A 144,179-nucleotide genomic window follows, 5' to 3' on the forward strand; every position below is an offset into this window, starting at 1 on the left:
CAGCTGTTTTTTTTATGAGCATAGAGACACCATAGAAATTGTACAATGTGCGGAAGAAATTAATTTAGCTAATTTAAAATGAATGTGGGTATCAAAGCCGCAGGTGCTTGCTCAGGCCCATTTTCAGATGCAATTATTAGATTGGATCAGGAGGGTTTGTGAGTAATCATTTGTGAAAAATCAGTTTTCATTGGATTGTGTTGGCACTCACTGTCTCAGTGGGCTAAAGCAGCAGATATTTAAATGTTGACTTGTGTTTTTGAGTAGGACAGAGTCACACTTCATTGGTGACAGAACCCCTGCAGCATGTTTTTTCTGACTCTAATGAGGTTGTCTTATGCAAGAAAATGTCAAACCACCTCTCAAGGTTTTAAAGTAATAGAAATGTTGGCCTTCAGTCAAAGGATCAGTTATTTCATATAATATTAAAACAACTGCTAACGCACACTCTGAGTCTTTGAATCAGATATTTAGAAATAAAATACCACAAATTGTTGGTGGTTATACTGTGAAAACAGGTTTTTTGAAGCCTGGAGAAGAGGATTTTCTGCTCACTACAAGCACTGCCATAACCATAACAAAAACATTTTGTTAACCAAAGTTTTTATCTATCTTAACCAAATAGCCTCAGTTGCAAACCTATTAATCAGTTCCCAAAGTTTTAATCCCTGAGTGGGATGTGAAAGACTTGTTTCAGAATTTGGGGAGGACTACTGCATTGTGAAAATACTTTATAAAGACTTCAGAGTCTCCAGAAGGAGCTGTCTAAAGGCTGATGAATTCAAGCGACATCACCTAAGGCAATGTTGGTTGTGGAAAGAGAAAAGAAAAGAGCTCAAAAGACCTTTGCAGCCTGCTCCTTATCTCTGCTTTAAGCTAGTTTTAAGGCTTAGCCGCTACTAGCAGACCACATGCATGCCGTCAGTGGTCTATTGTAATGTTGGTAATGCAGGTGGCAGTTTTTGACAAAAAAAATACGATGTTTCTGGTTCAGAAACTGTCCATGCTGAGGGCCAATGTGTTATACGAATGCAATGCAAAATTACACTTACACTTAGTAAACTCTTTAGATTTCAGTCTTGGTTATTGCAACTCATTTGCTTGCTGGTTTACAGTGTACTTAATAATACAGATATTTTCAACTAAAGAGCAACGTGTGTCCTAGCCAAAAAACTTAATTACAGGCAAATAAGTAACTGGATATACTGATAAAACTACTAGTGTATTTAACTACTAGTATAACTCAGAGGTTGTAAGAAGGGGGACACATGTTGACTTTAATCATAAGAACAATTACTTCAATATACAGTCATTCTGATGAAAACTGTTGACACTATGGCACTGTTTCTGGAAAGAGATGCTGTTTAATTTTCAAAATGTCATTGTTTTAATATTGTATGACAAAACAAAATGATATCCACTTCCATTATATTGGTGACATTTCCGTGACGGATATCTCAATTTGAATTTAACTATCCAAGTATCAGACACCACTAAGGAGAAGGAAAACATTTGTATTTTATACTACTGAATGTATTTATGTATTTGAAGTTATTTATGTAAAATAAATGGGTGCCAAAACCTAATAATCCCCATATAATGTATACAAACCTATACCCAAATACACTTCCTATGGCAGATATTTCCATTGTATTACATTTTTGTATCTTATTTAGTATTGCAGTGCCAGTTATTCCATTTGCTTTGGCCTCAGTTATTGTTGTTTGCAGCTTTATCAAGAACTGGCCAACCAAACATCTTCACACTTTACACTGCTCTCCTGTCCTCAGATTTACTCCCCCTAAACCAATCAGATTAACGGTTGTCAAATCTTAGACAAATATTCCTTCCATAATTAGATGGTACACTAACGGTACACAACATTCATTTCTGACAGTATATTCAGTCTATCTGTTGCCTTATCTTTTATTTCATAAATAATTAACTTTGTTCCGGGCTGCATCACTGTATGTATACATTTATTAGCTCCTGTTGTGTGTGTTTTTCAGATATCCTTGTTCTTTTGCATCTTGCAGTGAGTCAGACTACCTGGGCCTCAGGGAAGTGAAATGGACATTCAGTGACACCATGGAAAACATTGTGTTTTGTATGATGATGAGCCTCCAGCTCCATTGGTCATTCAATGACACACCTTGAAGGCAATGTAGAATTTGTTGACTTCACTTTAATTATTTGTTCTTTACTGTGTAGTGCCAGATGAGTTGATTTGCATAGATGATGCTTGTTTGACATATTACATTCATTCTCCTTTAAATTCAGTATCATGCTGGACCACACGCCATGAACAGATGGCCATGTTGGCCGGTTAGATATTGTTGGAAAAATGTGAGAGTTGTGTATTTATTTAAGTGGTGTGATATTTTGTGCAAATAAAGAGTAATGGCTGTGAGCCGACTGTCATGTTTATTTTTCGTGCTGGGGAAACTCACAGTGGCATGGACAGCTGCTACAAAGGTAGGCTTATGCTTCAATGGTGGCAAAAAGTTGACAACAAATAATAATCAAAGACTATTCAAAACATTTCCCCCACAGACAGCAGCAGCTGGGCACTAATTAAGAGGGCTAATGGGGCTTTTAACTACACTGCTCATTACAGGGCTAATCTCCTATTGCATATTAAAATTGCATTGTAGTTGTAAAACCTTTCTGTGCAAAGATAGGCCAACTGTCGGAGACACACGAGACAATACATCTCTTCGCAATCACGCTCAATATACCTCATCTTTAAACCCAAATTACAGGGAATTTGGCCTTCAAGTTTTTGATCTGACATCCCTAAACCAGACAGCTTGAATGGCTCTGACAAGCTAAATGTAGGAAAAACATAACTACCAGTGACAATCCAATCTGCCTTTTATTACAGTGTCATCGGGACAGAAGTGATTATGCGTGGAAGTAATATGACATCTTCAAAAAGGCTTTAAGACTTTGAAGAACGGGATGTATTCATGCATGAATAGAACAAATGAACTTGAAATACTACAATCAAATCCAAGCATTTGCTTGTGACAAAGCCAGAAGTAAAAGGGGGAGGTTCATTTGTGTTTCGCATTATTGGAATAGGAGCTTATCCAGGTTTATGCAAACCGAATGTGTCATTAATAGTCACAGTACTCCTGAGAACTGCAGGAATTGGAAAGCAACGGAAATCTCTCGAGGAACGTTTCCTGAGTCTGCCTGTGCACTGCAAGTTGGATATTTTCATGTGTGTAATCCTGAGTTACTGAGTGTGTCTGTCCCATTGCCGAGGGCACCAGGGACGACAGGTGATGTCTTGGGTTTATAAAGTGCTAGAATATAGTTTGGGTTGCAGGACAGCTGCATATCACAGAGTAGGGGGAAATAAGTCCATCCCTGAACTGAAACACTTTTATTTTGGATAAAGTATCTCCAAAACTAATATTATTCAGCCTCTATTATTCTGTCTGTGCAATCGCACACCATTTTGAAAAGTGAAGTCAATCTGGAAGTGCCTTATTCTTGCATTTTCTCTCATAGCCTGAATAGTGTCCTGTTGTATAGAAAACTAGAAGTAAAATACCGTCCTATTCAATTTCAATTCTTAAATGAAGCATGATGTTGATATCATAAAGGATGGTACCAGCAGGGTACACTTCAAAGAATGGCTACCTTGTGATTGACAAGACGCTACCACATGGTGACCCATTTGGGTGGTCCCTGTGATATCGTCTTAAAATGTTAAACCATTCACCGTGATTTTTCAGAACATTGAGGTAAATTGCACATTTTGGGTCGGCTAGACATGTCTGGTTAAGTGTTGTACTTTGTTATACCCTCTTGTGTTATTTCTGGTTGTAACAAAATATGATGTTAATGGCGAAAAATATAAACTTAAGGCTTAAAACCGAAGACCACAAACCGACTTGGTTTTAAACGTCTTTAGTGTGGGGCTAATTAGCCTTTTTCGCGATGGGTACTGATGTTGGGATTTATATTAATATTTTTTTATTTTCAAAATCACAGGACACAAAGATAAAATACATGTTACTTAATTTATAACAGTTGCAGCAAGACTTTCCCATGTTGTGTTTCACTTTCCTAATCTCCCTCACGCTCTGATAAAAAGCGCCTAGGGCGCCAGATCTGGAGGGGCTCTGCGCTGGGAGAAAAAGAAAAATAATTAAAAAAAAATAATAATAATACATTTTTAATTTGCATTCTGCCTAATGTTCTGCCCTTAATGTAACACATTTACATTAATAATTGAATAAAGTAAACACCCTTTGCACCCCGGGCCGGCAACATTTTGCATTTGCCCTGTACGATGTGCGCTGTAAGTTTTGAAAGTGGGGGATGTTGACTTATCTGGCGCCCGCAGCTCACAGCCAAAGTGCGAGCGAGCCTCCGAGCGAGCAAGAGAGAGAGAGAGAGGGCGTGCATGCATCGGTACCGCGGATTGTTGTTGGATTGAGGCTGATAACTACAGCTCAGTGAGGTAAAGGACTCTGAGTGTTTAGATAGTTCACTTTAATCTAAGTTATCTCAGTGGTTCTCAAACGGTTTGGTCACAATTTATGTAAACAAATATTTCCAAGGCACACCTTTATAATTATTGGGATAAATATAAACAGGTTTGAAATCATTCCAATGCATACTATAGGACAGTAAACCAAAAATATTGTTTGAAACTGGAGATATTAAAAAATATGCATAAATAAATGTTAACTGGTAAAATAAGATATGAATGAACAACAAAAAATAAAAAAAATATTTTTCATTTATTTGTTATTGGCTATGGGTTATTGGTCATGTTCACATACTTATTTGATTATTAAAATGTAAAGCTTTTTCATATGGGTGTTTTAGAGTTGTACCCCCTAGATCTAGTCTCTAGTAATTCTGCTCAAAGTGCACCAGATTGAAGCATTTTACTTTAAAATGTAAAAACAAATCTTTCCGGGGGGGCATACCCCCGGACCCCCCCAGAGGATGTGACGTCCACCCGCCAACTAAAACATGTTCATACAATAATGAATACATTTGAAACCTTCTTTATGTATATAACCAACATGTCAATACGTTTCAGTTTTTGTAGTGTATTGGTCTTTTGTAGAGATTTTTCATTTATTCTTTATATATTCTATTGTCTAGTGTATTGCTTGGAGGGGCGGGGGGGGGGGGGGGCACCAAATCATAATCTCGCCTAGGGCACCAAAATGTCTAGGGCCGGCCCTGATCGAATCACACCACATCAGTCAATCAATAATGTGGTTCTTTTAGGTGGTTGGCCCAGCTGTTACTGAATATATTGCACAGAGTTCATGAAAGCCAACTTATTAATAAAATATCACAAAATAACCAGTTAAATTATTAAAAAAAAGTAAGTAAAATATCAGAAAATCAGCAATATATCCTCAAAAATATATCTGTAAAATAAAAAAATAAAACATCTGACTCAGTTGAAACCATTGTGGAAATACCTACAGTCTTATATAGTATAATAATCAAATCAATAAAATGTATGTTCATACATAAATATGTCACTGCTGACATTAACACTGGTTGGACACTAACTAATCCTCCCTTTCTACCCCAGGCTTTGTTTTTAAGTGAATCTCCCTCTGAAGTTGAATGGTCAGTACTTGCAAGAAAGAAAAGCAGGACTGTGTCTGTGACCTTGACCGTTGACCCAAACACTGTTTCTAGAGACAAAGGACATGATTTACAGATAACCGCCATGGGCCCCTACACACACACACACACATGCACACACTACTGCCCTCTCTGTCTGCTTAGCCATGTGGTCGATATTCACTGGTGCATGTCATTGTGTCTGGGGAAGGGAGACAAAGGTTAATGATGGGGTATAGGGCAAAACCTCCCTCCCCCGGAGTGCAGTTTGTGACCACTTTGACTGAAGAAGCAAACAGGCAACACACTAGAGAGGGATACACATGGACAATCATTTATGTATTTCTGCAGTCTGTAATAAACTGTAGCCTAAAGATAATCATTTCTCATTAGGCAAACACTATCTGGGTTTTTTGACTTCAATGTATTCTGTGCTCTCCGTGTTAACCTCTGGTTACATTGTGGAAGTAAAATTCCAGTTTGGCCGCAATTATTCATTTCTAGATCACAGAGTTAACCAAAAAAAACTCCTCATGACACATATTTGAAGTTCAAAAGTGTGTTTATACATTATTTATACATTAGTTATTTCTTGATGTACCAAATGTACAAGTTATGCATGAGGACGTATCATTATGAACTTAATGTTTATTTCACATTATTGTAATGGATGTAGATTAATTAAAGATTTGGCGTTGAGATTAGTGCCATAAAAGCCTCGATTTCAATACAGTTCTCTCTGCCTTTGGTTTGAAATGTTTCTGTTCCTCCTACCAACTTTCAACTTTACCCAACGTTTTATGGGTGACATCGCTGTTGAGCATTCACACATTTTTCAAGGAAACGTAATGTTGCTTGACATTTTTTTTCAAATGCTGGTACTGGATAGTAGATAGTATAAAGAAACACCTAGGTGTGGGATATCTTTGTTCTGTGTTAACGACTCCAGGGCCACAGTGAAAACAGACTCCTGTTAGGCCCTGGCTCCACGAGGACAAATACGGGTTGAATCCGCATATTTCTCATGCGTATAGCCCTCTAAGCTCGACGACGCCGTAAGGGAAACGTAGAAACAGACCCCGCAAACGACAACGGGTCCAAAGGTGGATAGATCTGGGAACGGAGCGCTCTGGGGGGTCCAACGGGGCCGTGGAGTCGCCTATACGGTCATTCGTTTTCATAGCCCCGCCTCTCCCCACCAGATTCAGATTCAGATTATTTATCTTTATCTCGATATGAACATAAACGCGAGTGAAGTCTAATCTGACAGGACGGAGACACGCAGCTCCTCCGGCTGTGAAGCAGCGGGAGCAAAACACACACTTCAAATCAGATCACCACCCTTAGCTATTTTAATTACCTCTCAAACTACCTAAACTAGTTATAAAAATGTTTATTTTTACTGTCGGGTTTACTTACTGGATCAGCTGCTGCATGAGGAAGCATGAAGATTTCAACTTTAACACACATTGACCGGCGAAAAACTCTGCGCGGTTCCCTCCGCCCCCACCGCGGAGAAAAAACAGAAGTGCAGCCATGACAACCATTCTTCTTCGCTGCTTTTGTGGAGGAAGTTGCTGCTTTTGTGGAGGAAGTTACAGCGCCACGTACAGGTTCGGCATATGTACTGCAGCTTTTCCAGCGTTTGGATGTAAACGGAGCCGTCTCGTGGAGCTTGACACAATCCGGTGTATATTGCGTGGGGACGGAAGGTTTTTTGCGGTTGCATTTGCGTTACTCCGATGCGTTTTGCCGTATTTGTTCTCGTGGAGCCGGGGCCTTAGAAGCCCTGCTGGCTCTAATCCTCCTTAACTGCACCCTGCTTCTCTACCCAAAGAGAAAAAACTATAGCTGCAGAAAATCATTTTTTTTCTCCACAGCCCAACAACAAAGGCCTACATTTTGCTCATGGCTATGCACAAATTACTGATGGAGAGAGTGCAAGATAGAAGGACCGAGAGAGACAACAGTATCAACAGCTGGGTTCATAAAACAGGATGCCATGGGCACACTTGAGGTCGTTGTGATGTTTAAATTCAGACAAATAAACAGTCTCACTTATAACACGTACTTGTTCTGCCTTAATTTAACTCATTTGGTAATTTGCTGATCTTGGCCTAAGACTGGATGTCCCATGGTGAAAATGATAGTGATGGTCTTCTTATCTCTCAAGTGACCAACTGACAGATTTAATCCAATGCCTGAAAGGTTTTTACAAAAGGAAATTAATCTGAGCCTTCCTGACTTTCACTGAATATAACTTGTGTTCCTTAAATCCACCTTTTACACTTTTGGTATGTATCTGTGAATGTGAGGTAAGGTGAACAATACAATTGTGCCTTTAATACATATGTAGGTTTGTTTCTTTTTTTCCGGATGTTGCTGAATTATGTTAGGGCAAACATTGAGACAGGTCCAATGTTTATGAAGGACAACTCTTTTTCAACGTTTTTTTGGTTAGTCAGCAGTCTGCTGTATTAACACAGTGGCATCATTAGAGTGAATGTGTGGCAGTGCTAATATTAGTCTGAACACGGCTTACTCTAAGTGATTTCAAGAGTTATTCAGCCGGGTGTTTGAATTTATGACTGGTGGGACACAAACAGAAATCAGGTGGTCATCATGTTTTTGAAAGACCTGGATTGCATTCAGTGCAGCAGCAGACTGGGTCAATCCAATACTTTCAATATTGAGGGGAGAATGAGCAACCCCTCCAAATTTGGACTGATCATAGTTTTCTATTTGAATCTGATTGGCCCAATGATTCTTCATCATGGCTCTATTGTAGTTTATGGTTACAAATTGAAAGATATCGAGTATCTGATATAAATTGAAGCATTTGTAACTATTTTTGCATTCTATTTTTTGACAATTTTTGGTCCAAAAGTTAGCAGTATTTTGCAGTAAACTGTGTCTTAGTGTACCAGCTCACCTTGGCTTTAATGGTGGGATTAGTTCTGATTTGGTGCAGTGGTGATGTGCTTATACAAACGGAGAAAAATCTGATTCACTTCATACCACAAAAATCGAATGAGTGTTAAAATGACTTGTTAAAAATGTTGGCTTGCACCCTTCGGGAACTGCATTAAAGGCCTCTCACTCTCAAAGTCCCCGGCTGAATTTAATTCCTAGTAATGTCCCTGTTGAATGTGTTAAAAAGCCTGATGATAAGATTTTGTCCTGTGAGTAGAGAAAGCCTTTATAACCTTTATATTATTTGAACGATTTTTGTCGTTAGAGTGAGTTTATCAGACGGGCTCAAAGGCATGATTGTTGGCAGCATAGATTCCAAACAATGTTCAATCACACAGCTGGTCTGTGAGCTGCAAGCTGAATCCTGATCCAGTTATATTAACATATTACCAGTCGGTTAATGTCAGAATAATGCTAGAACAGTATTAATGAAGCATAGGGGAGGTTTGGAGATGGCATTTTACAGTCTTTACAACGCAAACACACAGGCACAAAATCCTTGGTTCCTTCTTTATTTTATTTATTTAAACCTTATGCCTATAAGCATTTAAGAATTGTGTAAATAGGATTTTAATGACAGCCACAAGGCTTTCACTCTTCTTGTAGAGAATAATGGGGACTATATTAATACCCTAAAGGCCGAAAATATATGCAACTTTAAGTAACCAACTCAAATAAATACCTGATTCTAAATCCTGAGGATGCATTTCTGGATCCATTAAATAAAATGTAACGATAAAAATTATGTTTTTAAGTTGATAACAGCATGTTAGGATATTGTTCAGCACCGGCCAATGTTTTTGTTCCAGTGCTTTTCAGTTTGATGTCTGTCTGTAGCCTCCTTCACATACCTTTGGGTGTTTTTCCTACTTCATCTCAGCGGTATACTGCTGGGATCAAACTGTATAAATGATTCAGAATTTCCTATAGCTCTCAACCCAAACCCTGCCTCCAATCCCCACAACACCCCTTGCACAAGAAAAAAGCTTCATAAACACACTTTCTGGCACTCAGGAACACAAACCACCAACAAAATGACTGCATTCACTATTTAGAAGGTATTAAAGGTGCTTGCAGGCCTCAGTAGAAAATGAAACACTATCCTAAAATGGAAGTGGCTTTAAAACAAGCATGTGCAGAACATGTTAAAGTCTAAATCTATGTTGGTTGTTGTTGTTGTTGTTGTTGTTGTTGTTGTTGTTGTTGTTGTTACATATCGATGTCAGATATGTTATAACCAAGGCATACAAACACTCAACAACTTGCATGGCCAAACACCAACAGGGCTGAGGGAGAATCTTGTTTTTCCTTTGGTTTTTTATTCCATTAAGATGCAGCACGAAGTTATGCTGCGTTCACACCGGACGCGATGCGATGTTTGGGAGTGGCGCGATTACATGTAAAGTCAATGCAGAGACGCGGACAGACGCGAATTCGCTCCGACGGCGCGCATGAAGCGGTGGATGCGGTGCGAATCACGCGATTGAGGCGATTGAACGGTGCCGCATTAAATGCGAGAGTTCAATTTTTTCAACTCGAGCGTCAAATTCACGTGACGCGTTCTCGCGGAAGCCAATCAGCGGTGAGGATCTCAGCCTGCCGTCACTGACGTTCAACCACACAACATCAGCCGTTAGCTGTTAGCAGTTAGCACACAGAGCTCACAGCTCCTCATATATGTTCAGAAACTGGACAAAAGTTAAACAAGTACAAACCACAGACTGTCTATGTCATGGCGAAAACAGTCGCTGGTTTATTTATGTCTGTAGGCCGTTGTTATGAGTGTGGAATGAGCATATACAACGTTAGCTTAGCCTGGTCGACCCGATCTTCATTCAGAAAACAAGCATTTTAAAAGGTTTTTCGCCTGCCGTCTTGTCTGCAGACTTGTCAAAGCATTAATTCATGGTTGTTACTAACCGGTATCAGTATGTTGTTACTTCGGCATCATTTAGAAACGTGTATTACAATTTAATCACGGTAAAATATGTTCATTTGTTGTAGTTGTAGCTCCCGAGCCAGCGCGTCTTGTTTGAATGATGCGAGTAAACACAGCTGGCAGCCGCGGTGAAACTCCAGCGTTTAGAGCGATGCAATAGGAGCGATTAGAGCGAAGCGAATAGTCGCATCGCGTCCGGTGTGAACGCAGCATTACTGTATACTATTTATTAGTGATGTTGATACACTGGACTGCATTATAATTAGGTGTTTCTAATATTTTGTTAAACAATTAAAACATTAAATAAACTAATCTAGTACAGTATGAGAGGTTTTCAACACTTGTGTACAACAAATGTGCTGTTTTTTTTTAATTATTAATATCGTATAGTGAACAATTCAATTTGAGTTTTGTGACATTATAACCGCTCCTCTTTTCCCAACGGCAGCTTTTTTATGAACATATTTCCCAGATGCATTACTCACAAAGACATACAACTTTATGTGCCCATTCATTGGCCTTCGAGAAATAATCCATAGATTTGTTTTATACCCCATGACCTTTTTTCCCCCTAAGACCACAATTTGAATGTCTTTGTATAATTATTATGTATGTATTTTACAGTCAATGCTGGCCAACTGGGAGACCATATTTGTTGATAAAAGCCTACACTCTGAGGCTTCTGAGTGCTTTTACGTATTATGAGCATGTCATTTATACATTCAAACTTTTTTTTTAATGTTGATTAGCAATGTTATATTAAGTTACATTACACAAGTTAGCTTGGTAAGGGATTTAATAAAGCCTGAAGCGAATAAGTATATTGTTCAATGTCACCCACTCTGACTGCTGGTTATTGCACAAGAAAAATGGTGATGTGATAGAATGGGGAAAGGACAAAAGGACCACCTCCGCCTTGGTGTGTTTGCCTGTGTGTGTCACTTAGAAAAGAATAAGGGAGCATTAGGAACATATGTTGACGGAACCTTGTGCAGAGAGAAATTAAAAATCAATAGTTCGTTCTATCATCTGTGATATTCTTTCCTTTTCATCACAAGCTGTGGTGACCATTGACCTCTACAGACTGTTCATCATGAGAAGCTAGAAGAGAAAGGAAGAGAACAACTCGTCGACCGTAATTTTGTCTCATGAAATGATGGATGAAACTGGCGATACACTGAGAAATGTAATTGATCTCTATTGAAATCAAACAATAAATATAATTAGCAGTCTTCTTTTCAAGTCCTCTCAAGTTTGAACCAGGGAGATTTAAAGACCTGTTCTTTAAAAATGTCTGATGTCAGTTTCAAGGACGATTATATTAAATAGGCCTCAAATTATATTCTCTAAAGTTATGTAAGATGATTTAAATTGTCTGCTTCAATGAATACATTTCTGTACTCTTTACAGTGATGTTATGGCTTAAAATGTGCTTTTGATACAACCAGCAATCCCGAAGCAATAGGTGTATTTAATAGAACTCATGTTTCTGTCGCCACTGCTGACGGCTAGCTCCGTTTTATTTTTCGCTGCTAGATGTTCACAAGCTTACATTTGCTATGCTCATGTTGCTTGGCCTTTCCGGGTCTCAGTGCTCCCAAGCTACACCAGTACCAGTCTGTCATTGTCATGCTCATACTTGATGGAGTCGCAAACTCAATGCAAGTTTGGTACATTAGAAGGATACAAAGTATGGGTTTACTAATCCATACTCTGCTAATGCTAACACAATCCTCAAAGAAGAACCAGACCAAAACTGTGATGAAAATGTAGGATTGATTGGAAGCAGGAGTTAAAGTAGCTATAATAGGACACATGTAATTGTGGATTGTGTTCCCAATTCCCAACAAGCCCTCCCTGGCTGCAGGCTGATAACAGACAGTTGGGATTGCGGCAAAATTCTCTCTGCAGACCCATTCTCACAGCGTTTATCAACCTTTTTCTTACTCAATATCAAGCCACACTTATTGTTTTTACTTCGGCTGTCAGTTTGTGTGTGCTCAGGATGAGTTTGGCTGTGTTTCGCTATGTATCCTAAACAAGGAAACAACACCTCCACGGAGCTCAGCGCGATTCACAACGTCCCGACCAATCAGAGCACACTGTGCTCACAGGGAGGGTGGGGGCTGGAGCTATTGGAGCTACAACGAGCCGTTAAAGGCAGAGAGTGAAATTCAGTGAATACAAGTAGTTTACAGAGATGCTGTATGCGAAACCAATGTGAGTTTGGAAAAATGCACAGTATAAATCTATTTTAGTATACCTCAACAATGGAATTATGATCAGTGGAAATGGCCATGACACCTCTCCTTTAAATCCATTAATATCAAGGTACTGTATGCAGCATGTAACACTCTAAAATATAAACCTATTCAGCAACATAACTCATGATGTCATTTAGATTATTTTAGAGAAACCTCATTAAAAATGGCATTTCAAATAACACAGATACATGAATGCATATGTATGAAAGAATATATTTTCAAGATGGCTCCACAGGCAACCAAGCTCCTACATTTGGTGGCTAAAGTACACTATTGGTGGCCTAAATTTAAATGCATTACTGTTACATACATAATAGAATGGGATGTTGATGATCATAATCATTTTCTCGCATTTATTTTCAGGCAACATAGCTGCAAGGTGTGCATTTATGCACCGTTTTATACTCTTCCCATGAATTGTGATGTGGTGCTTCCTAAAACTATCAATTCAGTTGAACAGCTAGGGAGGAGAAATCAGCAGAGCTGCCTGTGTGTGAGGAAGTCCGTGGATTGATCAATTTGGACCAATCAGCGGGGGCTTAACGTAACGGCTCCGCGGACGTAACGTAACGGTTCCACGGATTGGTCCATTTCGTTCCGGGTACGGCATGACATCATGCCGTACCCGGAAGAATCAAATGGACAATGACGTATCTCCAACGAGGCGTTTTGGGGAGGTATTTTCTGTGTTAGAGTTTTACTCGCTACAGGGTGTACTTTGAGGGTTTTGACTCTGCACACCGTTTACATGCATAAAAACCTTCATAACACACAAGGGGACGGGTAATAACCGGAAAAGCATGACACCTCTCCTTTAATACAGGATTCGAGGCTCTACTTGTTTTGGAGTATATCTGAAAAGGATGCTACAATTCAGTGAGTGCTCTCTTAGACAATTAGAATAATCTGAGTTTTAATAAAAAGCCTTTGAAATTCTGAAAAGAAACCTTCAAAAACAACCATTTCCCAACCTTCCTGCATTGCTCTTTAAAAGGATAGCTAAATAATTTAGTTTATCCCAGGAGTGCAAGATCTGTCCTAAAAGAAGGACCGGTGAAATATCTACAAATTAAACCAAACTTCATGTCAAATATATATATAAGTATACCTCTGAATTGCTCTAAAGAACACAAGCCTTTGTTATTTATATTAAAAAAATGTGCAGCATGCTATTTGTCATCTGAACTTTGGAAGAAAAAAAGAGCATCCCCCTACAGTTTATTGACAGATGGTAACAGATGGAGGAAATAACACAAGCATGCACAGAAAGCTCTTACAAGATACGAGTAATAGATGAAAAAGGTATGATGAATGGAGCTTTGGTGCTGCCATTGATGTGATCTTCGGTCATCACCCAGAAGACATTCAAGTGCTTACATGATATCGCTTAAAAATATCGGCCTTAGGGATTTAAACCACAGTTGTGATCATAATCTGTAATTCAACAGCGTTTAGAAAAAAGTCTTAAACTGAGTCTTAGGGTGTCCGCAAACTCGCAAAACACTGCATGATTTCAGTTTTAAGTCATAACATTTGCATTGACTGCCTGAAATGCCTCCATTGTAGTGCTTTGTTTACTTTGGTAACATATCAAACTAACTACGTAACACTCACACATCTATTGGCTAGCGCTCCAACACATTGTTTATGATAGGCTAAGGGGCGGGACATCTCTAAGAGATAGACCAATCACAACTGATACAACCAGCTAACCAATCACAGCAGTCTGGGCTCTGGTTTCAGACAGAGGGTGGAAAGAGGTATTGCAGCACAAGCAGTAGGAGAAAAATAAAGACCTTTTTGAACATTAAAGCATGTAAACATGTCACAGTAGAGGCATAAAATACAATAATTAACCGTGAACATAGTATAATAGGGCCCCTTAACATGTTTTCAAGCACGCAATACATTTTTGTTTATCAAATATCCCTATGAACACACGTCAAAGTTCCATACTTATGCCAAGTAATGGCAACTGAGCAATCCACTGAGTATGCTTCAGTAAAGCTACTGAGTGGACATTGAGGGACATTTTTTAGCTGTTTTTGTAAGACTTTTTTAAGTAAAAATGTTAATATAGGGGAAGAGGGCAAGAAAGAGATTTGACATGCAACTTAGGTCCTTAGGCCCGAATCCATTCACTGAAATCAGGGTCATATGTGAAGCGTTGTTTAACTACCAAGGTCGTAGAGTTTTAGTATGCAGAATATTTCAAGTGGATTTGAAATTCAAAAAGTGGGCTTGGGCATGGATGCAACTCTAGGGTATACCATGTTCATTTAATATGCTGTGTGATACACATCTTACAGCATTGTGTTTGATCTGTATCATCTCATGTATTTTGTACAAATCATTTTGGAGTGAGTGGAAGGAGGACATGAGAAATAGAACACATCTTTGGTAAAAGGGCAATTTTTTGTTTCTTTCTATCATCATCAATAATTCAAACAATGCAGTGAGACAATGACACTGCAGAATGTATCAATTTGTATGGCAATATAGTACTGCATATTATATTATGTGTAATAATGTTAAGCGACAGAGAAAGAACTATGATAACATGCTCAATATTTTTTATTTTGATCACTGCATTGGAAAGTAATATCTATATAATTTCAGTTGAATTATATGAAAGACTTAATAAATACTTATATTTGTATCATCTGCTTCTGATGAAGGTCAGTATTTTCACAGCAATAATGTGTGACAATTGACAAAAAATCCATTAAAAAATGTCAATAACTGGATGGCCTACCTGCCTGTCAGCCTTCCATCTGTGCACAAACTTATCTCGTGCCCTCATTGGTCATGTGCGCGTTCGTGTGTGTTGGAGGAGGGGCTCTATAAGGAAGTGGCAGATTTTCTCCGGTTGTGTATTTTCAAATTCTAGCGATCTCGAGCCGGTTTCTCAAATTGACCTACCCCACCTTTAATAACAACTAATTAGTACTGTACATTCTGAATTACAAATGCCAACTTTTAATAGTGTGATTATGATGGGTGCTTGCCTTTGGATAGTTGTTATGTTTTAATTTCTGGATTAAATAGCCTCCCAATAACCTCAGACATGAAAATCCTAAAACTGCAACACAAAGTGTTCAGACTAAAATAAGCATTGAACCAATATCACCATCTAGTGGACATTATCAGACATGGTTAATTTATTTTGTTCTTTTAAGCATAAATTCATAATGTCCCCTTAACAAAAAAACCTGTCTATCTATGTGGTAACTTTTTTTAAATAAACGGCAATAATGATGTCAAAAATAATGATCATAAAAAGAGAAAATCTCAAGCAGGGCGTTAATTCTATATAAAGTTTGTCTGGCACTGGTCCTAAACAGACATATAGGATAATGTTACTTAATTTGAAGGGTTACAAATAAGACTTATCATATTCTTGACATTTTACCCTTATCCATCACTTTTGAAAACAGTATATGCTTTTAACAAAAATACAAAGCATATGAGCCATATTAGAAGTGAATCTGCTTTAGATGGACACCTGTTCCTGCCTTTCTGCTTCATCAGTAGGTAAGTAATTTCAATCTTTAAATAGTGTTTACCTTATGTAGAAAAATAATAATAAAATAGATTAAACCAGTTACGTAAAGGTAAAAACTTCACATTGTGCATGAGTGGTTATATAGAAGGGTCATATGAGATCAGCAGCGGAAGTGATAGTCAGACCCCTGTGAGGAAAATCCCTCACCTGAAAGCCTAATCTTGTTAGTTTGACTCAGTCTTCCTTATGTGTTGACGAAACATAATTGACACAGTGCCAACAAATCAACCCTAGGAAGTATGACTAGAAATAATTTAAGATCTCCTCTTAAAAAGAGTGTATTACAAATTCCAGAAATGTGAAACAATTATATTGTGGAACTATGTCAGCTACATGAAAAGTTACATGTTGACTTAACCGATAACAACCAAAACATAATTTAAATACAATTACATTTTTTATTTTAAAGGCCCATGTAGGAACTGCCATTGCAAACAAGTATAGGCTACATGCTGTGGTGTGATACATTGGGTCACAAAATTGAACTATACGAACAGAGTGGTGTGCATTATAAAAACATATTGTTTTGCAGTCCAAAAGCAATCTTGTTTAAATGTTTTCCCTCGGCAACTTCAACAAATTAGTTGAACAACCCAAGGCTTTTATTAAATCCTCTTAGCGGCACGCTAAGTAAAAACCGTGTCTAAACTTTGCCAGGACAGAGCTGCTTATTTAAGATCTACCCTGAAGGTCTTGTATCTATTTAAGACCACAGGTGGTTTGACAATGCAATTGCTGCATTAATGTGTATAGTATTACAAAAAAAAATACGACCTTTACAATAATTGGAGTGGAAATGTATTAAAAAATTGACCATTTGCATGCATGTCAATGGGATGCTTGAGACTGCTTTTTTTCAAAGAGATTTGAATGAACTCACTTTGTGACATGGGTACATCGGGGTAAAGAAGTCATTCTTACCTAGGTTGAGATGTTCTACTGCCACAGTCTATTTGTGTTAGGGATAGGAAGCATACCAATCTCAGGGCTAAAAGATATACAGATCAAACCTGAGTCAGAGTGTTTAGAAGGACAAACACTGGAAGTATCCACAGTATGATCAATAATTCGCCAAAGAAAACTTTCCACCAATAACTTTATTACGTATGGATGCAAACTTTTGTATCTCTCTATTCAAATTCTTAAATATATTATAAATGTCAAATACATTAGTGTGAAGAGCCAGAAACACATCACATCATGATCAGAGGTGCTTTACAAGTTGATCAAAGACATCATCGGAGTGGCCTTGCTGTTGTGGGATTATCTAACAGTAGAAACCTCTAATGACTTCTCAGGGATTGTATCGAGGATCACACCGTTAATACAGTGTCATGACTACCAGCCAATAAGACATCAGCATGATAGCAATCCTAAACTAATTACAGAGTACAAATGGTAAGTCAAAAACATGTCTTTACTTTCTAATCTTTACTTTCTACCAAACAAAATCACCAAAAACTGCAATAAGTCCAGAACTCTGCCGCCCGTCTGCTCACCTCCACCCGTCGCCGGACCACATCACTCCAGTCCTTTATAACCTCCATTTGCTCTCAGTCAAAGTCAGAATATATTAAAAATACCACTCCCCTCCTTCAACGCCCTCAACTACCTGGCCCCTCCCTATCTCTCTGACCTCCTCCACCGTCACATCCCCACCCGCTGCCTCAGGTCTGGAGATGCAAACACCCTAAAGCCCAAGGCCTTCTCTTCTGCTGCACTCCCCCCCCCCCCCCCCCCCACCCGATTTTTTTGTGTGACCTTCATTGTTAAGTGTGACTTTTGTAAAGTGTCTTTTTGAAAAGCGCCAGATACGGTTTGGTTTGTGCAACTCAGCATCTTAATAACCACATTTGGTGACAGGTTACTGTGTCCTGATAGTTACTGGCACCATATCATAAGGTGTGATGGACCATTAAGTAATATAAACAGGAACTAACAAGTGACCATCAATTATTTTAAAACGAATTGGGCCCCCATGGTTGATTTGGACACACTGACGGAGCCTGAGGGATCTTGTCTACTTAATGTAATCTAATTAAAGAGATTGATATACCAATTCAAAGTAAGCTTGACCTAGAACGCTTTAGCGTCTTAGTATCTTTTAGTCGTACAGACAAACACTATGACTGATTAAAGATGGAAATGGAACTGGAAACCAGCCATTTGGCAAATAGAGTTTCCAGGACAGGCCAGGATACAATTTAGTTGTTACCTGTTTTGTATCAGAGTCATAGTATTAGGACATAGCAGGTCAGTTTGATTAATATTAAACATGACGACATCTATGTCTACAGGGAGAGTCAAGGGGTTCCTAGATTGTTCAGTTCCTCACACAAATGTTCCAAACTGAATTGCAATTTGTATCCATTAGTTGTTAAAGCATTCAACTCAAATTCATATATGTCAACATAAAAGTGGCGCTAGACAAAATATCTGAAGATCATAAAAGACATATCTAAAAATTGCATGTTTTGCCTTTATAGCTGCATTAATGAACGTTTGTTTTTTTCCTTTTTACCAATGGATTCACTTATTATTTGTGATGTCAAAAGTTTTACTCTTATGAAAAACAAAGTGACCAGCTCTGAAAACCAGACATTCAAATTTCAGAAAGTGGAACATCAACTTGCTAAAGAGCCATGTTTTTCCAGTATTCAGTAGGGGAATATATGTTACAAGGATTCAGTTTGTTGCGGTTCCCCCATGTTTCCAGTAAAGGATTAACTATATATGTTAGCATTAATGTTGACCATCCAAGTGTCCCACGTATCGCCTTCCTTTAACATTGCTGATGTGCTTTTTTAATCTGTACCACACTATTGGAACACATACCTTTTCCTTTGCTTGTTGGAATGATGCCTGACCTTCCTACAAGTTTTCTTATACGCACAGGTACCTGCCTACCTATTTAACTCAGAAAGGAAACCCCACCAACATAATACCGTGGTAATCCTAAGGCCGCACTAATCACCTCTCTCATTGGCAAACAGGAGCATTGGGATTCAAGAGGGTTAAAAAAAAAACTCCAGGAGTATGATATACCCACTGCAGACTAGCCCATCGGGGAGTGTACATCCAAAGGTTTCAGGACGATGGTCTGCTGATATACAGGCCCGCCATGGGGCAGATTCAGCAAACAGAGAACTCTAAGGATGTTGATGTCCAAATAATTCAGGACATGTATAAAAAGTTTGTGTTGGAGTGCCCAAGTGGACTACTTTTTCTGCATGAGTTCAAGCGTTTCTTTGGTGTGGCAGCAACAGGAGAAGCGTCCGATTATGCGGAGAGCATGTTTCGAGCTTTCGACATAAATAAGGTGAGACCATAATAGCTGTAAGAGCCTGGCATATTGTTCATCTTTCCCAAAATGGAAATATGTAACCCAATAGTTCTCATTCAACCTACTGTACCTTTCAGGACAACACAATTGATTTCCTTGAGTTTGTGGCAGCACTGAACCTTGTTTTCCGGGGAGAACTGGAGCCTAAACTGCGCTGGTCATTCAAGGTGTACGACCGAGACTGCAATGGCTATGTGGACAGGGATGAACTAAAAGCCATTATCAATGTAAGTCTACTTAAATACAACAGAATGTCTTGTGGGTGTTGGATGCAACCGAAATACTGAGCTCAAAAGAGGGGATTTCCTTACAGAAAGTTCCTCTTCTGAACAGCATTTTGTTTAAAGCCTAAACTTAAAACAGATAATTAAGAGCACATCATTGATTTGAACCGATATGATACTTCCAATATTTATATCTTTGACTTTTCTACTGTTCAGCTCTGTGGACTTTATCATGTCTATCCCTAATAATTCTCCCATTTTAACTACACTGCAAATAAATACAAAAATATCATCACATTAGACCTTTTATTTTGTCATTGTAGGAAATTAACAGGTATCAACAGCATTGTGTCCCACTAAGACTATTATGACTGTGAGCCAGAATGAAAAATACCAGGCCTCTGACAGAGCTCAAAGGAATTCAGTTATTAATCATTTTAGATATATACACCTGGTCTTTTTGTACTATGTCTGATGATAATTCAGTTTAATCAAATCAAAATGTCATATTCATGTTTAGCTTTTACACCTTAGGTAAATTCACTATAATCTAACATTGATTTAGTCTCACCTCTTCTGGAGAAGAAGGAAAACCAGAGAGGGAGGAAGGACAAGATCCGTTTTAATGGAAATAAGTAATATACAATATTTCAATTCAATAGTTGGTGTTTAGCCTCACCATTGTATCTGCAATCTGCTATAGTTACAGGTGGGATAGTACATGTGAAAAATGTTCATTCTAATGGAGAAGCTGATTATCCAGACCATGATGTTTCAGGTCCAAGTGTGAACTGGTATATGTATTTATTATAATAAAATATGTATGCACTGTATTAAAACATTCTATTCATTTTTTCAGTTTAATACAACTTTTGGTTTATTTCTTTCCACCTAGAGCATCTATAAGATAAAGAAAGGCACAAAGAAGGATGAGGACGATTTTAAGCTTACAGTAGACGAGGCCGTGGATCGATTATTACGAGCCGTGGATACCGACAATGATGGTAAGCATTTTATGAAGCATCCCTTATCATGTAACAAGGACTGCTGTTGTGACAAAATAAGGTAGAATAACAATGTGCTTCAGCATAGAGAATAAATCCTTCTTCAACTTTGTTCCTTAGGTCATATTAACATGGAGGAGTTTATTAGAGGTGCACAGCTGGACCCCTGGGTGCTCAACATGCTGCAGTTAGACATGAACCCTGCAGCATGGGTGCTGGAGCAGCGGAGAAAGAGTGCACAGTTCTGAAGTGTCTGAGCACAAACTGTCGGCCTTAACCATGTGGACTAATTCAAAGGACAAAATCCAGACTTTGACCAAAACACATCAAATATCAAACACACATTTTACAACTGAAACATTGGACTCACTTTGGATACATGGTCAGCAAATGCAGTTGAATAATCACAGACTGAAATAAGTTGTTTAGAACTGCCCAACGATAGGAACAAAAGCCCTCGAAAAATGTTGTGGAACTGTAACAGTGTTAACGCACAAAAACACTACTTTATCCTCTCTTGAATCTATTAAAGTGAGTCTAATATAATAGACAGTCCTATATTTTCTTAAAATACAATTAAAACAATTTTATCACATTTTGAAAGGTGCAGATCATATTTACATACAGTATATCACTGCTAACCTTAGTCCAACCTTTTTGTTATAAATTGTTAATAATATTAAAATAGAATAGAAAAAAGCAGTCGTTATAATAATTTTCTTTTTACATATTATGTAAAAAGAAAATTATTATAACGACTGCTTTTTTCTATCGTTGTCCTTTTGTGTTTTCTACAAAATGGTTTAAAATGTTGCTTTGTTTTTAAGCAACTTGTGACATTAATATAATTATTGAGCATTCTGAATGTAAATACAAACTGTAAATTGGATATAAATCCAAAATGATGCACAATTATGATGCAAGTGTAAATATATATTGTTTTACTTGATTACTTTACTGTTGTTAAAGGAGGGTTTTAAAACCTATGAATTCAAGTTTAATAAAAAAAAAGAAAACATAAGTCAGTGTCTTGTCCTGCCTACCTGCTATTCAAATGTTTACAAATATATCTGACACTGATCTGAAATGCACACCTAACTCTTTTTGACAAGCATTTACATATAAAACCCTTAGTACCTGACACTTGGATCCAATAAACCCTTTGATTCACTTATTCTCTACAACATTTACTAATGCTGGTGTTTTGATAAAAACGTTTCAACCTTTGCTTCATTTTAATAAACAACATGTTTTGTTGAAAATACTCACGTTGAAACTAAGGTGGCAACCACCGGTTACATTAGACTTTTCAATATTTTGTACACATCACTGTAGGAAAATTGTAGGTAAAAAAAGTAAAATTGTTGACGGCTGAATTCCAGTTTCCTGAATCCTGTTATGCAGACAAAACCTAACAAACAATTAAACGTTCAAAGGAAAGCAAATTATTAATATACCAATACCTAATCCATAAAGACTTGGCATCTATCAAAAAATAGTCAACTAATAAGCTAACAACAGCTACGAAAAAATTGCCTCAGCAGATTTCTGTGCATACACACACAAGAAAGCACCTGCAGTCACTATAACTGACTTATCATTTTTGTAAGGATAGCGAAAACAGCAGTGACCCTGCGTCACTAAAGGTTCAAGAAGGGATCAGGATAGTGGATTACCACTTTAAACTCGGCTTGTCTTCACAACTTCACCTCTTAGTTGGGGTCAAGGATCACATATGACTCTGTGTTTGACCCCTTAACTGTTGAAAAGACCTGCAACGGCAGACATGAAGTGGACACTGTGCTAATTATTGCAGGATAAGGTCTAAGAGTTTAACAGCATTAAGCATCTTCATATGTGTGGATCTTTTTGACATAAATTAACTACATGTAAAAAGTTTAATTTCATTAAAATGCGCATTTTATTTACTGTATGTAAATCCTTGTGCCATCATTTTGATATAGTATAAAACAATCAGTGTTTATTAAAATACTTGGGCACAATAATTAATAAATAATAAAGATTCTACATTAGGAAACTGCCTGTCTGCCTCAGACAGATTGATTGATTGATGGATGGATAAGAATATCATTTTGTGGCCTTGTGTTTGATGAATGTGTCGTATATGATTAGCCAAACAAAGAAACAGAAGCAGCTGGCAGAAAGGGGCATTTTCCTTGCCATCCTGTATTTTACTCTCTAGGATGTGTCAACCTTCCAAATCACTTCATCCTAGATATCCCAACCATGATGGAGTCCTTTGTTACACTCATCCTCCCTGAAATAGCCATGTCTTAAATTATACATCCCTGACATAATTCTCGAAAAAATCACAAAACTCCTCCAGAATCACAAAATAAATGCACATTTAATGCCTGTCAAACGCTGCTGATAACACAATAGATCCAAATGATAATGGCTCTGTGTATGCATAACATACCATTGTGGATATGTATCTAGTCAAGATTAAGTCCAAGTAGTACAATTATCAAACTAAAGATGACTATTCAACTTATTCACACATTCTACCCACCACGCAAAGGACAGAGTATGGTAGCAGTGACTGTCCATTACTGCTGTGAAGCTGCAACATGTAGGCTGTAAAACCGCTTACAGTGGCACCATCTGGTGGTAGTGTTACAATTGACAATGTGGCTGGAGGAAATGTGACTGAATGGGTATACTGTAGGACTCCATCGTTATTCAGTATAAACAAATATATATAAATATATAAAAGAAAAAGAAAAATACTATATATTGTTCAAAATCACAATATGTGATTGGAAACAGGAAGTTTGGTGGAAAGCATTGCATCATTCATATACTGAATTTTTTTTTGCATTTTTGAATGTTCATTGGAAATGTGCTGAAGGGTTGAATGTTCAAACACTGTACATCACACAAGTTTTTTACAAATGTTTTAAATGTAAAAACAGAATTCTGATTCTGATGTAATGTTTTTACATAAGTTATTATTATTATTATTATTATTATTATTGTTATTATAGGCTCCATATTCAATGTGAATATTGCTATATTTTAATGATATTATAGTGTTCTTAAAATGGTTTTCTTTGTTCACTTTTCTTTATCATTGTTTTATTTGTATGTGTATGTATGCACCAACAACACCCGGGGCTTTTCTCATTTCACTAATTTCCCCTCCTCGACTCGACTCCTCAAATCCTCGGTCCTCCGGTGGTGACCCGGAAATGGATTTCTAATTTCTCTAAATGCACTTCGAGGACCGAGGATCGAGGATCGAGCATCGAGGAGGCTCTCTGGAGGAGCTATAATTGAGGATACACTGATGGGTCCTCCGCGGATCTTCCGCGAATGTATTTCCTGCAACAGTGATGTTTAAAAGAGTCGTGACGCACGGCCGGACTTATCTCAGCCAATAACAGCTCTGCATGCATACCCTGGATATTATTGTATTAACTGCTTTCATCGAGACGCAATGTTTACAGTGAGCACAGCTGTGAGGTCCGTGCAGAAAGCAGAGCAGTGTGTATAATATATATCACTCAGTATAACAGGCCTACATTACTCTCTTTATTTGTAGTGTGGCGCAGTGGATACTAGAGCCTTGGTGTTGGGATCAGGGGGTCACAGGTTCAAACCCCACTGCAGTCAGCATGTCGTTGTGTCCCTGGGCAAGACACTTCACCCCAAATTGCTCCTGTGGGGATTGTCCACAGTATTGAGTATGTACAGATGGAGCGTCTTATTTAGGACAGTTTGAAACGCGAGGGTCGTGGTTGGCTCGTGCACGGTCCGTGATCGGCCCGTGAAAGGTTCGTGATGAAGAGCCGGCCCCCAGTCTGACTTGATACCGCCCCCGTGATAAATACATTTAATTATTGTGAAGCCAGCTGCAATGGATCATTGATCCACCAGGGGGTGCAGTGGGGTTCCACACTGGAGCTCATGTGAAATCAACTTCGATACAGTAAGCTGGATGTACAGTATGTCTGGTACTACTGTATAGCGGATCTTTGTTAAGATCCATATGTCACGGATAGGATCATAGTCTGTGCTAAATAAGACATGTAATCATTTACAAAACATCACCATGTTGTTATTTAACAAAATAATGTTGTTTAGTCGGAAAAAACGAACGAGAGGAAATGCAGCCGGCTCTCCCGATTTTTAATCCTAATTTAATCATCATCTTCACCACGATCATTTATGTTTATGTTCGCCGAATTGACATGAAATCACTGACAAATATGAATATTCTGTATTCAACTTCATTGAAACGATCAGGATCCCTGGGTGTTATTTTTCCCCACAATGACCAAGTCGCTGCAAATTATCCCGCTTATTACATGGCCACATTCTCAACAAAGTAACGACATGACTCCCAATCTTAATTGAAATGCTTTTATGGATTTAGAAAATGTTTTTATTGATTTAAAAAATAGTTGTATTGATTTAAATTGACATGCATCCGCTAAAAGAAATAGTCACTAGACACTTGACACAGTGGCTTTTGGCAAAGCAGAAAAAGAACACTCAAACCGAGAGATGAGTTATTGTTATTACAACTTGACTTCACTATTATTTAACAACTGTTTTTATTGGGTTCTTTTATTTGGGGTTAAGTATAGGTGAATTGCACTAATGTGGGAAGATCGTGATGTCTCCTCCGATCTGCTTTATGATCTTCTTTCTCCCGCTGTGTAGATTGGGGGACCGCCGTCCTCTGTCTTCAATGTTCGACATCGCGTAAAACAGAGGATTTCGACATTCTGTATTCATTGCTTACTTCCTTAAACCTTTTCTCCTCCTTATCTCTTTCATGACTTTTTATTTAATGCTTTATAACAGCTGTAATAGTTCGTTTAGAAATCCTAGAAACACTTTTACGGCAGCTCTCATTTACGGTAACTCCTTCTGACGTCATAGCTACCCACGTATAATATATAAACAAAGTCTTGGCTTTCAGAATATGAAACTTTTATTTCCAAAATCACACGATAAATACATTTGTGAAGCTTGTAAAGGGAAGATGACAGGCACCTCTCACTCGCAATCTGCTCTTCCACAGCGCCGCCCCCCTCCCTCCGGCTGAAATTATGAATGTACAGTAAGGCATATAGTAATCATAGATAACACGGCAGGGTCCGTTACAGTTTGTTTTCATCTGATTTCAAATAAACAAAGTCTTGGCTTTCAGAATATTAAACTTGTTTCGGCAAATTTAGATGATAAATACAACTATGAAGCTTGTAACGGCATAATTACAAGCGGAGAACGGAGTAATTTAACGTTACAGCGGGCATAACAACAGCCGGTGTTTATTTTATTATTATATATAGTCGTTATTCATTTGTTTTAAAGCTCAATAAGGAAGATTTAAACTTTCACACACGTTGACCGGCGAAAAACTCTGCCCGGTTCCCTCGGCCCCCACCCAAGCCCCCAGGAAGTGCGCCGGACTCAGATGAAAATATTCGTGGTGGTCAAACGGCGGTACTACACTTCCTTTTGGTTGCCAGGCCCGGAAACACTTTTTCCCATTGACTGACATGGGGAAAGAGTGGTCTGTAAATCGTTGGATAATTTTTTTTAAACTAAATAAACTACCCAGTATGAACACTTGTATAGCCCTTATTAAAAACATTCGTTCCTCAAGTTGTAAAAATGTGCTAATAACGTTATTCTGTGAGTTATTTCCCTCTGCATTATGAACGCGCATCTAACCCACGGGACCGCGCCGCCCAGCACGTTCATGTTACGTGTTCAGCACTACATGCGTTTATCTTTACCCATGGATGCACAATAAGAACGGACCCATATCGCCTTACTGCCAGCCCACGGAGCTGTAATAATGGATATATCATATATTGCACATATATATATACATATACATATACATATATATATATATTATATATACATATATATATATATATATACATATATATATATATACATATATATACATACAATATATATTTAACTTCAATATGAAGAAAAACATCTTCTGTTGTAACAACAATAACATTATAAATAGTAACATAGCTGAACATGGTATTGCACATTTAGCTTTCAGTGTTACTGACCTGAGATGTTTTTATTACATGAATTAAGGTGACTGAGGCTTTTTAACATAGACTTTTCAGTGTCCCACATACCGTTCACCATCCCCCACCCCCCTACTGTATGTTGATTTTTGACTTTGTTTGCCTACATGTAAATGGATGGCATTTAGTACCTACCCCCCTCTGAGTGAATACCTGTTGACTTCTCATCTTGTCACAAACTTGTGTCAATGGAGAGGCAAGAGGAGGACGCTGACTTGGGAGAAAAAAGCATTGCTTTGGTTTTCTTACTGTTCAATAGCAGTTTGGAATCAAGAAGTGCATGCTGCAGCGTGATACAATCTGATTTTAAATTGGAAACGGCCATCTGCAGTGTGAAAGCATGATATTCCTAACTCAGGGTAGCCGCCTATGGTTTGCATGCTACCTCAGCTCCTGCTGAGGTGTGGTGTCACAGCGCTGTATTTATGCTGATGTGCCATCTCCCAACGCCCCCGTGGAAAATGACCAAGAACTCAGAAAATACAGAATAACCTCGGAATGTTAGGCCTCATTCAGAAATGTACGAATGTTAAAACACAGGCAGTGAGTGGGTTGTAAGGAGCAGAAGATTGGGTCAGTGTTGGCAGAGCATCTCCGCATCCCATTCAAATTCAAATTCTTGACTGAAAGAGCCTACAGTACATGTAAATAGATAGCATTGCCTATGCGCATTTGAAAAGAATTAGTACCCCCCTCTGAGTGACTACGTGTTGAGTTCACATCACCATTCTCCCATATGCTACAAATGGCTGTCTAGCCCCGTTTGTTTTTTTGACCTTTCAGATGTTGTAGATAATTATTATTATTATTATTATTATTATTATTATTATTATTATTATTATTATTATTATTATTATTATTATTATTATTATTATGTCTAATACTACCTACATTTCATTGCAGTTTAGACATTTAATTATCAGGCTTTTGTTTAATACTATATTATGTCATTATTGTATAAAACAACAACAGAAGAATGGCTTGTGCCGCTGTTATGACGGTCAATGATAGTAACGGATAGTCAGCTAAAATGTGGTGGAAAATGTACGGGTACTGGTTAATGTTACGTAACATTACTACATAGGCTATGTACATTAATATGTGGGGTTGTGTTTTAATCACTGCGTTCTCAGCTCTACTGCTTATGTAGCAACTGTATTGTTTTCTCCGTACTCGCTATATAGTTCAGGTTAATCTTTCCACAGCCTGCAACGTAACCCTCTCACGTTTTGGTTCGCAGCTCCAGCCCATGCACCAGCCAGGCAACTTTTTAGTTCGCAATACCCCAGCGGGTAACCACGCAAATTATTTCTGTGTCCGGGCCCGGGCCGAGCAGGCATCATCATATGTCCGAAAAATAGGCAGAGTATCCGGATTACATGGAGCTCAGCTAAATGTTACAATAAATTATAATTTACTTTTAATAAGGTAACTTTATCTTTGTTTACATGCATCCAATCGTGAATGTATACATTTGCCCTTAATAATATCTTGACGTTTGGGAATCAGCAGTCCGTGGAAATTCACAAGGGGGAGGGACTCCCCGGACTGCGGTGACAGTCAGGGCATATTCGCATTTCATTTGCCAGACGTGAGGAGAAGTTCAAGGTAGGACTGGTGTAAAAACTTAAATGACACAGCTAATATGTTATGTTTTTATTCTTGTTTCGAGGCTTCTCAATGTTTTTATATTGGAAGCTTGTTGAAACTGTATGGAATTCAGTGTTTCCCCTAGGTTTACTGCTTTGGGGGGGGGGGGGGGGGGGTGGCATTAGGATATTTTTTTTTTAAATCCTCTGGAGCAGAGAGAGGAGCTGTGGATTATTGTTATTGATTAATGCATCATTGTTTCTTAGGGTCAAAAACACTAAACTCACAACTTAAAATGAAAGCATGTAGTTTATTTAATAAAAGAGCACATGTTCAATGTGAAAAGTGACAGTAGATAGGCTATAGATTAGTTGCAATTTTTTTTTTAAACACCTTGAATTTCAGGCGGGGCGCAGCGCCCCTCCAAGACAATGGTAGGGGAAACACTGGAATTAGAGACACGTTTTAGGCTAAAACGTTAGCAGCTACGGCTAATGCTAGCTTAATTGGGGACACGTGTCAGCATTCATCTAGTCAGTAGGCCTACATTTGAGTTTTTTATTCAAAATAATGTTATTTAAGGCAGTTTTTTCCATACATTTATTGAGCAAGCATTTGTAGATAATATTGATGAGAGTAATTCATCCTGGTAAGTTCCAATTCCATGTGAGTAAAACATTGTAAAAGTAGCATGCTTCACAGACATAGCTGTTAGCCCGTTGCTGCGTAAACAGTGAACTATGCTCTGATTAAGTTGATGAAATATCTCAGATATTTAGCGTGATTGCTGACTGTTACCTATGTTATTGCCGTCTTATAATCACAGCTTTCCATGTCTTACATTTGTCTGCACTTTTCAAGCTGTTAGCTGCTGGAAGCAGCCTGTTAGTTAGTCATCTGTTTCTGCATCTGAGTGTAAAGTACATTTAAACCCATACAATAACCTATACATAACAGCGTTAACACTGTGGTTGAGATTGTGAGGGAAGCATCCAGTGAAAACATGAAGCTGAACAGTTTATTTTGTTTATAGATGCCAAATGCACTGACTTAGCAGCCATTGTTACACATATTGAGCTGTTTCAGTGGCATGGCTTGCGTAGATAATCAAAGGGTCTGTTTTCTCACCAACAGTGAAAATGAACCCTTTGCTGGATATGGCATCAGCAAGACCCCGGAGAGCAAAGATTAAACCTAGAGAAGAGGCTGCACATTTTACATCCTTGTGCAAAGACAAGGATGGATTTGATGTGAAGTTCATAAATTCCTTCAAAGGTGAGTGACAAAAGTATTTGCTTACTATTCTTGTCATTAGCATGACAAATGTGTATTGTTGTTTAACCTCATCACTTCTCCTGACCCATCCTCTGATCTTTGTTAGGTCGAGGAGTGTTCAGCTGCCGACCCTTTCAAAACGGAGACTTCCTAATTGAATATAGAGGGGAAGTCATAACTAAATCTGAACGTGAACACCAGCAACAAGTATACCATTGTGCACTTAAGGTTTTCATGTTTGACTTTCGTATAAATGGACAAGAGTTATGGTAAGTAAATATTGTAATGTTATTTCTAAATGTGTAGTTACCCAGACATACAAACGCTGCTATCTTGATGTTAAGTTGGGCATACAGTGTACATTTTGAGCCTTTTTTTGTCTATATGTATTTTATCTAATGCTAGTTTGCTGTGGTTGTAATACTGTTAGTTTGTAATCAGAATTGTGTCCTTGCCCAATCAGTGTTGATGCTGCCAAAGAGGACAACTCCCTAGGGAGACTTGTCAACGATGACCATGTGAACCCGAACTGCAAAATGAAATTGAACAAAGTGGATGGAAAGCCCCATCTTTGTCTTTTTGCACTCAAAGACATCAGTCCTGGAGAAGAGATAGCTTATGACTACAGTGATTCTGATTGGCCATGGAGATGCAAGGTATTTACGAATGGTGTCTTGTATCAACACTCTGCTATGTAAATCTATCATTTAACACTATGTTCACAACAAACTTAGCTCTGCCATGTCCAATATGTTAGTCACATGGAAAATTGAAATTTCAACAGTTCTATACAAAATGCTATTAATACAAAAGATGATTTTAAATGATGGCCATTGACTTGATGACCTGTTATTGAACTATGAGGTGGATATTGTGTGTTAACTCACAACAACAGGCAAGTAAAGCATTTGTGTACTACTCTGGATGTTTAGTGATTAAACTTGGTCCTTCTTCATCCACAAGATTTCCACTGAGGCAGAGACTCTGTATGAAGAAGCTGCCATGGCATCTGAGTCCCACTATGATGACATTCAACAGGTGAGTTAACCACAACTCAATGTTGGTATTAGTTACATGTTTCTTTCCAGTTATAAACCATGAAGACTGGATGTGAATGCTGAGGTTAGATACACAAGTCCTGTGTATCACTCTACTGGACAGCTTTAGACACTAAGAGGACTGTGTGTCGATGCTGTTTTTCTTCTGTTAAACTGAATGATCATACTCTTTAGATATGAAATACTATAATCAGTGTCTTTCTACCTGATTGTAATAACTCACAACAAGAGCAAGTGAAGCATTTGTGTACTACTCTGGATGTTTAGTGATTAAACTTAGTCCTTCTTCATCCACAAGATTTCCACTGAGGCAGAGACTCTGGCCGTTTCTCAATCGCGAGGATATTGGCTTCCAAGCCAATATTTCAAGGATGCTACGTCATCGAGTGCCGCCGAAGGACTGTTGCATACTTGGAATTCTACCGAGGCCGCGTCCTTGGTTTGGGGGAAATTTCGAGGCTGCACATGGGTAGACTTCGCGTCCTTAAAATCCCCACAATGCTTTGCGCACGGACCAATTTCCCCAAATCTGTGGCGGAAGATGTAAGGCGGGGCCTCTCATATGACGCACACCTGCACACTTGCTAGCCTGTTCCATTCTTTGTTTTCCGAATGCCAGGAAGTATTCTTGACTCGATTCTGAAGCAAGATGCTCGGCTCGGCTGTGCTACCAAGCAAGCATCCTCGCGATTGAGAAACGGCCTCTGTATGAAGATGCTGCCATGGCATCTGAGTCCCACTATGATGACATTCAACAGGTGAGTTAACCACAGCTCAATGTTGGTATTAGTTACATGTTTCTTTCCAGTTACAAACCATGAAGACTGGATGTGAATGCTGAGGTTAGATACACAGGTCCTGTGTATCACTCTACTGGACAGCTTTAGACACTAAGAGGACTGTGTGTCAATGCTGTTTTTCTTCTGTTAAACTGAATGATCATACTCTTTAGATATGAAATACTATAATCAGTGTCTTTCTACCTGATTGTAATAACTCACAACAAGAGCCAGTGAAGCATTTGTGTACTACTCTGGATGTTTAGTGATTAAACTTAGTCCTTCTTCATCCACAAGATTTCCACTGAGGCAGAGACTCTGGGTGTTTCTCAATCGCGAGTAAAGCTGCTTCAGAGCCACTATTTCAAGCATTCTACGTCATCGAGTGCCGCCGAAGTACTTTTCCAATCTCCAGCATACTTGGAAATCTACCGAGCCCGGCGTACTCCGTTTGGAGAAATATCGAGGCTGCACATGAGTAGACTCCGTGGTCTTAAAATCCCCACAATGCTTTGCGCACGGACCAATTTCCCCAAATCTGTGGCGGAAGATGTAAGCGGGGCCTCTCATATGACGCACACCTGCACACTTGCTAGCGTGTTCCACACTTCGTTTTCCGAATGCCAGGAAGTATTCTTGACTCGCTTCTGAAGCAAGATGCTCGGCAGACATGTGCTACCAAGCAAGTGTACTCGCGATTGAGAAACACCCTCTGTATGAACATGCTGCCATGGCATCTGAGTCCCACTATGATGACATTCAACAGGTGAGTTAACCACAACTCAATGTTGGTATTAGTTACATGTTTCTTTCCAGTTATAAACCATGAAGACTGGATGTGAATGCTGAGGTTAGATACACAGGTCCTGTGTATCACTCTACTGGACAGCTTTAGACACTAAGAGGACTGTGTGTCAATGCTGTTTTTCTTCTGTTAAACTGAATGATCATACTCTTTAGATATGAAATACTATAATCAGTGTCTTTCTACCTGATTGTAATAACTCACAACAAGAGCCAGTCAGGATACTCTCTATGGTGCACCTGTAAAAATTGCAGAGTATCCTGGAGTCCATGTTGAACCTCCACATTCTGCGGAGGATGAAGAGCCGCTGTTCTTCTATCAAGCTGCTATCATCTAAATGTCGGTGCTCCTTCAAATGTTTTTGATATCTTAAAATCACTCTCAGCAAAGGCTACATACATTTTGTTAATTTTGGTCCAAAGCGCCTTACAATAAACGACACAACATTGTAAGAACAAGAGCTGAGCTGGAACATTTACTTAAAATAAGCTAATCCACAGTAAGAGCTGCTCAGTAGGTGCACAACTTTAAGTATCACCTTTCTTTTTTGTCAAGGTGCGGGTGTAGACTCCCTGCTTTTGTAATCATGTAATAACATAATAGCTGAAATGAAGATTGAATATTTACACAAATCTCTTGGTTAAGATGGATGTTTTCTTCTTCTTTTCTATCATTGAACACAAATGCAGATGAGAATGACAAGGAGCCTGGCAGGAGAGGGGACATGCATGAGCCACCTGGTAAATGTACACAAAATACTCTGCTACTACCAATGAGTCACTTTCTCAAGCATGGAGGTTAAACCCTGGTTCAGGTTATCGTGAAGCGTTAAACGTTAAAGCCATGAACTGAATTTTTCTGTTAAACTGGAAGATTTGAGTTTATCATGACCAAAAATGATCAGAATATGGTTTCCTGAAACTATATTGTTACATGCGTCTTTTTCCTGTTAAGAAGTCATTTAAAAACATTGTGAGGACGAAATACAAGTCTCAGAAAACTTGATCCTGTTAGTACTATTATTATGTCAAATACTAACTTTAAGCTGCTTAAGTAAAAAAAGAAAACGTAACCCTACATACAGAAGAATCATTCCTGCAAGCTCTGCACAGTTAGACTTACAGATGTTTAAATATGGCAAAGAGCAAGCATTAGCATTTGATCCCTACATGCTATTGTTCAGAACCAGCACAATATCAGAAATTGGAAGAATGAAAGCCGGAAAGACAGTTCGATTCCTTCATCCCAAACCCATTTGTAGTTATAGTTTTAGTAAGTAACATAATACATCTTAAATAAAATACGTGTTAACGTGGTTACCATTGACTGATCTCTTTTTCTGTTTGTAGAGTCTCTTGAAAATGCTGTGGAGAGGAATCCCAGGAGGATGCAAAAACAGAAGTGGTCTCCAAAAGAGGTGGCAGCAGTTTTGAGACACTTTAATGCACACATTGCCAAGGGGAGATTGGCCACGATGATAGAATGCAGACAGTGCAAAGCAGCAGAGCATCCTATTCTGGCTGGTCGCTCTTTGCAAAATATTAGAGACTTCGTCAGGAACCAAGGCACGGCTCAGAAGAAAAAAGCACTGCTACAAAAAAGATGATGAGATTTAATCGAACATGCAGTGAGGACAGTTCACAGTTAAACTTTTCATTATTGTGTTACATGTAGGAGCAATGTTTTATTATAAGGATAATTACGAGATTAAAGCTGTTATGTTAGGAGAATAAAGATGAAATCATTCCGGGGGCTGAGGGGTCGTTGCAGCAGATAGTTATATTGAAGGATTGGAACTTCACGGATCAAACACTCATAAACAAAACGTTGCTAAAACAGAAACTAACTACCGTAATAAGGTAAACAACTATCCACAATCCAATTTCATCAAAACAACTTCACACCCGCCGCCCTCTGAGCTGGACACATCACACAGGTGTCTGTCTGCAGCCGGAGGAGAGAGGAGGGGTCAGCGACCGTCTACAAAGTGCAACGCTGAATAAAGATACTATACTCAATAACTGCTCTGTTATAAAGCTACAAACATCACATTTTAAATCACACAATAATATACTGTTGCTTAAACTACACATGCAAGTTTGCGAAAATAGGTGGTTTTAGTAGTTTATTTGCAGTATTTTCTTCAGCGTTGCACTTTGTAGACGGTCCATGACCCCTCCTCTCTCCTCCGGCTGCAGACAGACACCTGTGTTATGTGTCCAGCTTGGAGGGCGGCCGGTGTGAGGTTGTTTTGATGAAAATTGGATTGTGGATAGTTGTTTACCTTATTACGGTAGTTAGTTTGTGTTTTAGCAAAGTTTTGTTTATGAGTTATTGATCCGTTCCAGTTCCAATCTGTCAATATAACTTCCTTGAAGATCTGCTGCAATGACCCCTCAGCCCCCGGGATAATTTCATCTTTATTCTCCTAACATAGCTACTTTAATCTCGTAATTAAGACTTTATTCTCCTATCTTTTCTTTTTTGTGTGGCCCTAATCCTCTGTCGTACCAAGGTAATGCTGGAAGGAGAGTAATATGTTTAAAATAATAAAGATTTAGTCTTAGCTCAATTTTCATGTGAGAAAATGTTATGTGAAAATAACCATTAAACTTGGCTCATTGTTCACTGTGCAAGGTGCAATATGTCCTTTTGTATCAGCTTTTAAACGGTAATGCTCCAAGTAGATGAGCAGTCTTGTAGAGCAAATAGCATTTTGTATTAGTGATAAACCAGTTCGGTCACTTTGCTATAAAATGGTTATCGGTTCTTTTCATATCGATGATGTAATTGCAATTAGCAGTGCTGCAAATATAAGCATTTACTTGCAAATGGATTTAATTCGTCTCGGAAGACCTGCTTGTAGTATACCCCTCTGGAGAGTATTAGAATGTGGTTCTACATTTGCATGAAAACAACAGATTGCAAACAGGAGGCAAGCAATAACCAAAACACATTAACATACTTTTAAGCTATATATCTATGGTGCACTATATTGTCTATTAAAATATTACATCACAAATCAGGTATTCCTGCTGTTGTGCAAAACATTTTGTCCGTTTATAAAAGGTTTGTTCTTGTAATGCACAATCCAACACGTTTGTGTAAAGTTATGTTCCATTTAATCATGTTTGTCCCTTTAATACACTTCAGTGACATGTTTGTGTGTTGTATAGCTACTGTCCTCACAAATAACCATTGTGTCATGGGCGGGGCTTATGCAGCTCATTATCTGCTGTCCTCTTAATGAAGCATGGTGTCAGGTTGTTGTATTTTGAGTTGTGCTATGTGTATGGGACATTTGAAGTGGGATTTGTGTTGTATGGCTCAAAATAGATTTTTTGATATTCAAAACATCTTTGTAAAGCTAGTGGAAAGGGGTGTCCACCTAATGATGGAAAAAACGTGTTTGGGTCAAAGTGTCCTTTTAGTTCACAAAAACCTGCATGTGTGTGTGTGTGTGTGTGTGTGTGTGTGTGTGTGTGTGTGTGTGTGTGTGTGTGTGTGTGTGTATATATGTCTGCATCTGTAGCCTGTTATTGTCTCATTATACCGCACTGTGAATGAATTAAAAGTAAATATATAAGTCATCATGAACACATCTGTCCATCAGACAGAGTGCTGCTGTGCCTCCTGTCATCCTTAACGGACGTCTCTTTAAAATGACCGCTCAGAGGAGAGGAGTTCTCATTTCTCTAACCGCCTGCTGCTTCCCCTCCTCTCTCCTCGGTTCCCCATCTCGACTCCTCCGCTCGCATCTCCTGTGGGCGGGACTAAGACATGAGGATAGGAGTCGAGGAGGGGAATTAGAGAAATGAGAAAGGGCCCAAGACAAATTCCTCGTATGTGTTAACCTACTTGGCAATAAACCTGTTTCTGATTTGGATGTGTCTCTTTATCTACAAGAGCAAACTGTAACCTCTGGGAAGGAGTAGGAGTTTGAACTTTTCACTTTTCTATCTCTGTGGTGGGAACTAGTTGTTGAACAGGCAGCCTTATATGTTGCCTTATCACACTGCAGAGGAAATCAATCGATCAATAACAAAACTGTGGTAGGCAACCTAACATGTTCTTCACATATTTTGGGCATTTAACAATACAAAGATGTCCTTAAGCAATTTATACATGTATTAGGCGAAATAAAAATATGTGCAAACTAATTATATCTAAAACCTGGCAACCTGCCTGCAAGACTATACTCAGGTCAAAAAAACACTAACACCTGCGGTATGGCGACCGCCCACCTAGCGGCATCTAAACAAACAACAAAACAGTGCCGGAATATAAAAGTTTCTAAAGTTCTACACAGCAATGTTCGAAACAAATTACAAAATATATTTAAGATACTCATCGAAATGAAGCTCATTTTACAAGTGTCAATATTGATCATTTTTACCAACTACTCACCTATAAAACACAGATGAGTACTTCTTCCAGATTGCACCTGAGGAGTGATCGGAAGTTTCCTCCTGAAACAGGCCGGGGCGCAACAGCTCCCATGTCAGAAGTTCCACCTGGGTGTCTCTTCACAAAAATAAAATATACAATTATGGGATTGTCACCTGCTATTAGGATAACATTAAGCCCTGGAAATCATTTGCAAATCATTTGCAAGGCTCAATTTTGATTTGCAGCAAATCAAAGACATGTCCTGTTAAAACAAAAATAATTGTTGGGATCTACCACAATACGCAAAACATAAAAACATACAGAAATAGCTGTTGCTGGCATCTCCAGGTTGAACCAACTGACCAAGCTTGATCTCTAAAGGAAATTAAAAGAGTTTCCTCAGGAAATGTACAATTTGCACATACAGTAATAGAGGAATTCTAAATGAATTAAAACAAAATGAGAGACATTCATATGTTTTCAATGCAGTTTCCATTTTGCAGTGAGGGGTTCAATCAAAGTAATCAAAATATTAGAAACATATAAAGATGAGTCAAAATCAGAGACGTCACATGACCACATAATTCTGCAATTTGCAACAGTTTAAAATTGTTCATAAGTTAAATATTGTACTTGAATCAGTCTTGATGTTGTAATTGTGTTGTTACAGTGGTGTAAAGTAACTGTACATTTACGCAATACTGTACTAAAGTACGATTCTTAGGTATGGAGTATTTCCATTTTATGCGTCTGTGTTCTTGTACTGCACAACAATTCAGAGGTACTTATTATATGTTTACTCCACTACATTAACATTGCACCTTTAGTTACTTTGCTGATATCGAACAATGATAGAAAAAATATGACAAACACTTCAATAAGACTGTAGTTACACCTGGAGTAAGTTTCACAAGCTATAGCCTGCAGTATACAAAAGTCATTCAAACTAGCTTCACCTTTACCAGCTGTGATAATCATATGAATACATCAATAAATATAATCAAGACATATAATATTATGATTCTTAAATGGGCCAATCTGCATAATGAGAACTTTTACTTTTGGTACTTTAAGCATATTTTGGTGCTTATACTTTCCTACTTTTTGAGTGCAGGACTTTTGTAACAGAGAATTCCTACACTCTGGTACTTCCACTTTTACTTAAAGGGGACCTATCATGCAAAATGCACTTTTGTACGTCTTTTATACATGAATATGTGTCCCCGGTGTTCCAGGGAACTCACCAAGTGTCAGAAAACACAACCCTCTCTATTTTCCTCCATACCCAAATCTCTAAAAAAGGGGCTGCAACGGATCTGATACAGACTGATCCAGATTTGAACACTTCTATGACGTCACAGAAGTGGCGCTACGGCTATTGGGCCAACTCTCCACCTATCAGGGGAATGTGGGGTTGGGCCACGGCCGGCCATTGCTGCTCGAAAGCGCTGGAGACGCTGTAGTACATATGCCAGGCCTGTAAGTGGCGCTGTAGTCTGCCACAAAAGCAGCGAAGAAGTCTTCCCGCGCATATGGTAACCATGGTTACCCTTCTGTTTATTCTCCGCTGTGGCTTTTTTTCTCCCTCCCCGAGGCAAGCGTTTGCTCCCGCTGCTTTAATTCAATGCAATCCCTCCCCGTCGAGGCAAGCACTGTAATTCTATCCGGTTAGTCCACCAGCAGATGACAAACACCCACCTCTCCGCCTCTTCCAAGGAACGAGGGGACCGTGCGGCAGAGTTTCAGTTTCAGTTTCTTTCGCCGGTCAAGATGTCCGTTAAAGTTGAAATCTTCCGGACAAAATTAGAAAAGTGCCGGTCAAAGGTCTTCTTTGTTATTTATTGAACTTTAAAGCAAATGAATAACGACTCTATAGGCCTATAATAATATAATAAAACCATAGACTGTATATATAAATAAAACACGGAGGATGGAGATCTTTTTTTCTCCCCCTCTTGACTTGATCAGAGCACGGCTTCCCTCTCCTGCAGGGGGGCGTGGTCTCACAGAATCAGCCCCATAGACAGCAAACAGCACATAGAGCGAAATGAGGCATGGCTAAAATGCATGATCTGTTTGGTATTTTGAAAACAGAAACGTATAAATATACCTTATATAGGTATGGCCCTACAATATATCATTTAAATATAGCATGATAGGTCCACTTTAAATACAAGATCCAAGTACTTCTCCCACCCCTGAATGAATGTGATTCTTTTTTTATACGGCTGTCAGAGAAAACAATATTTGTTTTTCAATTGCACCTTTGGTATCATTAACTGCTGGGGCACTGAGTCACTATGCTGAGTGTAGACCAAAGAACCAAATAGCCTTTACATTGGAAGCACATTGATGTACCTTGCATAAAATGTTATCTTTGCAGCTCCAAGATTGCAAGATGACTATGATTGAAAAACTAGAAGTGAGGTGTTGCATATTTTTGCATTTACAGTGTGAATGTAAGTAAACATAATGAGCTCATACATAATATATATAGGTGCTAATCCACCTAACTGGTATTAAGTGTCTGTGTGTGTTTTTGGTTTCTCATTCACTTAGCAGCACTCCCCTCTCTGTGGGAGCTCCTGCTGCCTTCAGTGCCTCTTCGTAACTCCCAACATTTGGAGAATGCAGTCATGCACGGAATGTGATGTGTTTTTGTGCTTTTAGTCAGAAGCAATGGCAACATATTTATAAAACATACCAAAACAATTACCATAGTGGAGGATATGTATTTACCAAATCTAAATGTTAGCCTAAAATGAAAAAGAAAGAACACCTCAGTGTAAGGTTTTACAATAATACATGTTTGTGATATTATTGGTTTCCAAAACCTTTATTACATTTTATACATATGAAATAATGGTTAGGCTAACACAATGGTCATATTTATTTACTTTCACCTGGGTACCCAACTCAGGCACTTACAAAGACAGCCGGGCCCTCTGAGGGGGGCCTTGTTTCCAGACCAGGAAATGCTACAATAGGAACAATGGTAAACCACTGAAAAAAAACCTAATATAAATAAATGTATCTCTGCAATTTTCATATCATTATTTATTGATGGTTTAAAAGGTGCATGTGTGTACACTCTAAAAACAAATGCTTTGGCTCAACAAAGAAAATCAACGCAACAGTTTGCATCAATGTTTATTGAGTTATGACAACTTCTAATGAAATTGTGTTAAACCAACAAACTTATTTGAGTTAGGGGAGAAGGCTGTTCCTCTACAATCAGAGGTGTTTTTAATTACCACTTACTTAATAATTGGTAGCATAAACACAAGTTTTTAAGTTGATTACTCCAAAGATCAAGTTGTTCCAACTAGTTTTACCACATTATTTAAAAGGAATTTTAAGTTGTATATACTTAATTACCATCATTGTGAACACAAGTTTTTAAGTTGACAACCATTTATAAATTAAGTTGCTCCAAATATATTGTATTCAATAGTTTTCTTTTTAGCTTTTTCATGTTTTTGCCTTTAAAGAAAGAAATTAATTAATTCCACAACAAAAATGTCAGGCAATTCACTTTTTTATTTTGAACTGCAGTTGTCAGGAGAGACTTCATTTAGTTTGAACATTTATTGTCATATGATAAATGCGAAGTCTTTGGCGATAAGACCTCGATCCTGAAATCGTATATCTAAAGGGGGAAATGCAGCATATAGGGAATGCCCCCCCAGGGTCTAGACACTGGTGATGATGCTGAAGATCTGGATTTGATGAGGAGATGGGTTGAAGAGGGGATGTGATGAGGTCTTTGGATTAGCTCTCCTGGCACTGGATATGATGAAAGGAGGTGGATGGGGAGGAGGCGGGCGGCAGCAAGAAAACCTGAAATCACAGCTGACTGCAGGAGAGAGGAGAACCATTTTAAAGTTTGGCTGCAGCACAGTGATTGGCTGCTGGAGAATGAGGTGAAATGTAAGGTTAAAGAGAACGCCTGTGATGAGCTGATTATATGCAGCTGCGGAGTGAATGTACACCCAGTCTTCCTGAAAGAACTTGCGCTGAGCTTCATTTAAATCTTGAGAAAAAAAAGATAAATAACACAAATTGAAATTGCCCCACAAATAATAAATAAACACATTAGCCATATTACCATGGGAAATGCATGGGGACACAGCAAATAAATGCTGCCATCACATCGAAGTTAGAGGCCTTTGCATATTTAAAACCAGTGCCAAATATGTAAAATCTGTAAAGTTTTTGTAAAGCTACAGTAACAAACTTTCAATGGCCACCAATCTGCAGATCACACACATCAATTTTACAAAATATGTAACAAAGATGTTTACACTGCCGACAGTCATTATTTTAAACAGTATGAACACATTTAACGCAGAATGCTTGATCATTCATTTGTTTCCCTCGACCACGATGGTTGCCATCGTATTGTCAGATCCTGAGGTGGACCGGTCACCAGTGGCGGCTGGTGGAAAATATTTTAGGTGGGGCTGTGGAAATGGTGATCAAACAATACTAGGGGGGTCCGGGGGGATGCTCCCCCGGAATTTTTTTTTGAGAAAAGACCCCTTAAATGATGACTTCTGGTGATGTTAGAGGGGGGGGGGGGGGAGGACAATTTGAGGCTTAAAAATATGAGAAGACTGATCAATACCTCCAGAACTTCAGTGTGGTTAGCTGAATCTTCCAAAACTTCCAAACACCTTGTCCTGGACATAGTTCAGCATAAACTGTGCAACAGTACAGTAGGCCCACACAAACTGCAGAACACCAGGGCTTTGGGAGCACTGATTTAATTCCCATTTAACCTGTTAAGGGGCTTTTTTCCCCCATTTTTTTTCTCACGAAACTGTGTCTCAGGGCTTCTTAAAATGTAATAAACTATTCATGTGTCCTACTCAGAGGAAACGCATCTAACTGATGATATGAACCATGTTTACCGAAACAAAAAACAAGTCTCACAAGAAGCGTCTAAATGAGCCCTGAGCGAAAAAATGCTAACGCACTCTAGGTATAAATCAATCGATATATTTATCGGATATGCACAAACAAGCTTACAAACTGAGATTCCACAGATTCTAGAAATATAAGTATCATCACTGAGCGATCAGAACTTGCGACAGGGGAAGCAAATACAGGCATCACACGACGTAGCTTTAGGTAGCAAAACACGGAGATATGCTCACCTTTTGCAGAATAACAATTCTGATCAAAAACGAGAAAAACGCAGCTGAAGGTTAATCCATAAATTAATCCAATGTGTCTGTCACTTTGAAAAATGATTGATGATCCATAATTCCATTTTTATGTAAAAAACTGAGTTTTCATTAGCTGCTAATGGTAGCTTCCAGAGTGTATGACAGCTTCCTGTTTTGTCTCCTTGGATACGAGTCCAAACAACTCACAGACTGCACCGGGCGCTCACGTAGGAGCCCTGTGACCATCAGATTTGACGACGCTGATTGGCTGAAATTATGTTTCGGCGGCATAGTTTAAAGATAGCAACAGTTGGCTTCTGCTGCACTTGCTGCCCTCTCGTCTGGGCGCTGTGCATAGCGCCCAGACGAGAGGGAGTAATGATAAGGCCAGGCAGGAAACATGTCACTTATCAGTAACTTTAGACATCGTAACACAATTTTAAACGAGATTTTATTGTAGATTATACATTTTACTGATACCAATTATATAATATTTACCTTGTTTATTAAAAATAAAAATAAAAAATATATTTTTTAAATATATATTTTTTTATTTTTTTTTATTTTTAATGTGGGAAGAGGGGGGGCGGCGCCCCTAGCGCCCCTATGGGCCGGCCGCCACTGCCGGTCACTGATGATGGTGATATTCATGTCCTTTTGAAGCACATTAAATAATAGGTTATATATATATAAGAGATAATGAATGAGGTAATTGCATACTTTTTAAACTGTCACTCTTAGCGAATTCAGAGCCATTATTACCAGCTGCTAAAGCAACGCTGGTATTGTTTTCACCTATTGAGTCTGCATGTGTGTGTCATCATGGCAATGTGGTCCTGAAGACACACAGGGGTTTTGAGTACTTTGCCTATAGTGTTTAAATGCATGTGGACAGATTTCACATCCGTACAAGTTTTAGTGTACCTTCTCATCTTTTTTGCAGGTTCCATACACTATTTGAACTGGTAAAGTGAAGAGCAGAAGCCACTTTTCAAATTTTACACAATCCTTTTCCCATGCCATTGCTGTCAACACCTATCCATGCTGAAGATATTGCTAAGATATTATTGATTCGGGTGTGGCCAAAAGTGCAATATGCTTCAAAATGTAACTGACAGAGAGCAGTGCTTTTGTCCTGTGCCCATGGATTTTATTTGATTTAAAGATTTTTAATTACTTCGCTAAACTCTTTGAAAAGGTCCTCTTCCTTTTCTCCAAGGTACACGACAAGGCAGCGGATGGCTATAGTTCTCTGCGTACTTCAATTGTATTGTGCTATTTTTGAAAAAGGAAAAAAAGAAATGACCTAAATTAATATATTCTGAATGGGTGACTGTCAACAACTTGCATTTCAATGACAACTCTAAATAACGATCCTACCTCAAGAAGCATGTCCTTGATCTGCTTCACCAATAATTCCTTTGAATAAAAAGTGATATCACAATAGTAACCAAAGTATGTTTACACTCACAGTAGCCTCTACTACTTTGTACCCTCTCACAGAACTATTCACAGTTCAAAGGCTGCTAATTTTGGTCAAACAGCAATTTGCCTATACAGTGCAACTAAAGGCTATACTGTATTTGAATGACAAAAGATGACACTCACCTTGAAAATGTCCTTTGTATAGTATTTCTATTTGTCTAAATTGTCGGAACTTGTCCAGGCATGTTAAGTGGGAGTGGACTTGAAATCCTTAACTCAAGGTGTAGAACAATTAAGTTATCAAGCCAATTGCATTACTTACTACAACTTGAATTTTGTTTTCAGTCAATTAACGCAGAAATCCGAGTTTAAATTACACACAATATTAAGTTGATGTAATTACCAACATTATTACGTCAACACAACTTATAAATTAATGTTTGCAACTTAAAATGTTTATCTAAATCAATTAATTCAAATTTGTATCTTGCAACCATGCATTTAATTAACCTGTAAGCCCGAGAGACCCCGGTACCGGGGCACTGCCGCAACATCTTGCAGGAAACAGTGTCTGAGGGCATGTTCATTTAATAAAACTATGAATGTTTTATATCCATGTAACAGGAAGAAACTCATCTAACTGATATTTTTTTTTTTTTTTTCAAAAGAAAACCCACAATGCTAACACTGAGCCTCTGAATTAGCAACGAGCGAAAAATGCTAACACCTTACTGCACCGAAAATCACTCACAAAACCTTATTATTTATCTTTTCACCACATCCAACACATCGTTTCACATCGTGGGGTGACACAGAATCGATTGAAACCGACATTACCACTGAATTCTACGTATTTGCAACGTTATAAGCAAAAACGGACATCAAAACAGGTGACGCTAGGTAGCTAAAAATGCTAACATTTTTACCTTGGCTCTGTAGTCTCTCCAAAGTGGTCTTCAATGGCATTAAAACGATAAAAACGCTGCTGAAGTTAATCCATAGGTTAATCTAATGTGTCTGTGTCCCTTTGAAATGATTTCTGATAATCCATAAGCATTAAAACTGCTTTTCCGTTTCCAGATGTCAAAGCTAGAGATAGGTTCACTCTGATGGAAAATGACATGCGCAAAGCCCCCACCTTTTCTCTTCACAACGTGTGTGTGGGGGACTCCCCCTTCGATTCTATTGGCTCTATCGGTCAGAAAGAGGAGTCAACCATCCAAATCGAGCAAGGGAAGCCAGAGATATGGAAAATCCATCCAAATGACCCCAGAAGTGGTTTCTTTTTGCTAAATCTCTCTAAAAAGGTCAAATGTCACTTGTTTTGCATCAATCTTGATACAGGGTACTTATTATATTTTGTACTTTGGATTCCTAAAGCTTTTAGTCTACTAACCCATCATCCAAGGGTGGTTTTCACTATAAGTAAAAAATAATTTTTGGACGGACACTATAATTTACAGTTTTTCACTATGTAAAATCTGAATTTTCTTTCAAATAAAAAACATCTATATTGATTCTGACTTTTCTACATCCAACTCACATGTTTATCATTACTTTGAGAAAAAAGATTATTAATTTAACCCTTTTAGAAGGGAAGATATGGTCATTTGTTCTGGGAATGTCATTTTCGAGCCTGAGACCTGAAAAACAGGCTCACGGCTTAACAGGTTAAAGTGGACCTATCATGCTATATTTAAATGATATATTGTAGGGCCATACCTATATAAGGTATATTTATACGTTTCAGTTTTCAAAATACCAAACAGATCATGCATTTTAGCCATGCCTCATTTCGCTCTATTTGCTGTTCTCCAGCACTGTTTTTGCAGGGGGCTGATTCTGTGAGCTGCAGCTGACCACGCCCCCCTGCAGGAGAGGGGAGCCGTGCTCTGATCAAGTCAAGAGGGGGAGAAAAAAAGATCTCCGTCCTCCGTGTTTTATTATATAGAGTCGTTATTCATTTGTTTTAAAGCTCAATAAATAACAAAGAAGACCTTTGACCGGCACTTTTCAAATTTTGTCCGGAAGATTTAAACTTGAACGGACATCTTGACCGGCGAAAGAAACTGAAACTGAAACTCTGCCGCACGGTCCCCTCGTTCCTTGGAAGAGGCGGAGAGGTGGGTTTTTGTCATCTGCTGGTGGACTAACCGGAGATAATTACAGTGCTTGCCTCGACGGGGAGGGATTGCATTGAATTAAAGCAGCAGGAGCAAACGCTTGCCTCGGGGAGGGAGAAAAAAAGCCACAGCGGAGAATAAACAGAAGGGTAACCATGCACGGGAAGTCTTCTTCGCTGCTTTTATGGCAGACTACAGCGCCACTTACAGGCCTGGCATATGTACTACAACGTCTCCAGCGCTTTCGAGCAGCACTGGCCGGCCGTGGCCCAACCCCACATTCCCCTGATAGGTGGAGAGTTGGCCCAATAGCCGTAGCGCCACTGTCCTGACGTCAGGACAGTGTTCAAATCTGGATCAGTTTTTATCAGATCCGTTGCAGCGCCTTTTTTTGAGATTTGGGTATGGAGGAAAATAGAGAGGGTTGTGTTTTCTGACACTTGGTGAGTTCCCTGGAACACCGGGGACACATATTCATGTATAAAAGACGTACAAAAGTGCATTTTGCATGATAGGTCCCCTTTAAGTGGTGTTAAAAGGTCCCCTGAATGCAGTGGCGAGCCGTCAGGGCCCTCTAGGCCCTCTGTGAGGGCCTAAGATATTCTAAAAAATAATATTTAAAAACATTTAAAAAAAAAATATTTTGTTTAAATATATATTTTTTTAATATTATTTTTGTTATATCTTTCATTAGTTTTACCGAAAAAAAACTTGATTTAATTGTATTTAAAATAACATTTCCAAAGAAATAAATCCTTCGAATCTGCCTGTTCAGTCTCTGTTGAATGTGAAGGGTTACATGAAAGAAGCTCGTCTGGCCCTCTCTGCGATTCACAGAGGGCCCGCTATAGTAACTGAACGAGAGAGTAATGTCAAATGACAGTACAATTGACCAATCATATCTTCCCTCTAAATGGGTGGGTTTTATTATCGCGGACTTTATGACAAGTTCCGCCGGCTGTGAAACTTTTCTTGTTTCCATAGCAACAACAACTTCCTGTCAACAGCGTGAACTAGCCTTCAAAATAAAAGCATGTCAAATTACACTTAAGACATACAACTGCAACGAAAGTAACAAACACAATGCAATATCATTTTCAATGTCAAAGAACACAAATTGGGTTCACAGGTGTTGTTTTGTGTGATAGAGGGTCGCTGTCATTGATGCGTTTTGCACCCTGGGCCGTTGTTTTGATATTCCGCTGAAGTATACGCTGTGACGTAATAACTCTTTTTTTTTCTTTTTTTCGAGGGCATTGGTGGGGGTCAGAGGGCCTAGGTATAAAGCTCACGGCTCGCCACTGCCTGAATGACTTTTTAGAGTGTATAGGCCCGGCCCGCATGCACCTCTTTTGTCAAGAAATGTGAAGGTTTAGCAGCTTGGGTTGACTTTTATGATTATCATAAAATAAGATTTCAATAATTCCCAAAATGCATAACAACCAGGGCCGTCCCTGGCCAACTTGAGGCCCCACGCAAAGTTAGATGATGAGGCCCTCTGTTTTGCGAGCGTCGATGGGGGGTGCTACTGGAGGGGGGGGCTACTGGAGCCTGGAAACCGTGCCGCACCACACTAATTGCGCCGCATAAACGCATAGGTGTGCCGCATTTGCGGCTCAGTTAAGGCTCCCTCCGCAAGATGAGGCCCCCTCCGCGAGGTGAGGTCCCACGCAATCTGCGTGATCTTCCTGTAGTGAGGGACGGCCCTGATCAACTATCAAACTAATGCTGTGTAGCTGAGCATTGTTCAAACCCACATAACTTGTTTTTGAAGTTGAGAAATCTATTAGAAAATGCTGATGTTTCCAAAGATGACACAAAGTACTATACTGTAGAAAGCAGATATAGGCCTGAAAACAATGTGTGAGGTCCAAGCGGCAAACTCTGGGGAAGAGCCGGGACGCCAATACGGAAGTGCCACAAACTGCAGTTCATATATTGGCCGATAGGCGATGACTGCAGAAAGGAGCAATTTCCATAGACCCCCATGTTAAAATGCCCAATTTCACAGCAGAAAAAAAACGTTTCTAGCCCTGGCTGCAATACATTTTATTATGTATATAGTTAGATTCCACCTTCATGATTATGAATCTGTGAGTGAATTGTTTTCTAACATGACCCTTTTATTTATATTAGGTCTTAAATGCTGGTCGGGTCCTCGGCTCCACCTGAAAAGATAGGGGGGTTAGCGAGAGCGCCGAAAGTGTTTATGCTGGTTGAGATTAATCAGGGTGCATATAATATGTTGAGCGTGTATATATCATGACGTTAAGTTGCATTAATTGTACAAGTGAACACTGTGTAAAGTTTACATCTATCACTCACCCATGCTGTCTTGTCCGGTGTCCGCTAGTGTGTTCGGCCAAACGGTCCTCGGGGGGAACAAACACTGACAAAGAAGGTTCCGGGACGAACCAAGTGGCGAGATAGGTGCAGGGGTTTCTGTTTTAGTTGGGAATGTATTTATGTTTATTCTGTTCAGTTATAATGTTTGTTTTGGGTTAAATTAACAGATGGATATAAACAACTGGTAATGCTATGAACATGATATTGTGAATATTCTTTATGACAATTATGATGACAATGTACAGAGAGGGGATAGTGCTGGAGACAGACATATTGATGCTGTGAATCATGTGCCCATGATTAATAAATGCCCACACCGGGTTGTATATGGACGTTCTGCCTCTGCCTCCTTACTTGGTCGGGCCGCTCAATGGTCAGCTTCACAGGCCGATTGGTAATACTGGATTTTGACGGAAATGTTACGATCCTGTCCGTCAAAATGACGGGCAGCGAAAAAGTCTAGCGCAGGGGTCACCAACCTTTTTTAGGATGAGGGCTACTTTCAAAAAATAAAACAAGTTGGGGGCTACTTTTACTCCTCTTTTTTTTGTTTTTTGCAGTGTATATATTTGGCACATTTTAACATTATGATATGCTTACCTTTAACCTTTGTGTGCTGTTTGGGTCTGTGGGACCCGTTTTCAGTGTTTACTAAAAGAAAATGTATGCAATCTAATTATTTTAACCTGCTTTATTTGGGGGTGGACCTCTCCTCCTCTAGGGGGGTCCACACCTCCTCTAGGGGGGTCCGGGGGCATGCTCCCCCGGGAAGATTTTTTTTTAAATGTTGAAGTTAAATGCATCAATCTGGTGCACTTTGAGCACAACATGAATTTATGGATACAGCTCTCAACACTCATATGAAAGGGAGCTGTATACTTTTCAATAATACAAACATCTTTAGAATATGATCACAACCAATAACAGATCATTTAAACTTGCAAATCAAGCAAGAACGTGATTGGTCGATATTCATTGTGGGGGTGGGGGGAGGAGGGGTGTTAGATAGATATAGAGTTGTAGTAAGTAGATAGAGTTCGCTATGATTTAGGTTTCGTTTATGCATAGGGTAGATTCTTTTAATTACATTTCCTTTTTTGTTTTGTGTATTTTATACATTTTGAATTTGCTTGGCTAGCTATTTTTAGAACATGCCCGGCGGGCGACTCACGTTGCCCCTGCGGGCGACTAAGTGCCCACGCGCACCGTGTTGGCTACCCCTGGTCTAGTGCAACCTCTGGCCGTCTGTAACTTGTTGTGTATAACAACAAAGACAGTCCCTGGCTACATTCCAGTTGTAAAATGCAATTCAATACAAAAAGAAAGAACAAGGGTACGTTTGTCAATTTCCCGACCCTCCTCTGTCTCCTTATTTTTAATTTTCAGTGGCCTGACTCATGTGACGTTGTAAGCTAGTTCAAATTGTGGCCCACAAACAATGTCATAGGCTACTTGTTGAAAGTTGAGTGAACAACTATGTCTGTAATAGTCTGCTGGTCTTCACACTGTAAACATAGCCTATTCAACTTTGTGTAATTTATACATTTAGGCTTTTTATCGATTGTATTATTATCAACAAACGTGTAATCTATTATATGATGGACCGGAAAATTACTTGCATAGGCACTAAAACATGTCAAACAAAACACAAATGTTCCAAATCCTCCACTAGAATAGTCATTTTTGCGAAGTTCTGCTGAGTTGCTATGTTTCCCACAGTCCTTGAAGGCAGCACCGTATCGCAGCATCGCCGGACCTCAGGTGTCTGCTGGGCGGCTGCACATTCGGAGCCAATGGAGGAATGGTAACAAGGCAGCATGGCGGACCGAGAGAAGCGGAAAGTCAGCACACCCTCTGGCCGCAACAACATCCAGGTGAAGTCCCCGGCCAGCTTCAGGTAAGCGCCCCGGCGGAGGGAGCCCGGGGGGGCTGGAGGCTGTGAGGGATGAGACGGTGGCCGTGCGGCTCTGCGGGCTGATGTGCTGCTGCTGGCGGCTATCAGTCCCTGCAGCTGCCGTTGGCAATGCTCAGTTCTGCGGTTTGAAGTCGCAGTGTGTTGTTGAGCCGCATGTTTAGGGGTTGGGCGTGTCTGCTCCCCGAGGACCGAGACGAGCTGTGTGTTTAGACAACAACCATATATTCGTGTCGCAGACTTTTTGGGGATCTGTTCCAAACAGTAATCCTTGTCATGACTGTATGTTTTTATATTGGTCTTATGCTCTGCTTTGTATTGCTATGTTTTCAGCCCAGTGAAAGTAGTTGTCCTCTACGATGGTATCATTATGAACCTCATTTGTGACAACTTGTTTTGTTTTTGTGATATTCCTATTGTTACTCGTAAAACTAAACATCCGAGCCTTTTTCCTTCATATTTAATAGCAGTTCTCAAACTGAATTAACCTCATCATGTTGCTTTTAGATTAATTAATTGCATATGTTTAAGTATAATAATGTTGTTGTTTATTCTAATGTTTGCTGATGTGTTTGGATTTGGCCTATGCAGTAGGCTACACTGTAAAGTTAAGCAGAAACATTTCAATATGTGTTGTATAGTGACCTATAACCAATCTTGGCAAAACAAACAAGAAAAAACAATTTGGTACTGTTTTATAGCTTCACCTTTTTTTGTAGAATAGAAACAAGAGTGATTCTGGAGATCAAAGTTAGCAGCTGTAAATGTGCTAATGTCACTTTTGAAAATCAACTACTCTGAAGTAATATTTTCACTTAATTATCAAATATTGTGTGATAATACTTTAGCATTCACTTTATTATCTTATTTAAATCTCTTGTGGTTGTTGGCCGGTTGTCCATAATGAAAGCGCTACCTAAATAATGTATATGATGAGGAACTTGTGATGGGCATTTTATTGTACTAATTATTCATGAGTTGCATAACAGCTTGATAGGTTAGTCAATAGTAAAAAACAGTGTTGTAAAGTTACAGTACACATTACCCAGAGTTCATCAGGTAGGTGATCAGAGCTAATTCAAAGGTCAAATGAACAACATGTTGGAGGGCTGAGCACGGGGGGGATTAGCTGCATGCTGTTCACATACTTTCACACTCTGTGCCACACTCACTCACACACACACACACACACACACACACACACACACACACACACACACACACACACACACACACACACACACACACACACACACACACACACACACACACACACACACACAGGCCCATGTTGCCTGAGGAGAAGCTGTGATTCCGCAGTGATATGACTTAGTGGATGGAGGTCTGTGATCAAAACCCCAGTGAGACAGCACCCCCCCCCCCCCCCCTCCTCATCCTCAGGCTCAGTCAGTCCCTGTCTCATTAGCAGAGCTGCAAACAGGCTGATCCACAACCGTCTTCAGAGTCGCTCCTGCAGTTTTTGATATCTCTGACAGAAGAATATATAAATATGTTTTTTGTGTGTCTCAAAGCTACTCAGAAAAAACATCAAACAAAACAAAGCAAAGCAAAAGAAGAAACAATTTTAGTTGCACAATGGTTAATGACACAAATATTCTAAATGTAAGTTAAGTGTTGTATAAGCACGCAAACAAAAAAACACAATGCTAAACATTACAGGAGCTAGGTCTTCTTATATCAGTCATACATGTTTTAGAGAATCAGCTGTTAGTCAAACTCTTAATGTATCTTTTGTATTAGTTGGCAGAACTTATTTTAATGAACAGTTTAACATAACACACATTGCTAGGCAGCAAATTAAAATGTTAATGATAAAGACAACAAGGCAATAGATTACAAAAGTAATTAAACAAGTATTATAAAGGGTGTACATTTTGTGTTTAACAGCTAAAAAGACACTTCAGGAACACATAATGTCCTTGTTTAAATTGATGTAGAAGACCACACAGTGTTGATATTTCTGAGTCAACAAGTCCTCCAACTCATACGACCAAATCAACCCGGTATCACGGCAAGACGTGAACATGTGACGATCTACCATGCTGGGAGACGTGAATATATCACGGTTTCGTCCCTTCAAACGTGACAGTTACACGGTATTGTTATCATGGCCCAACCAGTGAAGAAATACCCGGAAGTGCCTAGCAAATGGTCTACCGCGCCTATTGGTCGGTTTTTATTGTCAAAATTAGATGTTTTTAATTTATTTTTTAATCGTCACACTCGATTTTGCCGATTTTCTTGTTGCCCTAGCTGGTCGACACCTCTTTTAGCAGAAACAAAGGCTACATTAATGTATTAAATCGATGTTAATCCATGTGTGTGGAGGTGAGGATGTGGAATTAACGGACGTGACGTTGTGCGATTGCGTTGCCAGGCAACGCAATTTACAAACTCTTCAACTACAACCCTAATTATATTTTAAAACAGCCTCACGAAATACTTTAATGTAAATTAAAATGTAAATGTGAAGGAATGTGTGTAATGTGGTGATTGACATTATTCACCCACGGATCTATGGGTTGGGGGTATTATTCCGCACGGACATTTTAGTTAACCGGACTCCTGTTGATGTGAAATCCGAAAACATTTAAAAAAAATAAAATAATACTTTATTCCGAGTTTGCTTGCTTTTCTCTTTGGAGGTCATCACATAACGGCATTGTAATACACGGTTTGGCTGCATTAAATATGACACATCTGCCGTAGTTCTGTATTTATAGAGCCCTGATGAGAAGACTTCTGGACAAACAGGAAGCACTGCCGCCAAAACTGAAAACGTGACGTGGATCATAAATATATCCGCAATTAAACAACATCTTACATTTATTTTCACACAATACGTCTCCTTGCAGTATCAATAATAATTCGGCTGACTTTTATATTTGATCCAATTGGTAGATAGGCTGTATTTACACCATAACGGTGCACAGTTGATAGAAAGGCACATCTAGTGGTTAAAGCACGTTATTGAATTTGATTATTTGATTATTTTTCACAAAAATGAAACCATCAATAGCAGAAACAGAATTAACTGTCATTAGTAAACCACCCAAAAAAAAAGATCATAAATGGTTTTGTTTTATAATATATATTTTAAGGATAATAATAGCAATGTAACACTGTCTATGACACTTACTGTATAACACTGATTTGAAAAACATACAGAAAAAACTAATTCACTGCCCTTAATAAAGTATTTAATACATTTCAGGTGTGCTGTTTTGTTTAGATCATTGACATCTGGAGCTCTTTTAATGTCCTTTTTGATTATTGTTACACCAGGTCTTGTCAAAACCTTTATTCCATATTCAATATCCATTACTAAACAAAACAGCAATTCTACTCCACTACAATTCAGAGGTTAACCTGGTATTTTTACTCCACTACATTTATTTTAGTTACTTTGCAGATTCTGATTAATGATGTGAAATATAAACAACCCTTAAATCAGGCTTTAGTTACACCTGAGTAAAATTCAGGGAAAGGTGATTGTCAAGTGCCAACAATCAGGAGAGATATTTGATAGTTGCTGCTTGAGAAGACTAAACATTTATCTGCAGATCCCTATAAAGTATATTCATTACTCGTTATTCTCTACTAATAGTTCATTAAAGACTGTATATAATGGCTATTTTGCATATCCCTTTCAAGATTTCAAGATTTTCTAAGGATCATTGACATATATACACAACTAATTCAATAACGTGCTTTAACCACTAGGCGGTGCACACAGCCATAATAACTTTGTATTATTAGTGTAGGACACTTGTGTATGTATAATATCTGAAGATGTGTAGTTTTATTCATGTTTTCACATAATTGTACAGGATATTGCTATATTATTTCACATGTTTTACTTATAATATCTGATTTGTAAAACATCACAGACAGAAAGGTATATCTGTCATTTAACAGTAAGCTATTGAAATTCTGAATCCATAGATGTGTCTCCCATCACCCAAATCCCCTGACTATTCTCTCAACTCAGTATTTACATTCTTATATTAAAAGAAAACCAGTAATATCTTTAAAAACGACAAGTCCTTTTATATCAGCTGTGCACCGTTATGGTGTATAACGTATTTTTTTTCGGATTTCACATCAACAGTAAGTCCGTTTAACTAAAATGTCCGTGCGGAACAATACCCCCAACCCATAGATCCGTGGGTGAATAATGTCAATCACCACATTACACACACCCCTTCACATTTACATTTTAATTTACATTAAAGTATTTCGTGAGGCCTTCTAAAATGTTTTAAAATATAATTAGGGTTGTAGTTGAAGAGTTTGTAAATTGGGTTGCCTGGCAACGCAATCGCACAACGTCACGTCCGTTAATTCCACATCCTCACCTCCACACACATGGATTAACATCGATTTAATACATTAATGTAGCCTTTGTTTCTGCTAAAAGAGGTGTCGACCAGCTAGGGCAACAAGAAAATCGGCAAAATCAAGTGTGATGATTAAAAAATAAATTAAAAACATCTAATTTTGACAATAAAAACCGACCAATAGGCGCGGTAGACCATTTGCTTGGCACTTCCGGGTATTTCTCCACTGTTTGGGCCATGTTAACAATACCGTGTAACTGTCACGTTTGAAGGGACGAAACCGTGATATATTCACCTCTCCCAGCATGGTAGATCGTCACATGTTCACGTCTTGCCGTGATACCGGGTTGGACCAAATAGGTCGATTGTTCAAGCGCTTATTACGACCTATACTCACGTTTTAAAGTTTTCGACCTCTAGTGCTCCCGTTGAATGCAAACGCTACTCAGGGTCGTATATTCACAAATAACCCTCTCTGGAAAATCCTAAATTGTAGGATAGTTTGGCCATTAAAATGCTTTTTGATTAGATTTCTAGCGAGAAGTGTATATTGTACTCTCAGAATCCACGTCCAGTGGATGTGTAGGATCTATAGTTTGATAAATATTACGAAGATGATTTGAGGTCTCGCCAGGAGAACGTGTCTATGCGGCAGCCTCCATGTAAAGTTAGCGTCAACACTCACGGGGTGAAAACAGTATTTCCGGTCTCGAAGTTTTCATAATAAAACCGTATTCTCCTCAGTGTCAAATGATTTTAAAGCTATATCTGCAGTACTCATCCACTAAAAACATCAGTTTATCCTTGTTAATTACACGACATTAATTGTTTTGAATTGTGTACAATGCTTTTGTGTACAAACATTTCTTTTTTCAGAGGCTAAAACATCGAACTTGAAGCTCGGTGATTGGATGTTTTAGCCGCAATGCACGTTGGGATATGGTGTTTATGGGATAGGAAATCCGAAAACATTTAAAAAAAAAAAATAATACTTTATTCCGAGTGTGCTTGCTTTTCTCTTTGGAAGTCATCACATAACGGCATTGTAATACACGGTTCGGTCTGCATTAAATATTACACATCTGCCGTAGTTCTCTATTTATAGAGCCCTGATTAGAAGACCTTTGGACAAACTGGAAGAAATGCCGCTGAAACTGAATACGTGACGTGGATCATAAATATATCAGCAATTAAACAACATCTTCAATTTCTTTTCACACAATACATCTCCTTGCTGTATCAACACTAATTCGGCTGACTTTTATATTTGATCCAATTGGTAGATTGGCTATATTTACACCATAACGGTGCACATCTGATAGACAGGGACTTGTAGTTTTTAAAGATATTACTGATTGTCTTTGAATATAAGAATGTAAATACTGAGTTGAGAGAATAGTCAGGGGTTTTGGGTGATGGGAGACACATCTATGGAATCAGAATTTCAATAGTTTACCATTAAATGACGGATATACCTTTCTGTTTGTGATGTTTTACAAATCAGATATTAATGTGTATACACATTAATATCTGATATATGACATTATATATATATCATATATAATATATATGATATATATATATATACATTATCAGCTATAATATTTTTATGTGAAATATTATAGCAATATCCTGTACGATTATGTGAAAACATGAATAAAACTACACATCTTCAGATGTTATACATAAGTGTCCTACACTAATAATACAAAGTTGTTATGGCATTGTATGCTGTGTGTTATTTGTAACATCTTCAGAAACTACCTTTCCAACTCCTCATGACTGTTACAGGTCTATACAGGTTCATGGTACAATGCATAAGCTTCAAATCGAGAGACTGAAACTGTATTTTTCTTTACCGTTCTGTTTTAATTTCACAATAAAGTTAATAGTAATATTATGTTTGATATTATTATGTTTAATAACTAGACCACTGTTTTTTTAACCCGCACCGACTAGTGGTTAAAGCACGTTATTGAATTTAGTTGAATAAGTTATATTTGATGAGAACATTTAAATATTAAGAGTAGCCTACATACAAAATAGGGGCAAAGTAGAAGGTCAATGATAGAAATATAGAATAGAAAATATCAAGAAGATACTGTAGTGATCTCTACAATAAAACAGCTAGTGGAGGACGTCCAAAGATATTAATAGGAGGATGTGCAAAACAGACAAACTGGACCCGTTCGAGCCCAGTTTTGGATAGTCTGCCGTGGTTCCATTCCATTTCAAAGAGCTGTTTGACGCTCGGCGTAACCTTGTCGCACTGCCACTCCAACATCCAATCACAGAGCTTAATGCTAATCACGGGGTTTGCAAAGCAAAGCGGATGTTGTAGTCGCAAACGATAGCTGAGGATTCTGGGTAGTGTAGTGTCTTCGGAAACTCTGTAGTGTCTAAACTCAGAAAAAACTATTTGTTTCTCCGAATCGAAGGTTAAAAACACAAAAGCATCGTACACAATTTAAACCAATCAATATTGTGTAATTAACAAGGATAAACTGATGTTTACTTCCGGTTTTATTATGAAAACTTCGAGACCGGAAATACTGTTTTCACCCCGTGAGGGTTGACGCCAACTTTACATGGATGCTGCGTAAAGACGTACACGTTCTCCTGAGGGGACTTCAAATCATCTTCGTAATATCTATCAAACTATAGATCCTACACATCCACTGGACGTACAGTAGATTCTAAAAGTGCAATATACACTTCTCGCTAGAAATCTAATCAAAAAGCATTTTAATGGCCAAACTATTCCACAATTTAGGATTTTCCAGAGAGGTTTATTTGTGAATAAACGACCCTCCGGAGCGTTTGCAATCAACGGGAGCATGTTGTTTCTTACACGACCACTAGAGGTGCTACACTTTAAAACGTGACTATGGGTCGTAATAAGCTGCTGAACAATCGACCTATTTGGTCGTTTTTTGTAGGAGGACAGGCTGTTCTGAGTGTAGTCTGCTAGAGAAACAAGGCCAGATAATCCACAACCCCAGCGTTGGCTCGGTCCCAGAGCAGCCATATGTTGGCATGTTTTCCTCCGTCACCCTCCCTGCCTCCACCCACTGTGGTCCAATCCTCCGTCCCTCCCCAACCTGCTGCCGTCAGTTCAGCTCTGTGCGTGGAGATATTCCGTGACTGAGACACTGTGTGATTCCTCAGCTTTTCAAGCCTGTGACCCAGTTTTGAGGCTCCTACATTTTTCATGCCATGTCGATAGAGAGTTACAAGTTGGCATGTGAGTTTGAGTTCAGCACATTTCAGTATTGTTTTCTATAGTACGTGACGACAAGGTTTTTACAAAAAGGTTGGTAAATGAGACAAATAGATATTTTAATCAGGTTTAAAAGATAACCTAATTGTTTTTAACGTGACGCACTGAGGAGTCCCAAAATAAATAAAAAGAGCAAAAAATAGGGCTGCTCATTTACCATCTTCATATTGAGCCTACATTTGACTTCTTGTTGATCCTTAGGTTGACCAGTGAATAAACACTTCGTTGCTTCAATATCAGTATCAAACTAGTTTTGATGTCACAAAATCGTCCTTCTACATACAGTTTTTAAACATTATATTATTTTTGAGTAGACCAGTCCTTAAATATTAACATTGCTTAGTCATACAGTATATAATAATTTGGTAACTGAACTATTGTTCTCGTAAAAACGTTGATTCCTGATTTCCTGTTACAAAGCAATGTTAGAACATGATGAGCAGCAGCTGGTGTGTTCAGTTAATGATCTTCACACTGACTGTGAGCGACGACAGCAGAGTTCAAAATAGTGTTTTTTTGTGACATTTCTCAGGGTTCACGTCTGTAAAGTACTGCTGTTTGCTGAAAACTGCATTTGAACATCAGTTTTGCGTTCATGCCGGAGATCAAGAAAGACTTTTCAACAGCAGATCTACACTGACATGCATTCCCCACTGATTAAAAACACAATAGTATTTCACACAATGTACAAAATCATGATAGGAAAGCTGTGATGCAGACTACATTCTCAAAAATAGACCTCTCAGCTTAACCAAAGAAGTGGTTAAAAGATGATGCATCTAATTACAATTTAATATGAGATCAGGACTGGGGAAGCAGGATTTAGTGACGCCTGCTGTCTGCTTTCCTGTGCAAGTGGTATTGTAAATGTGTCTGCTAATTTCATTTAATCACAGCTAGACAAATAAAAACGGATTATTTGTATTTCATATCATGTGGTATGTTTTGGTGAACTGTATCTTTAAATTCTCCTGCACTGCATTGATCATCTGTGGCACAAGAGGGCGTAGCAGAGGATTCTTTAACATTAGCAGGGTCTTTAACTGTGTGTGTGCATGTGCGCCTGCTATACAGCCAACCAACAGTGTAAGATTGCATTTCATCTTTTAGTGTATTATGGGGAACATATGTTGGACATATCGTGAAACCAGAGATCCCTATTGAGGCAAAGCTTACTCTTCAAATATGCGGTTCAGTATTGATCCAAATGAAAAACATGGTTTATTATAATTATTCCACTGGTTTGAGAGGAGTGTCCTTACACTGCAGTTGTTTTATACTCAGAAAAAGGATAATCTGAATAAATCTGACTTATTAAGCATATGTTTTAAACCGTGAGAACACTATAATCAACATGAAAGTGCAGCAGTGTCCATGGTCTCTCCCTCTTGCTCACCTTCACTCACTCATTCACATAGCCTCTCTCTTCTCTTTCATCTTTTCACTGCTTCCGACCCGACGTGACTCTTCTGACGAGATGTGCTCGGGCAGATGGATTCACAGGGTGTGGGATGTGTGAGAAAGATTGAGTGATAAGGGGGAGACGGGAGAGGGCAGGCGGTTAAGCAGATTTTGAAGTGTCGGTTTCCCTGATTCACTGCATCCGTGGACTTTGATGTTTTCTGTGGGCAGAAAAGCTAGATTTCAGGGTTTTTCAACAGATTTGACTCGTGTTTTCTTTTAGTTGTATTTTATCCTCAGAGAGAGAGAGAGCATTTTAATTGAGCTGATTTGAAATTCACTGGCAGTACAAGCTGACGGAGTGGACAGATACTGCTCTGGTTGCAGTTCCCCCCCGTGCTCATTATTTACAGCTGCCGCTCGGTTCTGCTGACATGGCACGTTCCACCTGAAGGCACCACCCCTCTGCTTACAGTACCTTCTCTCTATAAAGCGACAGGCCTGTTTTCCTATTTTTCTTGATTTCACAAAAATATTTAATAAAAAAACGGAATTTAGTGAGACATTTTTCATGCATTCTGATCTGCTTTTAAAGCTTGGGATGCCATAACATATTTTGAAATGTAAAATCTCCTAACATTTTGTGTAGGGATAGTGCATACATTTTAAATAATATATGAAATTAGCTTAATATTTAATAATACAAAAAAAAGAGTGAGACAACTTTTTGACATATTTATGAAAAAAAGGATTTACAGTGAATGTGGACACTCAGAGATGGTGTTTGACTGACCGCTTAGAGCCGATGTTGCTAGGAGATGTGCTGGCAATATCTGTGGATCTTTTTTTCAAGCCTTAGAAATAAGCTCCTACACATTGTCTAGCTTGCAAATAGCTCAACATTCAAGCCTACAAGAAAGTGAGGGATTTATTTTGCTAGAAGGCTTTTAATGTGAAACATCTTAGCAACAAATCTAATTAGTGCTGTGGAAATGCACATCCTGCTGAATTGCTTTAAACATCAGGTAAACATGGAAGAAGAATTCAGTTTGCATCAACAGAAAATAAAATGGCTACATATCAGGTAAAAGGAGACTTTATAGTATTACAAATTGTAATAAAAAACATATCACCACATAAATTGATACAAGATTCAGCTGTGCTTTCTTTATACTACCACAGTTTTCCAAGAACTAGATTGTATCTATTATAATATATCTCAAAATATTACATTGTAATTCATATATAATGATTTAATCATGCATGTTGTATCGCCAGATTTTTGCCAATACGCAGCTATGTTATCGGTTTAGTTTTATTCAATAAATCATTTCACAATGCAAAGAAAATCTTTCTCTGACTAATTGATACATGATCTCTTTCTTTCTGTCTCTTGAGACCATCATGCATCATTTGAACAGTATGTCTGCAGCACTCAGTGTGCATTATTTGTGTTTTATAGGATTTTTCCTTTCTTCAGCATGTTTTATCACATCTTTGAAAGCTCCATATAGGCTCTGGCCAGTTTCCAAGGTCGTGCTGTATGGCCATATGGCTGTGTTTGCATCTCAGAGTGTAGAAAAAAAGCCCAATAAATTGGTATTTTAGAACTATACAAGCTCTGATTTAAACTGCAACTGGGGGGTAGAAAATCAGCATCATAGCTTAGTAGCAAATACTTCTCATCTGTTATATTCTTGTAAAATGATGGTGGAGGAATGCATTGAATTCCTTCAGTTTTGGACCAAAATCCACTTGGGCAAAAGGATGTACTGATTCAAATATAAAAAAGTGCTTTTATGAAAATCTGTTGCTCACTTTAAGCAATCTTTAATACCCTTTTTTTTCCTTTTACTCATGAAGCCTTTGGTGGCTAAAATGAGCAAGATGCTTATTTATAAAGGTTCTAACCTGCATACAGGGCACATGCTCTGGCCTGATGGTGGAAGGTTTTAAGGTCAGCAGGGTGGACGGGGTTAATGGACTGTACAGTTCACTGCGTGCGGCATGCACACAATTCGACACTCATTGATGTTGAGATGAAGATGCTCCACCTGCCTAAAGAAGCAAAGACCAGCGCAGCCTAAAGGATGGTTCCAGTATATGACAAGATATTCCTTATTATTGTAGGATTACCCAATGTTCTGTCACTCGTTCAGTTAAGGGTTTGGAACACACATGTTTACAACAGACACAAAGTGTCTGTTGTAAACATCCATCACAGTTTATAAGACTACCTCCTGGTTCAAGTATGAGCCATGGCTTTATGTTGTGAATTCAATTTCCCTGCATATTGAGGGATTAGAACATATTGGATTGGTTTTTAACTCCAAATAAGTGATTTAGATAATCTGGATAGAATGCTTGCTTGTTTACCACCTGTCAGGTTTTGACTCCTTGTGTTTTATACCCTGTCAGGGTTTATCAATGACGCCATGTTGCCAGACCTGAGCCATTTCTCTGTGATACACCAGCATTTTCCTTTAGGAAGATGAGTGGAAAGAAAGAAAGAGAAGAGGAAATTAAGAGTTTTATGATCAATGGGACCTCATGAATAATTTAGCACGCCTGTGTTTTGCAGAGAGACAGTGACGGAGGAGTGTCCTCTTGTGCCGGTGTTTCTCCTATTTGCCGTGGCGTAGGATGTCCTGCTAACAGCAGTTTTTTGAGGTGGCTTTGTAAATCTGATGTCCACAGGACGGAGTAAACACCAGAGAGAGGGAGAGAGAGGAGTGGATTATATAACACTGCTCCTTTGTGGCAGATTCAGCTCGTCTGCTTTAAATAATTCCCCCCTTTCTTCCTTTCTCTCTCCTGTGGATGAGCGGCAGCAGCAGCTCTGAGTCGGACGCCTCTCGCATCGACCCGGAGGAGCTGCACCCCTCCTCCCTCTCCTCCGACTCTCTTCCTGCTCGCTCCTCCCTCACTCCCTTTCTCATCTTCCCTCATTCTTCACTTTCTAACATCCTTGCTCCTTCTCCTCCTCCTCCTCCTCCTCCTCTCCTCTCAGCTGTGGATGCCCTCCTCACTTACAGTATGGACTCGGGAGGGGAAGGAGAAGAGGGTTGGATGGAGGACCAGTGGGAGAAATGGTAGGGTGCCTCTCTCGTTATTCCCTGTTTTATTTTTACCGGCTTGCAGCAACATGGCTGTGTGTGACCTTGTGAGTGTGGTACTGCTAACATGCCTTCTTCTTGGAGTATGTCGTCTCCTTGCATTATGAAGCTCAGGATAGGCATGCCCTTGAAGGATGGTGGGTATTGTGTGCGTCTTTGTAAAGAAAAGATGTGGAGCATGGTGTATGTTGGCCAAAAATAGGACTACAAAAGTGACACAGGGGAAGAAACATCACACTTTCTGCTGGGTTGTGTGTGTTGTGACAGCACTGGCGACGTATATATAGTATTTGAAGTATTTGTTTTTCTGAGTTTGTTTTCATACAGTGCAATTATGAAGATTATGGGGGGTGGGGGGGTGCTTGTCCTGGTCCTGTCCTTGCAGCAGGACAAATCGGATGAATGAGCGACAGCATTCAGCCTTGTTCTTTCTCAGTGGGAGCAGTAAGGGTGTAAATTATTGGGTAGAAATGGGGGGTGGAAAGGGGTATACAGTACATGCGTCCACTGTGGCGACTCAACTGTGAGCTAATGTGTATGGTGTGGGAGGGGATTGATTAAAAACTGCACGGCACAGATGCTAATCCTGTGATGCTGTAATATGGCAACAGACAGGCAAATGCAAAATAAGTTGTGTTACTAACTTTTACAACAAAATATTGCAATACATAAATAAAAGAAAAATATGGCTGAAATAATCTGATTTTGTTATTACCTAGGGGGATGTTGGTGTCTAATTAGCAGCTAATTTGCATTTTTCGCTTCAATTACTTACACAAGAAGCCTTTTTTTCCTGTCTTCACCACAGCACGTATTTTCTTCCATTATGAACTGTCTTTTTTTTTTGCAGTAGGAAGTGTTGCAACTTGTCGGCCCCAGTTTTTTGGGATAAAATCTGTCAATACATATGACCCTTATCTTTACTTGACCTTGCATGCTACATGTGAACACAAAACTGCAGGTCAACATTTGCAAGCAAGCAGTAGATGAATACGGCACTAATGTATCATTGGTGGATTCAAATAAAGACTAATGAGCTGGCCGGGGCCCTCATGGCTAGAGCGTGAGGTCATGCTGTCCTTCATTAACACACGCAGAGAGACAGGCCGGGGAGACAGAAACAAGCCAGTAGGATGCCTGTCACCCCCCACTGTCAGAACAACACAGGAGTTTATCCCAAATCCTCAGCCAAACAAACTGAAACGTCCATCCTGCAGTGTTGTTGCCCTCATACTGTCATTTTACCACACATATATCATGTCTGCGTCACCTTTTTGCAGGGAATTTTTGAAATGTGCACTCACAGAGCCCAATTGATAATCATATCTACTGTTAATTAGAAGTGGGAAAATGATCATACATGCTTACAATCACTAAATAGTACGTGATTAAACAAACCTTTAGGCTTAGGACACATTAGAAGGGAAATTATTGAAAGAGACATTGATGTCTTATGGACAAATGTTTTACATTTTAGGATATATTCAGGTTCTTCTCAGCTGACTTTGATTGCCTGGTACTGAGTGATGATTGGAGAACTAATCTCAAGTTCATCTGCAGTGGCTTTGGCATTGGTCTATGGTGTTTAGTGTTGTATTAGGATGTGGACACACATGCCATCTGCATTGCAATACACTTTGAACTTTTCCTAAAACAACTGTGAAACTACAAGCTGTCATTTACTGAATGTATCGTTTTATCACATGAAAAAATAGAAAATTATAGCTTTTTAGTTTCCACATCGAGACTATGTACTGAAACCAAAAGCTGAGCACAGAGCGTGTTTAATCTCAAGTCCTTTACTCATAAATTGATGGTAAGCACCCAGCTGATGGATGTTATTCCTTACTGGCAACTTAAGCATGAATACCAGTTGTATGGTTATGCTTAGGCTGCTTTAAATACTTTGTTAAGAATCCAAGTCAGCATTGAGGTTTTTTATATTTACCTGAAACCCTTCCAATCGTGTTTATGTGCCCAAACATCCATGCAGAATTGGAATGAAAGTTGCTAACCCTAACCCTAACCCATAATTCCATATATTTTGAATATATATATATTTGTATATTTGTATATATATATATATATATATATATATATAATATCTGTATGTATATTTTCTATTTTGTATTTTGACATGTATATTTTATATTTTATTTTATATTTTATTTTATTTTATTTCTATTCTTGTATATTTTGTTTTATTGTAAAATGCCTTTTATGCTGCTGTAACAAAAACAATTTCCCAATTTGGGATCAATAAAGTACGATCTATCTATCTATCTATCTATAATCAAGTTTCAGCTATCACATGGTTGGCAGAGGGAATTAATAGTATAATAATGTAATCTGAAAAATGTCTGCATCTTTTAAACAAGCTATAACCCTTTACTGTAAGTCTAAGTTAGATGTGCCTGGATTGTAGTGAGGCAACAGTTTCCTTGTGATGATATTGGTGTCAGTCTGGTTTTACTACAGTCCAAAGGACTTGCTGCGTCTCACTTTCAGTGATGATGACATAGTAGATGTGGGACAGGGATCTCTGACCTGGATAGCCCTGCCAGTCTGCTGAGTCAGCCTGCATTGCTCTGTGAGTGAGATAAAGGGAACTACATCGTACAGAAAACAATCCCAAAGGAGACTAACACCATATTTAGGGTTCTGGATGTTCTAAATGATTGCTTAGTAATTGGGATATGCAAAAGAGTGACGAGTGGAAGTCAGTCCCCTTTCATATTCCCAGGCAATATCTTTACTGTCTATCAAAACTCAATGCAAAAATACCCAACATCCATTGTAAAAGTGGAGCGTGAAAGTTTTAAGAGGACACCATTGCAGTGGTCAAGTCTCAACAGAAGTTTAGGATGTCTTCACACTTCGGTAGAGAGCTTTGAAACTTTTGGAGTTGCACAAATGCTTCTTGAGTGATTCATCAAAGTATATTTTGTCCATCCCATTTTGATCTGTGAGGACAGGTTCAATAAAATAAAAAGCTCTCTGTATAGTGCAATACAGTTCAACAGCAACTCAGACTACATCCTCCAAAATGACCATTCAGTTGTATCGACACCGCTCTAAAACTGTGCCAACTAAAACTTAACAATTATAACCTTCATAGAGTTAGATTTTCTGTAGGACTCTAAATTGTTTTAGTTTTAGATATAGGTGTAGCAGAGCAACTGAGTGTATTTATGGAGGATATACTGGTGGGATTTATCATATAATGAGACTGCCCACACAGTTTTGAAACCGTCCACAGCTGCAGTGCTTCTGTCGGCTGGATTCTCTTTAAACTCAATAACATTGTTGTAAGTGGCAGGCAGGTGATGGATCATGTCCTTGTGGCTGCACTTTGGGCTATGCAAGGTAACAACTGTATGAATAAAGGAGAGATCAGCAGAATGAATACATATAAAGTTGAACATGCTTTTTTTGGTCAGGTGTCTTTCTCTATTTCTTTCCTTTTTATGTAAATCAAATAGAAATGAATATAAAACAGGTGTTTTGCTGTGATAGGGACATCAACTTACAAATGAATCATTTTATCTTCATAAATATTTAATTACATTTATTCCACTATTGTGGGAACTAAAAAACAAACTCAAATGTGTTAAAAGGTGAGAGATCAAACGCTCAGAGAATCTATTTTATGCTTTAAGACAAAACTACCAAAGTGTTTCAGGTGGCTCCCTGTGATGTGCCCTTACAGCTTGTTTAATGAGAGTGTGCTCTGCATTGTACACACTACCTACTGGCTGCTCGATTATGGCAAAAATCATAATCTCGATTATTTGGGTCAATAATTGATATCACGATTATTAAAAACGACTATCCATTTACTTTGAAAACATCAATTTATTGAAAGAAAAATATGAGCAGTATGTTTTTAACAGTTGATTACCCTGAGCTTTAAGTATAATTAAACTGAAAAATCAATAGAATCTTTTTTTAAAATAAAATAAATAATCGTTTTATTTCGATTATGTTGTTTTCATAATCGTTGCAAGCCAAAATTGTATTAAAATACGATTAATTGAGCAGCCCTACTACCTACCCTGTAACGCCTGCTCCTTGATGTGTGGTTTTTTCCGGTGTCTGCATCCCTCCTTACCCACAATTCAGTGCAGCAAAGGGGTCACCCTGTCCTGTCCAGGTGGTTTATCTCCCGGCACTTCATTTCCTCCTCCCTCCGTGTCCCCATGACTCTCTCCTTCCTCTCACTGTCCTCTGCCTCTATTTGTACTTTCCTCTGGGTTTGATCTGAAGTCAGGACATCTTCCTCCCACCTCTTGTTCACCACTCTTTAGACTCTTCCTTTTGTCCTTGTGAAGCGACAATTATAGGTCAAAACCTCCATAAAAAGGGTCAACATAAATGACATGCTTATGGCTGGTTTGCACTCTGATTGGCATTCAATCTCTCCTGTCCTTTCATTTCCTTTCTCTCCTCTTTTCTCCTCCACCTTTCCCTCCTCCTTCCTGTAAGTGATGCTGATAAGGGGCATGCTCAGGAGCATATTGATTTTGTTCCTCTACCAAGCATTTGTCTGTGTTGTAATAAATTACATTGTAGTAAACTGATACGCCAATGTTTTTTCTTTCTTTAAAAGTGGTGCAGTGTCCCCAGACCAAAGCCTATAAAATGCACTCTTTTCACAGCAGACATGTTGGCCTGTCAAAACAGAAGCACCGGTGAGAATAATCACATTAACGATGGCTCCCTTCCATTGGGTGCAAGTAAGCGATGCAAGTGAGTGAGCATCCACAGGAGCACTGCAAAATGTAAAGCCACATTTTGTTACTCAGAGCTGATCATGTTAGGTGGCCTAAAACAATATAAGCTTGAGACATTTTCGGGGTGCTTGAATATAAGATAAGATAAGAATACAAAGTACTTTATTGATCCTAATGTGGGAAATGTTTGTGTTGCAGAAGCATAAAAAGACATGGCATTGTACATTAGAGAAATTAAAAGACTTTAAATAAACAATCCAAAATGTAAACATCTCAAATAGAAATAAAATAGCATTAAAAAAGTAGAAAATAAACATGCTGAAATACAAATTACAGTCTCTTGACATATATTTTTACAACACAATAAGTACAATTATTTGCAAAGGATTATACTCTTTCAATTGAAAAAATGGAAAATAGAAAATATAGAACCACTGTGACTCTCTCTGTAAATGCTTAATTCATCATTATACAGTACCTTTACCTATAAAGGTAGAAACCAAAAATGCACTAGTCCCAAATACAATATTCTAAAAATAAGATTAACTATACTTTCTCAATCAGGAGAGAAACATTTATTTGCTGGCACTTATTTCAGTCGCTGATTAACACACATCACCATATTCTTAATGGGTTAATGGTCTCAAAGTTTAAAGGCTTCTTCAATTCGGCATGATGTTTAATTTGTAAATGACGGTTTCAATCAGGGTAAAACAGACCGAACTTTAACCCTTTATTTTGTTTTCAGTTCTTTTGGTTTGCTAAAAATGTGTTGTTCAGCATTTGGTGGTGCCTTGCTCCACATTTGTTGTTGTCACTTAAAACCTAAATGGTCAGTGATGCTGCCGGTTTTTCACATGCAGAATTGAAGGTGCATGATCCACCTGCTGATTTCTTCATATCTTTCTATGTTTCTTCTCTTTCTATCATGTGTATTCCCATTTGAGATAATTTATTCCATACCGATGGACTGCTCTACTTTCTCTTGCTCCATCCTTCAGCCCTTCTTTCCTGCCTCCTTTAGGGCCTCATTATAGACATAAACAGATGCTTCTACCCCGGATACTTAACTCTCACACCCATATTCCAAAATGTGAGTGCTAAAGAAGGCCACAGCTGTGCGTAATTTTGTGTAAATGTAGCCAGAAATGACATTAGCTTCATGCAACAATATGAGGATCACAGCTTCCCAAGTTCACCAGGTTTCTCTGACAGCTTGATTTTAAGCTCCTTGTGATCACTGCCATCTTCTCTTCATCCCTCTAATAACATCTTCCTGCTCTCTTCCTCTGTCTGTTACGCCCAGGAGGCTGCGGGCTAAAGAGATAACAGGCGGACATAATTACAGATGGGGAAAAGCGAGGCATTGTTTACTGAAAGCTAATTGAATCCTACCACGGACATCAGGACCGTACATTTCCCGGGTTGACACTGGAATGATGTTCAGGGTTGCTGCAAGAGCACACACTCATGTTCTTCCCTGCAAAACAGATTTCAATGTGCACATACATTTGGATGCGGTACATGAAGTTACCAGAACTGTCGATATGCTGGTAGAAACCTGATGCAGAGTTTGAACTGAGAGGATTGATCTGCTTTGACAGGGGTGTGCTCATTATTAAGGTCCTTGGTGTTATAGCTGTCTTTTGTTCTGGTAGGTTGCATCAGTTTGTCACGAGTTTCAACAACAGGCTGGTTGGAATTACATTTACACTGGATATTCCTTGTTCCAAGGGTTCCCAGTCTCCATTGTAACCCAAAAACGTTTTTGGTTACACTGCCAATTGTCAAGCATCAATGAAATGCTAAAATGCTCATGCTCCCCAGAGGGTGATACTCTTTGATTTAGGGTTATATGAGTTAACTCCTGGAGCCACCTTCATCACAACAATGACCAAAAAATATACTTTATTTCAAAATCTAGCCGGAGCTATGAAGACTGCTGAAAGCGCAGTTTCTTTAGAGAATGGACAACTTTTGTTGTTTTTGAAAATGTAGTAAAATCAACAATATGTTTATTGATGTATTCCGTGTACTGCATTCTAAATTAACACTGTGGCTGCTACCTTTACTTGCTACATGATGTTGTATTATAGATTTGTAATTTTTCTGTGCTGTTGTTTCTGTCAACACACACATTTTAAATGTAAAAAAATAAATGTGTAAATGTTAACTCTGTATCTTGGAAAAGCCACTCAGAAATGTTTGGATTCTGTCATCAAGTTTGCCCTCGATCCTGTTATCATTTTGTGTTACAGTAAGCTTATGGATTGAGCTGTTAATGTGAAGATGCATTTCCCAGTAGTCCTCTGATTCAGCTTCTCACCACTGCAGGTGTTTAGCTTTATCCAGGCTGCTAATGCTGAAGCAGCAGCCATTATACAGGCTCTCCATCACCCCCCTCTCCAGTCAGATATCTGTTGTTGTCACTGACCAGGGAAATACCACTGCTTGTGACGCAGAAATGCTGCCAGTGGCTTTGAATAATATCATCCTTTATTTACTTGCTTTTATACACTAACAGATGGTAATATTATGATAGCATGTATAATACCTTATACACATTTAATAAATGGTTTACCACTATAAATAAGTGTAAACAAACTTGTGCATATTTACTAACATGACTATAGTTGCCAATGTTTAAACTTAATAACAGGTTCGGTATTACTAAAATGTGTTGAATAGACTACATTACACTTTGTATTGAATTATTTTAGATGTCATTTAAATTATGACATATATGATAAACAATGACTGTATCATACAGTTTATTTGGTGAATATGTATCTTTATCATTTCTTAGCTACAGTAATATGTTGACCGTTATGTCCAGAGCTTTTGACCCCTCTATGTGACATTTGGCCTGGAGTAGCCACCCGGTCAGAAAGATAATTCGATCAATTTAAGATTTTAAAGGTCCCATGTCATGGCCATTTCTACTGATCATAATTCCATTGTTGAGGTATACTAAAATAAATGTATATTGTGCAATTTTCCAAACTCACATTGGTTTCTCATACAGCATCTCTGTATAGTATGTGTATTTACTCTCTGTCCTAAACGGCTTGTTGGAGCTCCTGCCCCCCCCCTCCCTGTGAGCCCAGTGTGCTCTGATTGGTCGGGACGTTGCGAGGCTCGCTGCTCAGTGAGCTGGCTTACTGGTGTGGTTTCCGGGTCGGCGATACAGCGCAAAACTCATCCTGAGCACATACAAACACTCACAGTCGAAGTAAAAACAATAAGTATGGCTTGATATTGAGTAAGAAAAAGGTTTATAAACGCTGTGAGAATGGGTCTGCGGAGAGCATTTCTTGCTACAGGGTGTACTTTGAGGGTTTGTGACTCTGCAGACCGTTGACATGCATAAAAACCTTCACAACACACAAGGGGACGGGTAATAACCGGAAAAGCATGACATGGGACCTTTAAGATATTCTGTGGCTTTAAACGAGTGCTAAGGGATTAACACTGATTCATTTTCCTCATCTCTCTCCCTTCCCCTTCTCCCCCTAATCCTCCCCTTCATCCAGGTTGACCCATGACATCAGCCTGGATGAATTTGAAGATGACGACCTGTCGGAGATTACAGAGATCACGGACGAGTGCGGGATGAGCCTAAACTTCAATGGCCCGGATATAAAGGTGAGCTGCCTCCATAACGAGATATTTCTCACAAGGTTTCATTACATAAGCTACACTTTTCAAGCAATCATGTAACTATCACCTTTATTTGTAATGGTTTTTTAGACTTCCATCTTCATCTATCCTAGTCACAAGGGAGGAAGCTGTTTCAAATCAGCGCTAAGGGTTGAGTAAAGTGTTTTTCAGCCAGTGTTTCTGGATTGATTTTGGCTATTCCTCTTCCAAAGTCCCACCTCACAGTGGTAAAATCACCAGTAATATTAGACACTGCTGCACTCCTTACTATAATAACATGCTGGACAGTTGAGGAGATGACTGTGTCCTTGTACTATTACACCTTGGAGACGTCCAAGCATGGCAACTCATTATTTATACATTTTTCAGTGTCCATACCCAGATGTTAGCATATATCACAAAGAGCACTAGGTGGGAGAAAGTGCCAGTGTTGCAGTATTCATAAATCTAGTAAGCCCATTTGACTATGATTCAAACATGCTGTAGTGGCCGTGCCATGATGTTGCTATAATGTTGAAGTGGTTGCACTATGAAAAATGGCTTACAAACATTGATTGTTAAAATTGAGTGCAGCAGCAAGGTGTAAAATCCAAGATGTGCAAACGTTGGCAAGGTTTGGCGTCATTGCTCTTTATCATTGCAGCACAAAGTTGCTGCTTGTCTTGACTCATGTCACGTGAAGCTGAGATTAATATAGTGTCTGTGAAATATAAAACTAAATCCTACCACTGCTCTTGAAGGGTTTTTGCATCTACTGGACACAGTCAAAGGAACTCCTGACCACAAAAAAAACGTTTTAACAGATTTTTTTTTTTAAAGATAAGGAGCAGCAGCTGACTGTAGATAAGCCCCTATAAGTAAAAAAGGAAACACATAGTTGCTCTAGAGCATATTTTGGATAACAATTTTAACAGATTTGTTAATAGTTAAAAGACACTACTGAACAATACATTCCCAGAGTATCCACCTTATATGCTTATGCTCATTTTATAAAATTGTATGTGTCATTCTGTGCTGAACAGCTGCTCCATTCAGCTTCCTGCCAGCAGAGGAAAAAGCCCAGAGGCAGAGAGGCCTGATGATGGTGACAGAGCCGCTCAGTAAAAACCTTGAGTCTGATCACATGTGATTGCCCCGTTACATCCTAGTCATCTGAATAATTCACTTTGAGCCGTTAACTGTTTGTTCAGGTCCTCTGAAATGGGGCTGAAGTGGAGACTTTCCTTTTTTCGGTGAATATAGTTTTAGGCCCACTAGCACCTACTAGTTTATCGGGATGGAAATAAGTGTGCCATTAATAAAAACTGGAGTGCTGAAGTGCTACTATACGAGAGGGGGGATGTGGAGAGGTAGAGAGGGAGAAAATAAGCAGAGGTACATGTATTATTCTGCCAGATCTCTCCGGCTCTGTTCCCAGTGAAACCTTCATCACCTCCTCCGCCTCCATTCAGTTCTGCTACAGTAACCAAGGCAACAGGAGGGTCGAGGGGCTTTTTTTCAGTGTCATTTTTACGAGTAGATGAGAGCTTTTTTTGACTGGTATTTGATTGTTTTAGCGATGTAGTGACGTGACAGATGAGGAAGAGATATTACTGAGTGCTGGAAATATCTTGAGGTTTAAAATCCATGTATTTCTTCTTTCTCTGCTTTGCTTTGTCTTCCTATCCAGAGGGCTAATTATAGCCTAGATTACTGAATGTGGGAGCTCTCTGCAGGGGGTAAACACTGTACTCTATGTGTATTTAGATTACTCATCCAACTGCAGGGGAATCAAAGAGATCAGAATCCAGAATTACTCCTTGACTTGCAAACACGAGACACTGCTGAGCGACATCAACAACAATAAACCACACGTGTCATTGAGTGTCTCAGAACATAACACTAACTGATTGGCTTCGGGGTATAAGGACATTTCAGCTTAAGGTATTTTGTAGGGAAAGAGCAGGCTCTGCTGGTTGATCTCAATAACGTACCCACCCCCCAACTATCATATGTCAGTATTATTGTATTATTTTGTCTGTTCATCAAATGCAGATAGCGTTCTGTGTTTGTTTTGTTACCCATCACAAAGATAATATCTTTGTATTATGCCAATACTATGCCATTGCTATCCATCAAGCTTTAAACAAACACGTTTGCAAACAGCAGTTGGTGTTTTACTGGAGGCAATTGTGAATCTGAGACATTGAACCAGAAATCAGAATCAACAGGTTTATCACCAAGTAGGTTTACAAAGCAAGGAATTTGATTTGTTGTGTATGTTGCATACATTAACACAGTAGGAGAAAAAACCTTTGAAGAAAAGGACAAACAAATCTAACAATTATAAAAACTATTTAAAACACTGATAAAAAATTAAAAGTGTAGATACATATGTACAGAAAATCTAAATATACATAACTCAATACTTTGTAAATACTATGAAACATTTGCAGTATTGGGATGTTAAGTGGAAAGCTGTGCATATATTGTGTTACCTTGGTTGGTGATTGGCCAATGGTTACACAAGCCAAAACATCGTTATGACATCATAAAGTGGCCAAAATCTGATCAGCTCATTTTCAGACAGGTTTTTTATATAAATGGATCAGGACAAAAAGTGAGTGAATCTTTTTTCCTGAAACTTTCAGAATCTCTTTAATGTAAAGAATAGCGTTTATGAAGAGGGTAAGAGCCAGTGTCAGTGGGGGTCGCGAGCCTTGTAAATGAGGATATTAGCAGATGAGAAGAACCTGTTCTTGTGGCTGGAGGTTCTGATGGAGTGCAGCCTCCTGTCAGTGGGGAGCAGCTCAAAGATCTTGTGTCCAGGATGGGAGGGGTCGCCCACAATCTTTCCTCCCCTCCTCAGGGTCCTTGAGGGATGGCAGATTGCAGCTGATCATCTTCTCGGCAGAGCAATCACCTTCATCATTGAATATGCATATCAAAAAAGAAAGCGTATCAAAAACTGATAATGAAATGTACTTCTTAACTGGAAGAAAACCACATGAATTTATTTGATTAATCGATTTTGATTTATGTTCGCCCACAGTAGCAGGGGGAAATGCCTCCAGGGATACCAGAAAGCTCATATTCCCACTGGAAGTCTTGATGAGTCATTTTCAACATTTAAATGTGCATCAGACACATCTTGGAAATAGCATCTTTATGCTCATACAGACAATATCACCTCAGTGTTGAAGATAAGCCAGCAGGGGGAAGATGGAAACTCTGAAGGTCATGGTCACAATGACAGAGGTGTTTGGTGACACAATAGTCTGAAAGATACAATGACGCAAGGATATTTAAAGACCCGCATTGAGTCTCCAATTAGCTCAAGAAATGCTGGCTGAGAAAACTGTTGAACATAATGCTTAAAGCCAATTGCAGAATAATCTCAATGACTGTTTCATAAGCATTTAATCCCACCAAATGGAGGTTCTTGTTGCTGAAAACAAAATGAAAAGCCACAACAAATTACATCAGTGTTTATTTTCTTAATTGCTGCTATTTTCATTTAGTTTTTTTCTTCTGCTTAACCCTAACATAAGAATCCCTTCAACGTAAAGGTCTCATTTTCATATCTGCAGCTACAAATAAACTGTATGCATATTTTAGTCCTACAGGTAATGTTAGACCGGCCACATTAAACTGTAGGGATCTGTTTTCAGCTAACAAGCTCACAGATAGCAAAAGTGTAACATCTGCATCTAAAGATTAAATCATCTTGAGTTGGTCAAAAGCTAGAAGAAAAGTTGATATTGGACTAAAATTCACAGGTCGGCTGTATTTCTGAGTGTTTCTTTCTTTTAATGTCTTTTCAATTTTTCTTGCAAGACATGCATTACCCTCCGAGTGTTTAGAAATGGAAAATAAAAGAATACTGAAGCTCTTTCTACTTCTGTTATATTTCAGATGGAATAGAGACACAGCTTTATCCTTGCTTTCCATTCAAAGTTGCACAGTGTTTGTTAGCGGACCAACCACTTTATAAATGCATGAGCAGGCGGTTCAGCTGCAGGACATTTATGGGAGGGGGGGGGGGGTAGGGGGTTGTGAGCACTTTATGCAGAGCCCTCTCTATATGTATACAAACGCACAGTGGTGACTTCATCAGTGAGCTCATTACCCCAGGGGAATTTCAGGTACATTAATAATGGACGCTCACATTTGAGGAGCTTCACTCACTCCAGACAGGCGTGGTGTGTCTGCATCAGCTGGTGTGTGTGTGTGTGTGTGTGTGTGTGGTGTGTGTGTGTGTGTGTGTGTGTGTGTGTGTGTGTGTGTGTGTGTGTGTGTGTGTGTGTGTGTGTGTGTGTGTGTGTGTGCGTGTGCGTGTGCGTGTGGCTGTGTGTGTGTGTGTGTGTGTGTGGGGGGGGGTGTGGGTGGGTGGATGTGTCCAGGGGTTTATATGGAGTTGTCACAGGGCATTTCCTAACTGACACAGACATAGTGTTTATTGTAAGGCTGAAGGTCGAACTGGGGTCTGATCACATTAGATCACATTTCCTTTTGATGGAGTGTTTTACAGTAGTATGTACAACAACATAGACTACGAAATAAACTACTGTATCGTCACTTTCAAATGTGTTACTTACAGCTTTAGTGGCCTTTTTCAACAATGAAAATATATCTAAGAAAATACTTTGAACCCCCACTTTATCCACAGGATTAATCCTTGAAAAATAAGGAATGATTTCAAAGATACCACATTCATAAAAAGACAACATTTAGCTCCAAAGACGATCACCCTCACAATCACTATTATCCCTGTCCCTGCTCTTCTGATGAAGCTTTTCCACAATCACGCAAAGAACCTCTTCCCACAGAACAGGAACTTTCAAATCTGGAGTCGGTAGAACGGAAAAATGTTGACTAACATCCATTATTAGTGGATAGTACTTCTTTCCTACAGTCAAGGAACTACTTGGGCAGATATAGCAGTGCTAAACTCCACTGTCAAACACAAACCATTAATGATGCAAACAGTTCAACTATAGGATTCATTCACACAGTAAGCAAGCACTGGTTGCCAGTAGTGTCAATATAAGGCTATAGAGCCTTTTTCCAAAAGAAATCATAAAGATCTTTTAAGCATATCCTTATCCTCCTTATCCATATGCTTATATCTATTAAAATAAAAGTCATGCTGTAGATTTTTCTGGCATTTTTCAATTACATTATTTTTCTTTTAAAACTCTAATGTTTAACAATTATTAAAACATTGAAGTATTACAACAATTCATGACAAAGAAAAAGAAGAAAGAGAGGAAGAAAAAGCACCAGGATTCCGTTTCACTTCTCAGACAAAGCAGTTGTATTTTGTTTAGCTTAATTGAATCATTGCAGCTCCTCAGATCTGGTGGGAACACATAGATGAATGCACTAAAGGGGCTTTAGCTCCCTAGGTCAAATCCTGGTTGAACAGGCTCAATGTGTTGTTCATAGAATCTCAAAACAGAGAGAAAAATATGGATTTCCCTAATGTATCTGCACATGGCCATACTTACGAAGGGCTAATGTGGAGCAGCTGATGTCCAGAACGAAACATTAAAGAGATGTGATGTTCCTCAGAGACATGACATGACAACATGCATTATCCAAACCGCTGTGGAGGAGAGTGCTTCCATGTATGTGTGCAGGGGGGAAAAGATTTGATTAGCAGCCATTTGTCATGTGCACATGGCTGAATAAGTCATATGTCAGGGCGGGGTCGGAAAGAATGGGCAATAACATTAAGTGAGTGTAGAAACCAATACATTACCACTATGTTGTATTTCCTTAACAGATATACTATACTTATACTGGACTGCCTTATATTATCCTATTGAAAACAGACACGCTGACTACATTCTTCATATTACTAAATGATAAAATGAATAGTTGACTCTGTAGTTTGAGAAATCAAACACATTAATTAATTACAATGCTTTTTACCCCAATGTTTACAGTTGTTTTGCATTGATTACCGTGGTTCCTGGCTTGTTTTATAGGTATTTTATGATTTACTCAGGTAACAGGAAAATGTAAACATAGAATAATTTGGATATTTATAGCACACAATATAAAGACATATACAATATAAATAAAAGATTGAAGTGTCTTAAAAAACCCGGTTTAGAAGCATGTAGAACATATGGTGGGTAGATGTTATAATGATTTTTAAGTTTTAACAGGAATGCCATTACTCAAATATGAGGAGGAGGGGTCTTTTTGTGCATGTTAATCGTTTTTTTTATCTTATATCAACAGATACATATTATATGGTTATATACTGTATAAGATTTTCACTTAATAACTTTGGGTATATTGTTTTCTAAATCCTTTTTGCAAATGTAGATGATTGATTGTATTTCAGTGTTATAAGTATTTAAGGAACAATAAACAGTGCTACATCAATATTCATCGGTAGGCGCAGATCTCATTAACCCAGATAAGGAGAGGAAGGGAGCTAAACGAGCAGAGTGAGTTAGGAAGAGAGAGGCCAGCAAAACACTAACAAGAGGAGAAGGAGACCTATTTCCATGGCAACAGTGTTTCTCTCACCTACCCCATGTGTCAGAGCTGAAAATACATGCAATACAGTTGGCGCGTGCACACCCGCTGCCCCCATGGATACTGCCCACGTCATGATATCCACACATGGTAACAGCAGAGAGTAAGATCCATCATCAACACACACAGAAAGCAGAGGAGCCTGTGTGTCTCTGCGCCTGGGTATAGTTCACTGACATTCATGCGTTTCAACGGACACCGACACCTTGTTTACTGGGAGCAATCAGTGTGATAAGCAGCAATATAATCCATTATTGTTTACATGGTTTGTAGTGCAGGGACTTTTCTCTTTGTATAGGTTAGTAAGGGTTCATTTAAAGCTGTGCTGACTATTTTTTTTCATTGAATAAATGTGTGCCTTAAAAGGCAGTGGAACAAGTTAAAAACCATTTTGATAGAATTGTAATGATTATAGATAAGCAAGCACTTAAAACAACGACATAAGCATTCATTTGGACTAATATTTGTGTCCACCTGATTTATTAAAGTCATGTTTTGACTTACCGTTTTAACCCACTTCGGTCTCCACAAACTCCTGAGAAAAATATATGGATCTAGCTGGCTCCACCATCTAGATCCTAACACATTTTGATTGTCTGTCTGTTGTTTAATACATAGGGCTTATCAAAAAACAATTTCAATGCTTGCTACCGCTAGAGATATGTTGAAGGGACAGGCGTTTAAATGTAATATTAGAATATCTACCGTTAACTCTCCCATAAAGTGATTTTTTTTTAAAGAACAAAACGTTTATTTAAATATACTAAATAGATTATAATCCTTTAAAAGTTGATGTTGTTTATGATTCAGATATTTGATACTCAAACTGTCAAAGTAATGCATATCACAGTATTTATTTATTGTTGTTTATTCTGATTTTCTCTACTTTTTTTTGCATCTGCTGCTCTTTTCAGTGTTATTATTGCATTACATTGCATTATCTTGTTATGTTTGGCCTGTTGGTGAGTGTTTCCCCCTTAATAGTGCTCTGATTGCACCAGAGCCCAGCATCACAGCAGCTTCAGGGCAGCTGCAGATCCTCAGCTCCTAAACGTCACTGAGCCCCTTGTCTCCTAGCAACAGGGGCTGGGGCTCTCTTAAAGGGGCCAGCTATATTTTGAGGTCATGGAACATTAGAGGAAGAGTAGATCCCCCTGCATTAGCAGGTATCGATCTTCAGCAGGTGAAGAGATGGAGATAGAAGTGAACAAAAAGCAATAAATAATGGCAAGGGAGTGGCTGCACTGTGATTACAGGCAACGAGACAGACAAGCAGTGGTGTGATGTGACCATAGAAATACAAGGAGTAGAATGGATTTGCCTTGGTTATCCGACACATTTAAAGAAAAAATGGTGTTCAGCACTTTGCATTGGCCATATAAATAGAATGAGTAAGCTAGTAAACGGTCACAGCTGTTCTCAATGGTAACAGCACACATGAAACACCCGTTGTTCTGAATGCCTGTTCTTGTCTCATACCATTTCTATAGATGTGATTGAGATGAGTGCATCTGTGGAAGGATCGATGAAAAGGATGGATGGCTGTTGGATTGATAGACAGATCACAATTGGAAGGATGGGAGACAGCTGTGAACTCTATAGATTATATATGATATAAGTAATGTTTGACATTTTAATTATTCACTTTTGCTTAAGACTGATTATCTATCATATTTCATTTCAAATAAGCATTTGGGTTCTTGCCCAACTACCATTATTTACACCCTGCACTGCGGTTTTAAATGTATTTACCTCTGACCAAATTTGAAATACAACGTGCTTGTCAAGACTGTCTGTTAATAGAAAGCAACATCTGCGTGCCACATTTGGACAAACATTTGGAAACAGACATGCATTGGTATTACGGCTAAAAGACTCACAAGGAGACGGGAAATGAATAGAAATGCAACCGCACAAACATTTCCCAGTTTAGTCCCAATTGAAAAGCCTCTCTCTTTTGAGAGACACCTCTGAATTATTGGCTTCAGTGTTTCTCTGCATACAAATGTGATTGAAGTCAACACTAATACCTGTTCTGCTTCATTTTGAAAGGAATATAGCATCCTTCATAATACACTCATTCACCAAGGCATCTACAGATTTTGTATTTTTCTTGAAAAATTATTACTACTAGGAAATGATTTCTGTTTATTTAATAAATGTAAAAAATGGGTTACGTCGAAGGAGTTCAGTTTACCTCACAGCTTTACTATCACTGATCTTCTTTCCTGAAACAGTCCATAGTGTGGTTAATGTTGTTACCATGGCGGCTGAGTATTAACACAACCATTACATTGTTGTCCTCCTGTCTCTGGATCAGCTCTGGTACAGAAGTGGTGTTGGTTCTCTTTTACCATAGTGCTTTGATCTTAGATCATCACATGCCAATTCGTATTTTACTGATATATAAACCAGAATATACTAATTTAACTATTCTCGTAGTTCAATTACAACAACAACAATTAATCAGAATTTGACTCCTGTCTAAAGGACTCAATTACATACTGTATACAGTATGTAATGAAACATGTGTATATATAAAGAAAAATGTGAAAATAAATTAGAAGGAAAAAAATATATAAATTCGTTTTTGGCGTGTTTTTTGGCAAATGAATTACACTCAAAATACAAGTCTAGGGTGGTTTAGAAATTGTCTGTAACAGTAACACAAAAACATAAAAAAATTGAAAATACTTTTAACGGATGGTGAATTGGAGTGGTCCAATTGTATTAAAGTTAACTTTCTGCTTGTGTATTACCTTTCATTAAGTTGACGGCTTAAGCCTTTGGTTTTGTGCACTGTGTGTGAGCATTACTGGACCCCTGTGTTTACGCCAGGAGCAAAGAGGTAGATAAGGACTGTAATAGGCTTAAGAGTGACTTTGGTGTCCATGTGAAAGCATCTACATCACTATAACACGCATCTACCACCAACAGGAGGTGCTACCATGTGCTTTCTCTCTCTCTGTGTGCTTTCTCTTTCTCTCTGTGTGTGTGTGTGTGTGTGTGTGTGTGTGTGTGTGTGTGTGTGTGTGTGTGTGTGTGTGTGTGTGTGTGTGTGTGTGTGTGTGTGTGTGTGGTGTGTGTGTGGGTGTGGGTGTGGGTGTGGGTGTAGCTGCAGATAGTGATGGTAAGTGAAGCAGACTGTGCTGTCCCAGTGCCCTCGGACTAACTGTCTACCAGATGACGCTTGTGCTTGTCACTTGTTTTGATTTCAGCAGCAATGTAGAAGACAGTCAAAGTGAATCTCATCATAAAAGGAAACAACTGTTCTGATGTATTTGGGATTTGGCCAATGCCTTGTGGAATCATTTGAAAACAATAGAGCCTAGCAGAGCTTTTTAGGCTGGATTTAGAATGGGCGGTTTTATCTTTCTAGGTTAGAGCGAAATAGACAGCAGAAAAAGACTGAGTCTAAAGCTATGCTAGCAGCTGTGGTAGGCTGTACTGACAGAGGGCACAGCTAAATGTACCTTTAGCTAAATGCTCACATGTACATGCTAACATGCTAACATATACTGTAGCAAGCAGACAGTGTACCATTCTCACTAAAATTGCTTCAATTGTAGAGCATGCTAATTTGCTAATTAGTCCTAAACTAAAAGTGCAGCATATAGGCAAATTACAATATCATTACTCATGAATAATAATGTGGGCATAGGGACACATTTATATTTGACCTCATTCTGTCGCTAAGATTTCCTGCACAAAGTTTTTTTCCAATTGTTGATATATTAACAATCTTCTGAAAATGTGTCCTGCTGGTGGTATTAGAAGAAATCTCAAAGGATCACCAATATCACTTAAGAAGTATCCTCTAGGGACCATGAATATACATTATGTTCCAAATGTCATGCTAATCTATTCAATCGTATTCAAAATATATTCCTACTGAACCCCACATATTAATCTTGAGGTCGTGTGGGATAAAATGTAAGGGGTCACCAAAGTCAGTAGGATTAATCTTCTGTAGACCATGAATGTTAAAATGGCATATCTATTAACTATTGTTGAGATATTTGAGTCTGGATCAAAATGACAGGTCAATATTGCTGTCCAAAATATAAGGACCAGAATAATCTACACTGTTTTATAGGTTGTTGTGAGTAATTTTACAGAAATATCTGCTTAAATGTTTCCACACTAGTCTTTTCAACTGGCATTTTTTTTTTGCTGCTCTCATATACAGTACACTACCAGAATGCTTCTAGTTTTTCTGAGGGCTACTGACAAAAGACACTTCTGAGACAGTGATAACTTATTTTCATAAGAATAAGGTGATTTATTTTCTTGTTCATATATGGTTAGCTACTAAAACACATTAGCTGTGCAAAAGCGAGAACCAACCATAATAATCCCAATTTGTACTATAAACCCTTTTACTATGATAAAGGTAGAGTAGTAGGCAGACATTAATATTTACTGATGTAACTTCCCCTCTTTGTCTCCACCGTCTGTGTTTTCCTAATTGTTCCTTCTATCAACATGACAAAAATGTCGTTATCAAATCCTTCTTTGGCAACAAACCTCTTCCACAGTTTTTGAGTGAAGTAAAAATGAGATCAATGGACTAGATACGTCAATCAGTACTGGTGAAAAAGTACACACTCCAAAAGAAGGCTAACATGAACACAATGGGATAACCTTGCTGGGAGAAACTTGAGCCAAACAAAATGTAACAGCAGTCTTCTTCAAAAGACATAATACAATTAAAAAAAGCAGAACACATTTGAAAGTGAATATTAATTAGCAAAGCAGAAGGAGTTTTTATTCACACTTATTGTATTAGTTAATGTAGGTAAATGCTGTGATGTGGAGAAGCTGATGCTGGGAATAGTCATACTTCTCTTTCTGCTCTAAGGAGTGCAGTGTTGGCAGAGAGAGCGTTACAGACGGAAGACAGAGCAGCCTGTAATTGGCCGGCTCAATCTCCTCATCCCATCCACACTCTCTCTCTCTCTCTCTCCCTCTGTCTCCCTCTCTCTCTCTCTCTTCCTCTGCCTTGACTGACGGCGTGTTTCCTCCAATCCCTGCAGGGCCGTGTGAGGCGAGGAACCAATAGCCTGTCAGGGAGGGCCGAGCTGGGTGCTGTTGGCCAGCTCCAGGCAGAGATGCTGCATTTGGAACTTATCGACGGTGCTGACGGTTACCACGGTGACACAGAGTCCACGAAGGCATCTGCCATCGCACCCCCGCCTCTCATCAAGGACCCTGCAGCAGCACCTGTTACCATGGATACGTACCGCCCCAAGAGACCCACGACCCTTAACCTCTTAACGATTGTACCGCGCACACAGGTAGATTCTGACTGAGCCACACACACACACACAATTTTAGTGATTTTTCTTTTCTCCTCCTATTCTTTCTATCTGTGTGTCTTGCCTGTCTGTGTTTCCTTCCTCACCACAAATATGACATGACATTTAGAAATGTAAATATGAATGAAGAGCCTTTGTGACATCACTATTGGATTCACGACAGTTGTTTTTCTGACAGGATGTGTTCACTGGCCTAAACAATAGCCTCAATTGTCTTGACACAGAGATGTTTTTTCCTCGGTGCCCGTCTCTGTTAGTGTTTGAATGCTGCTCGAGCTCGTGACTGTGTGTCTGCACTTGTACTTTCATCTTTGTGAGGACCAATCTCAGCTTTAAACCTCTAAGGGGAAGACATTTTGTTGTTAAAGGGCTGTTTTGAGTATTACTTTAGGCTTATGGTTAGAATTAGGTTTAACTTAATATTAGGAGCTGCAGAATGCACATTATTAATAAGGGTCCTCGGAAATCTATAGATGTACAAACATGAGTATATATATGATTTTCAAAATGAGTATGTGTGACACAGTAGGTATGCGGCTATTCACTATTCACCAGTGGTATAAACATTGACACACTACTTGTTTGTGTGTGATTGTGTGTGTATGTTGCGTGTGTGTATTAAAAACAGATCACTATTCTTTCCTCCAAACTTGACAACAGAATATATCATATCTACTGCCCTCAAGAACGACACACAAGAGTTTTCTTATACGACAACTTGATCTGCGGGTGATAAGAAATCAATCAAATGCTCATAAGCTGAAACTGAATCGTTTTGAAATATGTAAAAGAGAATTAGGATTTTGGAATCACAAAAGTTTTGCTGAGATTGCAACAGTAATATGAGCTGTCAGTAGCTAGCAAGCATAAAGAGACAAAGCAACATTAGGATTTATATTTCCAACAGATGAATGCAAGAGCAATGGAGAGAAGTGAGAGTAAAGCATACAGTAGTAAAACTATACTCTGAAAGAGGCTTACAAGCTCTGTGAGGTTATCACTATGATTGACCCCTTTCACATCACATGTACCTACTGTAACCAGGCTCTGTAGATGGATCTGCATGTAAGCTGATTGTATTATGCAATGCATAGAGTAATATCAAGCGAGTTTGCCTATGATTCTTACACACAGACACACACACCCCCACAGTGCATGCTGTCAACATGATCAACCAAGCGGCTCTATATTTGTCTACTCTTTGCTCTTTTGTGTGTGTGTGTGTGTGTGTGTGTGTGTGTGTGTGTGTGTGTGTGTGTGTGTGTGTGTGTGTGTGTGTGTGTGTGTGTGTGTGTGTGTGTGTGTGTGTGTGTGTGTGTGTGTGTGTGTGTGTGTGTGTGTGTGTGTGTGTGTGTGTGTGTGTGTGTGTGTGTGTGTGTGTGTGTGTGTTTAAGCTGTCAGAACTGGAAAGTATAAAGGAAATAATTGCTCTGCTGCATTTCTTTCTTCTTGGGAGGTCTTCCTGTCTCTTGAGACATTATTAACCCTCTTCATGCAGCAGCTAGGAAACAAAACCTGACGTGAAATATTTAAATGTTAAATTGCTGAAGTGCCCTGTGCATGAACCACGAAGACATCAGGCAAACTTCTGCACAATTTGGGCTCGTTTTGATTTCTGGACTTTAATATATATTTAGCAGATGATGTTGTCTGCTACTCTCAGGATCTAGCTGTTTGTTTAGATTGTTATGTGTTGCAAGCCAAACCTTGATTGGCATTACCGTGTTGATTTTGTACAAAATAAGGACAGTTGTGATAAGAGAAATGTGTTTGGTTCAGGGAGTTCAATGGATAACACACTTTTATTTGTACCACTGCAGCATTGGAATAATGATCAGAATAATCAGAGAACGACTTCAGAGTGTCCTTAAAAATAGTATTTTTCAACCTATTTCTTGTCATTAGCATTTTGTTAGCTTAGCCACTCCACCTACATTGATATATCAATCTTCATCAATAATGTTGGAAGAAAAATAATGAATTATACCAACCAAATGGCAAGGGGCATAAAGTGGCTCTGATTCAGATGACACGCTACACCTGTAGCATGTTCTTTATGTAAAAAAAAGATGAAAAGAGATAGATTATTTATTTTTCTCCAGCACACCGATAGTTGAGACATGACAGCTCTAATAGCTCCGGCTGACAGTGAAAGCTTTAGTCAAACTGTGCAGACACAATTCAAATGAGATGAGTGTTGATGATGTCTAGGCAGTTTTTCACATACAGAGTACTGTAAGAAGAGACAGAGAGACAGCGCACACTGGGTGACTGTTTCCAGGTCAGTGGATATGTAAAAATGCAAAAATATACAATTAGCTCTGCCTCATTTGGCAGAAAGTGACAAACCCCTGTGGTCAAGGAGAAGCAGCTTTCAGAAAAGCAACATTTTTAGAAACAATAATTTTACAAGATGAATAGCCGAAACTGTCATGAAACTAGAACACTTCTTTTATGTAGACAAGTTTCTTTTGGTAGTTAGTTGCATCCAGGCATTAAAAGAAGATTAGCAAAAGTATAGAAAATACAATTACAATACACAATGTCTTAAGATTGAAGAAGACATATGTGCAGTATAAATAGCTCTTTGCAGAAACAAGGCCAGGTTTTATTTCACAGATGGACTCCTCTGAAGCTGCTTGAGTAAAATGATTCAGACAGAAGAAAAGATCAGACACCCATCTCAGGAGGGATTCCTCCGCCCTAATCCAAGTCCAACTCTAATCTTTCACCTGTCTATGGCACACGCCTTATGTTAACGTACTGTGATTTGGATTGTTAACCTACCTCCACGACACCTCAGTTTAGTAGCATCGAGGGCAAAGACAGCATAAAGAAAATGGTGGAAAACTGGCATGGTAGGCATCTATTACATTATATCTATTTATATATATGTGTAAAGCTCTATCTGCTTTTCAAAACAAAATAATTAAGACAGCTAAGGAAAGGGAGTGTTAGTCAAGCTTCCTCGTTAACTCTCTCCTTTCAGTTACTGCAAATGGCAAATCTAAATGTAGCCAATAGCTTTAGATAATGTATAGAGGTTCAGGAAACAACCATCCTAACTGAGTGTGATAGGCTGAGACTTCTCTCAATTAACACAAACACTCCAAAATAAACACCTGTTTGTACTTTATCAGAAGTTTACTCTATCATTTCTATTTATAATAAAAAACAGTCTCACAGAGTTAATTTCTTAGTTCTGGGAACATGTTTACGTCTTTATACGGAATCCACATTAATGTCGAGTCATGTGTTAGCAGTCACTCCCATGGAGTCACTCCCATGGAGTAATAAATACACACACACACACATTATATCTGAGTCACTGCCCTGAGCAATGATCTTTTTATCGTTCTTGTCAACCAAACCTTTGCTTCTCATATCAGTGCTGCTGTCTCCCACCTCCTGCTGATTCACTTGTTACCAAGGCAACAGCTCTGTCTCCGCCCGGTGCACGTAGATGGGAAGTGAGTCATGCATGTTGGTGGGCGGACAGAGAAGGAGGATTAAATCTTATTTTGGACTACTGTCATCGTCACAGGAGTTTCCACTTCTGTTTTCTCTCTTAACCTCAATTCCAATATGTATTCCTGTTTTGTTTTTTGTTTTTTTATAAACTCTGGGCAGGTGTGTATAGTGAATTTGAACAGATTTAAGTGATTTAAATTCAAATAGCTGCCTGCTGTGGTTAAAAGCTATGCTAAAAGATCAGTAAGAGTGCTGCTGATTTGGTACATTCATCACTATGAGTAACCCCTTTTAGATTGTTAGGGTTGGGCGCTGTCTACTAAACTGACTAATGACAATGTCAACAGTCATTCCCCTTATCGAATCTGACGTTCTGTGGCAAGAAATAAGTTAAGTTAAATAAGTTAAACTAAAAAGTGTAAGAAGGCATTTACAAGTAAGACGGTTTCTAGAAAATACTCTCGTCAACCCCCCCCCCCCCCCCCCCCATCAGTCTAAAAGAGATTCCCAGTATATGTGTGTGTTCCCAGTAGCTTTGGAAAAAGGTCTAGTTCCCTTTAAATGCACCTCACGGAGCACAGACAAAAGACTCCCTGCTCATTCAACAGAATAAAAGCTTTGTGTGCGGTTGTGTGTGTGTGTGTGTGTGTGTGCGGTTGTGTGTGTGTGTGTGGTTCTGTGTGTATGCGCACGTTTGGTAGGGGAGGAAGAGAGAGCGTCAGACAAAAAGTTGTGTACATTGAGTGTCTGGATCCAGAACTCCGTGAACACATTTCTCTCTTCCTCTCTCTTTTCCACTGTGTACTATCTTTAATTCTTTCTCACGACTTCCCTTTTATTCTCTTCTTCTTTTTCTGCATTTCCACAGGATACATTAAACAACAACTCATTTGGGAAGAAATACAGTTGGCAAGAGAAGGTTTCAGGCTCGTCCTCGCCTCTTAAAACAGGTGAGATTGTTTGATTCCACAAGGTTTTGCACCAATAATCGTATTACTTGGACTTACTGGTAACTGAGATGTGCAGACCAGAATGTTGATAGTATTCATTCTTGAGCTTCTAACACAGGAACTAAATGTGAGTAGGACTTTCATTCAGCCTGGCTGGTTTTTCTCTAATAAAGGCTTGGATTAGCTATGCTGAGCTAACTGTTGCTAACTGAGGCAATTGTGTGTTATCCAGCACTGGCTTAAATAGCTGGAAGCTGTCCTAGCTCATTGCTACAGCTCTTTTTAGAGCACCATGTGAGGCGAGACTGGCAACAGTCAACGCCACTGATGAAAAAAGTAAACAATTACATTACTTGTTATCTCGATCATTAAAAAATAAGAAAAAATAAAATAAATATGTAAAAAACTGAATTTGTCAACTTGCCTTTTTATGTCTGCTGCACCAAAATGAATTGATTTTTAGACCCTAACCCTAACTGCCAACAACGGTGGCATTGCGGCCACTTTTGCTGACTCAGACATTCAACTAAGAGGCTGATGATTGATGCTCATAATAACAGTCTAGTCAATAAGGTGGCTGCACTAGAAAGATCTGTCCAATGTTGCTTAATAAAAAAAACTTTTCCAACAAGAAAGTCATTGGCCTTCTTTCAGAATAACAGTTTATTGTTTGGTATCAAACTAAAACATGAAGAAAACAATTTGAATATTTAAGAACGTCAACAATGCAACGACAAAGCGATTACATAACTCGATCAAGATAATCATTGTCTGATATTTTCAACGAAGAGAAGTGAGATGGTATTTTTTAGTTAAAAAACAAAAGATAACTACGAGCTGCTTATTTGTTCCAATTCAGGGATGCTTCAAGTAAATGTTTTCCACCATACTTTATTTATATGTATCTTTATTTTCAAAGTTGTTTTGACTCACACAAGAAAACTCAGACTTGCTGTGATAAAACCTGAATGAACACAACCGCTTCCATTCATATGCAAAGTTGAAATTGAATGCCATTGATTCACAAGTACAACAGACTCAGTTGGTTTTAAGAATGTTTTGAAGGAGTCACCGGAAAATATATATACTACATTTTAATTGCCAAGTAATTGATATAAGTAAGTATCCATAGATAATGATTTTAACACAAAATCAATCTTAAAAGGAGAGACAAGGCAAAAATGTTTTAAATTGGCTTTTATGGGCCGTTGCTGAAGTTTGTTGAAACAGAACTCACTTGTCTTTTGCTCTCCTTTAGCTTTAGATGTCACTGTTGCATTACCCACAATGAAAAAATAAAGCCTGGATTTGCTGCTGATGGATTATGACATAAGTCACCAATCGCCTTCTCCTGGCCGCACTTAAAATGCGATGAGTAATGGGAATTTAACTGCGTAATCCCAACATCTGTTACCTAACCATTTCTACTTTTCTCTCTTCCTTTTTGTGCTTCCCTCTCTCTATATGTGCATTTATTGTCATGTCTGCCTGTCTGCATCATGTTTATTTACTGTCTGTGTGTCTGGTCTTTATGTGTGCTTGTGTGTCTGCGTGCGTGTTTGTGCGTTTTGCTTGCTCTTCCTGCAGGTGAACGCACCCCTCCACGTGAGCACAGTTGTCTGAGCGACGAGGACAAGTGTCAGGGCGGGGGAGCGCAGACCAAAGACCGCGGGACGTCCACTGACGCCCCCTGTAGACACAACCACACCTCTGGACACACGAAAGGCTCATCTACAACGGCTGCCACTCGCTCCAAGCTTCAGGAGAAGCCCCCTGCGCCACCCCCACCGCAGAACTACACTCCAGCTCCTCTATACCCAGCGGGGAAGGTGGATGGAGGTGCTCCCCACAAGGAGAGGATCCGCTACCAAACGGATGTTCATCTAGAGCCCACAGAAGAGATCTATCTAACTCCTGTGCAGCGCTCCGCCGACTCACTAGACCCCCCTAACTCGCAGGACCGGCCTTTCCTCTCGCAGCAGACTGAGCAGGGCCGCATGTCTATCAGCTCGGACACAGAGGGCCCGCCTCCTTACCAGCCCCTTCCAGACCGGACAAACACCTCCATCTATGAGGAGGACGAGGTCTATGTCCCCCCGCCTTCATATGCTTCTTGTATAGAGGCCCTGATCACACCTCCCTCAGCTCGCTCCACCCTCACGCTGGACCTAAGCCGGAAAGGGTCAGGAACGGGGGCCGGGGTCATGCTGAGACCCGGATCATCGGTGGAGTACGTGGATGCCACCGATGATAGCTACTGTGGGGAGGATGAGGATGTGGACAGGATAATGATGGACGGACAGACGAGGAAGGGGGAAGGGATCGGGGATGGCGGTGGCAGCAAAGTCCCACTACGGACTTCCATGAACTCAGAGGCAAGCGGCCTTTCATATGACTCGGTCAAATACACATTGGTGGTGGACGAGCACGCTAAGCTAGAACTGGTTAGTCTGCGGCAGTGTTACCAAGGTTACAGTGATGACAGCGACTCGGCCACCGTCTATGACAACTGCGTCTCTTCTCCCTTCGAGTCGGCCATCGGGGAGGAATATGAGGAGGAAGATGAGGACGATGAGGACGGCATTCAGATAGGAGGAGTGAGGAGAGAGGCAACAGCTTGTCTGTCGGAAGATTCCACTCCGGAAGTCGATCTACACTTTTCCAAAAAGTTCCTAAACGTCTTCATGAACGGACACTCTCGCTCCTCCAGTAAGTCACTCATGAGTTTTTTTATTTCAAATTTGAATATTTTACATAGTTTTTTGTGCATGTAAAGGGTCTGCAAAGGTTTCTCCCCTTTGTTTTCTTCCGTAACATAGTAACATCACCACGTAACACTCGCGCTTCTATAGAGAACCGCAGTGACGCGTCCTAAAACCCGGAAGTAAGTTAGCATTTTTACCATGTCCGGTTCCTTCGACAAAAAGCAATGCAATTTCTCCATAGGATTTTGGAAAATAGCTGGAAATAAGGTCTGTGTTTGACACAAATTGAAGAGACAGATCACGTTTTGTTCTACGACATTAAATACATCAGCAGTGACCCCGCTGGTGATTTTTGAAGAGTTTACGTGTCTGAAAAACGATGGTTGTTAACAAGTGGCTGAATAGGACTACAGAAGTTGTCCAGGCCGTTTTACGTCATTACACTGAACACGTAAACACTCCCGCTAAGTTTGTTTGCCCTGTTCTGCTTGAAAGCAAGTACCTGCCTCCTGCAAACTGTTCAAACAAACGCTTCAACTTGTACCATTTATAATTTGTATGTTTGAATATGGATCTTAAGTTGGCGTGACTTTGAAGCAGCGACCCTGCTGTAGTTCGTTTATAGCATAACGTTAGCATTTTGCTTCTGGCGACTAGATTTATGATTCGAAAATTATAAAAGTAGGGTAGACATGATGTGGATATTTTCTGGCTGAACAAAACGTGATCCGTCTCTTAAATGTGTGTCAACCACAGACCTTATTTCGAGCTATTTTCCAAAATCCTATGGAGAAATTGCATTGCGTTTTTGACGAAGGAACCGGAAGGAGTTTACTTCCGGGTTTTAGGACGCGTCACTGCGGTTCTCTATTGGCAAGTGCTCCAACACATTGTACTTGATAGGCTAAGGGGCGGGACATCTTTAAGCAGTTGACCAATCGCAGCAGAGCTGGCCAACTACCCAAACAGAGGGTGAAAAGAGGTGCTGCAGCAGAAGCACAGGCAGTATGAGAAAATAAATACCTTTTTGAACATTACAGTCACAGTAGAGGCATAAAATACAATAACCCAGAATATGAGCATAATATGTCTTGAAACTTTTTGGGAGGCTCAAGAGCATACTCTTAAGTGATGAGAATGGGAATGTTTGGTTTTACCCTCCAACTAAAAATACATATATTATGCAAAGACAATCAAGCTAAGATACTTGTTTGTATATAGAGTAGCCTCACAATGCCAATGTGATGTCACAGCTTCTTAAATCAACAATATTTGTATTATCTTTTATCAACAATATTTCCTTCTTTCGTACACTTGCCAGATAGCTCCACCTCGTCTTTACATTTTGCCAATGTGCATACTTTTTAATATCCGCCCCCAAAGAGAGTTATGTGTGAAACAAACAGAGAGAACATAGATACAGCCGGCTGTGTCGTTTCCATTTAACACAGAGTAATGTGAATGAATGCTGTCTCGCTGAATTTGCAGTTTGGTGGGAAAGGCTTAAAGGGATGTTGCTGATAAAGCAAATCCACAGAGATATTCAAGAGCTGGAATATTCTCATAGAGCGCAGATCATCATGTACAGTAACTCTAGATGATGTGACTGTCTGTCTGCACTGAGTTATCTTGTAGAATCACATGTGAATCTGTTTTTTTTTTTTTTACCATAGCAGGGGTTTATAAGGTTTGTAAATGCAATTAACATGAAAGTTATGCTAATTCAGGTCACAATTCCCAGCACAGCTTGTAAATGTTGTAAACCAATCACACATTTGAATAACAACACATTAGGTGAGTCTTCTTCTAGACATTTAAACAATGGCAGTACTAGAGAGGGTGTTAGGAAGGACTGAGGAAGAAAGGAAGCAATGACACAGGCAGTGAGTGGCAGTATGAAAATAATTGTATGTATTTTAGTTGATTCTGCTTAATATTTACCACCAACTGTAGTTTGACCACTCCAAATAAAATAAATTATAACCTATTACAGTATTTTAAGTCTCAAGAATTAAATCTCATATTTATTTTAAATCTTATCTTTGTTAATTATGACATTTAGCTTTTACAGAACCATAGATGCCGTCTTAAATTCATAATGACTGCCCATGCATGCCAGCAGCACTGTTATTAGGTCTGTAATGCAAATACAATGAAGATGAGGAACAACACCAACACCAAATGTAATTTTTGAAAGCCAACTCAAAATGTATGATGGTGCTTTAATTCCCAATACTTTTTTATTATTGGGTTTTTTATTGACTAAAAAACATTTTACTTTTATATTGATTAACTTACTTCATCCGGCTATAGAGAGACCCACAAGGAGGCACAGAGTTCTGCCATTGGTGGTGCAGATCACAAATACACTATTTTTTAATTCCAGGACATTGTTGATTGTCTTTAGTGTTCTGAGGTTAAATAACACAACCCGGTGAATCTTTAAAAGCAGTGTTATTTTTGTATTTATTTGCCCACCATCTGTTGCATTTTTTTCGGAGTAGTAGATCAGGGTGTGTTTGCTGCCCCCAGAGTTTTATACACACGTTTTTTGACACAGGAATATGTTATAATATTACAACTTTACTCATCCAAGTTAGCGTTTTGTTCCTTTCAAATTGATGCAGGAAAAAACTGAGATATTATTTGTGCAATCATATTTCTTAAACCTGGCGCCTACATTCCCCACAATGCAAAGCTACCTCAAAGGTTTGGTCAGAGATGTTGGGTATGCTATGCTAGTAGATTAGCTGCCTGTGTCTTTTTGGTCTCCCAGTGGCAAACAACAACAATTCTGAGGAGGAAGAGGATGATGGATTATTGTTGGATTTACCTTATCATACTGATTCTCATCCTGGGCATTCAATGGGACTTCTGTATAAAGGATATGTGTTAGCAGCCAGCAGTAGTAGGCAAGAGAGAGGACTCCTATTAAAGAAGCAGACAGAGATTAGTCTACATTATATGTGTGTGGCCATTTCCTAGTCCTTGCTGGCCTCTTGGAAGCTGGCCATGTGTGTCACAGTCTCATTAGAAAAGCCACCTCAGTTTATCTGAGCAGTGCAGAAAGGGATAAGGGATGTCTCAGGAGAGGTGACAAATACACAATGCTCATCTGTTTCATGGCTAATTACAGTGTGATTTGTCGGGTCCTAAAGAATGCATGTTTGCTTTAAATTAAACACAATGTGAGTAATTGTGTTTACTGTTTGTATGGACTTATGTTGCGTTTTAAGTCAATCATCTCTGTACCAGCCAAATACAAAGGCTGGCCCTCCACATTGTATTCGTGCCATGAGTAATTTTCCCCTTTTGATGTTTTCTTCTTCTCCGGTTTTCAAGGTGCAGAGTCCTTTGGCTTATACTCTTGTCTAATTAATGGAGAGGAGAAGGATCAGAGCCACAGAGCTGTCTACAGGTGAGGAATAACGGCATCGCCGCATCATTCATTAAACTGTACTTCTCATGTTTTGAATATACAGAGAGGTGGGGTTCTAGCAGATTTCAAAGTTGTAGTAACCTTCAAACAGGCTCATCTCCATCAGTCATGTTTTATTTTGTATGGAGTTGGTAGAGTAGCAAACGCTCCATTTCTTCATGTTTCCCCCTAAACTCTCACACTCCAGTTGGCAGCATGGAGCTACAGCTGCTGTTTAAGACCTCCGGCTGATAAATGCATAAGGGAGGGGGGAACAACACAGTAATGCAGTCATGTGAATCGCACAGATCAGATGATGGTGCAGGAAATTAGCTATGCATAGCTGAAAGCAGGGGGTTTTCACAGCCTTCTTTCTATTCAATAGGTTTCTAGTGTGTTTGTCTATACTATTTATTATTTTGGGGATGCCTCTATAGCTATTAGCTACTCATATGACAACAACAGCAACAGGCTAGTTATCTATCATTTTGACTTCAGCTGATGTATTAGAAGTTTAATTTCGGTAAGACTTCTGAAACTATTTGAAAATGTGTTCGATTGACTAATGGATCCATAACAAGAAAACAGTAGTAGTATATAGTAAGTATATTTTTTATGAGAAGCTGACACTAGTATTTGTTGTTTGACAGCAGGATAGAGTTTCGTAAGACTTTTAGTACATTGTATCTTATTAAACCTATAGATCAAAGTAGAAAGCAGATGAAGTGAGCGGATTCACAACTGTAATTTATCATTTTTGACTAATCAAAAGGACGCCGGTAATAATAATAATAATACATGGTCTTTATATTTCGCTTTTTCTGGTGCTCAAAGTCGCTTTACAAGCAAGTAATGAAAAATAACAACAAAAGGTAATAAAGTAAAAAGTTTGCTAAGATAAAGAGCCAATTGAGGTTTTTAAGTCTTCTGTGTATGACTGTGGTTATAATTTAATATGAAAACATGAAACAAGTTTTCCATTGACAATTATTGTAACTTTGTGAATCAAAGCTTACTATAGTTGTTCTATATTATACTTTATTATTCTTCATGAATAGGCAAGATACACATTTTTCAAAACCACCATTCAAGCTTACAGGGGGTTCACTTTTGAAACACTTAAAACGTATACTTTAAGATACGACTGCATCTGTCTGGACAGGTTTGTCCCTCGGCATGATGATGAGCTGGAGCTGGAGGTGGAGGATCCGTTACTGGTGGAGGTCCAGTCAGAGGACTTCTGGTACGAGGGCTACAACATGCGAACTGGTGCCCGTGGGATCTTCCCAGCTTATTACGCTATAGAGGTGACGAAGGACGCTGAGAGCTACAAAGGTACTGACATTGCCATGACGATGAATTAAAGAAGGCTATAAATATGTTTGTAAAACTGAAATGCATCCAAACATATTTAATTGGTGCACTACAACAGTGCATGAGTCAGTATTTCCAACTTTGTGTAAACTTTTTCTTTAAATTAAATGTTTGATTATTATATTTTCAATGTATCATCAAGTTGTAGAAATATATTATAGCTAGTATTTATTTATATACAAAAGCTCAAAAATGATAAATGATGTCTCACAGATGCAGAAAAGAGCAGTGAATGGATGGACAGATACCGGCTGAAGTTCCTGGGCTCAGTTCAAGTGCCCTTCCACAAAGGAAATGATGTTCTGTGTGCAGCTATGCAGAAGGTATGAGGCCTGTGGTGTGGGTGGGTGTTTGTAAATCATTTGACTCATAATGATATGTAATAAAATCCACAATTACACCATTTATTGTCCCATGGCATGTCCCACACCTTACAAAAACTACAAGTTGTATTTTATCAATAATTTCAAAGTCTTTAGAGTGTCATGTGTCCATTATGGAAAAAACTGTGTGTAATCGTCCAACAATCTGACACAGAACAAAAATAAAGGACCCACTTGCAATTGGCAACACCCCAAAGGAGGAAAAATAAATCCACACAAGATAACTGCTTACTTCTAATCACAATTGTACTGTTTTATAAAATATAGAACACCGTCAACATAGTTAAAATGTTAGTATTACTCTTGTCTTATCGTCTAGTTACTGTATATATTTGGTTTACAGTTTGATCGTATAGTTTTGAGCATTTTAAAGTTGTTTACATTTAATAAGTCATCTTTTACATCGGTTTTTCAGATTGCCACCAACAGACGGATGACCGTCAAGTACAACCCTCCTTCCTCCTGCATCCTGGAGATCAGTGTGAAAGGCATCAAGCTTGCAGTTCAAGAGGATTATTATGCATGTGACAGAGTAAGTACTAACTTTTTTTGGTTAATGCATAAGAAGTTAAGTGCTGCTTTATTGCACTTTGTGATATAAAACCAAAACAATTGAAGCATGTCACCCCCTTGTGGTGGCCAATAGAGGCTACAGGCAAACATGTAAGGGGGAGTGTTTTCTTTAATTTGACTCCATCTTAGGTAACTTAAAACTGCAGTTTCAACTCAAATGGGAGAACAATTATAATATCTTCTCTAATTTTCTACAGTTATTTGACAGCTGTAGTCACTTTTCAAATGAATGTTGCACATACTAAACATATTATAAACTATAAGAAGTTATGTATGCACATTTAAGTTGCCATCCACTAGGACTTATAGGACTTAGGGGGGACAGAGCCTTCTCCATCGCTGCCCCGACTCTCTGGAACTCCCTTCCACAACACATCCGAGACTGCACCGACACCCCCCACCTTCAAAACACTGACCAAAACACACCTCCTCAAACTGGCTTTTAATATGTGAATTATGTTGTGTTGCTGTTTCAATATTTTTATTCTATTACATCTCGTTTTATCACCACTGTAAAGCGTCTTTGAGCACCTGAAAAAGCGCATGGAAATGAAATGTATTATTATTATTATTAAATGATATTGTTGCAGTGAAACAACATGTTGTCAGAACATTTTGAAAATAACAGTGAGTCTCGAATCCCAAACTCTACAAATATAATCTGATTTGAAAAAGTTCTCCCATCCTAAAACACCTCTAACTAGAGTTAGCAGAGATGAGTTAATTTGTCAAATAATTGTTTGCTTGAGTTAGAACCATAGTCTGCTCACAGTGTTCATTAAATCAAACTAACTAAATAACAGACGTTAGATTGTTGTAATAGACCAATTCAAAATAAGTGTTCAACAAAGACATTTAATTAATACATTTGAAGCCTGCCCCCTTTAATAATCTTATAAAGATCAGTGAAACCAAAATCAAATAGCAAACAAAGTGTACAATCTACTTCTTGGTTGTTGGTTTGGTTAACAATGGTACCTAATGAAACTGTGGATAGAGATATTTAACTTTTGGTCAAATTGTCTTTCACATAAGTGCCTTCCTGTAGCTGTCTCATATGAGATATGTCGAGCTATTGCGTCTACAATATTTGTATCAAAGTTAATCATGGGTATACTATATTACTTTCTAGTCTTATAGTTGCTTCATGTAGCACTTCTGCATATGGATGCAGGACTTTCACCTGTATCATAAATACAAATGAGTTGATCATTCATTCAATACAGACAAAACATGGGGCAAATACAGCATATGTATTATGTAATAGTAACAGTAGGCATCAAGCAGCCTTCTTTATGGTAATCTAAATCATTATTTGCCTCTTTGCTGTGTTCTGTTTACAGAGTAACGAGTGCAGCCACTTTTTCCAGCTGAAAAACGTCTCCTTCTGTGGGTATCACCCCAAAAACAGCAAGTAAGTAAAGATATGAAGCCTGAATGAGGGACTACAACACCAAGTCCAAATGTTATGTACCATCAACCTAGAATAAAAAAAGATCAGGAAGAAGCTGTAATGTTTTGTGTTCACCTACACCAAATATTAACTTACCACAAGGTGCTGCTATAACTCAACAATGTACAAAAGACTGGGCCAACTACTAATCTAGTGTGAAACAGCAGTTTTTATTGAAATGACAGTGTGCCTTATCTCTTTTCTGTCTCTTTTGCAGGTATTTTGGTTTCATTACTAAGCACCCAGCAGACCAGAGATTTGCCTGCCATGTATTTGTGTCTGAGAACTCCACCAAACCTCTAGCAGAGTCAATAGGGTGAGTTGAACTGTGCATTAGCATATCCAGCATATCCATTACTTTACTACTACTTGGCTGACACATGCTCTGATCTGGCTTTGTTGGGCATCAATTTAGTGAAATCAAAAGGAGCTGACTGTGTAACAGTTGAATGATTTATTCTTAAACTAAAGTACAGTTTGAAGATTCTGACTGAAGTATTTTCCTTTTTTCTTTTTTTCAGGAAAGCCTTCCAGTTGTACTATAAAGAGTTTGTGGATTTCTCGTGCCCTACAGAAGACATCTACCTGGAATAGCCCTGCCTTCAACCTCAGCCCTGTACAGTACACTGTATCATAACATAATGTTGCATGAAGGACAGACATATCTAACATTAAGAACAAAGAAGAACAAATACAAAATCATCACATCTGACAAACAGTCAGGACAAGAAGGATCACATATTGGAGCTGTGGGGAAGCCTTTGTGCCGCAAGAAGAGATGAAAAAATGAGCCATAGTGTCTTTGGAAAAGAAAGATATGCAAAATGGTGTCAGTGATGAGATGGTGAATTGGAAAGCACAACTATGATATCAAAGCAGCCTTGGCAACACAAAATAGCCTGCAATGTCATCTAACCAGGTGTAACACTGAAAGCCCAGGAGCCGTACTGACCTGGACCAGTTTGAATTTGCACTTGACAAAAAAAGGGTTTAGATTTGAATACACAAGAAGAGTTTGCTTTGACTATAAATATTAAGAGTCTGAGCACTGAGGAAGTGTATATTTTCTAAATAACATCTGCACACTGAAAATGTACACTGAGTAAAACAAATCCATGTTGGAACAGTGACCTTTATTCTTCCGGAACTCCTGATAAGAAGGTGATATCCGGAATAGTTCAGTAAAAGTTCAAGAAAACCCTAAAACACTGTTGTAAAACCATATAAATACTCATAAACACCGTTAGAAAACCAGCTATAGATGATAAGCTCTTGGCATTTGTGGGTCTCTTTTAGAGAGTGATTCCGGTGCATGAAACCCTGTTTTTCCTTCATGGGTAGCTTTTAAACAAAGTCAACGTTGTAGCTGAATGAATTATAAGTGTAGTGACAAGGTGTGATCTATCAGTGGTGTAAAATGCCAAAGGTTGCATAGCTAGGGTGTCCTGCATCTTGTGTGTCAAGTTCTTTAGAGTCACACCCTTTCATCAATGTTCTGCAACGGACAGGGAGAGAAGAGAATATAATCCACAGGATAAAAGCAGATGGTAAAATGCTTTAATTTCCATGCTAGCAGATCTGGTCTGTGGTAGGCTGAAAGGCATTGCAGGTACTGTAAAATGAAGGTAACAAAACATTGAAGCAAGAGTAGGCTAGGCAGGGACAACTAAACATATTTAACACTGAACCACAAATAAACACTGAAATGCACACAAAAACAGTGTGAGGGTGTACAAGAGTGGATTTGTATTTCAAACCTTTTAGCAGTTTCCATGGTACTGTAGTCCTAAAATATAAAGCCCCCACAATTTGCCCAGTAAAGCCATAAACCTTTATTCCTAGCAACACTGCGCTTTTTTACTGTGTGTTCTTACTAGGTATAAAATCAGTGATGGATATGTTGAAAGAAAGGACATCTGGCTTAGGCATTTTGGTGGTTTAAGAAGAGTTCTGACGTACAGAATTGTCTTTCCTGTGGGTTTTTTCGACTCTCGCTCCTCATAGTTTACACATCAGAAACATGAAAGGCTCTCAGTGTGGCGGCGATCAGGCTGATTCTCAGTACAGAAGTTGCTGACAAGGGAGGAAAAGCAAGACTCTGGTGTCTTCATATCTTTACTAGTAGTGCCTCTTTTTCATCAGATCATAGTGACCTTCCTCAGTGAACATTATCACATTTTAACAGATTGCCATCGAGTGTGTGTTGAGTTCAAGTCTGAATGCAAATTGTAATGAGGGAGTGTTGTTTATGTGACTTGGCACTTTTTTTCCACTGAATGTGCTGTGCTGTACCTCTGCTGTCACCGGTCACATCTTACTACAGTCAAATAGTTGCAACACTGAGCCTGTGTGCACATTCTTCAGGTGTGTACATACATAATATACATAGGAATGTATTCAAAACGCAAATGAGGCACCTTTAATATGTTAAGGAATATAATTTCCAAAACTGCAGCCAGCAGACCAATGGCCACAGGTCAGGAATGGCAACATGTTGCATGGCTACATGGTACCTCGGAAATATTGCTGGAATAAGGTTTTTACATCAACGCTATAGCTGTTGGCTGATGCTAGCAATTACAGTAGAGTAAATCATTGAAAAATAAACAATTGCCACTGTTTTAAGTCTATCTGGGTCCAGCATGGGTACAGCACAGTTGTTTCTGCTGTGAAAAACAACAGAGGATGTGCTTCCTACATGAAACTAAAAAGACAACTAACACGAAAACAGATTATTCTATGTGATCTATATTTAACAAAATATACAATGTCTGTGAAAGAAAGATTATCTAATGAAGAATGTGGAAATTGTACAATTCAGCCATCTCACCAGTCTCAATGGTTCGTTCCTTTGAAAAGAAAAACCTGAACAAAATAAACAGCCGTCTGTTGTTGCTGATCAAAGCCTCATGTTAGCATAAGGAGATCAGCACTGACTTTTGAATAAATTCCCTTCTCAAGAGCCAATCAGACAAGTAATGACAACAGAAAATGTACTGGAATGGAGGCTATACTAAGGGTGTATAGATATGCCATATATAAATAAATAATTTAATATCTGTAATTACAAATATTACATTGTATTGATTCAGTATGTGAAATTGCTCTTTTTTTTAGGTGTGAATTCTTTATTTAAACATTTTAATGCAGATCTCATGGTGTCCTGTCATTATTAGGTTTGTCTGAGATACACTAACAAATGATATCACAATGAATGTGAGGTAGATAATAATATTGGGAGGATGAAATCCTCTTTAATGGCCACACATGCAGAGCACACAGCACACACAGTGAAGATTGTTCTCTGCATCTACTCATCCTAGTGCTAGGAGTCTAGCACTAGGAGCAGTAAATACAACGATATAGCGCTACTGCAATCAAAACCATACGTTACCAGGAGCGGGAGCGAGAGCACTGCCCTCACCGGCTGAGTTAAATAATGAAGCTTAACAGTACATTCAAGGTGTTAGCCAAGCGGCTGCTGCTAACAATCAAGCGACCAAGTCAAAACACAAATGTTAAGACCAGATAATACTGTAGCTTCTAAGGAAGAGAACAGCCCTCATAGAACAGTGCTTAAATGGCATAGGACCGTGGTTACAGTAGTAACTATGGCCAGTACTTACCTTACTCTCTGCATCTAAACAAAAAATGGGCAAAATATGGCACCCTGGGCTTTCCATACCAAATTGAACGAGAGACCAGTGACGTGCGGTGAGGTTCATGGCTGGTGAGGCATTGACTCACTGAGTCAGATTTACAAATATTATATTTCGACCTTAATCGAAATATTCGGTTATTTTCAAAAGCTTTTTTCGTCTGATGCTTCGATTCATTTTAAACAGACCGTTCAACAAAAGGATACCCAAAATCTAAATATTGGATTGTTCTTTCTTAGTAAGATCCCATTTTCATTATAAATGTGGTCTTACCTTGACATGAAGATGAAGTCCATGCTATCCTTCTGGACAACAATCTCTATTACTTTTTTGTAAAAGTCCTCCTTATCTTCCTCTAGTTTCAAAACAGAAGTCTAGTTTGTTGTTTGCGTCTACCGTCTCTGCGTAGAATAACAGTAGCAACAAGAACCTGTGGGCTCACCTGCGCCCCCTTCAGTGCGGCAGAGGTTATGGCTGCCTCCCCTGGTGCTTTGTTCATTGCCGTTGTATGATGAGACCAGCGAGCCTAAATATCATATATATACGTGAAATAAGTTATTTAGAGACTATGGATGGCGAGGATAAATGTAATAAAGGGATCTACAAACATTACATTGATTACCTAGATGGTAACAGGCATGCGCTTAGGGCCCGCTTTCCAGCCAGTTTCTGTGGGGTGACGCATTCTGAGGTGAGGCAGATCTCATCTGTGCCTCACCTTACCCCACAGTAACTGGCTTGAGCGCGCTCACAAAATAAGTGCCCGCGCTACATTAGTGCCCGCGCTCCAGCAAGTTACTGTGGGCTTACGAGAGGCAGAGCACGCCCCTGCCTCTCTTCTCATCGCTCCCGTAGCGGAGCTCGGCAAATTAGCTGATTTTGACTATAAAAAGCGATTGGAATCATACATAAATCACACTTACAACACAGATCAGTGGAGACATTTTATTATTATTACTATTTCGTTTTTCTTTAGTTGTTTTTCCGTTACATTGGAGTATGACAGGTGAGGCTCTGCCTCCCCTGCCTCCCCTGACTGCACGTCGCTGCGAGAGACGCAGCTAAAGCTGGGAACTCAACATGCTAATGATAGCTCGGGCACAACGCCACAAGCAGAACTTTCAAAAGAGAATAATAAGGGCAACTTTATGGGAGAGGAAGCGGGAACACTGTCGTCACCAGAAAGTCTTATGCTGCGTTCACACCGGACGCGATGCGATGTTTGGGGGCGGCGCGATTACATGTAAAGTCAATGCAGAGACACGGACAGACGCGAATTCGCTCCGACGGTGCGCATGAAGCGGTGGACGCGGCGCGAATCACGCGATTGAGGCGATTGAATGGTGCCGAGTTCAATTTTTTCAACTCGAGCGTCAAATTCACGTGACGCGTTCTCGCGGAAGCCAATCAGTGGTGAGGATCTCAGCCGCCGTCAACCACACAACATCAGCCGTTAGCTGTTAGCAGTTAGCACACAGAGCTCACAGCTCCTCATATCTGTTCAGAAACTGGACAAAAAAAAACAAGTACAAACCACAGACTGTCTGTGCCATGGCGAATACAGTCGCTGCTTTATTTATGTCTGTAGGCCGTTGTTATGAGTGTGGAATGAGCATATACAACGTTAGCTTAGCCTGGTCGACCCGATCTTCATTCAGAAAACAAGCATTTTAAAAGGTGTTTTGCCTGCCGTCTTGTCTGCAGACTCGTCAAAGCATTAATTCATGGTTGTTACTAACCGGTATCAGTATGTTGTTACTTCGGCATCATTGAGAAACGTGTATTACAATTTAATCACGGTAAAATATGTTCATTTGTTGTAGTTGTAGCTCCCGAGCCAGCGCGTCTTGTTTGAATGATGCGAGTAAACACAGCTGGCAGCCGCGGTGAAACTCCAGCGTTTAGAGCGATGCAATAGGAGCGATTAGAGTGAAGCGAATAGTCGCATCGCGTCCGGTGTGAACGCAGCATTAGCCAAACAATAAACAAGACAGCAATCAGGACAACCTTTTTAGGTAACTATTATTTTTTGAAAACTAACATATATGAATTCTAGAATCTGGAGTTGTTGATGCAGTTTGGCCAAGAAGTTGTGTTAACAATGGCGTCAGACAGGATCAGTCAACACATTATTGCTCTCCTTATGATCTGTTTTGTGTTTGGTCAAGGCCTTTCTGCACCTTTGCTAAGCAGGTACGTACTTCTTTTTGTTAATAGCCACAAAAGACTGTTAGGCCATTCTCCAGGAAGACACTGAATGTGTGTTCTGCTTAGACATGATGGGGAGTTTACTTGCCTTGATCCTCATGGCAGTATTTTAAGTCAACAGTTGAATTCTCTGTTTGCTTTGCTATTGTGATCTACCTACTTTTTGTGGGTGTATTTAATTCTGCTAGATCCCTCTCTCATAAAAGACTAACAGTGTAGTTAGTAGGGTGTTTTTGTGTAGTGTGTGACACAGGGGGTTATAGGACATGGGAAAAACTGACAGAACACACGGAAGCAGCATCAGGTTATAAAAGGTGAAGGGGGCAACCCTTCTGGTTACATCAGTAAACACTTTCCTTACCAGTTTATGGTCATAATCACTTGTTCAAAGTCTTCTACTATAAACTTTAGAGTAAAATATACAAAAAAAGCAACATATACCTGAGGGCAGGGTAGCATTGTCTTTAAAAGGTTGCTTACATTACGTTGTGCGGTGTGGAAAAAACTACATTTCACATTGCAATTGTAGTAGTTTCTTTATCAGAATATTGTCCATACAGTAGGTTGTTATGCATGTACACAAAGACAGTTTAATGGTTTCTGATACCAGCGACCCCCACAGTGTGATGATGTTACCGTGACTGTTTGTATCTGATGTTGTGTGTCTTCCAGCAGAGCTGATGAAGGTACAGCAGAGTTAAAGTTGCTCTTTGACCCCGGCCTTCACAAACGGCACATTAGCCTTACAGATGGTAAGATAGCCACATTTGAATAACCAAATGATCAAGCTACCAAGGCAGACACTGAACAGAGGAACATTGATAAAACAGAGAGAACACTATCAAACTTTATTTGAGCAGATTATACATTAATCTGTTTGTGTTAATATGTTGCTGCAGATTACGGTAAGAGGCCCCTCCCTCTTCCCCTGCCACCAGACTCTGAAGATCCTTATCGACCTAACCTGGAAGATGAATACTACTGACAGAAGCACAGCAGATCCTGATGTGGATAAATGAAGCTCATCTGTCCTGCAGGGAGGATTAACTCCAATAAAAAAACAACCTCAGGGTGAAATAAGTACAGAATTATGTTGTGTTTGTGCATGTTTACTTATATGTTGTTCCTTTTAGGGACAACATAATGAAAGTACATTGAGACGAAGACGTTGTCACTATATGCATAAGACACATGGTAAAAGGCACACTTAGGACAACGCATTCAAAAACACTGCAATTAATGTTAAAGGTCCCATGTCATGGCCATTTCTACTGATCATAATTCCATTGTTGAGGTCTACTAAAATAGATTTATATTGTGCAATTTTCCAAACTCACATTGGTTTCTCATACAGCATCTCTGTATAGTATGTGTATTCACTCTCTGTCCTAAATGGCTTGTTGGAGCTCCTGCCCCCCCCCCCCCCTTCCTGTGAGCCCAGTGGCCGTCTGCGAGACAGCGAGACACAGCGAAACCCAGCCTGAAACCAGCCCGAGCACACACACACACACACACCCGCAGCCTGGCTGGGAGTTTGTGTGTGTGCTCACACACAGACTCACAGCCTCGCCGCATCCCGCCGTCTCAGGCGGAGAAATCGGCGGAGCTGCAGCTGAGAAAAGATTGTGTGTGTGTGAGGAAGTCCGCGGATTTGTCCATTTGGACCAATCCACGGACTTAACGTAACGGCTCCGCGGACGTAACTATACCCAAATACGTCACTTAGGGAAGTGAATTCGTAATATGTACACTCTGTGGACTTTTACATTAGAGGTGCGGGTGCCCATTGGACAGACCAAAATGTATTCTTACTTTTGCCCCAGAGTGTACTAAAAATAAGCCGGGGTTCTCCACGCATAGGCACCGCCGGGGGCTTCCACATGGGGAAACAATGGGGGTCAGGCGAGCTTTCCCCTCAGAGATAGAAAATATTAAAGTTTTTGGGATTTGTTGCGTAATTCACGAAAGTTCCACCAGGGGGCGCAGTGTCCAATTAATGGAATTCACTATACAGTCAATTATGCAGCAGCACCACACACCAGCCTCTAATTATTAGGCTAGTATACATAATAATTACCAACATTATTCAAATGACAGACATGTGACAATTATAGCTTGGTAATCAAGTCCATACAGTTGCAGTTCATGCATGTGTAGTTTTCCTTCTTCTTTTCTTTATACGAGTCATAAGTCAGTTAGGTCAAAAGGTACCACCACCTAGGCTCAGTCAAAAAGGATTATGAAAAGTTATGTTGGTCTTTTTTCTGAGCAGGGTTTATCAAATTAAGAGTTTTAGTCATTGCATATATCAGTCTGATACCACTAGGGATACTATATCCCCTTTTCTGTTTGAATTGGAAAATTATATAAGGGGATGATAAAAGCTGTAAAGTAGTCCTATAAAACATAGAATGTTAGTATGTTAAAACAACAGAGTTAATGTTAATGTATTTCAGTTAAGGTATATTAACAAAATCATAGACTTTAATCGCTGATACAACATAACTTGACTTTCACCATTGTCTTCAGCCACTTTCTCCCCTATACAGTTTGTCCATCTCTGCATGCTCAGTTGCCTTTATATAGCCCCCTGGTATGTTGTTTAAAATGATCTATAATGTTTTAGTTTCTTCTTTTTTTCATTTATTTTGCATCATTTTAGTGGGCTCAAGAACATGAGTGCTGGAATATTTTGTTGTCTTGTGGTGCTTGTTGTCAGCTGCACTTTCTTATATTTAAGGTGAGTACCAAAGCATCATTATTGTTCTTGGAGAACTATAAACCCAGTAAATGTTTTGCAAAAGTCTTCCCGTCAAATTATGGTTACAATATTAGGTATTTAACGAGCCTCTTTCCTGTGGAAAATCTGCCAGTGACGAATAACAGAGAACCGACACAGATCATGAATTTAGACGACACGCTTAACTTTGGGTAAGAGACCGTACCCTTTGCATACTCAATATCAAATCCTATATTTAAAGGGCATTTAAAAAAAAAAAACATGTCACCCAATTTTAATGAAAAAGAATCAGGTTTAAAAGAATGTCGACAAAATATATGCCTCACTCATATAGTTTCAATAATCTGAATAGGAGAGTAGTGACGCTGAATTCAATTTAAACACCCATGTAAAATATGAAATGTAATTGATGAAACCTAAGAAAATAAACTGCACAGCTCAAATTCTTGCCTGGACAAAGCACCTTATCCCAGCAGCAACATGTGATACCTGGTGCAACAGCAGCAGTTTGATTTTTTGTAAGAGTTGTGCTACCTGGCTGATGCTGGGCAGTTTGGTGAGCAGCATCTGGAAGACGGGTGGAGGCAGAGTCTGCTGCAACACCTGCAGCAGACTCTGGGGCTGCCCACACACTGCGATGGCGTTGGTCAGGTGGTCCACGCCTTTCTCATAGTCTCCTGTGGAGAGGAGACAGAGGTGAGGGAAGTACTCAGACACTTCACTTAATAAGCCAGCCTAAAAATAGTCATGCATTCAAAATGTTAATTAAGTCAAAGTAAAGAAGTATTATCAGCATAATGTTTTCCAATGTTGTAGTTTGTCATTATGGAGCCATTACTTGGTAGTACAGTACTGCATCATATGATGTAAGTTAATGTTTTTGTTATTTAAAGAGTAACACTTTGTCAAACAACACTAGAAATACTAAAGTATTACTTAAGTACAACTACCTCAAGTACAAGTATCTCAACATTGTTATTAAAGGGGCCCTATTGTGCTCATTTTCAGGTTCATATCAGTATGTAGTGTCTCTACTGTGACATGTCTCCATGCTTTAATGTTCAAAAAGCTCATATTTTTCTCATACTGCCTGTGCTGCAGCACCTCTTTTCACCCTCTGTCTGAAACCAGAGCCCAGTCTGCTCTGATTGGTTAGCTGGCCGGCTCTGCTGTGATTGGTCAAACGCTTAGAGATGTCCCGCCCCTTAGCCTATCATGTACGATGTGTTGGAGCGCTAGCCAATAGCTGTGTGTAGGTGCGTGGAGGTGTGTGTATAGGTGTGTGTATAGGTGTGTGTGTGTGTGTGTGTGTGTGTGTGTGTGTGTGTGTGTGTGTGTGTGTGTGTGTGTGTGTGTGTGTGTGTGTGTGTGTGTGTGTGTGTGTGTGTGTGTGTGTGTGTGTGTGTGTGTGTGTGTGTGTGTGTGTGTGTGTGTGTGTGTGTTACCCTGAGCCAGCAGCTCCTCCCCCAGCTGGATCTCCTCCAGGAAGAACTTCTGCACCGCCTCAGCGTCCTTCAGGTCGGGGAGCTGCGGGACAAACAGCCGTCAGCAACAGGAAGTCAAACTGTTTCTGAGTGATCAATATTCAGATCTGATCTGTGAGCCACTCGTACTTTCCAAGATGCAAACGCTTATTGTGAAATGCACACTCGATACAGCACAGCTTTGGCAAGGGAAACATTAGAGATCAGGCTCCTCCAACAATTCAACAATATATAGACTAGATAAATCATAATATAATATAAAATAAAAGACTAATACAGGAAGTAAAGCTTTTAAAATAAAACCTAAAAATAGCGCTTACCAATTCTACAAAAATATTATTATTATTATTATTATTAGAATAATAATTAAATAATATGTGTATTATTATAAAATAATAATATAAATAATATTTGATTAAGAATAACTTTTATCATACTAATACTAATAACACTACTAATAATAATAATAATGAATGTTGGTACATAATCTGAATTATGGATTGTATTTGAATGGAATTCTTGAATTTATGGGTTTCAAAGAGAAAAACTAAATATCAGTGATACAACAACAACAACAATGTGGTAAATAATATACAGAGATGTTTGCACAGAGATTTCCTCGGGTAAAATGTTTTATATATTTGAGAAACTAAGAAATATTTTTATATATTTTGCAACTTAACCATTTTCCTCTTACTATGAAGCACACTGTAAATGATTGACAGGAGATAAGAGGAAGCGTTACAACACGATAAGGACTGTTTGTGCTCACCTTTGCCATGCCCGCCCTCTCTGTGGCTACCTGCTGCTTTCTCCTCCAGAGACAGAGACACAAAGAAATACAAATTAAAAACCAAGAAATGGATTTAACAACCACCTGTAAAACAGCAAGATTTTTATTTTGTTCATGGCTTTAACTGCTCCTTTAAAATTTAAAGTAACCTTGATTTAAGAGGTTCAATCACTGGCAGATAACTTTTCTCTTTTTTTCTTAGCTTAATGAGGACATTTAACATGTTGTTATGTTTCAGCATTAGGCAACAACCTCATCAATCGAGACCCAATATCTCACGAGGAAAAAGTGAGAACAGGATAATATGATTGCTTTAATTCAGGCAACAAAATGCCATAATGATCCATAAGGGATGCTGCCTGAGAGAAAACATTCTTCTTCCTTGTTATCATGACCACTAATGTTACATATTCAATGTCTAAAAGGCCTTTAGTTTATTTGATTGTATATAGATTTCTGTTTTAGAGTGGATACATATTGTACTTGTTGTACATTTGATGAAGGTATGTTGTCTACATTACTAACCATAATAATAAAACATGTCCCCAAAGCTGCAGAGTTTAGGTTTATAGATGGATCGGAGACCGGCTGAGGTCGATCTGAGGGACCGTTGGGGTTGGTAGGGGGTGAGGAGGTCAGTGAGGTAGGGGGGGGGCAGATGGTGGAGGGCTTTGTAAGTAAGGACCAGTCTTTTTTAGTTGATGTTGTGGGAGACGGGAAACCAGTATAGTTCAAGTTCAAGTACTACAATGGAAATAAGTCTTTAACTATGTAGATTATGTCATCCATGACATTTGACTGACATCTGTTTTCCAATAAATGTAACTGAAAACGTTCATCATAATAAAGATTAGAAACAGCTTTTGACACACCTCATCCCTCCCATCTGTAAAGCAGAACCTTTGCTCCCTAACTATCAGAGAAAACCTGGTATTTCTCAATGCCCATGCAGATCAGAGGGAGGGAACAAACCAGCAGACAGTGAGAGGAGGAGCTACAGTGGAAAGAGGAGAGCTTACACGACACACTCAGGAAACAAAAGTTAAGATAGTCAGAGAGGCAGCCACACTGCAGTTGAGACAAGTCTCTGTTTCTGTCTAAAGAAAATACAAACTGAGTTCATCAGAGGCCTGTACTACGAAGCTGGATTTTCGCTTAGCCGGCTGACTTCAGGGAAAACTCGGGCTTTCCGGTCCTACGACGCTGGTTCTCTTTTTAGCGGGCTAGATCTCCATGGTAACTTATGCTGAGCGGCTAACCTCCTCGGGAGGAGGTTAGGTTGCAGGCTAAGAGATCAACTCAGTGAAAGCACCGCCTGCTGACCAATCAGAGCTCCGTGTGCGGAGTTTAAAGCTATCAAGTCATATTACAGGATAGAGGAAATACAGAAAAACTGCCGTTGCAGGAAAAACGGCTGGCAAAAATCAACTGACTGTGTGAACGTGAAAATTAATAGAATATCACCTCCCATCTTCAGAGCAATCTGACTATTATAATATTAGCGTTAAGAAAGCTTACTTAAATATCTGCCACGACATAAGTAACCGGATCAGAGTAACATTAAGTACAGTCCGCGGCACTGTGAGTGCAGCCGGCGATGTGTCCCATTATCATTCATATCATATCACATCATAATGTATCATATATTTCCTTATCTGAGTCAGCTGCTTGAGCCGTAACTGGCCGTGCAACACTCACAGTGTCACATACTGTATGCAGAAGTATTATTTTAAGCAACACATTAAGTTGACGAAACACTCGAGTCAAATGTAATTAAAGTCAGATCCACTCGTGTCTTGGACGGGGCAGTGATATCATAAACCTGTTAATGTACGCATTCAAACGCTTTTTCTTTTACCAGCTGTATTCACCTTGCAGGTGCAGCTATGTGGCTTTTATCCTGGATAAAGTGTTTAAGTCATGGATGTTTAAAGTTTAACTTCTTCATATTTGACTAATATTAAAGTTCACTTTTCATTCAGGAAGTATGACGCTGCCCTGTCAGTGCGCTTGTCCATGTTTGTGATTGGTCGAATGCTCCAAATACCACCCCTTTCATGTGAACGCGCACCTAACTATATAGGACACGGCTGGCTTGAGCGATCCACTTGATAACCAGCGTCGTAGTACAGTTTAGCGCCAGCGCGTATGTTTTGGATTGGGCCAACCGGCTAACTCAAACATATCCAGGTTAGGAAAATCCGGCTTCGTAGTACAGGGGGGTATACTACGAATCTAGTTCAACATATCCTGGATATGTTTTGAGTTATCCGGTTGACTAAATCCAAAAAAAACGCTCTCGCTAAACGGTCCTACGACGCTGGCTATCAACTCGATCGCTCAAGCCAGCCGTGTCCTATCTAGTTAGGTGCGCGTTCACATAAAAGGGGTGGTATTTGGAGTGTTCGACGAATCACAAACATGGACAAGCCGTGTACTGACAGCGCAGCGCATCATATATTTCCTGAATGAAAAGTCAACTAATATTAGACAAATATGAAGATGTTAAACTTTAAACATCCATGACTTAAACACTTTATCCAGGATAAAAGCCACATAGCTGCAGCTGCAAGGTGAATACTGCTGGTAAAAGAAAAAGTGTTTGAATGCATACATTAACAGGTTTATGATATCACTGCCCCGTCCAAGACACGAGTGGATCTGACTTTAATTACATTTGACTCGAGTGTTTCGTCAACTTAATGTGTTGCTTAAAATAATACTTCTGCATACAGTAGGCTATGTGACACTGTGAGTGTTGCACGGCCAGATACGGCTCAAGAAGCTGACTCAGATAAGGAAATATATGATACATTATGATGTGATATGATATGAATGATAATGGGACACATCGCCGTCTGCACTCACAGTGCCGCGGACTGTAGGCTACGTAATGTTACTTTGATCCGGTTACTTATGTTGTGGCAGATATTTAAGTAAGCTTTCTTAACGCTAATGTTATAATAGTCAGATTGCTCTGAAGATGGGAGGTGATATTCTATTCATTTTCACGCTCACAGTCGGTGATTTTGGCCGGCTGTCTTTCCTGCAACGGCAGTTTAAACTGTATTTCCTTTCTCCTGTCATATGAATTGATCGCTTTAAACTCTGCACAATGAGCTCTGATTGGTCAGCAGGCAGTGCTTTTATCCTGGAACCTATCCTGCTCCGGAGGCTAGCCGTTCAGAATAAGTTATCTAGCCCGCTAAAAAGTGAACCAGCTTCGTAGGACCGGAAACCCCTGAAGTTAGCTTGCTAAACGGAAATCCTGATTCGTAGTATACCCCCCAGGCCTCAAATCTTTCTCAACAACACAACAGAGTCTCTGTCAAACACTGGTGAGTACAGCTGATCATATTTACACTGTCAACAAGCAGGATTAACACAAAACTTCAGCTCTACTCAGACGAAAACTCCACCCTTTACGTCCAACTTGTTTTTCTCTAACAACATAACCATATATATGATATAGAGTCCACTTTAAACAGTTTAAACAGTCTCTTTGTATCAGCTCTTAGTACTTTAGTAACTTGTAACTGAATCTCTGTGGTGAGGAGTTTTGATTCACTTCTGCTTTCCTGCTATTATTACTTTTTGCTGGTCACTTCCTGCATAATGCTTTTACCCATTCCCTCTAGCTCTTTCAAAATAAAATCTTTCCATTAGAGAAACAGTTAGAGTCTTTTAATGTGAAGCAGCTCGAGGAAATGAATTGTTATGGGCGCTGTACAATAGCTGCCCACTGCTCCTGGTACTAGACTCCTGGTACTAGGATGGGTTACATGCAGAGAACAAATGTCACTGTGTGTGCTCTGCATGTGTGACCATTGCAGAGGGTTTCATCCCTCCCAATTCTATTCTTCTACACAGTAAGCAGTGTTATTTTTCAATAAAAAGATTATCGACAAAACATGTATTTTCATTGCTGTTAGCCAGAGTTGCATGCTTGAACCTGTCAGTGTTAAATGGTCATGGTTGCTCATGGCTTGTTACAAGTTATCAAAGTTCTTTCTTTAAAACAATATATGATATGAATTGATGATTGATGTTTCAAATGATGTTTTCCTCATTACATGTATAGATATGGCTGCTGCAAGCTATCTGCCATCTGAAGATCAGTTTCTCTGCTCCATCTGTCTGGATTTGTTCACTGATCCAGTCACTATACCATGTGGACACAACTTCTGCAAAGACTGCATCACTGAACACTGGGATACAATTGACAGGTGCCAGTGTCCCATGTGTTAAGAGGCTTTTAATACAAGACCAGATTTGAGGGTTAACACTTTCATCTCTGAGATGGTCGCTCAGTTCAGACAGTCGGCTCAACAGAAAGCCAGCAGCAGCAGCAGCTTAGAGCAACAAGTCTTCAAACCAGGAGAAGTTCCCTGTGACGTCTGCACTGAAACCAAACTGAAGGCCCTGAAGTCCTGCCTGGTGTGTCTGACCTCCTACTGTGAGACTCACCTGGAGCCTCACCTGACAATGTCAGGCCTGAAAAGACATCAGCTGATCGACCCTGTGGAGAACCTGGAAGACAGGATGTGTCCGAAGCACGATAAACCTCTGGAGCTGTTCTGTAAGACCGACCAGACATTAGTGTGTCTGCTCTGCCATGTTTCAGACCACAAGATGCATGATGTGGTTCCTCTCAAAGAAGAATATGAAGGGCAGAAGGTTGAGCTGGGAAATAAAGAGGCTAGAATTGAGGAAATGATCCAGAAGAGACAACTGAAGATTGAGGAGATCAAACACACAGTGGACCTCAGTAAGGAAGAAGCAGACAGAGAGAAAGCAGAAGGGGTTCAGGTCTTCACTGCTCTGAAGGAGTCTGTTGAGAGAAACCTGAATGAGTTCATCCAAACAATAGAAGGGAAGCAGAACATGAGAATGAAACGGGCTGAAGACTTCATCAAAGAGCTGGAACAGGAAATCTCTCAGCTGAAGAAGATAAGCTCTGTGGCGGAGCATCTCTCACGGTCTGAAGACCACCTCCATGTTCTCCAGGGTGTCCAGTCCCTAAACATCCAACACCCATCACCCACCAAGGACTGGACAAAGGTCAGCATCCCTCCATCATCATATGAAGGAACTGTGGTGAGAGCTGTGGTTCAGCTGGAGGAGACACTCAGTAAAGAGATGAAGAAGCTGATTGAAGCTGATGTGAGGAGGGTCCAGAGGTATGCAGTGGATGTGACTCTTGATCCTGATACAGCACATCCTGATCTCATCCTGTCTGATGATGGAAAACAAGTCCATGATTGTGATGTGCAAAAGAATCTCCCAGAAAACCCAGAGAGATTTTCTGAATGTAATAATGTTTTAGGAAAGCAGAGTTTATCTTCAGGCAAATTCTACGTTGAGGTTCAAGTTAAAGGAAAGACCGACTGGGATTTAGGAGTGGCCAGAGAGTCGATCAACAGGAAAGGAGCGATCAAACTAAGCCCTCAGGATGGTTTCTGGACTATATGGTTGAAAAATGGAAATGAGTACGAAGCTCTTGATGCTCCGTCAGTCAGTCTCTCTCTGAAGTCTCAGCCTCAGAAGGTGGGGGTGTTTGTGGATTATGAGGAGGGTCTGGTCTCTTTTTATGACGTAGATGCTGCAGCTCTTATCTACTCCTTCACTGGCTGCTTCTTCACTGAGAAACTCTACCCATTCTTTTGTCCTGGTGATAAATGTGGCCGTAGAAACGCTGCACCTCTGATCATCTCTCCTGTCAACTAATCACTCATCTAATTTCATGTGTTGATTCATTTTTATTCAAGGGAACAAACATCGATATTTAGAGTCAAAACTGTATAATTTCCTTCTAATTTTCTACAAAATAAGTTTACTGTGGTGATTGATTAACATATTGTTTAGATTCTGTATACAACACTTAAGTGGATTCATTAATCTACTCAACAATCAAATAATTATCTCTTCAACACTTTATCGTAACACATATGGAGAATAACATTAAATGTTTTATAATCAATTGTTTTAAAAATTCAATAAAGAGAAAGGCCTTTTAATGCCTCTACAGTGTACTACATTTAATATGTGTAATAGTTATACTGCTAGAAAAAGTAAAATGAAGTTAAATAATATGATAAATCCTCATTGGTGTTAAAATGGTTTGGTTAATAACTGTTAACTTGTATATTATTTACATGCCAGGTTTTATATTGATTACTGGTAAAATGGCTTATGAATCAAAGACATCTGTAAATATGTGATTGTGAGTTAAGAAAACAGTCAAATAAACTAGATGTTTGGTCTGAGAAAGCAGGGACTCCAGCACTAAACACTGAACAGGAAGGCCTGGTTTACACATCATTTGTATTTCATGACACATTTCCTGTGGCTAATTCACATTAAAAAAAATATAAGTTGATGGCTTTTTGTGTGAAGAGCTTGTAGGATGAAATGTTTGTTTCCACTATCAGTGATTGGATATTGTACGGCTGTAGAGCAGAAAACAGTGGGGCTGATATCAGTGAGGTAGCATTCACTTTTACGAGTGAAGGCAGTCACTATACCACTAAAACTACTCTTTACAATGAGGTAACTAACTACAGAGTTTAGTATTATACAAGTATTTATGCCAACAACTCATGAGGAAAAATTAGGTTTGATTTAATGACATTTTTTAAGAATATAACTAGAGATGTCCCTATCCGATCACGTGATCGGGGATCGGAGCCGATCACGTGATTTTCAAAAGATCGGAATTGGGAGAAAAAAATCGGGGATCGGGACATTTTTTTTTTTTAATAAAATATTTTTATTATTTTATTTAATGTTACAAAACAAAAATGACCATGTTCACGTCTTAAAGTCATCCTGAGGCCTTAGTTTTGGTTTAAAATTACACAACATCATGTATGTGTTGCTTCTTTTGGGCTTGTTTTCATAGACCTGGTTGCTTATTTCTCTCAAATCTGGCAACAGAGTGGGCAGGGCGCAGTGTCTAATAGTAGCAGTAAGCTAACGAGAGGCTACGTTCAGCTGGTGACTCGGGAGTCGGGACAGAGAAAATGTCAGGAGTTTGGAAGTATTATAAAATTGAAAGCGAAGGCAGTGTAACAGCCAGATGCAATGTTTGCAAGGTGGAGGTTCCGCGTGGTGGAAAGAACAGAGCTACGTTCAACACGTCCAATCTAATACGCCACCTGAGAAACAAACACCAACAACAACACGACGAGTACACAGCGGTCACTCAGGTAACGGCACTGAAACAACTGACACTTTCAGAGACTTTTAAAAGGAAAGAGAAACTGCCCCAGAACAGTGAAAAGGCCAAAAAAAGAACAGCCAAGATAGCTGAATTCATCGCGTTGGATGACCAGCCGTTATCTGTTACCTTTTTTTTCTCTTAATGCATTGCATAAAGATCGGATCGGGAAAAATCGGTATCGGCAGATTGTCAAAATAAGATGATCGGAATCGGATCGGGAGCAAAAAAAGGTGATCGGGACATCCCTAGATATAACAGTTTGACTTAAGCCCTACCATTTGCATCCTGTAGTTTTGTCATATTTTTTATAAAACTAGTTTCCCCCGTTGTGATATAAAAAGCTGAATTAACATGATGTCCTACATTTGTTTGCATTGTGTCAACACTTATGTGTGTTTGTTGTGTGTGTGGTAGAAACAACTGGGTGAAATGTGAAGAGGGTCACATGACTAACAGGGGTTGGCAAAAAGCCAGAATACACCTCTTCCCAGGTTCTCAGTTTTAACTCAACATGCATACACGAAACCCTCCTTTTCTTATACTTTGAAAAAATGCCTTTTCAAATGATTTCCATCCCAGCACATTTTTATAATCATTGAACTAAACAAGAACTCAATGTGAAACGGATTGAATATTTTGTCTTTCATTCAAGATAACAGTCTTGACGAGCACAATTTTAAATTAAAAAATATATATCGAGGGGTGAGAACCAGAGGGGCGTAAGTGACATTTGAAAAACGACCATACTTTGTCCTGACTTTGTTTATTAAATTCAATCTTTAATATGAAAACTTCATAAACATGTGGATGACAATATACTTAATGAACAATATTTTGACTTTCATTGAAAAAAATATTGTTCTATCTTTTTTTTATTTGGAAGAAAGTCACATGCGCCTTTTTGGAACTAAGATTTTATCTCATATAAACGAAGAAAAAGGGCATATCTGATAAAAATAGGAAAAAGGCTTTACATTTATGAGTTCAAAAGTAACAGTAATCAATTGTTATAATAACAATATCATATACAAATATCCTTATATCATATTAGTTCATTGAATGTAATTATTTAAAAAAAAAAACATTAATAACCATTTTGCCAAATAGTTAATTGTTTAGCCATTTCCCCAAATAACCAATTGAAAATAGGCTACAGAGTCCATTGTGATCATATAAAATATCAATATCACATTAGTTCACTGAATAACAATAAATTACATTAAACCTGGCCTAATAACTGTTTGGCAAATCAAAAAAGACTTTAGAACATTGGGAATGTCAAATATAGCAATATAATTATATACGACAACAGCATATTTCATGCAGATCATGTACGTTTCAGATTGATTTGAAACGACATACTAGCCTACTCTGCCTGAATGACTTGCAAAGACTGGTAGAAGTCCACATAGGAGTGAGGGATACTCCCATTTGTGCACAGTCTGAGTAAGTCTTTCTTTTTCACAGCAGTGATCCCAGGTGGACCTGTGTGCATCTACTTTGGTTCAATTGCATGAGCACCTCTGGTCTCCTGCTTTCCAACTTGCAGCTTGGTCGGACAGCTCATATTTGAACTGAATCCTTTTCGGATCCTCTTTTGTGTAGCACAGCCATTTCATTTTCTGCCAACGAACTGTTTGTCCCTCTGTGTCTTTGGTTCTGTTTCGGACCGTGTGTTGTAGGGCTGTGCAATTAATCGTATTTTAATCTCGATTACGATTTTGGCTTGCAACGATTACGAAAACAACGGAATCGAAATAAAACGATTATTTTTGCTTTGGGTTTAAGGAGTCCGACGTGGAACAAAAAATAGTACAGTGCAGCAGGGGCGGTCTGGCCATCTGTGTGTTCTGGAGAATCACAGACGGCCGGCTCGGCCCGCTTTTTTTAAACGTCATATTTCAGTTGCGCTGCCAGGCGACAGAGGTCCACAGTTTCCCCGCAGCGAGGCCCCCCCCACCCCCCTGTTGATAGTTTACGAGCGTGCCCCCTCGACTTCATCCACCACATCACAGTCATCAATTAAGGACGCGCTTTACAGTGCAACGGCCTACTCAACCAGCTCGCAAAGACACAAAGATATAACACATGCCATCACATTCTACATGGCTAAAGACATGTGCCCAGTTAGTGTTAAGCCCCTAATATGGGGAAAATATCAGACAAGGAAACAGAGACGTTGTTCGTTTGCTTCAAGTCTAATGTATTATGCACCAGTGGCAAACAACAAGCGCCCTCTGCTGGACAGACCCGGAAGGTCATCAACCATGACTTGTCATATCTATTACACACTCCCCTTCAAAACAGATGTCGTCCCGACATTATAATCCACAATATTAGGCCTACATGTCAGCAACACCTATAAACATTTATTAAACACATACCACGCTCACTGCTCAGTTTGGCAAATGTGGACACACTCAATTTACACATTTAAGCTCTTGGCTTAGTAGAAAGTCCATCATTGTATAACAAACATATGTTCATAAGCTCTCCGTTTTTTTTTTACAGTCCATGAATGTATGTTGTGTGTGTGAGCACTCTACTTCTTCAAAAGTTCATCATTGTGTGTGGTGTATATGGTTGTGTCTACCAAGCTTTCCTTCCTCAGTCCATAGGTGTCTGAAGTGTATATGTGTGTATGTGATCACTCAGCCTCTTCAAAAGTCCATGAGTATGTCTGGTGTGTGTGTGTCTGTGTATAGGCATATCTTTCAGTACCCAGGAACAACAGGCTGGTAGTTAAACTGCGTCATCCATGTACCTATGGCTGGCACTGTAGCATAGGGCAGTGGCGGGTACCAGTATACGATGTTAGCACTGCAACAAACTGGATTACCTAGCTGATCGTATGTGAAGAATGTCGTAGGTCGTCTGTCTCTCACAGGTCGCTGAAATCCAATGTCAGTGTCATTGTTATCTTCATTTTGAACAGGTGAAAGTGGTGCCGGTGTTCTCTCTCCCAAAGCAATCTCCTCTTGAGCCCCTTTGCCTGACATGTCCTCCTCATTCAGAACATCACCTCCGCCCTGAGCCTCTTGTAGCTGGGGTATGCCTTGTTGCCGATGTTCTACATCCTGGGAGGTTTCTGTAATTTCCACTTCGGGATCCTCTCTGTGGGTATTTACCTGAGGCTGCATTACAGGCAGAGGTTGGACCCTGGGCATGTGATAATATTCACAGTCATCATCGCTGTCACTTCCATCATCGTCCTGATGTGGTTGTTCTTTGTCCCTACTTGTCCTAGTTGTAATTTCTCTTTTTGACTTTGCAGGTTGTAGCTGTATCTCCAAGGGCAGATGGTCACATGGCAACAGGAGATTACGGTGTAGTATCCGGCTTCCTCTACCGTTCCCTTGCTCCGGCAGAACTTCATAGACATGGCATGTCTTTCCCAACCTGACGGATGACTCTGTGGATACAATCTTCCCAGTGGCTCCGAAGTTTACCTGTTCCCCCTCTGGGTGTCAGATTCCTGACGAGGACACGATCACCCTTGTGTAGAACAGAACTCCTTCATCGTGGTGGATTCTCCGAGGAAATCCGAACTTCAGTGCATAATCATTGAACACCTATATCTGCCACTGTCTTGGCGGATTTTGACATTGTGGCGTAGGCTTGTGCAAAGCGTGTGTAATGATCGACTATTACCAAGATGTATTCATATCCACCCTTACATTTATCTAAATGCAGAAAGTCAATTGATACCAATTTGAATGGCTGTGTGGTGACAATGGAGGTGAGAGGAGCTCTTGTCTCTCTGTAGGGCTTCTTCTGTTTGAGACAAGCACAGCTCTGAGACACGTAGTGCTCTATTTCCTGCTGCATATGTGGCCAGAAGAAACGGTCTCGTACAAGTGATGTTGTGCGTTCCCCACCTTGATGCCCCATTTCATCGTGGAGTTGTCTCAGAACAGTTTTTTTGTACTTTTCTGGTAGGACCAGTTGTGTCCTGAAAGCAGTCTTTCTGTGAAGTATGCCATCTTCATCAAGGCTGAGTTTTTCCCAGTCGCGGAGTAAGCATTTACTCTGAGCATTGAATGATTTCAGCTCTTGTCCTGCAGGCCTCTTACCTAGCTGTTTGGACTGTATCACAGGGCCAATGTTTTGATCATCCTGTTGAGCTTGACATATGGTTGACTTTGGAAGAGGTGTCGGTGTCCTCTCATCTGTCTCACACTCAATAGCCATCACGGACCACACTGTGTTCGTATCTCTTGCTTCCACTCCTTGCACTGTAGCTTCGATTGAAGGAGACAACATTTCCTCTGTACATTCTTGCATCATCGTTTCAATGTCACAAGGCATTCTTGAAAGGCCATCAGCATCACTATTTTCTCTGCCCGGACGATATCTGAGGGTAAGATGGAAATCTGCTAGCTCAGCGACCCACCTATATCCTGTGGCGTTGAGTTTGGCTGTTGACAACACATAGATAAGGGGATTGTTATCCGTGAACACAGTGCAAGGTGAGCTGATCAGGTAGTCTCGAAATCTCTCAGTGACCGCCCACTTTAAAGCGAGGAATTCTAATTTCCCTGAATGAAGATGGTAGTTTTTCTCAGCTCTGGTCAGTGTGCGAGATGCATAAGCTATTACACATAGCTTCCCCCCCTGTTCTTGATACAACACTGCACCTAACCCTTGGTTTGACGCATCCGTGTGCAAGATAAAAGGTTTGTTGAAGTCTGGGAATCCAAGTATTGGTGGCTCAATCAGACAGTCAATCAATTGTTCCAGTATCTGCTGATGTTTGTCAGTCCACGTTATCAGCTGATGTGAGCTGGCTCCTCCGTTCTTCATTTTTCCTGTCTTTGTTCTTGTGTTGTTGTCTTTTTTGTGAGCCGTTCCAGGGCCTGCTTCAAGTAGGGCATAGAGGGGTCCAGCTATTTGAGAGAAGTCCCTAATATACTGTCGATAGTAACTCAGTAGTCCCATGACTGCCCTGAGCTCTCCCACAGTCTTTGGTCTCTTCTCCTTTAAAACTCTCACAGCAAGCGTATCAGCAGGGTCCATTTTACTTCCCTCAGCAGACACAATTCGCCCGAGGTAGCGAACCTCATTCTTGAACACTTCGCACTTGCTGGGCTTCAGTTTTATTCCATGCTGCCGTAGTCGTTGTAGCACTGTCCTCACATGTTCTACATGGTCGTTGAATTATCTGCTAAAGACTAGGGTGTCATCCAGATACGGGATACATATCTCATCTCTCAGCCCTACCAAACATTCTTCCATGCAGCGCTGGAAGGCAGCTGGGGCGTTCATTAGCCCGAAGGGAATCCTGATCCATTCATAAAGACCCCAGGGAGTCACAAAAGCAGTCATGGGTCTGCTCTCTTTGGCCATGAAGCCCTGATGATAGGCTTTCCCTTGATCCAATAGCGAAAACCAGGAGTTTCCTCCAAGGCCATCCATGATGTCCTGCACTCTGGGAATAGGTTGGCGGTCGGGGAGAGTTTTTCTGTTCAGTTCCCGGAAGTCAATACAGAGTCTCAAACTCCCATCTTTTTTCCGAACACAAACGACTGGTGATGCATATGGCGAGTTGGACTTCTTAACCCAGCCTTGTGCAAACAGATCATGCAAGTAGTCCTTCATTTCTCTGTATAATGGCTTAGGCACAGAAATGTATCTTTTTGCCACAGGTTCAGTGGCTTTCAGCGATATACTTAGTTGCAGGTTCTCGATGCAGCCAATGTCATCATCTGTTTGTGAAAAGGAGGAAGACTCCTCTCTCAACATCTGGTGGACTTTCTCTTGCTCTAGCTCACTAAGGTGGCTCAGCTTCACAGGCGGATCCCATACATCATTAGCAACTTGGTTCTCTTCAACTCTGATGTGATTTATCGTGCTTGGTGCAGGGCGAGACCCCTCTAGTATTGAGGCTGGGTACACTGCCTGAATTTGCTGGACAGTTCCAATCACAGTTCTACCTGCCAACACTATTTCATGGTCCGTAGGGTTCTGCACACTCACAATAATGGATGGTTTGGTGCCTTTTCTCACCTTTACGAGCGTGTCGCAGAATTCGAGCCCTTCTGCCCAGCGGGGGTTTACATCCGGCTCAAACACTAGCGTTATATCATCTTGTGGTGACTGCATCCGCACCTGGCACTGAACTTGGACAGATGTATGTTTTGGTATGCTGATCCTCTGTTTCTTTGTCTTGACAACATATTCATCTGTTTGTTCAGCACTGATCTGTTTCACAAAGGCTTTTGCTTGAGTTGGCTCCAGGTCAGGGAATACTGCCCTTACTGCATCACCCAGCTGTTCACTGCCAGTAGTGTTTGACTGTTTCAGCTCGCTGCCTATGATGAGCTCAATGACATTGGAGCCTATTATTGGTCGAACAAGCTTGTTACCTCTCATTACCAGTGTGGGGACTGCAACTTCTAATGAAGGTGCATTCTCTGGAGCTAGTTTAAAGGTGACTTCCACCCAACCTGCATATGACATGTTCTCCCCATTTGCTGCCACTATGTCAAGTTTGTCTGCCGTATCCAAAATCTCAGAAATGTCTCTTAGTCTCATGTCAGGTAAGTGTACTTCTTTCCACATCTCATCAATAATTGTGACCTGGGAGCCTGAGTCCCATAAGGCTTGAACCAATTTACCTTGGATATAGCAGTCGATCAGGTATTTTTTTCCAACTAACGGAACCATTTTAGTCTGTTTTTCTCTTTTAGGGGCGGAGTACATGGTCATGCAATGGGACGGGGCACATTTTTCTCGATGCACAGCCCAGTCATTCACTTGACATAGTTTAGAACAGTAAAGTACATGTTTACATGAGGCACATTGTTTAAATGTAACTTTTTCATCCTTTTTCCCACAATGTGTGCATTGTTGAGACATTACTGTGTCAGTGGTCACTCCCTGTCCCGTGCGAGCGACCCTTCCCCGTTTAAAGGATTATATCCAACCTGTCTCTGCCCCGGAGCTCGACAGCCAGCAAGAAAGTGTTCGCTGCTGCCACATCTGTAACAGTGCGTGCAGTAGTGTTCAGTTCCACGCTGTTGACAGCCAAAACATCTCCTCATACGCCCACGGTTTGGTGGTGGAACGCTGCGCTGTGTGTCAAAGCTCTGATGATATTGTGCATTTTCTTCTCTGTGTCCCGGACCAGGAGTGAACCAATGTCCCTGTGGCAGTCCCTGCCTCTGCTGACCTGGAAACTGCTGAACTGATGTGGGATCTGGCCCTTGTGCTGGTGGATGTTGCTGTATAGACTCTCTGATTTGAAACACTTCTGCTCTAAGATCTTTCAGTAGAGCCATCTCAGATCTTATCTCTTTAAGCTGGGAGAGTACCATAGGGGGAATTTTATCTATGTTTTTCTGAGCACACTGCTTTTCTATCTTTTCAACAGGAGCATCATTGGACTGAGCTGCATGTATCATGACAGGGCGTTGTTGTCCTAACAATTTTCTTTTACTCTGCGTCTCTTGCTCACAGGCACAAGCTGCATTCATCTGCTCTAGTAACAGTTCATCAGAGATGTCAGTCTGCTCAAGGTATGGTTGGAGATCATGTTTTACATGATCACTCTGGAGACCAGTTAACACAGTGTGAAGGAACATGTTCTGCACTAAGCATGGATCATATTTGAGACCTGACTCAGCTTCTTGGGAGGCAAACAAAATCTTCTGTCTCAGGTCAAAAGCTCGGATAAGGAAGTTCTGTGGGGTTTCCTTGATGCCCTGAACCTCAGAGGTGAGCTGCTTATAGAGGTCTGTTGCACTCTTCTCCTGGTAATGGGAACGGAGTATACATCTCAATGTTGGTAAGGTCAAGTTCATTTTCCCCTCCAAATAACTACGGAGCTGCATGCCAGGAGAAATGGCTCTTATCACTGCATCCACAATCTCAGGTTCTGGAAACCCTTTACTTAGTCCATGTTCAATTTGGCGAGCTAAACTTGAAAAAGTAAGCTTATCTTTTTGTCCATGTTCAATTTGGCCAGATATTTTTAATTCCTTAAACCATGGGGGGTGTGCATGGCTGATGGCTGTGCTCTGTGCTGTGTCCTTGCTAGAAGACATATTGTTTGTTTCTTTGTTCACTTTCTTCTCTTTCTCTGTTGTTGTACTTGCTAACTGCAGCTGCAAGGCTTCAATTTCTTTCATTATCTTTTCCCGCTCTTGATCCTTCTTAATCTTTTCCTCATTTGCAAATCTTTCCTGTACACTTACTTGTGTGTCACTTGTAACAGCTTGGAGTTCTGACATTTTGTCTTGAAAATGAAGGAGTTCAGACATTCCCTTATCCTCAAGCTCATCAAGCTCTTCCCTCTGTATGTGATTTGAAATCAATGTCATGAGAGCTGTTCGACTCCTGCCTGTAACAAACTCAAGCTCTGGACCTGCGATGATTAGAAAGTCACATAACTCTACCAAGGTGTCTCTGGGGAGCACACACAATTTTCCGATTATTTCTAGCTGTCATTTTTCCATCTCTGACTCCATTTCTGCATTAGAGCATGGGTTAAACGGTGTGATGTGGTCCCTTTTAACCGTATGTGGGGTTGGTAGCAAATTTCCTGGTATATAGCAACACCTCAGATTGCATGAACTCCCTCCTCAGGTTGTCAGGATCTCACTGTAGCCGGTTCCCCACCTGCTCTCAATGTCTGGGTAAATGATGAAGGATGGCGTTGGGGACATCTACCTCTTGCAGCAGCCGATCCACAACGCACACACCTCCGAGCAGCGCCTCCAAATGTTAAGCCCCTAATATGGGGAAAATATCAGACAAGGAAACAGAGACGTTGTTTGTTTGCTTCAAGTCTAATGTATTATGCAACCAACCACATGGTACACATAGCACACTGTATAATACAAAACATAGATTCTTGACATAAAACAAACACTAACAATGCACGTACTGCAAACACAGGGTTGCCAACTCTCACGCATCTGGCGTGTGACACACGCTTTCACTCTCAATCTCACGCTCTCACGCTGCCCAAACTATTCTCACGCCAAAAACAAGAATACCGAAGACTAGAAACGGTTTAGAAAACTTTTGTCACGTAGTGATCGTCTTCTCAATAGAACATCTTTGATAATGTCTTCTGGCCAATCAGAATCACGATAACGGCGTGGTGTTGTTGCAGGAAGTCCCGACGGAGAATACTTTTGCTGTCGTACATCTCTATATACATCGATACAACATTACGTGTTGATAGAAATCAACACGTAATGAAATAAGATCCCACGGTTTGATGATTGATAGGTGTGTGGGCTGTCTTTCATTTTGACACACAGAACAATGGGGGCTATGCACCCTTATCCACAATGTAAAGTCATTCACACAGCCTCTTCCCTCTTCTCTCTGTGAGGAGCAGCAGGTTCAGCTTTCAGAACAAAGTCACAAAAAACAAAAATGGCATTCATTTTTTTAAATATGTCGTGTAGTAATAGATGTATTTATTTTTCTTCGCAAGAGAGTACCAGAATGTGTATTTTATGTTAGTATTTTAAAAAATCTCTTGGGGGAGAATCCCCCCAGACCCCCCTGCAGGGGTTGGGTTTTCAGCATGTCAACTCTTTCATGTCAGCGACAAGCTAACTTCCGGGGAACTATTGACGGCTCCATGATCCGCCATTGCTGTAAAAAAACTGGTCCATTGGAGTGAACGGAGATGTCGTAACTCTTCTATTATACGGCTCTGGTCATATCTATTACATTAGCACGGTTAGCAACCAGGGGTTAAAGCAACTGGTTAACACTATGGACAAGCGTTACGCAATGCCATCTCGGCATCATTTCACCAGATCTGCACTGCCTGCCCTATATGACAAATGCCATGGGGAAGTTAAAAAATATGTGGCTTCAGCTGAATACTTTGCAGTTGAGTTATACTTAAAGTTCAGGGTAATCAACTGTTAAAAAGATACTGTTCAAATTATTATTATTTTTTTTTTAAGTTCAATAAATGGATGTTTTCAAAGTCAATGAATAATCGTATTTAATAATCGTGATATCAATATTGACCAAAATAATCGTGATTATGATTTTTGCCATAATCGAGTAGCCCTAGTGTGTCGTGAGAAGGACTTGAAATCCAGAAAGTCACTGTGCCCAAGCTCAATCACCTTCTATGGCCTGTTCCTCCTTGCCATCCTCACAAGAGTGTAGTACCCCTCAGAACTGTACACAGGCCATTTTTTTCTATCGGTCTCAATGGCTGCATGAACACTGTCACATTCCATCTTGCTGTATCCAGACTCCATGAATGTATGGTCAATAATGAAGATGGGCAAGGTGTTGACTGCATGGAGACACATGGCACTAAAACCAGCATTCCTGTTCTGCCCACGGTGGGCAGAACACCACATGTGTCAGAGTACAGCACCACATGCTCAGTACCTGAAAGAGTTGACAGATACTGGAACATGCATGTGCTGATCTCTGATGAGTTGAATTCTCTGTTGAAGACAGTGGCGTTTTCTCCCGGAGGCCAAGGGAAGCCAGGATCCCCCTGTTTTTTCGGATTGTACACTGTAAAAAAAGTCCGTGAAATTAACAGGGAAAAGCTGTAAAATCACAACATCAAAAAACTGTAAATAGAGGAACAATGAAGCAGTGTTTAATTTACAGTAATATTTCGTAAAGTACTGAACCAAACAAAACTGTTAAATTCACATTAAGAATATGTTAAAATAATTATATTTCATTGTATAATTTACAGATTACTGTGGTCAGAAAAACTGTAATACATAAAACAATACAATACAGTTAAAATTACAACATGACAGTGTTAAAATCATGTTTTTTTATATTTTTTCATTCTTGAATATACTATAATATACTTACTTCTTATTTCTATTTGTTTAATACATATGTTTATTTTTGAAATTGGAAATAACCCAGTACTGAGATATTCTTGGAAATTAAATGAGAATCCATAAAACAGCTGGCGTTTGGATTCTGCGGCCGACCGGCTATTTGGAGTGGAATGCAGCCCACGGCAGACAGCCCAAACAGTAATCGAACGCCTCCGAAGGAAACGGCCGCTGAACTGAGACACGCCTACTGAGCAGTAGAGTTTGTTTCTGTTATTTCATTGGACTATTTAATTATCGCGGGAGCTGCCACTTTTTGCAGGTTAACGGTTACGGCTCAGTGCGCGCCAAGTCTGTCTCTCAAGTCTGCCTTCCACGGACCACGGAGCTGTGTGCACATGAGCGGAGGATCACATCTGTAGCACTGGTAAGCTAACCGTTTATTTTATTCAAACTTCAATTATAACACTGTGTGTTGTCAGGACAAAACTAACTTCTGTTTGTGATTGAGTGCATTTTGCAGCAAAACGTTGAGGGTTTATGTTCTGCATTGCATAAGTGTTTTTTCAAATGTGTTGGCGCGAACTGCAAGCAAACAGGTGTGTTGTCAGGACAATGCTAGCTTCTGTTTGTGATTGAGTGCATTTTGCAGTCATAGTTATAACTTCTACTGACCGGGAGTTAATTTAAATAGTCTGGTAACGTTATTGAAGTATCATGCTAAAAGCTGAACTCTTTATTTTCGTTTAATTCATGCTGTTGTGAAGCGGGGGGTTTGAAGCTACATCTGAGGGGGTTCAAAGTTAACGGGCAGTCATGTTAGCGTGCTGAAAATGATTACCTGCCGTTTTTGCAGGTTAACGGTTACGGCTCAGGGCGCAGCCAAGTCTGTCTCAAGTCTGCCTGCCATGGAGCTGTGTGCACATGAGCGCAGGATCACATCTGTAGCACTGGTAAGCTAACCGTTTATTTTCTTCAAACTTCAATTATAACACGGTGTGTTGTCAGGACAATACTAACTTCTGTTTGTGATTGAGTGCATTTTGCAGCAAAACATTTATGTTCTGCATTGCTTAAGTGTTTTTTCAAATGTGTTGGCGCGAACTGCAAGCAAACAACGGTGTGTTGTCAGGACAATACTAGCTTCTGTTTGTGATTGAGTGCATTTTGCAGTCATAGTTATAACGTCTACTGACCGGGAGTTAATTTAAATAGTCTGGTAACGTTATTGAAGTATCATGCTAAAAGCTGAACTCTTTATTTTCGTTTAATTCATGCTGTTGTGAAGTGGGGGGTTTGAAGCTACATCTGAGGGGGTTCAAAGTTAACTGGCAGTCTACTTTTTTCTGTTCTTTCTGCCACTTCTTTCTCTCTTTTCTGTCTAATTTGAGACGTTTATGTTGCACAATGTTTTTTGTTACTGTAAGCTCGTAAAGGGCTAGTTTGGATGCTTATGGATACTTATCCATAGTCAGTGTATTACTTGCATGTCTTTGGAGGAACAGGCAGGAGTACGGGTATGTATGTAAAGCTGTGGATGGGTGCAGCAGCGAAACGTATTTTAGCCACCTAAAAATTCAGTTTACGTGTACGCTATATTTATAATATTGTCACAAATGTACCCTGCTGCTTCAGTCCCTATCAGAAACAGACTGTATAGCTGTCTGACAGCAAGGTAGAGCTTTGAAAATATTCTTTAATATAGCATACACTATGAGTAATATTGTTTTAGTTTTTTTGGTGGCTTAACTATGTCCACAGCAGTGCATTGCTTAGCTGTCTGCTGGTTCTCCTCTCTGTTTCTCCAAACTGTAGCTCCTACAACCCCCCTTCAAACAATATGAACTATCCCCTAAAAGCAAGTCAAATTGACATTACATTTATCTCCCCTTAACCTGCAAATACACATACATACATTTTTGTATTGATGGTGAGCAATTTAACAGACCTTAAAATGTGTGCTAAAATTGTTTTGTGAAATATTTCAGGAAGACAAGTCTTGTTTTAATTTAGTTTGAATTGTGTTTTTCTTCTTTTTTAGGACGATCATGCTATTCTTCAAGGCGATTCATGCTGAGTGTGGATCGAAACATAGTACAGGACAACATCCCCTCCTTGGTTTCTGCCCTGTCCATGATGTTTGGGAGCTATTATTGCTTCAACATCGCCTACCCGTCAGAGCTGGCATCCACCCTGGAGTTTGTCCAGAGGTATGTGTTTTTTGGGATTGGCTTTATCCAACAATTTATTTTATTAAACTGCAACAAATCTAAAGCAGCTGCTTCAGTGAATTGGGGGTTAAGATAATTGTCATTTTGGCTTCAAAATAATAAGATTGATGTGAAGTTTTTTTGTTGTTAGGCAAGCTATTTTATTATTAATTCTGTTGTTTGTTTGTATTTTTATTTTAAGGTGTTTTTTCTCCATCAACCCAGAGAAGGGCACCAAAGTGGAGAAGACACGTGCATCCCGTCTTCAGGTGAACCCGAGAGTCCTCACCTTGATACAGGAACTTTCGGACCATGAGTGGCGTGATGTCTGAATATGGACAGTAAGATCAATGGCATGTAGCGATGTGCCCAAGTTACAGTTTGGTTGATTGTTTAAATCGTAGTTAAAATTTGAAGTGCCTTTTTTTTCCATGTTCTTTTAACTAATTTAAAAAAATGCAATATGTAACTCTCAAAATGTCAAACTATTCTTTTAAGGTCATTGTAAAAGCTCAGGACATCACTGTTGAGTGTAAAAATGTTGATGTGTTACACTCCACTGGGTGGTTTTGTTTTGTTTTCCACTTGGGTTTTTGCTTCTGAAGTGAAGGGTCTCTGCTGACCCTACCTCTTCACCTATCTCACTTAGACACACACACACATGTGTTTTGCAACTGTAGCTTCATCACGTACACACTTCCTTTAGCAATGAACATGTATTCAACTAAGACAATCCCTTATTTTGGCTAAGTTACAGCTCAGTCTGTCTATTATATTATACAGGTGCCCACTATAAGAGATGAGACATATAAAGTACTAAAATATTTAAAAACATTATTTCCCATAAATCATTTGATGTGATGCAAGTAACCTCTCAACTTTGTTCAGCTTGAATTTCCTGGACAATGTGAGCTGTTTGTTTATTGTGCAGCCTTAGTTTGTATGTTTTACCAATATGTATGTTGAGAAATGACAGATGTTTTTGATCACTGCTATTATATATATATATATAATAAATTCTTGGAAAGGCAAGTTCTTGTTGGAATTTTTTCAACTTTTAATACAGTGGCTCTTGAGGTTTATCTAGCTTTGCATTTTAAATTGTAAGTGCTTAATCTGTGTACCCTGGATTACATTCTTCACATTTCTGGTAATAGTCAAACATATATATACGAAGGCAGTGTAGTTTAAATGAAATCTTTCAATCTGACTAATGTATAGGAAAAACATTTTTATATATCAATAATCCTTACAGGCGGTTTTATACTATATATATATATATTTGAGATTGCTATTCATAGAACAGTTTTTTCTGCATTTTAATTGTAATAAATACATTTTACAGAAAATTTAAATTGCAGTATTTAGATGTTGCTTTCACTGTAAAACTCGTCATTACTACGGCAAAATACACTAAATTATACACAACTTTTTATTACAATTTGCGGGAAAATTCAGTTAAATTACAGCATTACACTGATGCTTTTACAGTTAAACAGTGTTATTTGTTTGGTATTTTTCTGTAAAATTGAATGGGATTCAATGTACAATAGACAACAACTGCATGTAAATCTTACTGAAATAATCAGTTTAATAGCAACGTGATCATGCTAATTCAACAGAAAAGGGCTGTTGAAATGACAGATTTAAAATGTAAATTACAACAGTTTTAAACTGTAAAATATACACGTTGTTCTGTAAAGTTGTTTACAGTTTACCGTATTTTTTACATCATTATTCTGGCAACAAAGCTGCCAGGTTTTTACCGTAAAAACAACGTTTTTTTTTTTACAGTGTAGTTATAATTTAAATAAATAAATAAAAACACTTTGTTTTGTTTCGATAATTCTCCTTTGTTGTGTGTTGCTGCCGGCCCGTCTCTCCCCCACTCTCATTGAGTATTTTACAAAGAGTGAAACAAACAGCGCCCCTCTAGATGTTATGGTGAAACAGTAGATTGCATTCACTGTTGCGAGAGGAGGCCAGCCGAATCGGGCTTCCCTTGGTGAAAAAAAATTGAGGGATTGACCAATCAGATGAGGCCCACGTGATGCCCCTGCCAACCTGTGATTGGTCAGGGCCATGCCAAGGGAAGCCAGCCGCCTCTGGCTTCCCTTCAGAGGCGGCTGGCGATTTGATTGGACACTGCCATCCAATCAAATCACATCAACATCAGTTTTACTACGTACTGTAGTAGCCTACTGTAACTGTGATCACCGCCGTTTGAAATTATCAAGCAAATGAAGCATTACAAAAAGCAAAAAAGCCCGAAGTAAACTGGATATAAACTCCCCAAACAGGCGAAAACCTACCACTGTCTCTGCCACCTCCCTCCATGCCTGGCTCCTCCGGTTTATATCCCGGTAGGTAAATAGGGACTGGTCATAAAGCACCGGGTGATTCCCTACCGCTAATTTCTCCTCCATTTTTTGGAATATGAGGAAATGACCTCCCAGCATACACGCGGTTTGATTGGCTAGCACTTGAACTGTCAGATTTGTGTGCAAGTCCTGCATCTGTGTGATACAAATGTGTGTAAAATGATACCGGGCGCTGTAATCACTCATCTGGTTACGTTATTGACCACCCCCCCAACCCAAAAAAATGGGCTTCCCCTACATTTTTCCCCACGCCACGCTACTGGTTGAAGATGGATCTGTAGAAACTAAGTTTCCTTTGTCACTCAGCATTGACTTTGAATCCTGGATTATTTCATTCTCTTCATCAAGCTCTTCTGCATCTTGAAATAAGTTTAGTAACACTTGAAAAGCTTTCTTCTCATGGTTGACCTAGCTTGCTTACATATGGTGTCAGCCATTTTGACTCAAGTGCTATCCAAAGGCTTTACCCATAATACATTTCTCAGGGCCAAAAGGGCGTAAGTGCACTTACGTCCTTTTGGCCCCAAATAGTTCAGTGTGTTCTGTGTTCCGTCTTTTGGTTTTTGATGAATAACTCTGGATTGGTTTAGAATTCACATGCACCCTTTTGGCAGTAGAAAGAGCTCATCGAGAGCTTTCATTTGATATATATAACTCATTTTTGACCAAAATGCCACTTGCGCCCCTCTGGTTCTCACCCCTCGATATACTAATTTCAAGGTCACTGGTCTTTGTTGTTTGTGTGAGTAATGTGTTCAGTGTTATTTCAGATGACAGGAAACAAGTCTAAAAAACACAATAGGAAAACTTGACTGGTTTCCGTATGTCAAGGATCAAAACCAATCTATAAATCAGGCAAGATTTAAAAAAACATGGCAAGTAGCCTTTTATTTTTTATTCCAGTGCTTAAAAACTGAGTATATGTTAAGGTAAGCACTGCAGGATTACATTTTATCTCATTTTAGAATCTAAACAATAATAACTGCTGTTTTATTTGTTGTTCAAAGTGATGCATGACAATTCTCCTCATATGTTCACAAGGCCTTTCAAGCCAGATTAAAAAATAGTCAACAAATGGCATTGCAAAAATAGTACTGTGGTATTTAATGTAAGTTTAACAGGATAATACCATATAGAACTCAGCATTGAGTTCATTGTGTTTTTGTTGTTTTACTACAGTAACACACTTCCACCACTTCCCGGGGCCGTTCTCATTTCATCAAATCCCCCTCCTCGACTCCTCGGTTGCGGTCGAATACTCCAAAGAAACAGCTCCTAAATTCTAACCCTATCGTCTATTCCTTGACCTCGGAGTGAAACGTCATGGGGTTAAGGGATAGTGGATAGGAGAATTCAAAAGGATTTAGGAGAAGAGACTGCGGTACTTTAGAGCAGGGGTTCCCAACCCCCGGTCCGCGGACCGGTACCGGGCCGCGGAGGTGTTACTGCCGGGCTGCGAAATAGCTGTGAGTTTATCGTAATATTTGCAGAATTATAAATATATAAAAATATTTTATCATAATATTTTTTTCAAAAAGTGTTTAATTTTCGCACCTATGCCACCAGTCATATTATTTCATCCAGTAGCTAGTTCATCTTTCACCAGAAAACCGTTGAAAATGGCTTTTATGATGTTCCGAGGGATTCGGCGGCTCAGCCTAAGGTCTCAGCCTCTTGATTGCAGACTGTTATGTTTATGTGGAGGAAATGGTGGTGCATACATTATTTGAGATATATTTCAAACTCTGACTTCATTTTAAGGACATGTCGGCCAGGGGTGTAGAGGAGCTATTTGTTTAAGCACCGGATTGGCAAAACAGGAGAGTAAACCAGTCTGCCTTGATCTATGAATTAATGTCCGGGACTCTCACGGTATCTGCTGCCCGCAGCTGTTTAAAGGCCCCTACACACCAGGCCGATATCGGCCGTCTTGCGTTGTTGGGCGAAAACGGGTTCCTTGTCGCCCAAAGTCAATTTGGTGTGTCCCGAACCCTCGGCCGTGACACGCCTTATTTGGCCTTTCACGGTCGACACCCGGCCGATTCAACATGTTGAATCGGCCGGGTGTCGGACACAAGCTATCGGGCCAAGAAACCACTCTGATCAGCTGTTCAGCTAGCAAATGAGAAGCAAAACGGAAGTGAGGGACGTAAACAAACGATTTAAGGCACAAGACAGCAGCTAAACACCAGCAGGTGATACTTAAAGACATCAAACATAGCCCTTACATGTCCTCTCTTACCTTCCACACATAGCAGGGACATCTCTGATATCGGCAGGAGCGTCCCCGGCTGTCCTCTGCTGAGAGCTCCGTGATTTGTTTGGTCAAGTCCGGTTTTTCATCTCATGGTACATTTAGCAAGAAGTGGCCATTATTACATTGCTGACTCAATAAACTACACACCCGCCAGAACACTGCGATCATCAGATGCAGGTCTATTAACTGTAATTTTATAGTATGTCTGCACTTTATGTGCTCGTTTCATCATTCATGTATTTTTATATTCTAAAACATGTTTTCGATGGATGAGAGTGAAAATGGAACGCACATGCTATTTGTTTGTTTATATCAGTCTGTTCTTCTTCTCTGTCTTCCGGTTGTTGCCTATTTTGAATGACGAATACACACTACCGCCGCCTGCTGGTAAGGAGAGTTATTGCCACTCACGCATGCGCAGTTCGTACGTGCTCGGCTGAAGTCTTTGCGGTGATTTCCAGTGCGACACACGGCCAATACGCAGGAGAACTCGTCGATGGAACTGTCGGTGTCGGGTGTCGGCGAGTTCTCTGGTGACTGCCTGGTGTGTCAGGGCCTTTATAGAAGGAAACCCTCCTTCACTTCATGAAATGGGCTGGCTGCAGCATCAGGAGGCAGCGGGACGTACTCGGTAAAGAGCTGTGCCTTTTTACGCACCGCCTTCACTAGGTGTTTAACTTAATCAGAACAGTTTAAGAGTGACTGCAGGCTGCTACGTGTTAACCACACACACATCGACATACATCGAACTGCCCGATTACTCCCCCTTTTATTAGTTTTATGAAGGAGATGTCCAGTCAGTCACCAAGGCGCATGATGTGTGTGTGTATGTGCTCTGCTCAGCTCAGCTCTGTGTGTTCGGTGTGTTTGTGTCTGTCCGACACCGGCATATGCGGCTGTTCCCAAAATAAATTAGTTTAATCTTAATCTCGATGTAGTGCTATGCTGTCGGGAGTGCACCGGAACGAACGACACTATCATAATATCTTCTGAAAACAAATGCCAGTGACACACACACACACACACACACACACACACACACACACACACACACACACACACACACACACACACACACACACACACACACACCCTGGCGACCGGACACCTCCTTCATAATGCGCCTTCTCCTCATTTCTCCAGCATTCACTGGAGTATCCGTAAATCATACAAACACAACCAAAACGTTGATTTATCTGTTTTCCCGTTTTGGTTTAAAAACTGAATAACGTCGGTTTTTTGGTTTTCCGAAAAACCAAAAAACACCGGTTCTTTTTTAAACGTTGTTAATATGTTTTGGATGCATATTGTTCTAGTATTTGTTCAGGCTGTTACATACAATTAGCCTCTGTTGCTACCTGCTGCTGGTGAGTAAATATTAAAATCAGTTAAAATTGACAACCGGTCCGCGATTTTTTTTTAATGTATCTACCGGTCCTTGGCACAATAAAGGTTGGGAACCCCTGCTTTAGAGAATCCGACTGCACTTTCACTATCCGACGTGTTTATGATGCGCCAGCGGAGGTCATAAATGTGCGCCTGCTGCTGTGGGGAAACTATGGAAACTACAGTTTTCTATACAGCGGACTACAACATGGATGTTTAATAAGAACGAGGGACTACTCATCTAGAGACTCTGCACCGTGCTCTGATGCTGTTGTTTTATGCTTTATGAACGGGGACAACAGACAAACATATTCTTCATGACCAAAGTTGGAATTGAAATAAAAAAGGAAAGTGAAACTTATGCTCGTCACCCTCTCCCTCCGGTCCACATTAATACAAATGATCCCAATACGTTTGATTGTATGAAAAGATCTTAAAATCAGTCCTTAACATCTATCACTGTGTATATCACCATTCAAACATCTTTTAAAAGTTGAACAAACCCCACACAGCTCAGTAAAGACTGTGAAATGTTGACTTTATTTGATCATTTCAGTAAAAACTAACGTTCATATTTCTCTCTTTGATTATAATACTGATGAACGTTCAAAACAAAGCACTTTGGCAACTTACCACATACGTTTTAAAATGCTTAATAAGCACTTTATAATAATAATGATATAATTTCTCGTTCATAATCGGTTGTTTCCGTGAACGGCCGACTGTTGTGTGACGGCAAATGCCGCGGCCGCAAGGCATTGTGGGGCAGCATTTTCTCCTCTCCTTTCGGTTAGGGAGGTCCAGTGGTTCCTAAGCTAAAGGAGGTTATAAAGGAAGTTTGAAACCTCCTTTCCTTTTAATTTAGAGAATTCGAACGGCACTTATCATGGCTGCCACTGAGGGACTTCCGGGTCATTTCACTCCGTTAGGAAGGTTCCTAAGCTAAATGGACTATTCGACCGCAACCCTCCACTCCTCGGTCCTCCGGTAGTGACCCGGAAATGAATTTTAGCGCGCCATGTTGAAGGACATCTAATTTCTCTAAATGCACATCGAGGACCGAGCATCGAGCATCGAGGAGGCTCTCTGGAGGAGCTATAACCGAGGATACACTGATGGGTCCTCCACGGTCCTCCACGGCTCCTTCGTGGATGCATTTCCGGGAACAGAGATGTTTGAAAGAGTCGTGACGCACGGCCGGACTTATCTCAGCCAATGACAGCTCTGCATGCATCCCCTGGATATTATTTTATTAACTGCTTTCATCGCGACGCGATGTTTACAGTGAGAACAGCTGTGAGGTCCGTGCAGAAAGCAGAGCAGTGTGTATAATATATATCACTCAGTATAACAGGCCTACATTACTCTCTTTATTTGTATGCTGTAGTTTAGTAGATATCTACAAACAAAGAGTCGATATTTTTCTAAAACCATTTAGTGCTTCACAAAATAAAATACACAACGGCTGCAGCCTGATGATATGCTTTAGGAGCTGTAGGTGCTTGTGTGTGGTGTAGGTGTGTGTGGTACAGTGTGTGCGTAGATGCAGCGGACAGACAGGTCTCAGTTGGTTTGGTGTCCTCTGCTTACTTTTAATACTTGTAAATAAAGCTTTTGGCCCGTAATTTATTTTCCTCATTGTAGCGACCAGAGAGGGGAGAGGGGGGGATATATCCAGTCTCTGATAGTGTTACGTTATTATGAGAGTGCTCTGTTTGATTCTGAAATTGTATATATTTATATAAATATATATATATATATGTATATATATATATATATGTGTGTGTGTGTGTGTGTGTGTGTGTGTGTGTGTGTGTGTGTGTGTGTGTGTGTGTGTGTGTCCGCATCTGTAGCCTGTTATTGTCTCATTATACCGCACTGTCAATGAATTAAAAGTAAATATATAAGTGGTCATGAACACATCTGTCCATCAGACAGCGTGCTGCTGTGCCTCCTGTCATCATTAATGGACGTCTCTTTAAAATGACCGCTCATAGGAGAGGAGTTCTCATTTCTCTAACCGCCTGCTGCTTCCCCTCCTCTCTCCTCGGTTCCCCTCCTCGACTCCTCCGCTCGCATCTCCTGTGGGCGGGACTAAGTCTCGAGGATAGGAGTCGAGGAGGGGAGTCGAGGAGGGGAATTTGATGAAATGAGAACGGCCCCCGGTGTTATGGCGCAGAGTGTCCACTGGATGGACCACAACACAAAGGAAAGATAAGCATGGAGTCACTATACTGTGTAGACCAGTGGTTTTCAAAGTGTGAGGCGCACCTCCCCTGGGGGGCGCTAGAGAGCTTCAGGGGAGGCGCAGCGTGAGAAATAAAAGTTGTGTCTCATCGGACATTTATGAGAGAAAATCCCTAATGTCCGAGTGCAAGTGAATGAAGCACAAGACGTGAGCCTTGTAACCCCTCCCCCGGCCCTGCCGTTCAAATTTCATTTGAAAAAAAAACCCACAATGCTAGCACTCAGCCTCTGAATTACCCACGAGCGAAAAAATGTAACCTAAAACGGCACTTAAACTCACAATAACTCCCTTATTACTTATCCTAGATGCACAGCCAACCACTCGTTTTTGGTGTCCTGGAGACACTGAATCTGTGTAAAAAACCTCAACACTCAGTGATGAACATTTGCGACGCTATAAACGAAAGCGTACATCATAACATGTGGAGCTAAGTAGCTAGAAACGCTAACATGGCTTACCTTGGTCAAAACTTGTCTTCAATGGCATTAAAACGATAAAAAAAACGATGCTGCAGTTAATCCATAGGTTCATCCAATGTATCTGTGCCCTCTTTGAAATTATATCTGATAATCCATAAGCAATAAAACTGCTTTTTAGTTTCCAAATCCCAGAGGGAGAGATCGGTCCACTCTGCCCTGCATTTCACATGCGCGCACCCCCCACCTTTTCTCTTTACAATGAGTGTGTATGTGGGCCTCCCCCTTCGATTCTATTGGCTCTAACGGTCAGAAAGAGGTGTCAACCATCAAAATCGAGCAAGGGGGGCCAGAGATATGAAAAAAAAAAACATTTTCACCCAAATCACCTCAGAGGTGGGGTGGTTTTGGCTAAACCTCTCTAAAAAGGTCAAATGTCACTTGTTTTGCATCAATTTTGATACAGGGTACTTATTATATGTTGTACTTTGGATTCCTAAAGCTTGTAGTCTACTAACCCATCATCCAAGGGTAGTTTTCACTATCTGTAAAAAATAATTTTTGGACGGACACTATAATTTACAGTTTTTTACTATGTAAAATCTGAATTTTCTTTAAAATAAAAAACATTTATATTTATTCTGACACTTCTACATCCAACTCACAGATGTAACCTTGCTTTGATCAAAGAAATTATTCATATAACCCTTTTAGAAGTTAGGTTGTAGTCATTTGTTTTAGGCATGTCATTTTCGAGCCTGAAACATGAAAAACAGGCTTGGTGCTTAACAGGTTAAGATGATGACCTTACGTGTGTAAATATATTTTTTTCTATATATAGAGATATATATATCTATATATATATATTTTCCCCCAAAAAACAGTTTTAAGTCCTGAGAAAGTCAGATAAGACGGTGTGTAAAACTACACTGCCCAGCCAAAAAAAAGTAACCACTTTGATTTAACTTGGCTAGTAGGTATAGGGCATTCCACTGGATAATAATACCCCTGCATTATAGCAACAACAACAATAATAATAGCAATAATAATTGGGAGGGGAGGCTCACCTTCCCACACTTTGAAAACCCCTGGTGTAGACCAAACACTGATATATGAGGAGACACAGTTTGTTACACATGTACAGGATAACCTCTCATGTTGACCAAGGACAAATGGGTTTTCCCAATGGTGGTCAATGTAATAGTTCAACTATGACCATACTACATGCATATTTCTTTGTCCAGAGATTTTAGTTTAAACAGCTTTTGACACACCTCATCCCTCCCATCTGTAAAGCACCATCTTTGCTCCCTAACTATCAGAGAAAACCTGGTATTTCTCAATACCCATGCAGATCAGAGGGAGGGAACAAAACTAGCAGACAGTGAGAGGAGGAACTACAGTGGAAAGAGGAGAGCTTACACGTCACACTCAGGAAACGAATGTTAAGTTTGTCAGAGAGGCAGCCACACTGCAGTCGAGATAAGTCTCTGTTTCTGTCTAAAGAAAATACAAACTGAGTTCATCAGATCTTTCTCAACAACACAGCAGAGTCTCTGATAAACACTGGTGAGTACATCTGATTATATTTACACTGTCAACAAGCAGGATTAACACAAAACATCAGCTCTACTCAAACGAAAACTCCACCCTTTACGTCCAACTTGTTTTTCTCCAACAACATAACCATATATATGATATAGAGTCCACTTTAAACAGTTTAAACAGTCTCTTTGTATCAGCTCTTAGTACTTTAGTAACTTGTAACTGAATCTCTGTGGTAGGAGTTTTTATTCACTTCTGCTTTCCTGCTATTACTTTTTGCTGATCACTTCCTACATAATGCTTTTACCCATTTCCTCTAGCTGTTTCAAAAATAAAATCTTTCCATTGGAGAAACAGTTGGAGTCTTTTAATGTGAAGCAGCCAGAGGAAATTAATTGTTATGGTCACACAGTAAGAAGAGCAGTGTTATTTTTCAATAGAATAATGATCGAGAAAACCTATATTTTCATTGCTGTTTTCCAGAGTTGCATGCTTGAACCTGTCAGAGTTAAATAGTCACGGTTGGTCATGACTTGTTACAAGTTATCAAAGTTCTTTCTTTAAAACTATATATAATATGAATTGATGATTGATGTTTCAAATGTTTTTTCTTTTCTTTCTCATTATGTGTGTAGATATGGCTGCTGCAAGCTACCTGCCATCTGAAGATCAGTTTCTCTGCTCCATCTGTCTGGAATTGTTCACTGATCCAGTCAGCACATCATGTGGACACAACTTCTGTAAAGACTGCATCACTGAACACTGGGATACAAGAGACAGGTGCCAGTGTCCCATGTGTAAAAAAGAGTTCAACACAAGACCTGAGCTGCACGTTAACACTTTCATCTCTGAGATGGTAGCTCAGTTCAGACAGTCGGCTCAACAGAAAGCCAGCAGCAGCAGCAGCAGCAGCTCAGAGCAACAAGTCTTCAAACCAGGAGAAGTTCCCTGTGACGTCTGCACTGAAACCAAACTGAAGGCCCTGAAGTCCTGCCTGGTGTGTCTGACCTCCTACTGTGAGACTCACCTGAAGCCTCATCTGACAAAGTCAGGCCTGAAAAGACATCAGCTGATCGACCCTGTGGAGAACCTGGAAGACAGGATGTGTCCGAAGCACGATAAACCTCTGGAGCTGTTCTGTAAGACCGACCAGACATGTGTCTGCATTCTCTGCCATGTTTCAGACCACAAGATGCATGAACTGGTTCCACTAAAAGAAGGATATGAAGGTAAAAAGGGAGCGCTGGGAAAGAAAGAGGCCAGAATTCAGAAAATGATCCAGAAGAGACAACTGAAGATTGAGGAGATCAAACACTCAGTGGACCTCAGTAAGGAAGAAGCAGACAGAGAGATAGCAGAAGGTGTTCAGGTCTTCACTGCTCTGAAGGAGTCTTTTGAGAGAGGCCAGGCCAATCTCATCAACACGATCAAAGAGAAGCAGAAAACAACTGAAAACCAGGCTGAAGACTTCATCAAAGAGCTGGAACAGGAAATCTCTCAGCTGAAGAAGAGAAGTGCAAAAGTTGAGCATCTCTCACGGTCTAAAGACCACCTCCATCTTCTCCAGGGTGTCCAGTCCCTAAACATCCAACACCCATCACCCACCAAGGACTGGACAAAGGTCAGCATCTCTCCATCATCATATGAAGGCACTGTAGTGAGAGCTGTGGTTCAGCTGGAGGAGACTTTCAGTAAAGAGATGAAAAAGCTGATTGAAGCTGAGCTGAAGAGGGTCCAGAGCTACGCAGTGGATGTGACTCTTGATCCTGATACAGCACATCCTAATCTCATTCTCTCTGATGATGGAAAACAAGTCCGTGATGGTGATGTGTTAAAGAATCTCCCAGACAACCCTGAGAGATTTTCAGAAAATTATTGTGTTTTAGGAAAGCAGAGTTTCTCTTCAGGCAGATTTTACTTTGAGGTTCAAGTTAAAAGAAAGGCCGACTGGGATTTAGGAGTGGCCACAGAGTCGATCGACAGGAAGGGAGTGATCGAATTGGCCCCGTGGTGCGGTTTCTGGTCTTTATGGTTGAGAGATGGAAATGAGTACGAAGCTCTTGATGGTCTGTCAGTCCGTCTCTCTCTGAAGTTTCGGCCTCAGAAGGTGGGGGTGTTTGTGGATTATGAGGAGGGTCTGGTCTCCTTTTATGACGTAGATGCTGCAGCTCTGATCTACTCCTTTACTGGCTGCTCCTTCACTGAGAAACTCTACCCATACTTCTATCCAGGTCTTAAATGTGGCCGTAAAAACGCTGCACCTCTGATCATCACGCCTGTCACCTAATCACTCATCTTATTTCATGTGTTGATTTGTTTTCATTTCAAGGAAACAAACATCGATATTTAGAGTCAAAACTGTATAATTTCCATCTAATATTCTACAAAATAAGTATACTGTGGTGATTGATTTACATATTGTTTAGATTCTGTACACAACACTTAAGTGGATGATTTAATCTACTCAATATCCAATAATTATCTCTTCAACACTTTATCGTAACACATATGGAGAATATCGATATGAACGTTTGATAACGCTACAGATTTATTGTAACTATAGTTAGAATTGATAATAACATTAAATGTTTTATAATCAATTGTTATAAAGCTTCATTAAGGAGAAAGGCTTATTTTGTGCCTCTACTGCAGGGGTGGGCAAACTTTTTGGCTCGGGGGCCACTATGAGTTTTAAAATTTAACCAGAATCACACTAAGCTGGTTAGTGTTGCCTGACTTTATATAAGTGTGTTTTATAAGTGTGTGGTCGCATTCTAGTCCCTTTTCTCAGCGCTACTGCTTGTTACAATTTGTATTCGCTGTACTACTAACCGTGAACTGACCCCCTCCAATGTAAGTGTGACGTATTTGGTGGGTTGCCGACTCCAGCAAAAGGTAATTTGTGTCTAGAGTGCGCCATCTAGTGGGATCAACTGAAATGCCGGGTATTGCAGGAAAAAGGCTAAATGAATGCGGTCTTTACTATAATTTGGACAATTTTGTACCAATATTCGGCGGGCTGGATTAAAAAGCCCAACGGGCCGTATATGGCCCGCGGGCCTTAGTTTGCCCATGCCTGCTCTACTGTATACTTATGTATATTTGTTACGGCTGCTGCCTTTCTAGTCGTCTTCTGTCTTATATGTAAATGAGCTGTGCGGGTGCCCTGACGTCATTGGCTGCCATCTCCTGGTCCGCCTCCCGAAGATTGTGATTGGAGCACATCGGACCCGACGCACTCCAATCGCAGCACACAGCCGGCGCCCACCTGCTGGAGATGACTTCAAAGCCTGTGACTATGGCCCAATCCCAAACCGCCCCCTACACCCTACCCCTACACACTACCCCTCCGTTTGCACGTTCGCGCGGAGGGTCCGCCACATTAAGTGCTGTTCCAAACCAACGAGTGTGGAGCGGTGTGGAGGGGGAGTGGGCTATCAAGCCCTCAAACAGCGAGTCTGCAGCGGTGCTGACTTGAGACCAAGCCCCCAGGAAGTGCGCCGGACTCAGATGAAAATATTCGTGCTGGCCAAACGGCGGTACTACACTTCCTTTTGGTTGCCAGGCCCGGAAACACTTTTTCCCATTGACTTACATGGGGAAAGAGTGGTCTGTAAATCGTTGGATAATTTTTTTTAAACTAAATAAACTACCCAGTATGAACACTTGTATAGCCCTTATTAAAAACATTCATTCCTCAAGTTGTAAAAATGTGCTAATAACGTTATTCTGTGAGTTATTTCCCTCTGCATTATGAATGCGCATCTAACCCACGGGACCGCGCCGCCCGGCACGTTCATGTTACGTGTTCAGCACTACATGCGTTTATCTTTACCCATGAATGCACAATAAGAACGGACCCATATCGCCTTACTGCCAGCCCACGGAGCTGTACTAATGGATATATTGCACATGTTTGCTGTAATTCATCATTTGTAAAATATTATACTACATGGGCTGTATGATTAAATCTTGTACCGTAAATGTTGTATTAAATAAAGTTAATATTACCGACGTAGATTAACGTCCCTGTAGCTTCTTATTGCACAAAGAAGCTTATTGCACTGTATATATATATACATATATATATATATATACATATGTATATATATATACATATACATATATATACATATATATGTATATTATACATATATATATATGTATATATATATGTATATATATGTATATGTATATATATGTATATATATATATATATGTATATATATATACATACATATGCATATATATATATATATACAGTGCAATAATTATTTCATGCTAAATGAAGCTCTGTTGCTTGGATATCACTAGATCCTGTTACAGCGTAATATAAAAGTACATAACGATTGATGTGTAAATTAGCATAATTACTAGCTAACCGCTAGCTGCTAACTGCTGCCTCGTTAATATCAAATCTACCATAATAACAAACCATTACCATGCTGTCATGAACGTGCGGTGCTGTTACGTGTACGCAAATTGACGTGCTTGATGTGAACGAGCATTTTGGGGGGCATGGTTAAAGTTGCGCATGCGCTATGAGCGCACATACAGGTACTTCTCAGTCATGCCGGGTAATCTGTGACGTTTCGCTCTCTCAAAAGTTGGGCCATTTTATCATCATGCGCGAATGAGCAACTCTCATAGGAATGAATGAGGCCCCGCCTCCCACGCTGTATCCAGTTCTTATTATACATCCATGCTTGAGACCGGTTGTCACTACCCGATCGGTCCACCTGCCCGATCGGTACTGCGCATGTGCGAGATGGTCCGCCATATTGGACAACTACATACGTCAACTCTAATAGGATACTTGACACAGTGGCTTTTGGCAAAGCAGAAAAAGAACTGACAGAGATGAGTTATTGTTATTACAACGTGACTTCACTATTATTTAACAACTCTTTTTATTGGGTTATTTTATTTGGGGTTAAGTACATTGTCAGAATAAGTGAGAAATGGATTTAACTTCTGTTAGACAGCTATCATACTGAATAAATATTTACTCTGAATGTATGCAAACATGTATAGCATATAGCTGTCTAACAGAAGTTAAATCCATTTCTCACTTATTCTGACAATGTACTTAACCCCAAATAAAAGAACCCAATAAAAAGAGTTGTTAAATAATAGTGAAGTCACGTTGTAATAACAATAACTAATCTCTGTCAGTTCTTTTTCTGCTTTGCCAAAAGCCACTGTGTCAAGTGTCCTATTAGAGTTGCCGTATGTAGTTGTCCAATATGGCGGACCATCTCGCACATGCGCAGTACCGATCGGGCAGGTGGACCGATCGGGTAGTGACACCGGTCTCTACCTGACCGGAGTCACGCTGTGTGTGTCCGTCAGGAAACACACTGTTAAAAAGTAGTTCCAGCAAACATCCACTGATAAACTGCGATGTTAACAACCTCATGATAACCTCATATTTTTTTAACTTAGGATCGTACCTGTGGTTAGTCTAGAAAAAGGTAAATGTGTGCATTTTATTATAAAGTTGTGTATATTTACAGACTGTTGCAAAAACTTAGAAGCTTATAAACATCAGGTTTAAAACTAAAAGAGCTTTACAAAAAAGTAACACAATTAAAGATGTTTGGAGTTTTATTTGAGTTATTAATTTACATTTTTTGTCTAAGAGATGCTGATTTGAAACCCTTGTTACATACAGTTACGGCATTTCCTGTTTCTGCCGGAGAGAGGGGAGGCCGTCCCAAAGCTTGCCGCTGTATTTACTCCCTCCATCTGACAGGAGGGAGCCTCGTTGAGCTGCGAGTGTGGCATTGAATCGCGTAATTGGACCGCGAACCAGTCAAGTGATTTATTCAGGCAATGAAGCAGTTGCTGCTTCGGACGTCATATGTCACGTGATTTGAAGCAAGCTTCGAAGCACTGCTTCTATGGAATTGTAGTCCAGGGGTTTGAAGCACGTATCGAAGATTCAGTCTCACACTGCCATCACTAGTCTGGTCTCCTTTTATGACGTAGATGCTGCAGCTCTTATCTACTCCTTTACTGGCTGCTCCTTCACTGAGAAACTCTATCCATACTTCAACCCTGGTTTTTTTCAAAGCAAAAACTCTGCACCTCTGAGTCAACTAATCACTCATCTCATTTGATGTGTTGATTTATTTTTCATTCAAGGGAATCTTTTTTGTGTTAATTAAAAACACAGTTGTTTGTATCTGGTCCAGCTGGCTTTGTGTTGCTTCCCTTT

General features: G+C 39.7%; 5 protein-coding genes and 1 pseudogene across 5 annotated transcripts; 5 read left to right on the top strand and 1 right to left on the bottom strand.

Moving 5' to 3' along the window:
* Nucleotides 1–19,475: 19,475 nt before the first annotated feature.
* On the top strand, nt 19,476–21,173 carry LOC117471757 (guanylyl cyclase-activating protein 2-like). The gene is made up of 4 exons (XM_034116969.1): nt 19,476–19,673; nt 19,775–19,924; nt 20,817–20,925; nt 21,046–21,173. Exons 1-4 carry the CDS (start codon nt 19,476–19,478, stop codon nt 21,171–21,173), a joined length of 585 nt encoding a protein of 194 aa, XP_033972860.1.
* A 7,853-nt stretch (nt 21,174–29,026) lies between these two features.
* LOC117471810 (N-lysine methyltransferase KMT5A-A-like) lies at nt 29,027–30,598 on the top strand. Its single transcript, XM_034117043.1, has 3 exons — nt 29,027–29,882; nt 29,989–30,151; nt 30,346–30,598. The coding sequence occupies exons 1-3, from the start codon at nt 29,747–29,749 to the stop codon at nt 30,578–30,580; spliced, it is 534 nt and encodes a 177-aa protein (XP_033972934.1). The 5' UTR covers nt 29,027–29,746; the 3' UTR covers nt 30,581–30,598.
* Nucleotides 30,599–49,736: 19,138 nt separating this feature from the next.
* Nucleotides 49,737–99,774, top strand: LOC117471209 (C-Jun-amino-terminal kinase-interacting protein 1-like). The gene is made up of 12 exons (XM_034116053.1): nt 49,737–49,875; nt 70,315–70,426; nt 82,012–82,272; nt 86,633–86,714; nt 88,302–89,423; nt 92,762–92,837; nt 94,000–94,172; nt 94,425–94,534; nt 95,010–95,126; nt 96,511–96,581; nt 96,838–96,936; nt 97,142–99,774. Exons 1-12 carry the CDS (start codon nt 49,796–49,798, stop codon nt 97,212–97,214), a joined length of 2,376 nt encoding a protein of 791 aa, XP_033971944.1. The 5' UTR covers nt 49,737–49,795; the 3' UTR covers nt 97,215–99,774.
* Nucleotides 99,775–105,652: 5,878 nt separating this feature from the next.
* On the bottom strand, nt 105,653–107,521 carry LOC117471751 (mitochondrial import receptor subunit TOM20 homolog). Its single transcript, XM_034116962.1, has 3 exons — nt 107,484–107,521; nt 106,673–106,754; nt 105,653–105,904 (listed from the first exon to the last, which is right to left on the bottom strand). The coding sequence occupies exons 1-3, from the start codon at nt 107,490–107,492 to the stop codon at nt 105,666–105,668; spliced, it is 330 nt and encodes a 109-aa protein (XP_033972853.1). The 5' UTR covers nt 107,493–107,521; the 3' UTR covers nt 105,653–105,665.
* A 3,284-nt stretch (nt 107,522–110,805) lies between these two features.
* On the top strand, nt 110,806–113,231 carry LOC117471397 (annotated as a pseudogene).
* Nucleotides 113,232–137,859: 24,628 nt separating this feature from the next.
* Nucleotides 137,860–140,555, top strand: LOC117471593 (E3 ubiquitin-protein ligase TRIM39-like). Its single transcript, XM_034116709.1, has 2 exons — nt 137,860–137,983; nt 138,595–140,555. Exon 2 carries the CDS (start codon nt 138,597–138,599, stop codon nt 140,244–140,246), a length of 1,650 nt encoding a protein of 549 aa, XP_033972600.1. The 5' UTR covers nt 137,860–137,983; nt 138,595–138,596; the 3' UTR covers nt 140,247–140,555.
* Nucleotides 140,556–144,179: the final 3,624 nt, after the last annotated feature.

The sequence above is a fragment of the Trematomus bernacchii genome, unplaced genomic scaffold (assembly GCF_902827165.1).
Source record: "Trematomus bernacchii unplaced genomic scaffold, fTreBer1.1, whole genome shotgun sequence".
In the NCBI taxonomy this organism is placed as follows: Eukaryota; Metazoa; Chordata; class Actinopteri; order Perciformes; family Nototheniidae; genus Trematomus; species Trematomus bernacchii.

Bases quoted from the DNA above. Each gene is read 5' to 3' on its own strand.
- LOC117471593 (XM_034116709.1), top strand. From the start codon at position 138,597: ATGGCTGCTGCAAGCTACCTGCCATCTGAAGATCAGTTTCTCTGCTCC.
- LOC117471810 (XM_034117043.1), top strand. From the start codon at position 29,747: ATGAACCCTTTGCTGGATATGGCATCAGCAAGACCCCGGAGAGCAAAG. The intron at 29,883-29,988 runs GTGAGTGACAAA...GATCTTTGTTAG, and splicing joins GTTCATAAATTCCTTCAAAG to GTCGAGGAGTGTTCAGCTGC. The intron at 30,152-30,345 runs GTAAGTAAATAT...TTGCCCAATCAG, and splicing joins ATAAATGGACAAGAGTTATG to TGTTGATGCTGCCAAAGAGG.
- LOC117471751 (XM_034116962.1), bottom strand. The intron at 105,905-106,672 runs GTAACACACACA...TCCTCTCCACAG, and splicing joins GGAGGAGCTGCTGGCTCAGG to GAGACTATGAGAAAGGCGTG.
- LOC117471757 (XM_034116969.1), top strand. From the start codon at position 19,476: ATGGGGCAGATTCAGCAAACAGAGAACTCTAAGGATGTTGATGTCCAA. The intron at 19,925-20,816 runs GTAAGTCTACTT...CTTTCCACCTAG, and splicing joins AACTAAAAGCCATTATCAAT to AGCATCTATAAGATAAAGAA. The intron at 20,926-21,045 runs GTAAGCATTTTA...TTTGTTCCTTAG, and splicing joins CGTGGATACCGACAATGATG to GTCATATTAACATGGAGGAG.
- LOC117471209 (XM_034116053.1), top strand. From the start codon at position 49,796: ATGGCGGACCGAGAGAAGCGGAAAGTCAGCACACCCTCTGGCCGCAAC. The intron at 86,715-88,301 runs GTGAGATTGTTT...CTCTTCCTGCAG, and splicing joins GTCCTCGCCTCTTAAAACAG to GTGAACGCACCCCTCCACGT. The intron at 96,937-97,141 runs GTGAGTTGAACT...TCTTTTTTTCAG, and splicing joins CCTCTAGCAGAGTCAATAGG to GAAAGCCTTCCAGTTGTACT.